The 119,952-nt window shown below is 41.4% G+C and overlaps 5 protein-coding genes across 5 annotated transcripts in view; 3 read left to right on the top strand and 2 right to left on the bottom strand.

Annotated features, from left to right (window-relative positions):
* The first annotated feature begins 6,410 nt into the window (after nucleotides 1-6,410).
* On the top strand, nucleotides 6,411-12,193 carry C12H3orf38 (chromosome 12 C3orf38 homolog). Its single transcript, XM_054165892.1, has 3 exons — nucleotides 6,411-6,604; nucleotides 8,751-8,971; nucleotides 11,334-12,193. The coding sequence occupies exons 1-3, from the start codon at nucleotides 6,472-6,474 to the stop codon at nucleotides 11,904-11,906; spliced, it is 927 nt and encodes a 308-aa protein (XP_054021867.1). The 5' UTR covers nucleotides 6,411-6,471; the 3' UTR covers nucleotides 11,907-12,193.
* Nucleotides 12,194-30,410: 18,217 nt separating this feature from the next.
* PROS1 (protein S) lies at nucleotides 30,411-61,133 on the bottom strand. The gene is made up of 15 exons (XM_009897413.2): nucleotides 60,733-61,133; nucleotides 55,164-55,321; nucleotides 54,135-54,159; nucleotides 53,715-53,801; nucleotides 50,213-50,335; nucleotides 49,941-50,063; nucleotides 48,002-48,127; nucleotides 42,695-42,816; nucleotides 40,209-40,327; nucleotides 38,060-38,249; nucleotides 36,898-37,065; nucleotides 35,806-35,974; nucleotides 34,234-34,382; nucleotides 33,217-33,430; nucleotides 30,411-30,985 (listed from the first exon to the last, which is right to left on the bottom strand). The coding sequence occupies exons 1-15, from the start codon at nucleotides 60,809-60,811 to the stop codon at nucleotides 30,840-30,842; spliced, it is 1,998 nt and encodes a 665-aa protein (XP_009895715.2). The 5' UTR covers nucleotides 60,812-61,133; the 3' UTR covers nucleotides 30,411-30,839.
* A 711-nt stretch (nucleotides 61,134-61,844) lies between these two features.
* Nucleotides 61,845-113,719, top strand: ARL13B (ADP ribosylation factor like GTPase 13B). Its single transcript, XM_009897409.2, has 11 exons — nucleotides 61,845-62,062; nucleotides 66,239-66,362; nucleotides 70,233-70,303; nucleotides 73,225-73,474; nucleotides 92,962-93,067; nucleotides 99,028-99,230; nucleotides 101,540-101,636; nucleotides 102,937-103,165; nucleotides 103,592-103,708; nucleotides 104,150-104,218; nucleotides 113,586-113,719. The coding sequence occupies exons 2-11, from the start codon at nucleotides 66,304-66,306 to the stop codon at nucleotides 113,660-113,662; spliced, it is 1,278 nt and encodes a 425-aa protein (XP_009895711.2). The 5' UTR covers nucleotides 61,845-62,062; nucleotides 66,239-66,303; the 3' UTR covers nucleotides 113,663-113,719.
* STX19 (syntaxin 19) lies at nucleotides 80,511-90,067 on the bottom strand. The gene is made up of 2 exons (XM_009897408.2): nucleotides 89,740-90,067; nucleotides 80,511-81,565 (listed from the first exon to the last, which is right to left on the bottom strand). Exon 2 carries the CDS (start codon nucleotides 81,477-81,479, stop codon nucleotides 80,601-80,603), a length of 879 nt encoding a protein of 292 aa, XP_009895710.1. The 5' UTR covers nucleotides 81,480-81,565; nucleotides 89,740-90,067; the 3' UTR covers nucleotides 80,511-80,600.
* A 4,405-nt stretch (nucleotides 113,720-118,124) lies between the features above and the next one.
* The window catches only part of NSUN3 (NOP2/Sun RNA methyltransferase 3), a 17,623-nt gene continuing 15,795 nt past the window's right edge, over nucleotides 118,125-119,952 (top strand). Inside the window, exon 1 of the mRNA XM_054165903.1 lies at nucleotides 118,125-118,308. Within this exon, the coding sequence (XP_054021878.1) occupies nucleotides 118,207-118,308 (102 nt within the window). The 5' untranslated portion in view covers nucleotides 118,125-118,206. The remainder of the gene's footprint in view (nucleotides 118,309-119,952) is intronic.

The following is a 119,952-nucleotide window of genomic DNA, read 5'->3' as shown; positions in this document are numbered from 1 at the left end:
AAATTTGTTTAAATGTATTTTGGAAGTGAGTTTAAAGTATTACAGCTTTTAAAACCTGAAAGCTCAGCCAATAGATAAAAAGACTTTACACAAACATCGTCGTTTAAACATGCTTTTAATCTTTGGTGATTTATTTGCCTTTTCCTGGAACACCATGTGTTTGAAGATCCTTTTAAAATGTGATTGAGAATGGTGTTTGCTTTGGTTTTGAAGCATGTAGGATGCATTTATGTGCATGCATAAACTGTGACCATAATTTTTTGTACCTGTATTAAACTCATTTTTGTTCAAAGACTATTTTTTTTTTTTTTGACACTACCATTTTTTTTTATACCACGTGTTCAGTAAATACTTTTTGGACACTTGGGAAAAACTGAATTCTGAAGTTGGTAAACACTAGCATCACCTAACACCTATCAGAAATATGCTAAAATGATTTATGAGTAGTGAGTGCTAACACTTTCATTGTAAGTAATGATTTCTTTATTTCAAAAGACTTTGCATTTTCTTTATTCTCTGGTACTTGTTGGTATGATCAGACAGTTGCAATATTAAGCAACTTAAATTAGGAGGGAAAAAGATACTTGTAGCACGGTGGATAATTCTACATGTTTTTGAAGGACTGAGTATGTTGAGAATTGTTCTAGTCTAAGCCTGCAACATCTGGAGCTGAACAATGTTACTGATCTAGAATTGAAAAGTACTTTTTGTCCCCAGGCATTAAGCGGTGTATGATAGAATTGGAAATACTTCTTCGAGATCTATCACTTTGATGCAATAAATACTGAAGTACATGTGTCATGTAAGCATGAAAATATCTTAAGGCTGCCTGAAGTTATACACGAGCTTAAGAGCTTTGTTGGATCAAAGTTTGTGCATTTCATTGCTGATAACAGTATTCTAATAACATTCCTCCAGGTGGCTCTAACTTGGATATAGACTTTCCTTATAAGACTGTCTACTCTAACCTGATCAGAGTTCACTGTAAAGGTCATGTAAGTTCTAATTTTTAAAAAGAAATACTGAGAGTAGGTTGCAAGTGGCCATATCTGTGGGGAAAGGTCACTGGTACTTCATGAAAAACTATATAAATTGTGTAGTTTGGGTAATTTATAACATTAAACTTTGTGATTTTAATATCACATGGAAGGTTCAGGTGTACTCGTTTATTTTATTGTATAACACCAGTGCTATGGACAAAAGACAAAGGGGTTGTAGTGTTACTATTTTCTTAATTTATTTGGTACTGTGTAACACCTTTCTGATTAAATGCAGTGTATGCATTTTGGGACTCTTAATTTGTAAAAGCTGTTACAGGTTCAGCAAGAAAGGAAATTTGTGCTTCCTTGTTGAATGCTAAATTATTTTACTTTGCATTTTATATAAGAGTACAAATTAAAACTGAGCCATCAAACTGCAATAAATCAACAGTAGTGTTTCATTTTAAAAACTTTTTTTGTACTGTACATAGATTTGTTCAATAAAACATTGTCTTTGTTGTTGATAGAGATTGATCTTGTCTTTTGGGGAATCACTCTGCAATCACCACTGCTGCAATGTTCATAGTTGCCTTGTTATACCTGCCTGCTGCACAGCACCTGTGTAAAGCTGCCAGGTTTTGATGTTGCAGGTGTGTAGCTACCTGGATTTGAATAGACTAAATCAATTGAAGTGTATCGGAGAATACCCAGGGTTAGGAAGGAAATGAAAAAATGCCCCTCTCTTATTCCTTCTCTCTTCCCCCCTCACTTGCTAATAACTACCTGCTTTTTACCTAAGTCTTTAAGAAGCCATGGTATTATTACAGGTTCTTATACAAATAGATGACTGAAGAGAGAAGCATGTCTGTGAGGGAGAGGAATAGCTTGTTTTTGGTCATCAGTCTAAGACGTGTGAAGAACACATCTATTGCAGGAGAAGTTTGCATCAGCAATTTGAACCTTAGATGCCAGGTGAACCACCATCTTCAAAACACTGGCAGCTCAAACACTTATTTAAATAGGCAGCCTTTGTAATTAGTGCATATGCCTACATAGTTGACATTGTGTATTGTTCAGATGATAGCTCCCCATTAAAGAGAATCAATTTGAACACAAGAGAAAAGGGGAATCACATAGGGTCTCTGGGTGGGACAGGCCTGTGAAAATTCTGACCTGGTGAGGGTTTGTGTAATGTTTTTTAACATGCATATGGCTGGCAGGGCAGAGATGGAGGTAGTAGGTCTTGCAGGAATAGAGTTTGCAAGGAAAAGGTGTATGTGGTGGTGGTGGTTAAAAAATCGACAGGCCCATGTTCCTTTTAAAGGCTTGTATGGTGTTGGCCAGGGGGAGAGAGGTGGTGGGGTGTGGCTTCAAAATGCAGGATTATTATTAGGCATATAATTTACAGTAAATTAAATTATGAATGGGGCTGGGGGAGGGAGAGGATCGCTTCTAGTGACTGAATTCTGGCAGCTGATTAATGTTTTAATAGCTCTATTCACCATTTGATCAGACAGACTAGTATCTTTCCTCTTTTTTTCCTCTTTAGGAATGCCAGCTTACATTCCTGGTCAATGTTCCAAGTCAATTGAAAGTTAGAATAAAAGCTCTAGAGGAGTTACGAATTACAGGAAAGGAGAAAAAAAAAACCAGTCTCCCTTTCTGAGTTTTTCCCCTTTGTTCCCTTTTGCCTCCAGAGGGGAAAAACACAAAGACAGTATAGGTGTAATGCTACTTAAAGGGCTTGCCTTTGTTTAAAATAAAGAGGGAGGGGAAGATACTCATTCTAAATATTAAGAAGTCTCTCCATTCTTTGTGATGAAAATACACATTTCTTATCTCAGGATTGATGGGAATGTGACCATTCTAATGAATCTGTCCCCTCACCTTCCATCCCTTCCCCCTTAAAAATGTACTAATTTAAAGCACAGCAACCATCGCAGTTTTTAAGGCAGCATCTTGCTTTCTTTTCCGCCCCCTGCATTCTAAAATACTCAGGTGTTATCCCCAACAAGGCTGCAAATCTAAAGAGGTTTATTGAAATGTAACCAAATGAATGAAAGGTCATTTATGTTTCTCGGATGCATTTTGAATTTTGTTTGCAGGATTCATTTTACGAACTCCAGTGTTTCAGTAGCAAAAAACAATAACATGGTATTTTTAAAGCATGTATTTTTTGTTTATGAACTAATATGGATATGCAGAATGCTGCACTGCATATTGTGGTGAGAGGGCTGTCTTGTACATGAACAGCATGCAAGTAACTGGTCTTCTACAAGGCCATGTATGTTATGCATGAGGCCAATATTAGTAAGAAGCTGTAACATGTTCCTCTAACCACATAAAGAATACTAAATTGTTGTACACAAGGGGAAATTTGGCACAGCAGAACGGAAGCATGCTTTAAAATGGAATTTTTATCTTACAATTCATGGGCAAAATTGGTCAGCTGTATCTGGATTATTTTGAATTCATTGCTGTAAGCAAGAGAATAGCTATTACTCTAGCTGTGTGTCCTGGGTTTCCTTCTACTGAACCTGAAATATCTGCATGGACAGTTTCTATAAATCTCTAAAATGGTTGCATAGTATGGGGGGGTAGGATTGCATTCTCTGTTCATGCAGATGTTCTCTCTTACGTTTACAAGATTGTGAGAGCAGGCATTTGTTATTACAGATCAGAAGTGAACTGGAGTTTAAGAGCTCAGATGGTAGCCAAAAAAATGAGAATTCCTCCCCTGCCCCCCAAGGGACTGGAAGTAAATCTACCAAAAAATAATCTGGAGTTGGTTTGGAAGTAGGAGTGAATTTTTTTAACTCTCTCTATATATCAGTAACAGGGAAGATTTACAAGGGTAAGGAATAAGGATGAATAGGAGAATATACAAAATCAAATTTGGATGGCCTTGTATCTCCCTTGATGTATGTGGATTTCAGTCCTTTAGAGAAGCCTGGATGCAGCAGGGAGAAGATCAGGCCTGACCACGTGGCAGAAGCAGGAGGCCAGCAGCAGCTGTTGGTCCTTTCAAATAGGCAAGGCAGGGGCAAAAGTAGGAAAATAGCTGCAGTGTCTTCCTTTTTATAGGCTTGCTGGACAGGAAGGGGGAGTGGAATAGACCACCTTAGACCCTGGGGGACCCCTCCTCCTGGGAGGGGGAAACCAAGTCCCTCTCTCTTCACCTGGATCAGATTTCTTTTGTCCCTTGGGGAAGCAGGGCTCTTGCAGACCTCCCTCAGGATGGGTGTAACCCAGCACAATGTACCATAAAGAAGTGTTCAGGTATTAGTGCAAAAGCAGCACCAGTAATTTTAACTCCTGTCTTTAAGTGTTTTCTTATGGAATCTATATCTTCCTGGTTTTGAAACCACAGCTTTAGCACCAAAAGTGGCTTCATCACTCCACCTATGGCTTTGACTAGAGTGTCTGCTTTTTCTGCCACAGTGAGGCTGAGCACTCATTTGCATCTGTATTTTACTCAGCACCAGCCCTCATAGCTTATTGTCCTTAGCTCAGCTGAAACTTATGCCACTACCTTTTCCATTTTTGGTTTGTCTTTCCTCCTTTTTCTTCATCATTGGTTATTCTGCCCCTGACAGAGAAAATTGGTGCGGCTTCCCCACTCAGCAGTAAGTTCAAACTTTGTACCAGAAAAGCAGCTTTGGCTTACATAATTTCATTGGTCAGGTGCTGTGCTGTCAGATTTCCCACTCTTGCAGGCATGTGTAACTTGCTTTGCATTCATTCTGAGGTGTCCAACAGCTCCTGAGTCACATGTGGAAGACGATGTCACCATTGTGCTTCTCAGACATCCAAAGATACTCCAGTCCCACCTAAGGGATCAGTGTAGATGTTGCCATAGTTTAAGGCCTAGTACTAGACTTCTAAGGGAAGTTTGCACTGAAAGCATCCTCCTGGACTTCAGCAAGAACAACGAACCATTCCTGAGGATCCGTGGGAGGCTACTACTGTGCACAGTTGGATCCTGCTAGGAGCCTTGTTTGTATACAGGCTTCTGTCTCCAGGCAGGCTCTGATATGTGGGCTCTGTATCAACAATGGATATCAGTCATCAAACACTTGTGGGAGATTTGCTTTCTGCTGTCCTTTGAATCCTCTGCTCAGCTTTCAAGTGCCAAGGAGGGGAAGTCACCAGATGCCCCAGGACTGGCACCTTAGGGCAGAGAGGGATGAAATACTTTGAACAATATTTTTACTGTGAAGGTGGTAAGTTGCCTAGAGAGGTGGTAGGTGCCTCATGCCTGGAAATGCTCATGGTCAGGTTGGATGGGGCTTCTGCAATTTAGTTAAAGATGCCCCTGCTCACTGAATGGGATGGGAGTAGATGACTTAAAATTCCTTTGCAACACAATGTTCTATGATTCTATAAAATGAGGTTGGAAGGGACCTTAAAGATTTTACTTAGTTCTATCCCCCTGCCATGGGCAACAAGGTTGCTCAAAGCCTCATTCACCTTGGACAGTTCCAAGGATGAGGCATCCACAACTCTGGACAACCTGTTCCAGTGCCTCTCCACCCTCACAGCAAAGAATTTCCTTCTACTATCTATCTTGTATTGGTTTGAAACCATTACCACTAATCCTATCACTCTTTCCTACAGGTCCCCTGTAAGTATTGAAAGGCCTCCCTCTAGTCTTCTCCAGGCTCAGCAACCCAAACTCTCTCAGCCCACCCTCATATAGAAGGTCCTTCAGCCCCTCAAGGTGCAGGACCTTGAACTGGGCTCTGCTGAACTTCAGGAGGGTTTTTTTTTCCCCGCTGTCCTGGTGCCTCTAGGGGCATCCCTCCCTTCCCTCCGGCATACAGACCGTACCCCCCAGCTCGCTGGCGCCAGTGAACCTGATCAAGGGTGCACTCGATCCCGCTCTCTGTGTGGACGACAACAATCCCACCTGCTGGACGAGATGCTCAGTACTTAATTATAAACGATTCACATATATATATACGTAACTTAGTTTCGCTTTCTTGGGGCTGGAGTCCGCCCGTGGGCTGAGCGGCAGCGGCCGGGCCCTGCCCCGCCCCGTTCCTTGTTCTCCACGAATCGCTATGGGCTGGCCTCGGCCGGCAGGGGGAGGCGGCGGCGGCCTCGGCCGGCAGGGGGAGGCGGCGGCGGCCTCGGCCGGCAGGGGGAGGCGGCGGCCTCCTCGGCGGGCAGGGGGAGGCGGCGGCGGCCTCGGCCGGCAGGGGGAGGCGGCGGCGGCCTCGGCGGGCAGGGGGAGGCGGCGGCCTCCTCGGCGGGCAGGGGGAGGCGGCGGCGGCCTCGGCGGGCAGGGGGAGGCGGCGGCGGCCTCGGCGGGCAGGGGGAGGCGGCGGCGGCCTCCCCGCCCTTCACGCCCTCCCCGCCCGCGGCTGGCTCGCGGCAGGAACCTCAGAGCCAGTCGCTATTTGCAGCAGGGCGCGGCGGCGGGGGCGCCTCACCGGAAGCTGCTCCTGGGAAGCGGCAGCGCCGCTGCTTGCGCAGGCGGCGGCTGGCAATGGCGTCGCCGGGACTGAGCGAGCGGGAGAAAGCCGGGTGTCGCGAAATCCTGGAGTTTCTCGGGATGGAGGAGCTGATGGCGCTGACGGACACCATCACCAACCGCCTTGTGCACCCGGAGTGTCGCCAAGGTGCGCTGAGCCTGTGCGAGGAACGCTGACCCTGCGGCAGCACGCCCATCCTGGCCGCCTCTCGCCTCCGGGGCAGGGCTGCTGGGGCCTGCCCCAGTGCCCCGCCGGCGGTCGCGGTCGCCTGAGCCCTGTGCTCCCCTTCCACAGTCTGCCGGCCAGCTGCGAGCCTGGCGGCAGTGCAGACGCAGCTGGGGCGGAAAGGGAGACGGAACTGCGGGCTGTGGGCGCGTCCGCCGCCGGTCGGCTTCCAGCGGCGGATCGGGCGGTGGGCAAGATAGGCAAGATAGGCCGGGGTATCGAAGCTGCCCAGCGGATTTTGCAGCGTCCTGGCCCGGTGTAGGGCTGTGGCGAAATGCGTAGCTGTGCACATTTTGCTTGGGTTTAACTTGGATGCTTACCCGCATCCGGCAGTGCCGTGATTTGGCTGCTGGTAGCATGGGGTTTCGGCCAAGGAATTTAAGGCTCCTAGTGGCATTTCGTAAAATCGTAGAAACATAAAGGTTGGAAAAGACCTGCAAGATCACCGAGTCCAGCCGTTAACCTACTATTGCCAAGATCCTCACTGAACCGTGGCCCTTAGCGCCGTATCTACACGGGTTTTGACGCTTCGCGGGGGAGCGATTTTAGCATATTTGCAGATCTCAATCACTTATTTTTAATTTCTTAAGGTTGCACCACACTGACACCCTCACGTGCTTTTTGCAACCCCTGCTACGCCCTTTTGCTGTTTAAAAACTTACATAAAATCCAGATCTAATATTGAACTTACTTCTTTGTAGGAAGAAACATTTTCAGGTGTGACCATCCCCCATTACATGCTGAGATTTGTTTCATAAAACCGAATTTGTTTGTGAGTGACTTGAGGTCACTCAGTGTGTTGCCTTCAAATAAACTCATCCAAAAACATTGACGATACTTCGTATAATACAGCCCAGACCTGTAAGATTTGCCAAACATGTTTTTAAAAAGATTTTAAGGCTATTGTTTTTCTTCCTTTTTAATGTACTTATTGCAGTGATTGCAGGTTAAATTAAAATGTGTCAATTCTTTTTAATTCAGCTATTAAGTCGTCTTTTACTTAAATTTAGACTTGTTACAGGTAGCATGTCAGGTACCTAGCCTCAGTACAGGTAGCAGCTGGTAACCCTAACTGCTTTAGAAGTGAGTTAAAGTTTGTCGTGTTTCCTCATGTTGCTGAAGAGCCCTGTAGCTGAAGGGGTTTTTATATTACATTGCAATGCACTGTCATTGTGCTGCGATGCATGATACTTTCTTATAAATCTGGGAATATATGTGTGGAAAACCAGATTTAATTTCCATCCAACTTTAGGAACCTAGATGAAACCTTGCCTTCACTAACTACTATGTGCTGTCTGAAAAACTGCAAACTGTTGGTACTAGAATTCTTTAGCATAGGAGGAATCAGAGATTTCCTGATTAATCTCTGCGTTTCTGTCAATTTTCTGTTCACAGGAAACATTTGAAAACTTAAATATTTGTCAAGACACTGATGTGTTCTCTGACCAAATCCTGTGAACTATCCCTTTGATGCAGAAATTAATCTTAAAAGATTTGTCTGGCTTTTGCTTTCAAGGTGGTGGGTCGATGGCTTCTTATGAAATATCCCAGAGCTTTTCAAATGGAGAACGAAAGCAAGCTCAGCATTTGCTAAGTGAAGGTGCTGTATGGTGGCATGAAGCAGGAAGCCCTAAATGATTTAATGTTAAAGGAACTATTTTAAGGTTTTCTGTGTCTCAGGAATTATAGGTGAAATGCATTGTGTGCAAGAAGCTTTATACTTCTTGAAGCACTTGAAGTTTCTAAACAGCTTAAAAGTACTTGACAAATAATAGTAATTCAGAGGAAAAAGTTGCGTCCTTTTCATCAAGCTCAAATAATATGAAGTTCCAAGCAATCGTCAATACTGGAAGTAGGGATTACAAGGTAGCAAAGTCTTCAATTAAAACAAACTCATCTTTAAACACATTCCTAAGTCTTTGGGTATCCTCTGTGTCCAGTATGATTAGGTCAGATTACAGTTTGCAAACAAACTTGGCTTTGGTCAGGAGTTTAAGCAATCGCATAGGTTTGGGTTTAAATCATGACAGAAGCAACTGCTAGCTAACTCAGGTTTTTTTGCTTGCAGAAGCCATTCGTGCTATTTTGGTTTACAGCCAAAGTGCTGAGGAACTTTTGAAACGCAGGAAAGTCTGTCGAGAAATAATTTTTAAGTATTTAGCAGCACAAGGAATTCCAGTGCCTCCTTCCTCTGAGAAACATCTGCTTATTGATCATGTGAAGCAGTACTGGAGTAGGCAGCTGACTGCGGGACCCTCAGAGTCAGAGGAGAGAAAACCAAAGGCAAAGGTGAGTGCTGCTTTCTGAAAGGCCTGAGGATGCTTAACGCTTGCTTGTGCAGGATAGCCGGTGTACATTTCTGCCGTCTGTCCAACAGGGGGCTCTCGCTGGGGTCGGGAAGGCACGGCGTCTCTTGTGGTCCCTTGGGTTTTGATTTTATTTTTAAGTGCATAATTTAGAGGTGTCTGTGCCAACGTATCGTTTGCAGAGCACAGACTTCTGCTCTGTCTTGCAAAGTATATTGATGCATTTGAGCTCTAATATGTGGGGTCTTCTTTATGCTTTTGATTTTTAAGTTGTACTGTAAGTTAAAATGGAAAGTATTTACAAATAATGCTATGGATTCAAGGAAACTGAAAACAGTTTTAATGGTACAGAAACCCTGCATAGCCTCATGTAATTTTTGCATGTGGTTGATCTTCTTAAACTTTTCATGTAGATCCAAGATTTCCAGTCATCTTCCAGCTCCATCAGACACTAGTGATACCTTGGTAAGGCACATCCCAGAGCAGAGCAAAGAGATATTATCGATAGTACATCACAGGGTGAAAAAGTCTGTCAGACTGTCTAGAGAGAGTGAAATCCTAGTAGCACTGTCTGTAAGCTTTTTTCCTTGTTGCCTCTTGCAAGAACACTTCCCAAGTATTACCCCATAGTGAAGTTTTATGATTGAAGCCAAGTACACATTCACAAAGAATGAGAAATTCAACTGGTTTATGTATAACGTACATCTTTATTTGCTTTTGGTTGGTCTTTGTTCTTGTGGCTCATTGATGAAATGGGTAACATAAACCTACTCAAAAGAATTAAAAACTGATTATAGTTTGTTGTGAAACAAATACAGCATTTCTGTGTGGGTCTGCAAACTTCTACTTAATTAATTATTTCATATTAACAAGACTTCAGTGTTGGCAAACTTGACGTTTGATTTACTTGTAGAAGTCCTGCTGTCAGGTTGCAAATACCAAGAAGTCCTACAAAGTGACTGTACATTCAGATCTGTTACAAAAACCCGTCACCTTCCCAGCTGGAGGTTGTGTGTCTTTACATTCAAAAATATGGATTATTTTTCTTAAGTAAGAAATCTTCCCTGTTGTAAGAGAAAGCAAAGCAGTAACAAACTACGTGTGCGCGGCTGCTTACGCTGTTGTGTTTGACAGTGAAGCTTCCTTTAGAGAGAAGTGTCTTTTCAGCTGAAGGTGGTTTCGTAATCGCCCATCTCAAATATACTATAATAATATTTAATATAATATACATAATAATATAATAATTTATACTCACCCATCTCAAATAGCTAATTGATAAGCAACTTACTAAATGTACTTAAATTTTGCTATTCTCCTTCATGTAGTTGTAGACTACATGAGTAAGGGGTGGAGACTCTCATGGATTGAGTTGAACCTGCTGCTGTTATTCACACCATACTGCAGTCATGCCAGCTTCAAAACCGAAAGTGCTAGCTGGAGTAAAGTATTGCGGGGTTTGAAGTTCAGACTGCAGCATGGGAGGCTTCCTGTTCTGGTTGCTACTGCTGGTTCTTTGGGTAGTGGTTTTTTTGCTAGGATAGCAGTAGGACAAGGAGGGGTGGGGGAATAGTTTTCTGTCTGGGGCTTCTGGCTCACTTGTTTCTGCTTGCTGCTGCTTTGCACCATGTGTTTTCTGCAAACAGGCTAAGGTAATTATGCATTTTGTACCATGTTTTTCTGATTTTGCTCAGTAAACTCTATTCTTATTGTGCTTATGTTGGTCTCAATCTCGAGTTTTTGTGTGTTATTTTTCTGTCACTTATGTATTGGGAAAATAGCCAGGTTAACCTGCTGGTTTGGTTTGACCCATTTTGTTCTGAGTCAAACCATCACAATTAGCTTTTGGTTGGGTCTGTGTCCTTCTTGTTTCTCTGTAACCTTCTGAAATTGTAAAAACTGAAAATTTACTAACCAAGGCAGTTTTTACTTAGCAGAGATTTTTGTCTCTTCATGTGACAATCCTGGTCTTGTACAAGTTGTTTCCTTCTCCTGCTCTTTTCCAACAGAACCAGAATTTTCCTCTTTGTTTATAAGCTGTAAATCAAGACAAAACTGAAGAACTGTTTTTCAAAGAATCTATTCTGATTCTCTAGATAAAATAATAATGATTCTAAAAATAAGTAAGATTTTACTTTATTGTTTTCCTTTAGGCACTCTGTCTTGGAAAAATTGAAGAAGATTTAAAATGTTTAAAATGTTTAAAATAATTATTTACATGATATATTACGTATATATGATATATTGAATATTTAAAACAATTATTTACATGATTTTGCATTGTTGTCACTGGTAAACTTACATGTCAATAATAAGTATTTCTGAGAAAAAGTTGTGTTTGATTTCAGAGTCATGGAGAGAGGCAGAAGTCACGAGATGATATTCATGATCTAGGAGAAGAATTCTGTCAGTGGTTCTTTGAACTCCTCAATTCTCAACATCCTTTGGGAGTAAAATCTGAAGAAACATGGGGGCCACAGCATTTTTGGGAGAATGCCAAAATGAAGTTCTGTTACAACACATTAGAAAAAAACACGGAAGAATATGTTGGTGCAGAAATAGTGAGCCTTCGTCTGCTCTCATTGGTTAAAGAAGAATACCTTCTATTCAACCCTAATTTGCATGCCAATGGACTGAAATGCGTCATGTCTCAACATGGGTTAGTACTGGTAGCAGTAGCTGGCACAGTACATAGAGACAACGTTTGTTTGGGCATCTTTGAACAAATTTTTGGACTCATTAGCTGTCCCTTTAGGGAAAATACCTGGAAAATAAAAGTTGTGAGTCTTAAAATAGTTGGGCAGAATGCTCTGGAACCTGGGATGCAAATTGAAAAACCCTCCATAAAATACAAATCAAGTCAACTGCAAGAGTTTTATGATGGGAAAGAACTGACTGTGTTTGAACCTCAGAAATTCTGAGCAGTTTTCTCACAACTGGGTGAAAAGGAACATTTACAGCACTTATAGTGCACAGCTGAATATTGAAATGGTCGCAGCCGTGTAATGTCTCTTTTTTGAGTCAGATTTGATGGATGACAGATACAGAGTATTAATACAGTTGATGCTTTGTGGCATCTTTCCAAGAACTAAGAAATATTTCAGAGTATTACTTTAGGTTTATACTATACTTAAGAGTAGAGTTAGTTTGGTTATTATTGGTTACAAAACACGGTTATGTTAAAAAAATCTGTCATCAGAAGTGTATGATGAACTGGATCACTCTGATTTCACAAACCGCAGGTTGCTTCAGGTCGCTAGTTTAAACTTACCTGAGTTGTGACAAGAAGGCTTGCATCTAGCTTGTTGAGATTGGCACCGGTGAGTGTCTAAATGGATGTTTTAAATCCCAAAATACAGTCTGCTGCTTCAGAAGTGTTTGGAGAGAACAGGCGAGACAATGTGAATGGTGACTGCTGTCATCAGTGAACAATAGAAGTTGTTTAATGGGACAATTCAGGAACGTTACTGAAGTTGTTTTTCCTTTGGGCCGGTAGCTTCTTTTCCTTATGTTTCCAGCTCCACAGCAAATACAAGCTCACAAACTCTCACGTTCTAGCTGTGTACCCAGGCAGACAAATCGGAGAGGGCTGACCAGATACATCCGTTTCCAGTACTGGCTCTCTTGGGTCAAGTGTGGTTGGTTTAATAACTTAGAGCAACACTGTATGAACCCAATGCTTTGATAATTATTTTGTGTATACTTTGAACAGAATTTTTAATATAATAGTTGTGATTTTTGTATATTTTGTCAAGAAATCTGAACTGCTTTTTTTCATTGGCTAGAAGCCAATTTGCTTACCCTGGAAAGTTACAGTGACGGGTAATATTAAGTAAAGAATCCAATTGCTACATTGCTTAATGGCTGAAATTACTGTCATTTTATAGAACTTGAATATTTTTATCTTTTTTAAAAATTTTAAAAATTTGTAAGAGACTAGAGGTGAAACAAGATGAAAACCTCTTTATCCACAGCTTTTTTGGACCAGTTATCAGTTTTAGTTTAGTTCTGTAGCTTCACCAACACAGTTTAATAGAATGGAAGCATTGCCTGTAGCACAGGAGCAGTTTGTTCGGTTTTGGTATTTGTCCAAGACATCAAATGGTAAACTTAGGGGGGGTTGAGGGGAAACAAGTTTCAGATATGTACAGAACTGATTTTTATGGACATGCTGAATCTCATGTTCTCCTTCAAATTAAATTTCTAAAATAATTTGTTTTTTCTAAAAAGTTCAAATACTGTATTGGAATAGTCTTTCCCAATAAAGAGTTGAGCTGTGGTTTCTTCAGATACCAACCTGTAATAAATAAAACTCAACCTGAATTTAAAATTTGGAAGAAGCTGTGTGCTGATATGTGTTGAGAATTACTTTCTTCTTGAGGGGAGGACAAAAGCCTACCTCCAGGCCTAATTAGGTACCTTTTCAACATCCGGCATGAAAATCTGTAATTCAGCTAAACATTTTGTTGTTTACGGTGCTGCACTTTCTAGCTGGCAGCTTAGTTTTTACTTAGTGAATTAAATATGAACATGACTAAGTGTAGTTTTCATTACTGTGTCAAGCTCATGTGGTTCAGGCAGTCCCTTCCCTCTGTTCAGGTATGTGTCCTTTTTTCCTCCTTGTACCACCACTGAACCTGAGTTTCAACTGATCAAGTATAGCAGAATTTGTTAATTCTTGCATTCCAAGTGTTTATGCTTGATAACTTCAAAATACTGAACACAAGGAGCTTTGTGGTAAATTAGCTTTTTACTAAGGCTGGTTGCTAATGAACTGGTCTTTACTCATTGAATCATAGGATCAATAAGGTTGGAAAATACCTCAGAAACCATCAAGTCCAACCTGTCACCCAACACCTCATGACTAACTAAACCATGGCTTCAAGTGCCATGCCCAATCCCCTCTGGAACACCTCCAGGGATGGTGACTGCATCACCTCTCTGGGCAGCACATTCCAATGGCTAATTACTCTTTCTGGGACGAACTTTCTCCTCAACTCCAGCCTAAACCTCCTGTGGTGCAGCTTGAGACTGTGTCCTCTTGTTCTGGTGCTGGTTGCCTGGGAGAAGAGACCAACCCCTTCCTGGCTACAACCTCCCTTCAGGTAGTTGTAGAGGGCAATGAGGTCACCCCTGAGCCTCCTCTTCTCCAGGCAAAACAATCCCAGCTCCCTCAGCCTCTCCTCATAGGGCTTGTGCTCAAGGCCTCTCCCCAGCCTTGTTGCCCTTCTCTGGACACCTTCAAGTGTCTCAATGTCCTTCTTAAACTGAGGGGCCCAGAACTGGACACAGGACTCAAGGTGTGGCCTAACCAATGCTGAGTACAGGGGCACAATGACCTCCCTGCTCCTGCTGGTCACACTAGTGCTGATGCAGGCCAGGATGCCATTGGCCCTCTTGGCCCCCTGGGCACACTGCTGGCTCATGTTCAGCTGCTGTCCACCACTACCCCCAGGTCCCTTTCTGCCTGGCTGCTCTCCAGCCACTCTGACCCCAGCCTGTAGCTCTGCATGGGGTTGTTGTGGCCAAAGTGCAGCACGTAGCACTTGTTAAATGCCATCGTGGTAGACTCTGCCCATCTGTCTAGTCGGTCAAGATCCCTCTGCAGAGCTCTCTGATCCTCTAACAGATCAACTCCTGCCCCCAGCTTGGTGTCATCTGCAAACTTACTGATGATGGACTCAATCCCCTCATTCACATCATCAATAAAGATATTGAACAGGATGGGGCCCAGCACTGGTCTCTGGGGGATACCACTGGTGCCTGGCCGCCAGCTGGATGTGGCACCATTCACCACCACTCTCTGGGCTCAGCCTCCAGCCAGTTCCTAACCCAGCTCAGAGAGCTGCTGTCCAAGCCAGGGGCTGACAGCTTGGCCAGGAGTTTGCTGTGGGGATGGTGTCAAAGACCTTGCTGAAGTCCAGGCAGACTACATCCAGAGCCTGCCCTACATCCATCAGGCAGTCACTTGGGCATAGAAGGAGAATAGAAGGGCAGGTTGGAGAGGCAGGACCTGCCCTTCCTAAATCCATGTTGGCTGGACCTGAGCCCTTGGCCATCCTTCAGGTGTGCAGTTATTGCCACCAGGATAATCTGCTCCATCACTTTCCCTGGCACTGAGGTCAGGCTGACTGGCCTGGAGTTTCCAGGTTCCTCCATCCAACCCTTCTTGTGGATGGGCACCACATTGGAAGCTTTCAGTCATTTGGGACCTCTCCAGTGAGCCATGACTGGTGGAAAATTATGGAGAGAGGCTTGGCCAGCTCATCGGCCAGTTCTCTCAGTACCCTAGCATGGATCCCTTCTAGTCCCATGGACTTGAGAGTATCCAAGTGGCTCAGCAAGTCCCTAACTGCTTCCTTATGGATTTCAGGGGTACTACACTGCTCCCTGACCTCATCTACCAGCTCAGGAGGCCACTTGTCCTGAAGCCCTCCTGCCTCACTGTTGAAAATGGAGGCAAAGAAGGTATTTAGTACCTCAGCCTTTTCCTCATCTTTAGTTACAGTGTTCCCCTCCAGGTCCAATAAGGAGTGCAGGTTCTTCTTGCCCTCTTTTTAGCATCAATATATTTATAAAAATGCTTTTTATTGTCTTTCACAGCAGTGTTCAGCTTGAGTTCTAACTGGGCCTTTGCCTCTCTTAATTTTTCTCCTACACAATCTAACAACATCCTTAAACATTGCCTCCCCCCTTTCCAAAGCCACTGCTCCCTCTACCCTCTTTTTTTCCCTTAACTCCTTCAGGAGCTGTTTGCTCATCAGGGCCCAGAGCCTTCTCCTCGGCTCATCTTTTGGCACGTGGGAACTGCCAGTTCTGTGCCTTCAAGAGCTCCTGTTTGAAGTAGGTTCAACCATCCTGGACCCCTTTGTTCTTAAGGGCTGCTGCCCAAGGGTACTTTCTGAATAAGTTGCTTGAACAAGCTGAAGCCTGCCCTCAGGAAGGCCAAAGTAGTTTATGTCCCTCTCTCTCCTCTCTGGAGAGACTGGTTTCCTCACCTACCCTCTTCAAACCTACTTTAAAGCCCTCCCAATGAGCTCTGCCAACTCTTGTGCTAGAGCTCTCTTGCCCTTCCTAGATAGTTTCAGTCCACCTAGGTCCAGCAGGTCAGGTGCAGTAAAAGTTGCCCCTTGATCAAAGAACCCAAAATTCCGCTGTTGCATTTTATTTCTACTTGGTAAAAAATGGTGGTCCATTGTTTCTTCAGGTTCTCTGTCTTGTGAGGAGTTAAGAGCTGGGTTTTGAAGGCTGCTGCCTGACCAGTCATTACCAGATAAACTGTTTGCTCTCAGGTTAAGGTAGAGGCAAATGATGTCAAGGGAAAAAAATATCTCAATTTATCAAACAGACCTACAGTTGGGTAACCATGAAGAGTCTGTTTTGAAATCAAGATGCTCAGGATGCAGGTCCCCTGAGAACAAGGAGCCATATTTAAGTTAAACATTGTTGGTACCATTTGTGGGCATTTTTCTTATAAGGCTCAAGTAAGAACTGTAAAAGGATGCAAGAATGATTATGGGCACATTGATAGATGATAAAATCAAAGGTAACCTTTAGTTGCCTCAAGGCAACTCTTATTATATTATTATAATACTTTCTCCTATCTAGAGAAGCCCCTTAGCCTCTGAGCATGAGTAGTAAATGTAAAAGAAGCTGTTAATAGTGAAGACAAAGTCTTTTGAAAGAAAAAAAGGGCAAATTCTTTCCCAGGAGATCTGAATTTCAGTGCTAATTGATCTTCGATGTTATTGGCTGAAACCGGTATTTTCTTTTGAATCTCTTATAGTTGAACTACATGAGCTTGCTGAGCACTGCAGCACAAGTGAGAAGAAAGCGACTGACAAGGCAACGCTTGCTTCAGCCCATCAACCCATACCACCATGTCTGGTAAACAAAGACCTGTTGTCAGTGTCACTGGTATGCTGAGTGGTGACAATCAAACAGTGAGATCATAAAAACACTCTGTTAAAGCATTTTAATTAAAAGACTGCTAGAGGGTTTTGCATCAGGGAAAGCCAACCACAAGCATGGTAAATAATGGGTTTGCTTCAGCCATTGTGGAACTGTGCAGCTGGGAGGGGTGGCACTGAGTAAACACTTCAGAGATACGCAAGTGACCTTTAGACATGGTAGTAGTATAAGAAGAAGTAAGAGAAGAACCAACCAATTGGGATACAACCACAGCACAAGATTGACAGATGGCTAGAAAGCATCTTTCTGAGTACCTAGTCAGTGGGAAATGGGGGCAGGGCAACGGGTGATTGGACAGAGGGTCTAAATACACAAAACACCTGGGGTGGGTGTGCCTCTCTCAGGGGCCCCACCCAACTCAGCTGACTCGGGTTTTTTTAGTAAATATTTTTGTAGTTTTGCTCAAAGACTTTGTCCTCTTTTCCATGACAGGGTATTTCTCACAACAAGCAATTTTTGACTAGATGTGCAAAAGCATAAAGAATGTTGGGTGCTTGCAAGATGTACTGACAAACTTTGGCAGCTGGCTGACACTGCAAAGTATGATGTACATGTCTTTTTTTGAACCCTGTCAAGGAAAAGGTGTGGCTGCAGGCTCCAAATAATTGGAGGTTCCACCAGGACAAACTGGTCTGCAGAGCACTCATGTTAGTGGTCCCATGACACAAGACCCAGTTGTTTCAGTTTAGGGAGCAAGACAGATGATCTTTAACCCTTCTCAAAAGAGTTAAAGAGAAACACTCCACACCAGACTGGTGAGAACTGAAAGTTTAATTGGAAATACTATTCATAACTACATATAACAGTACAAAGCACATACATGACACAAAATCCATAGTCCCCCTCGGCTGCGGTTCTCAAAAAAACCACCTCCTAAGGCCAAAGCTTTCCACAGCCTCCCTCCAAACCAGGCCAAAACCCCAGGCCTTCACGCCCCCTCCCCACCATACCTATCTAACTCCACCACCCCTGACAAACCCAAGTGGCACAGCTGAAAATTACCTCAGCCAAGGCTGAAGCCAGGCCACAAACCTCCTCTGCATAGCAGAGATAAGGTCTGTGCTGCAAAGGGAGAGAGAGTGAGGGAGAAGAGGGGACAACAGCTTGTGCTGTTCCCTTATAAAGGGGAGATGCAGACATTCTGGAAATGGAGTAACAAAAGATTACACTTTCTGGGCTGCCTCTGGAGGTCTGCACTCTATGGTTTAAGCCATCTCAGTTTCTTAAGCCCATAACACATCTCTACAGCTCCTTTGAAAAGACTGTACCCTATCACAGCCCTGGGAAGAGGTAAAAGTGTCAGGTTATCCTGAGCCATGGTTTTTGAATGCATGACTTCACATGTAGAAAGTTGCTGAGCAGAAGCATCCTGCAGCTTGTTTGTAATGTACTTGTTCCTTCTTCACAAAGAAATTCTTGTGGAGGGACTGAGCCACCTGAAAATGTGGATTTGTTGTAACCACTCAGCACTCCTTCTGAAACAACAAAATCACAGGTTCAGATGTCAGCTGGGGGTATAGTGCTGCACAACCGAATCAGCTAGCTAGAGAGTGATGAACCAACACTCCCTCAGAAGGGGAACATCTCCCACTGAGGGGACCCAAAATAGATAATATTTTACACTCACCAAAGTTGGGATGAAGGCTTCTTAAACAATGTTGCAGTGCAAGGGGAGCGGATCTGACTGCCAGGTTTGCTGTGTGGAGATCAATTCAAAATGTCTCCATAGTGGGACTCCATTTATACCTTAATTTGAGGGTGCACTGTCATCAGTTTCTGGTTAGCTGGAAGGCTGAGTCCTCCAAACAACACAAAAGCAGGCTGAGGGCTTCTGGGCCCAGAGGAACTAGTTAGTATCTCACGGCAGCAACCTAATCTTTATCAGCTACTAGCAAGCCCCTGTCCTTTGTCTGTCAGGCTTTTGTGTTTGGCAGGGCTTCTGTACCTGCCATAGAAAAATATCTGTTAGTTCTCATGTCCTGGAAGGCAGAAACATTCTATACTTTTGGGAGGTTCATTGCCAACTATGCCATGTCACAACTGCCTTGAGGTGGTGTTGTTATGTAGGCGGTGTTTTGGAGCAGCTGCTCGTGTCTAATTCACTTGTACGTGGAGTATCCTAAGTCTGGGCTTTGTATCAGAAGGCACATATTATATTCCACGTGATTCCTGTGGCCTCATGCACCCTGTGGAAGGCTGGAGAGAATTAGAGGCCTTTTATTTTCCTATATTCCTGAAGTAACTAAAGCATTAAAAATTATTTTTGCTTCCATTATCTTCTAGTTCTCATACCTTTAACTTGCACTCTGTATACATTTCCAGGATTTCCCCCCCCTTACTCTATTTGTTTTCTGCTTCTCAACACAAGAAAAAGGTTCTAGCTACCAAAGGAGGACAGATTAACCAATTCACCTTCAGTTTCTGAGCTCTTTGCTTCACTTGCAGATTTCTTCTGCTTTCAGTATCCCAACAAGCTAGTAGTACCATGGTCAAGAAATCGCCATTATTTTCAGTGTGCAAAATGGAAAGTCCTGGAAGGTTGTTACCATTTTCCCATTCCCAGTAACTGTTTAAAGGAAATTTCTGCTTCTCTGAGATAATTGCTCCCTCAGGAGAGAAGATGGCTTCTGGCTCTGTGTTTCCTTCTACCTCATGTGGGGTGCTTAGTGCAGCATCAATTAACATGGAAAGCCTCCTGTTGCACAGTGGGCACTGTGTTAACTCCAGAAAACAGTATAAAAGATCCTTGTACACTTCTTTTGCCAGTAGGGCGTAATGGATAAAAAAATTTGCCTGACAGCGTTTGGCTTCTTTCTGCTCCTTGAAGTTCAATCTAATGGCTACGGCGTCAATGGCATTTATTGTGGCTCTTCAGGCCAAAGGTAATGGCATGGAGAAGCAGCAGCAGTGGAATGGGTTGTTGATGATGAGGAATTGGAAGGAGAAGAGCTGAAAAAGAAGATGATGGAGCTGGGAAGAGTCAGGCATGAAAAAGCATCCTTTGATCACCCTGAAATGTGGTAGGTATCAGTGATCACAGCACTGTTAGGCAGAAGTGATGGTTTTCTCAAACTGGGCATCTTCCAAAAGGTGGTTGGAAAAACATTCAGGGTAAAAAATCAGAATTCCAGCCAACACTCAGCTACAGACTTATTTATATCCCAACTTCACAATGGCTGCAGTTATAATATTGTGCTGCATATCTAATACTTCCAGGATGTGGGAAATAAAATTTAAGATGGATTTTAAAATTATAATAGAAATAACTAGAGTGGCAGATGTAAATTTAGGGTATTCTGCATATTCTGAACAATTTGGTTTCAATGTGAAACATGTTCCTTCACACTCTGTAACATGTGCTCTGATTCACTGACTAATTTTGCACACTCCCTCTGCACTCACTGTAAACACAGTCAAGGTTTGTGTCTGTCAGGTCCGCATGGTCACTGGGGGTGGCGGGAAGAGAAGGAATTAATCAAAAGAAGCATTAAATTCTCCACCCCTCGTTCCCTTTACTTATTTATTTATTTTTGAACTTGAAAGCTTTATGAACTCTTTATTATTCCCAGAGTTAATTTTTTTACACCCCCCGCCCCCCCTATAGGAAAGCAGATCACCTCGGCAGATGGGCAGGGTGATTAGCTGCTAGAGACAAAAGGTAATTTCAGAGATCATTGCAGTGATAAAGAGCCCTCTGATCATTACCTTGGTGAAAGGAATGGGGTACAGAGGAAGTAGAAGGGTGAGGAGTATCTGGTTATCTGCTCACTGGACTTCATGATGACATAAATAAGCACAAGGGGTCACAGCGGGATCTTTGTACCTGTAATATGCGTGTATGTGATCATCTGTCACGTTTCATGAACACAGAAACCACAGTGTTTCTGCATGAGATGCTTCATCTATGCTAGCTTGTGAGTAGTAAAAAGAAAACACTTACAAGTGACTCCCTTAGTGCAAAGTAGTAGGAACCATCATTAAATAATGCCGTATATGATTGTATATACTGATTATATGTATTAAAGGTAATCTATAATCTGTTTCAGGTTCATGGAACCTATAGTTCTGCATAGACTGCAATTAAGCGGCAGTCAGAGCTGTGAACCCATGACAAATCAGACCTTTGTTATTTCCCTAACCAGCAAAGAAGTGAGAACTAGAGAAACTGGGGAAGAAAGGGCCGTGAGAAAGAGCGAGGTGCTGGGTGAGAAGTAGGGCACAGCAGGAGCCACCCCAGCACTGCTGAGGCTTCTCTCACCTCGGCTCCAAGGGTGAGAAAACTTTACCCAGCGCTTCACCCGCCACGCTTGCCGGCACAGTGCGGGCAGTGGCCACACTGTGGAGCTGTTGCCCCGCTAAGGCAGAGGGCACGGGTGGCTGGAGGGCAGAGGGGTGCCAGACCTTGCCATCGCTCTGGCATCTAGCGCCTTCGCGGCTCTGCAGGATCAAACGTGACAGAGCTGAGCCCTGGATGTGGTAGAGCTGCAGTGTTCTCCCCTTGGGTCCTAAGGGAAAAAAGAGTATTTTTTGAAACTAACATACATAACATTATTGCACTCATCTACAGTGCAATTACAGCATCTGCCACCTGTGCTTATGAATTAAACCAATTGTCTGCCACAAACAAAAAGAGCAGAACCGGTAAGGTGACCAATGCATGGTGTTTGCGCCTGCCTGCAGGGGTCAAGACTTGTGCTGGGTTTTCTTAGCAATCATCCACCTACTTCTGGCTGCCATTGCCTGAACTTGTCAGCCAGCGCCGCCTGCACAGATCAGCTGTGTGCGGTGAAACCCATGGGAGATGGTGAGTGCAATTCCCTCTTCTTCCTCACGAGCTGCGAAATTAAGCAGCCTCTTCAATCCTTAAAGGAATGGACAACCGAAACAGTAAGAATTACTTACCAGAAAAAAACCCCAAACTAGGCAGTTTTGCCCTAGAATCTGGAGAAAAACTTAGTGATTAGAGCTGCTTGGGGGTACAACTGTGTGATTATTTGAGCAACAGGTATCAGATGTACCAAAGAGGCAGTGGTGGAAGAGTTGATGGTGATGCTTCTGGCATACTCTTAGTGAAAGCCAAGAGAGGAGGCTGAGGTGATGGGGAAGGGCTTCGGCTCACCAGAAAAGTCACTGCCTACTTTTGTGTGATTCCTCTTGCACTTGGGGATAAACTGTGTTTTTAAAGCTGTGACTTTCCTGACTTCATTTCCCACTTTCCCTTCTAAGGGGTGCTGCTGGCAAGACTTGATATCTGACTAATGGCTCAAATGAAAAGAGTAGATGTACCAATACTGGTCATTTCTAGTATTCCTGATGAAACACTGGCTCTACAAATCTCAGTTCTTTCGCAGTGCTCACCCCATTCAGGGATATTTGCAACTCAAAAAGCTCAGGCCTGCTTTTCTTCCAAGTGCAGTATCTGCTGATACAGGAAGGGTCATCTATTTTTTATCTGAGAAATTTAAGCAAAACAAACCCAAACCCACCTACCTTCACCTCACAGCAGTCCAATTCAATAGGTAATGGCTAAAAACACATACCTTGCTTCTAATTTTATATCACATGGATTTAGCTTCCAGCCACTGCTTGTGGTTATAACTCTCCCTGCTAGACTGAGTTACCCTTCACTACCTGGCATTTCCTCCCCTTGATGGCTCTTTATATACTGTAGAGCAAAGTGACTGAGGACTGCATTGGAGAGATGCTGCCAGATGAAACCTTGGATGACGTTTGGTTTCCTTCATGAAGAAACAATGTGCATACTGTTGGTGATTCAGTCCCCATCCTACTGTAAAACTGTTCCACTCCAGCTGTGAGGATGACAGGCTCCAGCCTGGAGCAAATTCATGGGAACAGCAGTTTGGAGGACAGTGGCTTGTGCTTTCACACTGGAAAAGCAACATTTGCTAGAGAGAGTGAATTGTTTTACTTTGTCTCTGGCCCACAGTCTTTCTTCAAAATATTTGTTTCACGTGTTAACTCCTGCAAGGTGAAGATTGCTGGTTCTAGCTGGTATGTCAGGCATGGCAAGAGACACAAAGGTTTTGTATCATTGGATATATATGACTGCTGCATTAAGAGTAAGATCCTCGTGTCCTGATGTCTCAGAGTCCAAGACTCCTGCTATAATTACTTGGCAAATATTAATTTTTTCCCCTCCTTCAAGTAGCCCAATAAGGACCTCTGTCGACAAAAGTTCAAAACTCAAAGCAATCAAATGGTTTAATTATTCAAAGTGTCAGATGCAACAGATTTGAGATCACTGGTGATACATGCACTAGCTGCAAGATAATCTCTGGTTACCAATTCCTGGGCAACATCTGACAAAGAGGGATATGCACACCTTTGCAGTAGCTCTAATATATTAGAAATGGAACAAAAGTTAAGCCGTATATAGAAGGCATAATTCTCACCACGGAAGGTGTCCCTGGTGAGGGAAAAGGAGCACAGCCTGTTGACCATCCTTATCTCTGCCTTTCCCTCCGAGCAGCTGCTATGGCAGCTGGTGGTGGTGCTGGCCATTGTGCATCCCTGCTGTCGGCCCACACTGCATGCCCCTCGCCGGCCCTGGTACTGGTGGCAGCAGTGTGCATGTGAGGAAGGTCCCTCTTGTGGGTTTTATATCCTAGCCCAGGTTGTCCTTGCCTCCTAGCTGACATCTAGCATGATCTGGGAGGAACACTGAATAATATAGTCATACATGTTTAGCATTTCCTCATTAGCATATCAGCGGGTGTTATCATTAAAATTGCAGTTAATTAAGGAGAGGTCTTCACTTGGGCATCCTGGCCTTCAGAATCTGCTTCAGAGTTGGGTGTTTACATTATTTGAGCCCTGCTTTATCAGTTTTAGCCAAAATGGGGCTGTCTTATCTTTGTAAGATTCCTTCCCTTAGCTCTTTGCCAGGTCAGCTTCACAGATCTCAGTTTAAACAAACCTGCTGATTGCACATGACACTAGTCCTGAAGGAACTTGCCTTCCTACCCCACAGCAAGCTGGTCAGTTTTACTACAGTAACACAAAGGAAGAGGTTTCTTTTTTGCTGGCTACTGTGATCAGTCAGCGTTGTGCAGCAAGAATGTGTGGGAAAAGTGGGACAGAATCACAGAACATTAAGGGTTTGGAAGACACCTTGAAACATCATCTAGTCCAACCCCACTGCCAGAGAAGGATCACCTAGAGCAGGTCACACAGGAATGCATTCAGGTAAGTTTTGAATGTCTCTAGAGGAGGAGATTCTATAACCTCTCTGGGCAGCCTGTTCTAGTGTTTTGTCGCCCTGACAAACTTCCTTATGTTCACATGGAACCTTCTATACTCCAGCCTGCACCCATTGCCCCCTTGTCCTGTCATTGGACATCACTGAGAAGAGCCTGTCTCTGTCCTTCTGACACTTGCCCTTCACATATTTATAAATATTAATTAGGTCACCCCTCAGTCTCCTGTTCTCCAGGCTAGAGACCCAGCTCCCTCAGCCTTTCCTCATAAAAAGATGTTCTACTCCCTTCATCATCTTTGTGGCTCTGCACTTTTAAGCTGTTCCCTCCCTGAGAGGCCCAGAACTAGACACAATGCTCCAGATGTGGCCTCACCACGGCAGAGCAGAAGGGGAGAACCTCTCTCGACTTACTAACCACACCTGTTCTAATACACCCCGGAATACCATTGGCTTTCTTGTCCAAAGGGCACATTGCTGGCTCATGGATATCCTTCTGTCCACCAGGACCCCCATGTCCTCCTCCTCCTCTGCGCTGCTCTCCAACAGACCAGTCCCTAACCTATACTGGTCCATGAGGTTGTTCTTTTCCTGACGCAAAACTCTACACTTGCCCCTGCTGTATTTCATTAAATGTCTCTCCTCCCAACTCTCCAGCATGCCCAGATTAGAAAGGGAAATACAGGGAAAGAAAGATAGATTCCAGATAATTTTTTCTCCTGAAGGCAGAATTACTAATCTCAAAGTTCCCTACTTGAATCCATCGCTGGCTCTATGTAAAGCCCCAGCCAAGAAAGCACACTTGCAGTAATTCCTCTACACATAATTTATTGAGCCAGTTGTTTGTGTTTTTTTTTGGTTTCCCATCACCAGCAAAACAGAAGTTACTCCTAGCATGACCATTCCACAGGTTGTTTTTTAATCATCATTACTCTGTGCAAACAAGGCAGATGCTGTTCTGTGGTAAAGTCCCTGCCTGCACTGTGAGTCTGGAGATTTTCTACAGCCAGAAAATTCACATGGAAGTGCAGGGTTCCTTCTGGGAAGCTGCTTTCTCACTCTCTGTGTGAATCACATTTATCAGGCACAAGTTAAAATTAATCTTCCAGTGCAGTACTGTCACAAACAAGTTTTACTTTTGTTTGAACTTGGAGATCTTTGGACCTATTGCATTTCTCCCCAAACCACAATATCTCTGTTTGTATCCAGGTTGATCTTTGTTCTGGTAAAGAACAGCACACAGTTTAAGTTCAGACCAGGTACTTCTGGCTGTGTAAAAAGAAGACATTTCAGAGACTTTCAACAACAGGTGGATGCGTTATGTGCCTTTCAACGGTTGGAGATCATTCTGTCATGTATTATTTTGCTACTTGCCTACAGAAACACTGAAGTTTAGGAGTCAGACCCAACATGAGCAGCAGAAAAAAAATCAGTGTGCAAAATGAAGAAAAACAATTGGTTCTGGGCAAAGGCATGAAGTGCTTCAGGGTTTTGTTCAATATTCATTCTGTATGTCCCTGAAGAATGAATGTCCAATCTAACAGTTTGACTGGCTGAGGTTGGTTGTTTTGGGGGTTTTTTTGAGGGTGGAGGGGATTATTTACACCAAGACCTACAACAAGGTGTAAGGTAAGATTGATTTCCTTGGTTATAAACAGTTTCTTCAGGCTTCTGGCAGTAGTTGCCAGACATTTGGAGTAACGGCAAAGTTTGTTCATTCTTATAGATAAGCTAAAACTACATTTTCAGCCCTTGAGAACATAGCTCTGCCTCACTTAGCTTCGTTAAATGGCATCACTGACATCCCAAAGAGAGCAAGTAACTGCTTAATCCATCGACTGCAAATATCGTTAGTTGTAGGGAACCTGGGACACTTGCTGTCTTCTTTTACCTTTTGCTAAAAGTCCAAAGCCAGTTCAGAAGAAAGGCTGCTACAGAAGACAAACAGTTGAGAGGGTAATTCTGTAAGTTACCTGCTTTACAACAGCAGTAAAAACTATTTTGTTTTCTGCAGGACTGAAACATGAAAAAAAAAATTCACATAATTTAAAAGAATGGTTGGGCTTTTAAGTGACATGCAGAGAACTTACCAACTCATCTTTCTCCAAATTAATGTCTGCTTGTTTGAAAAAATTCCAATTTTTGTTGGGTTCTTTCTTTAAACTCTTCCTCACGTAACTAGTTTGGAAAATAATAATGCAAGGCTTATCATGCTTTAAAAAGACCTATGGTAACTGTGCTTGAAACATTTGTTCCTACCCATCATGTATTTAAAGATACAGTCCTTTTTTTATATGGAGAATGCTTGGAAATACTGTACATTTATCACTGTGCAAAAAGCAGCCTTCACTTGTGAAGACAGGATAGCTGCCCCTCACTTGATTGTTTTACCTGGACTATTCTCATCTTCTGTCCAGATTGGAGTACCCCAAAGACTGTGGGGTTTGGCCTACTCCAGAGGATAGAAGACAGTTTTGGGCAGGTCCTGGTATCATCCTGTTTCACATCTAAGGTAAAAAATGCAGAGTAATGACATCACTATGAGGAGTTCATGAAGCTGCCAATGAGCTACTTAAGAATCCTCTGAAAAACTGTTTGAAACTGTGCAAACCATGACTAAGACACAAACTTCAGTTCATCTGTGCAGCTTGCCTAATGCCTCTGTAGCCCAGAGTGGCAATATAAGGTCATGAATTACAAGGTGATAGTGCTTGCCTGTTCCAGGCAAACAGGTTTGTTAAATCTACACAACCTTCTGCTCCAGAAGAAACTCTTTAAGCAAAAAGTTGGCTTCTGACCAGGTTTAAGAAAGAAGATTGCTTTTCAGTGGGCTGCGTTAGTAGGCAGCTGTGACCAGCTGGTGGGAATAATCAAGCATTCTACCATAGGCTAGCAAAGAGTAATGCTTGCTCTCATGGCAGGTTTGGGTTGAGTTGGGTTAGTTCAGTTTAGGTTGTGATTGAGTTTGGTTTTATTGAAAGGCAGTTACACATTTCATTAGCTTGGGCAGCTGGTGTCATCTTCATTGTGTATGACAATTGGAACTATGCCAACAGTGCATACAAAAGTATATTTTGCACCTCTGATTTTCACAAACTGCACCTAACTGCTAAGCGGGGTGGGGGGTGGATGGGTGCAGTGTGTGTGTGTTTTTGAACTCTATGGCTCTGTACTGTGCGATACCAGTTTGTTACTTGTGCTTTTCCCACGTTCCTTATTTGCTGAGATGCTACAAATGCCTTTAAACCCTCCCCTTTTTAATATTACAGAAAGGCTACCTAATTAACTCCTGAATAACATACAACTGTGTCAATTTGCAATTGAATCAATCACTGTGATTGATTCAAGTGCCTATAAACAACACAAAAGTTCCTTTAGTCCTTTACAGGTCGGACTTGATGATCTTTGAGGTCTCTTCCAACCTTGGTGTTACTGTGGTAGTCTGAACAGCTTATTATTTAGATGCTTTTTTGCATATTCCTTTTGAAATGTAACTACTCTTAGAACAAACGGATATGCCCAGTGCAACAATGTCAGGTAGTAAGCTATTTACAATGACAGGAACATAGGTCACTTGGCTCTGAGCTGCTGCTGCTGGACCACGGTCAGGAAAAGAAGCTGGGAGAAAAGCAGAGGCTAAGTATTTCAGTTACTGATTTTTATTTTTTTTTATTCACAAAGTGATACTTGCCCCTCTGGTGTGAGCTGTTTTCCCCTGCATCTAATTCTTTTGGCACACAACTGCTCTTTTTGTTGGATGAAACATGAAATTCCTCACAAATCAGGGCAGTTACAAGGCAACAAAATATTGACGATGTACATATGAGTAATGGCATCAGAGGACTAACATCAGTGATAAGCAGGACGAGAATGACTCAAAAATAATTTGGCCTCTCTTTGAAGGTGACAGCTCTAGAACTAATCTTGAGTATCAAGAGTGAAGGTGTTTGACCTCAGTCTCCCAGGAGACCTGCAGGCATGAAAGCATGTAAAGTCAATGCAGATCATGCATGTAAGAATGAAGCTGCTCTAAGATAAATGAGAACCAATTCCTTGACTAGATTTAAAGGAAATTAAGACATACTGATTTGTAACACTTGGTGCACAGGAGCTAAAAAAGCATAAAGGTCCAGCTGCTCTGCAATGATGATGCCTAAATACAATGAAGGAGAAAAAATAGGAATTGGTAACTTTTGCTGCTCTCCTACCTTCCACGTATAATTTTAAGCAAAGCAGAATTTCCTAATGCAACAAACAAACAAGCAACAAACTTAAAATTTTATATAGAGGTGATGGATGCCTATCTGGATAGCATACTAATTTGAGTCAACTATTTTCTTTGATGCTAAGGATTATCACAATCTCCCAAATAATCCATTTGACCACTACAACAAGTCTTGCACAGTGAAACTCAACCAAGATACATGAATGAAAACTTGCAAATGCTGCTTTATTTCTTACAACAGGGAGGCACTTTCACATAAAAAAAAAGGAAAGTTCAGAGGCTTCATTGTAACTACAACATCCTAAACTATCATTCCATAAAACCAGAAAAGAAATGAGAAAATTTTTGTGAGAAAATACTTTTTTTTTCCTTTGTGAGAAAATACTTTTTTTTTCCTTTCATTTCCCCTCCATACCATTACACTTAAACAAAACCTTAAAAACCCCCCAAACCAAGCAAACAAAAAGCCCCAATACCACAAAACAAAACCCTCAAACCTTTTTTTCTGTTCACATAGGCCGACACAATCATTTAGACTATTGCTAACACTGTGTTCCTCATCTCATCATTTCTGTTTGTTGTACAAGACAGAGCCTGACCCAAGGTCTTTCCAGAATTTAGTGGGAGCTGCTGAGGTACTGAGATACTGAGCTGCTGATTAGCGATCATACATTTGATGCCAAAAGTGCCAGTTTACCTCTGCCTTGCCTGCAGAACCTCCTTATTTGGGTCAAGTTATTCTGCAGCTTAGGCCCAAATGAAGAATGTGTGCTGGGAAGGAAGAAGACCAGGGAGGATGTTTCTCTGCAATTATTTCTCCTCCAGGTGGTCTAGAGAAATCAGGTTGTTGATTTTTTTTTTTCTTTAAACTTGCTATCCTAGAAAAGTGAACTAGCAGTTTACTGGTAATTAGCCTCTGTATGTTAGACACATAGTATAGCTGCTGGATAAGCAGCTACCTACAGGAGCTGGCTGGTGTCACAGTCAGAGGAAGTCCTGTATTATACTACACAAGTGGGAAATGGAATTAAGAATAACCTTAGACAAAGCAACAAGGTTGAAAAATGGGTTCAGATTCTCTAATATTCATGTACTATGAGTACTCAACAATGAAAAAATGTCACTCATGTCACTGGAATTACCTCTGGAGAAAGGGAATCATCAAAATGAGTATTGTCACAATCCAACCTTCTGTACGTACCTTTCCACTTCAGTGTCTCAAGCAAAGAAAGAAAACCTCAGGTCCAGAATCCTGGCAGATAAGCAATTCTGTTTGATAGATAACTTTATGTATTTATTGCTTTCATCAATTCTATTTATTTAATTCAGGGCTAACAGAACCACTAGGTAAGTTTCACAGGGAGGCTTCTGGTTGCATTAAAATGAGGATGGAAGTGCAAAGAACACTCAAGGAATGTTAAACAAATATCAGAACATCTGAAATAGAGCACACCTAAGGAAAAGAACACTTTTCTAGTTAACTGTTGCATTAAAGCTGGCTGAGAAGAATCTGACTTTACATTCTATTGTTGCTAGCATAATTCAGGCTTTTGAGTATGTCAGAAACAGCTGCCACTAGGCTCACAAACAAACGTTTTCAGGGGCTCTGTGAATGCAAAGTCGACCTAAATAATGGGAATATGATGGACTAATACAGGGTGCTCATATTAAAGAGTACTAGATTTGTCACAAACAGAAGAAAGGTTTGACACAATTTCTCAACTTAGTAAATTCCAGTTTGATGTCCTGTGATGAAGACCAGTGCTCCTCCGTGTTTTCCCAATGCCTGCATTGTGTTTTATATAACCTGATTACCAGAATGCTGTTAAAAGTCTAAAGCTGGGTTCCTAAGATAGAAGAATTAAAGCTGGTAGTATAACAAGAGTTATATTCAAAAACTGAGCTACTTACAAAAGCATGTCAGTACTTACAAAAGCATGTCAGTTTTGAAGTTGCTTACTGATATTGATACAACTTGTAAACATATTGACAGACATCCAGGAATCCAGAGATTTTTCTTTGTATGCTATGCCCAAGAAAGTCTTTAGCTTCAAATACATTAACAGAATCTGCAACTTGTAATTTTTTTGCTGATACATGAAAATTAAGAATTGAAATTAGTTCTAAACAGAACTTCCTGAATATCTCTCTCAAAACTGAATGTATCAAGAGTGTAGTATGAACACAGACGATAAATTTACCCTGTAAGATTTATCACTGATGTGAAGAAAAGAAGGTTTGACAGAATTCTGTTCTTGATTGTCTCTTTGCAGGTGAAGAGAGAGGGTATTTCCCCCCAGCTGTGTGTAAAAGAGAGGAAAACCACCCCGTTGACTATTTTCCTGTCACATCTTGAATAGAATCACACAGGCTTACTTGTGGTGTGAGACTAATTACACAAATTACATCTGAAAGAGAACAGTTAAATTAAGAATTGAAAGGCTACTGCATAACCAGTGGGCACGAGTGAGATCTAATGTCATTGTGTTTAGAAATGGCTTCATCCAGATCCAGCTGTCTGTTGTTGACCTTCACCTCCATGCAGCCATTATAAAAAGCGGTTACTAATGTAGCACCCAGAGGAACATCTGCACAGAAACACATTCAATTTAGGACAATGCATGCAAATTCTTACATGTTTTTCAGATTAACAAAAACATGGGGAATGCTCCATTCCCCATCTATTAGTCAGCCATAGGGAAAAAGAAGAGCAATCTGTCTGGAAAACACTGAAGTTCATCTCTCTTTTTCATTTGAGATAAAGTCAACAAAGACTGAGAAAGTGAGCAGCACCTGAAGTATGTGTGAGAAGAGTATTCCCAGCCACAAACCTAAACACACTTTTTTTTTTTCATAGTAGCATTTCCTGTACTAACAACACTGAATCAACAGTTTGTGTTCTGGAACCCATGGCTCTTGTCTTGACCTACAAACAGAGTTTAGAGGTCACAGAAAGAACCACCTTGCATTTGCCAGAAAGCTACTCTGAATTTGAATCTACAAGTTCTCGGTTAGGGAACCCCTGGGAACTCCACTTACTTTACTGCTTACTTACTGCTTCTTGGAAGTGGATTCTCTGTAAAAGACTCAATCTGTTGCTCATTTAGGTATTATTTGGGTTATGGAAACATCGGATCACGGATATCCTTCCTTCCAGGAAACAATGTTAAGCACAAAATCAAGCAGGCACTATTTGGAGGTCTTAGGCTACAACTGGATTCTTAAAAGGCAGACATAAGATGATCCAAGTGCCTTCAGAAATTACGATGAGGATACCTAAGACCTCTCAAGTATCATCTTGTTTTTCTAGATGTTAATCATCCTATCCCTCCTAAAAGATAAACTTGATTGTTTGAGAACAAGAAATGTTGCCATGATTTTATTTTGCTGTGAGCTGCAGTACTGCACAAACCCTTCTGTAGAATCGTGTCCTTCTGCTCGTTTTACTCCAGTGATGGTAACGCTGCTATCATAGAACTATGGAAGTCTCACATAGCCTGCACCAGTAGTGCTGAACTAATTAACAATGAGGCACACTTCCAACACTGGTACTAGTTTGGTACTAGTACTAGCCTATCAAAAATGAGGACTTTAGGCATTTCATGATTTTTGTTAGGATCCTTACCTACCATTTTACACTGCTCAGTAATTCCACAGACTTTTCAGGGGTGAGCTAACAATGAGCAAGTGAATAGGTGGAGCCAAACTACAGTAGTTTTCCTACGCTACATTTTCAGCCTTTGGTAACAGACTGTTGTGGAAGAGGGTCATTTGGACAGCACAGGATTTTCTGTTGCTTTTTTGAAACCTCTGAAATAGAAAACTTTCAGGGTTTTTTGTCAATTTGCATGTGGAAGATACTTTTCAAAACTGAGAGATTATACTTAAGAAGTGGCACGTAACTAATGTTTGCTTCTTATCTATTTGGGATGCATAACTGAAGTCAAGGTCTTAGCTCTTAAGATGCCAATTATTCTGTGGCTGGCAATGTACTAGAAAGAATCATTTAAATATCACAAAGATGAAGACATTACTGGAATCTTAGTTAATATGGCCCAGTTAACCTACTGACTTGCCTCTACTAAGTAAATACTGACTTCATCTCTATTTCGTAAGTGAGCAGGAATTACAGAACACTGACACTCGCCTATTGTGGTATGTGACAGTACTGCACCATTAGTGCATTCTTCTCATTCTACACACTGAGTTTGGATTGAACTTATCTGGTTATATGGTTCACAAGATATTGAATATCCATTAAAAAGTGCAGGAGAAATGGTCATATTTTGTGCCTCCATCTTGTTACGATATCCTTGACTACAAGCTTATGAAGACTTGTAGAGAACAAGTCAATTCCAACATGCAGGCCATTTCAACACATTCTCTGTCTCAGAAATATTGCCACATGTCTGTTGACCAGACTTAAAACTACTGAAATTATGGTCCTGACTACTACTTCACTTCTGGCCATTTACTTACAAACGCGGAGGTTTCTCACATGCTTGATGCAGTTCCTAAATTGTGCCAGCTGGTGGCACTTCAGAAATATGCAATGCTCAGTCCCCCTCAGCTTGGAAATCAAGACATTTTCCAAATTCAGACCTCTAGAGAGAGACTCATGCCTTTTAATGGGCTGAGTAATGCTACTGTTGAAAAGCAGGCTCCCTCAAAAGCTGAATAGGCTGTATGAAACAAGAAGCACTTGGGAAAGAACCTGTGTCTTTTTGTGCAGTTGTAGGCTTTCTTCTTGCTTGGGTAAGGCTGAATATAATCAGGCTCCTATAAATAAATCAAAGTAATGAAAAGAAATGAAGCTCACCTGGTAGGCCACCCAAATAGGTAACAATATTTGCCATCATTGCTTGATGCAAGAGAGACAGTTGCTCTGAACTGCTTCTGTCTGTGTGTGAATCAACAGACAGTTCAAGCTGCTGTTTCGTTACTACAAGTCCAATCAGCACTTTTCTGGGTGTACATAATTTCTTTGATTCCAGATGTGCAACAGTGATGTTTCCAACAGTCACAATGATTTTCTAAAAGGAAGAATAGTAGGTCACAAAAGATGCCACATATAAATTTAACACACAATTCTGATGCATTTTATATTTGGAAGTAGAAAAAAATGAGATGTTGGAGCCACATTTTAAAAAGCACAGTATCTGAAGTTGAAAAAGTTATCAAAGTTGATGCATAATCATAACCTTTGCTGATAAATGCCATTTATTTATATTCATTAAATTCGTAAGTGAGAATGTTCACTGTAAAAAATCTTTGACTATGCTTCTGTGGTGAAATCTTATTTCTCTTACAGCCAAGAAGAGTTTTGCTGCAGTTTCAAGGGTAACCAAACATTCACTACAGGTTGTTATTTTGGACAAAAGCATGGATCAGCCATAATGTTTAATCACACTCTGTCTTGGGATGCCTGATGTAAACAGGTGTAAACGAAAACTTACAGACAGAAAGACCTTCTTACAAACGGAACTAACACGATGCCATTACTGTAGTACTCTGCTTCTCTCAAATTCCTCTTTTTGCTTTGTGCATTTGTAAGGAAAAGTTAAAGATGATGTGATGAAATGGCGAGTACTTGAGACAACAATGGTTAGTGCTTAGTCACTGCTGTAGCAATTGTGAGTAGCAATGTCTTTTCTGCACACCACGGTATGATCTAAGTGCTTTGCAAAATATTTTTCAGCCTACCAGCTCCCCAGCAAGTAAGTCTGAGTAGCTCTTTCAGTTTGATTTTTCCCCAGTGGAGTAGTAAGTTAAGCAAGACAAAACCAAGAGCTGTGACCTGCACATATATCAGCTGCTATGACAATTGTAAGATCACCTGTGAGTCAGAGGAGTTAGAGTCCACTATGGACAAAGCAAGTGGCACTGTTTCATTAGAAACCAAGGCAAACATGACACCAGTGTCTGTGGATGGGCGAATAGTCAGAGTCACATTTATTAGCCAGTCTTCATCACTGTCAAGATTGTCTGTTGCAAAAAGAGTAATTTAAATTAATAAATCCATCTGATAATGAAGAATTAATATGTTGTTAAAAATTACTATTTAATAAACTCTCGCTGTGGGGAAGAAAGTACTAATCTCCAAAAAAATATGTGAACTTTGGAGCTTTTAGAAAGAACTACAAGTCTAAAAAAACCCAACCAAAGATAAAAACCTCCACAAACATAAAACCCCAAACCTGACAAAAACCCAACCAAACAACAGCAACTAACGACCCCCCCCCAAGAAAACACACAAAAAAGAGAACAGAAAGGAAACATAGTCCTGCATTTCCCCTAATCTTCCCTGCTTATTTGACTGTTCTTGTTGTATCTTCTCCACTTCAATATGGAACAGGTGCCATATTAATTTAGAGATCAGTACAAAAATCTAATATACTCATAAATTAATATACTCACAAAAATCTAATATACTCACAAATTACTGCCACTGAGTGGAAGATCTACAGTTCTCATACAGTTTCACATTCCAAAGCAGTTCCACTACTAAAATGGGAATCTGCACGTGCATAAAGTAAATCTTCAAATGGTGTGCTGTAATTTCATGTCATGCACTCACAGTGAAACAACACAAAAACTATTTTTAAAAAAGTATGTGTCATCATTTGTATTTTTTCTTCCCCATCTTCCCACTTAAATCTAGTGGTTTCTTGAGGAAGCAAAAATCCTAAAATATGAGGTGAAGATGGATTCCTACACAAACCTAAAATAACAGGGAGACTGGGTTATAAAAGCTCATAGAAGGGCAGTGCTAGGTGTGAGCAGCCTCTCAGCTTTGGTGGGGGGATGGGGAGAACACAAAGGAGAGGGCATGAAGTCATGGCAGCAGACCCAAACACAAAGGTGAGGAGGAGTCATGGCAGCATGTTACAAGGGAATGAATGAGAGGAAACCTAATGAAACGGTGAAATTAAGGTAGGTCAGGCCATAAAGTTCTGGGTTGAGGAAGGAACAACAGATATACCTAAACCCTACAGATAAGAAGGAGAATTGCACACACAACTGTCAGTGATCTTTTTCTCTATACCCAATCTTCTTTTTCTGTCAGTAAAACAGAATCATAGAATGGTTTGGGTTGAAAGGGGCCTCCCCAAAGGTCATCTACTCCAACCTCAGTCCTCCACTAGATCATGTCTGCCTTCCCCGCTGATGATCTGTGGACACTGACTGCATCCAACAGTGCCTGTACTTTGCAAATAAGGAATACATTTCCTAAACCACTTTGGAAATGAGATTGCATTCTCATTCAAGGAAATTTCTAAGGGAAGTAATGGGGATCATTACTGGATGCAGTGGCATACAGCTTAGTTTCTGTGTGTCTCTTTAACAATTCATCAGTTACACCACCAGTCCAACAAAAATTTATAGGGAGAGAAAGAAAAATACTTACTATAGTTTATCTGAAATGCTGCCATTCCAGTGCCAGGGTAGAAAGATCCTCTCCCCACTGATACTAAACAGTGTTTGCTTTGTTTTTCTTGAATTACTTCTTTCACACCTGAATGTCCCTGATTCATCAGGTTCCAGGCACGAATGCACCCATCTAGCCGAGGGTTAATCTGTAGAAGAGTTGCAGCACTGGGTGTTTGCGCTCAAAGCTGTTTTAAAATTGTTAATAAGCACTACTTGACATGCCAGCTGACTTCTGGGAGGTAAGTAAAGCCTTATCGCTCCCAGAGGTTACAGCAGTGATGCTGGGATGGCATGCAGTTAGTACCTCAGTCATCAAAAGGTATTTCTGATTTAGTAACATTTCCTATTTTGATGTCAGTGATCCGTACAAAATTTTTAAAGCTCATGCTGTCCTTCTGTTTAGGTCACCACAGCTTTTCTGTAGCTGAAAGACAGTGATTAATAGAACTGTTCCTTGTTCAAGGTTTCATCTTCTTTTACCACAATAAGAAGGAATTTCAGGAATTACTTTTTGTTGGATAAAGGGATGTTGTATTACTTCCTATTTTTCCCCTCTTCGTTATTGAACCAAAATGGATTTTTTTTGTAAGGTGCAGCTTCTACCTTTCAGTTATTTTTTGCACCTCTATTTTTTGCACCTCTATTTTTTGCATCTCTGTTTAAACTGCCGAATTCTGGACTGCAAATCAGACTCAATGGCTCAACTGTACCCCTACCCAGCACAACACAGAGTTGTTGAGGATGGGTAAGTGAAAGAATCACAGCCCTTGTCTATCCTGAGCTATTATAAAACCTAGTAAAAATGAAAGCTCATTGTGCTGCCTGCAAAGTGAATTCCATTATCTATTCAGAGTCTAGCAAAAGCAAGCAGCATGAATCACTCTGAAATGCTCGCACAGCAGAAGTGGTAGTTACTTAGGGAACCTTAAAGCTAGAGTAGGAAACATGCTACAGAATCCTGAACAGAATCCTGAAAGATTAAGCCATCAGTGCTGTGTTTTAACAACTACAAAACTTTGTGCATGCTTATTTTCAAAACTGTGGTTTAATTACCTCTTATTTCAGTTACCTGCTTAACAAGACTGTTGCCCACTTTGTGAGGTAATCCAGCAATGTACACTTTAGTTTCCAGGAAACTTTGTGATTGCTTGAAAAGAGTTCCTGGACTGTTAATGCTCATCACAGCTTCTTTAGCTATTTTTACACTGATGCTGTGTTCCAGTTCTTCAACTGATATCTAGAATGAAATACAATTAGTTACATATACACACACACACACACACAATATTTTAAATACTAATTGCACATGCCTGTATGAAGCATTAGTAAATTTTCTCTGAATGTATAATGTTAAATAGATTTAATGCAGTCATAAATGCAGTCACCACAACTGTCCATATCCATGGACATCCACAGGAGGATGATATTCTACTCCACCCCTATCCCACCTCTGGGTAAACCCATGCAGCTGATTAGTTTGCTTTATGCACTACAGAGTTTGCGAGAAGCTGGTTTCTACAATTGCTCTGTATCAAATCCACATCTGGCGTAGTCACACAGCTCTCTGCACCACTGCAATCTGCTAGAGAGAACTGAACCTTCAGACGGCATGCAGACAAAATAGGTTCAGTGCTTCTTCCTGTTCTTGGGCATCAAGAGTATATTTTTAACCTTAGTGAAGTTGTACTAGACAGGATTACTGAACAGAAGTTACACTGAAAAGGAGGTCTACATAGAATCCCAGCTTCTTTTGTCCCCTCTTTGAATACAAACAAACAAAACCTAACCAATGTCAGGAATTTGGCATGATTTATAGATCATGTAAGCGAGCAAGATCTTGCATCTTTGGCATGCATGTTTGAAGAACAAGATGGATGTCTGGTCTAGCAAATGTATATGTTTGCAAGACAAAGTATCTGACAACTATGCACTTGACTACACAATCACACTTTAAAATATTCTGCTTCTTTCCTTTTCGTGGTTATAAAGAGTAATTCTTATGTTGCCAAACAGTGATAATTATTTCTGGTTTTGATCACAAACAGGTGCCACAGTTTCCCAGATATAAGCATTCTTATGCATTTCTTCTTTTGATTTTTAAATCTGGGGTTTGAGGACATCATTTTAAGCCTTTTTAGTAGTTGCTTAGCTTCTCCCTACTTTACTTATCAAGACAGGATGATCCCATAGCGGGTTAAAGGAAGAAAAGGAGAGAAGAAAACTCGGCTTACTATATGCCACAATCCATCATTAATGGCTTTGCCTCCACTGGTGACTTTTGTTCCAAATTCATTCTTGAATTGAATTTCAATCTTCCCATCACGAAGAGCAAGCAAGATCCATGCTGTATTGTCAAGGGATTCTGCATATAGTATAACTCCTTCTGCATCATATGTTCGGAAATCAAATTCTGCTGTAAATCTGAATTGTGAATAAAGAATCTTACATAAGAAGACAGGAAACATGAACTACTGTAAAGCTTAGGATAACTCATTAATAAGGTATTAAAAAACCCCAGCATTCATAGACATTAACCTTTTGGTTAACGCTGTATCTGAGCAGTTGCGATATTTGCACACAATTAGCGAAAAGCAGGATCTGATGCAAGCCTTGTTCATCTGAATCCCACAAAAATGTTGAGATTAACACCCTGAACTGGGATTTGAAAGAGCTTTGGTTTAGTTCTCAAATCTGCTGTGAGCTTTACATGTGAAGGATATCACAGCCCCTTGATTAAGAAGAGAGACCTAATATTCCTATTGCATTTTGTGGAGATTCGATGTGGATTGCCATGCAATATTTATAACCTAACAATTTGCTTTGGTTGCTGCTGCCTTTCATACATCATTCTCTAATTCAAGGGTTTGTTGTCTGGATCTTGGCAGTTGACTAGATGTGTGTATGCAACAGAATTATGGTTTAAATTACACTACCTGTACAGTGGAAGAAAGAGTATGTAAGTGTAGTGAAAACCAGTCCTTGTCTCCCAGAACTTTTGGGATTGATAGAATAGATTATGGATGAAAGGAGGAAACAAAGTTTTTGGAAGTTAGGATTTTCTGAAGACAACAAAAGAAAGAAGTAAGGGAGAAGTAAGAACTCAGGTTGATCTCACTCTTGTTCTTTGTCCACTAGATGCCAATGTCTCATGCAGACTCAAAGAAAAATCATGCTGTATTAGAAAGGTCTTCCAGGACAGCATTAATTGCCTGATCAACTTGGAATAGCAGCAGAGGAAAAAGTTATCAGCATTTAAGTCCTTCTGTAATGTTCTGAGGCTCTGGGAATCACCGGTTCAGTAGCTGCTGCTGTTACTCTCCAATTGTTCAGTCAGTAAGCCAAAGAACACTGCAATTTCATCTGCTGTAGTGAAGGAGTTACTATCATTAGCAATGGTTCCGACAGCTATTATGGAAATCACATAGATGGTACTCTAGAAAGGTACTCTGTCCTATAGGTGTCCTTGGAACACCCTGTGAAAGGAAGCACAGGGTGGGGCTGGAAAGGAAGCACTGGCCTGGTTTTGTTGCTTACTAAGTTTGTGTGTAGCATGTTACAGTTGTTAACAGCAGAACTGAAGTAGCAGCAAAACTCAAACAAAAGCCATTCCCATATTTAACTGTAGCTGTAAGTTGTACAGTAATAATTTTCCTAAAATATCTGAATTTATGTTGAGAATTCTAAATGCCCTTCTGTATCTGTATTTCCACCATCCACCTTCCCCATCCCCTGCTCTTTCCTTTAGAGGATGAGTAAGCATATATTTTACTCTTTTGTCTACAAACCAACGGGACTTACTGCATATTAAACTTACTGCCCTCAATCCTCTTCTTTGTGCCCATTCAAGTCTGGATCTCTTTGAACTTTTTCACCCAGCCCATACATCTCTTCCTACAACAGGAGTGGTAATGAGGACTGTAATAGCTGGAAGATTCCAGCCCTGTTAATCATAGATATGATCACATCTGAGTGCCACTGGTGCATGCCTTGCCCTAGCTGTGTGCTGCTTCCTGACCGGGACACAGCTGCCGCTGCTTCCTACCCACTTCTGAGGTATCTGGAAGAAACCTGTTTTGCCTTGTAAGCAAGCTGCTGTCTATATTGATGAGGTGGCTCAAAGACACTGTACCACCAGTAAGAGATGTTGTAAAGTCACTCCAGACATATTAGTTTTGCCTATCCACTTTCAAATTATTCCAGCTTCCTCTCAGTGCTAGTATGCGTTGGAACTTGAGTTAATTAATTCTCCATGTAAAGATATCTTAACCAGTGAGGAGATGGTAAACTAATCTATGCATGCAATACATGCTTTCTCAGAAAATTAATGGAAACAAATATCCATAATTTTAATGCACACTTTTACTGATAAGAAATGCTTACCTGGTGATGTTTGGCAATTTAAACTTTAAGTACAGAACGGGAGTTCCTATAAATTGCTCTGCCAGGTAAAGCAGTTCATAATTCTTTTCAAGATTCAGTGGGATACATGCAGTAACAGACTGAAAATGGTAAGAGAATAAAATATGCTGTTAAGGCATTGTAACAGTTCATGAAGCAATTCCTGCAGTTGGATGTTCATGTGTTCCTTTTTTTTATTAGCAATGGCTTACCTCTTTTGTTTTTAAAAATTAAATCCCTATATACAAATGAAGAGGTGTTTGGTTTTGCTTGCAATGTCCATTGTTTAAGCAGCTGGAGGATAACCCAGTTCTAGTGGATTTCTAGTGAAAACGTTCCAGTGAATTGCAACTAATATTTAAATATTTAGTAATTGAATTAAGAATTCAAACCTTATAGCAGGGTACTGTGACCAGGGACCTGTGACACTCACCTACTAGGGTCCTGTCAGAATCCATCATTAAAATTGACTGGAATCTAAACCTGACCATGTGTTAGAAGAGAATGTGGCCAGGGCTGTGTCTTGAGAATATTTCGTTACAAAAGAAAAAAAAAAATAACATCACCTTTTCTTTTCTTTTCTTCATCAATATTGATGTACAACTACTCATAGCTCTGCTAGAAACAACTGCCTGGGATAAAAATCAAGCATTTACATGCGGATTAAAAACCAGATACATGGAAGATGTTGCTATCTGGTCGTTCCTTGAATGCACTTGTCCTATCTCAGCTCTGGAAAGGAATATTGCTGAAATCAACACCACAACTCCTGCTGGAATAGCACTGAATTGCTATTTATGAGAAGAGATAGTGGCAATGCAAAGCTCTTAAAACTATATTCTCAGGAAAACTGTTAAAGTATTCCTACGTATTTGTGCCAGCTGAAAGGCATATAACAGTTTGTAAAATCAGGATTAATCCTAATACTCTAGCTAAGTCAATGTGAGTAATTACAGACAGGGAACTGCAGTTGCAGTAAAGAGTGGAGGGCAGTGGAGGGAGGAGGGAAGGCAATGGTGCTTATTCTTTCAGGTGTTCATTTACATGAAGTTTTAAACAAAGACATTTAATTCCAGGAATAATATCTATTTTATGTGTGATGCAAATTTAAACTAGTGCAACATTCAGTAAACTGTCAAGTATCCATTTCAAGGCATTGTTAACATCTCTGTCTCCTGAAACTGGGATGTTACAACTAAAGTAGAATCTACAGTTTTATCTTAGAAGTGAAGCACTCAGACTTCCTTTAGGAAACTACACTCTGTATGTGGACAGAGGTGGGAAGAGTCTTCCACAATGTAATTTAGAGCACCTGTCTCACTGACTAGTAAGAGCTTAAAAGTCTCTTTGATCTGAAGTTATTCCTGAAAACACATCTTGAATATCTTCTATGGCAGTGTAGTACCCCGACTCTGACTTCTGTATTCACAATGCAGCAGTTTCATTAAACGCACAGGTGCTCATCTTGAATTTCATGGCTACTTCATTTTATGTTGGTTAGTGTCACTATTCTTTGGACTGTATGTATTTTCAGCCGATTACTTTTTTTCCAATTAAAAAGCCCTGAAACTAACCTCCAGAGAGAGACTCAATGACTTCAGTAAAACAGTATTGAAAATACATGTTAAGATATGAGGCTAGAAGATGCTCTTTCTAGTTCATGAGTATGCAAAATGACTGCAAGTGTTGTTCAGATATTAAATTCCAGAAAGTACAAACAAAATCTAATACATACATCCTAAAACTTGTCTCAGATCTGTTCCTACACTTCAAGACAATTTTGTTAGGATGTTAGAGAAGTGTTTTTGTTAAAGTTGTCTGAACTCAGTTTGTGTAACAAGTCTCTGCCTAAACCTTTCAAAGTACATAGAGAACCACTCACAAGAAAATCCTTGAGTTTCAAACTTCCATTAGCAAGAAATGTAACTGTTCGAACTGACCAAGAATAGCAAATTCTGGCTGCAAGTGGTTCTTCAATTGGAAAGTACTACGTGATTTTTTTTAAGTGCGTACAAGTGTGGAAAAAAATTCTCTTTTTTTCAACCCAAATAGGCAAAGCACAAAGTAATTCTGGAAGAGTGAGTGAAAACTCCTGGGGAGGCTAAGGAAAATAGGGGAGCATATGGACAACTGGCATATTCTGGCTCTGAGTAAGCTGAACAGGAATTACTTGTTGGACAGGAGAAAGCTGGGGCTTATACCGGAAGCATGGAATAAAGATTACTGGCCAAGGCAAGTTTCTCTTGACAAGATTCCTCTAAACAAACATGCATGAACTGAATGGCATCCAAATCCATACCACGTCTGCTGTGTGAGCCAATACAGCTCAGAGTCCCCAGCGCTTTCTTGGCAAATTTGAATTGGTTCTCAAATATCTTCCTATTTTCTTTGCTCTAACTCATCCTCCCATCAGGAAATATCCAACTTTGTGATTCCTCTCAAGGGAATTCTACACAGTGCAGTTTTACCTCACAGCTCTTCATGTCCTTAGAGAGCTTGAACCCTTTCTTGCCATCACAATAGCAGCTGTAACTTCCTGGAGAATTTACGCAGAGTTGAGCACAAACATTTTCAGCACATTCATCAATATCTAGGGGAAATGGAGGCATACAGAATCATTTATTCAGCTTATTCATGGCACAGAGAACTAATACAATAAATTGATGGAATAACAGACAAGATAGCTAGCTTCTCTGGTGTAACATCAATCCAGCAGGTGTCTTCTGCTAAACTGAACTAATGCCAGAGAAAACCTAGCAACTGCAAAACCTTTTTGGAGAAACTCTTAGCACTCTACTGTCAGCTCCACTACCTCCTTGCCTCCATGTCACCATAAATATCTCTCTTGTGGAAGAAGGTGAGGGATAGGAAAAGAAATTGAGTTCTTAATAGGAGCTCTCTGCATTACTATCATGGTGATTCTGTAACTGCTAACTCAAAACAACTGCTCAGTTTCACTGGGTTTCACTGGGTTCTGAGGATACACTGGGTTCTAAAGACACATGGAAGACTTTAAGCCTTTGAACACCAAGCACTGCCAGATTGTTTTCCTGTTCTAGGGAAAGGTTTGCTACATACTGGAAGATAATTCCTAAAATCTGAGCGGCAAGATGACAGTTGTGGCATTTTAGATTGCTCCAGTGCTAACTTGTTCACAGCTTTAGAAAAAGTTATACAGGAGATGTTTCTGCTTCTCTCTGCTCCTTAAGGTGTTTTATCCATCTAAAATGTTAAGCTAGGTGCGTAAGGAATTTTATTATAGAAGTACAGTACTGGATGTTTCTTCAAGTTGATCTGACATTTTGCGTATTTCTTTTGTGTTGCATCCTTGCAGACTCCTGCAACTATAAATTAACAACTCTCTATTCATGGTTTACCTCCTATCTGCCCCTGTCCACTGCACTGGTTAGGCTGCACCTTGAGTCCTGTGTCCAGTTCTGGGCCCCTCAGTTTAGGAAGGAGGTTGACTTGCTGGAACGAGTCCAGAGAAGGGCAACAAAGTTGGTGAGGGGTTTGGAACACAAGCCCTATGAGTAAAGACTGAGGGAGCTGGGGTTGCTTAGCATGGAGAAAAGGAGACTCAGGGGTGACCTTATCACTCTCTACAACTACCTGAAGGGAGGTTGTAGATAGGCGGAGGTTGGTCTCTTCTCCCAGGCAGCCAGTACCAGAACACAGTCTCAGGCTGCGCCAGGGGAGGTTTAGGTTGGATGTTAGGAAGAAGTTCTATACAGAGAGAGTGATTGCCCATTGGAATGGGCTGCCTGGGGAGGTGGTGGAGTCGCCGTCATTGGAGGTTTTCAGGAGAAGACTTGATGGGGTGCTGGGTGCCATGGGTTAGTTGTTTGGGTGGTGTTGGATTGGTTGATGGGTTGGACGCGATGATCTTGAAGGTCTCTTCCAACCTGGTCTATTCTATTCTATTCTATTCTATTCTATTCTGTTCTGTTCTGTTCTAGTTCATTCATTCTGGCCTGATGTCACCTGCAGTACTTCTTAGGAGAGTAAGATGCAGGGGTAAGTCGCAGTATCTCAGTGTTTATTCTGGAGTCTTATTCAGACTTCTTTCCATATCTTTTGGAGATAATGCATGCCCAATTAGTCATGTGGCAGGATTTGGCCAGCAGTTAAATATTATGCTGATGCATATTTGCAACTTATTAACCCTTTTGTTTCCTCCAGATACAACTAGACTACCTCTTACTCTTTTGCTTGGCACAGGCACTATTTCCATTTAGAAATCATTAAGCTGTTAATGGTCTTGAAAGAGGTTGCCTAACCCAGTAGACAGCAAGCTCAACTTGGTGAAAGGGGTTACTGTGAAAATTATTTTCTAGTAATTTCTAGTGACTGGCAATCTGATGTCTATTAAAACCAAGACCACAAGATGATGTGTTGCAGCATGAAGCTGGTGTTGCCACTACTGTTTCGCCATCCTAGCTAAGATGCAAATAAAGCAATGACAAAATCCAAACATAGCCTAACCATACTACGTAATGGGTGAAAACACTCTCTATGTTGCTCCTATCCTGTCTCCTTTTTTTGGGAAAAAAAAAGAAATTTAAAAAAAATTCTGGTTACAATCATTTTAAGATCTGAAAAGGTCAAGAAATCCGTGTAGGCATGAGCACACAGAGAGAAGGAAAAAACCAAACCAAAACATAAACCCCAGCCTGTTGTCCACTTCTCACTGAGGAGACATAAAAGAAAGAAAAAACTGCATTTCCATACAAGATGAATTTGTTTGGTTTTGTTCCCAAGTTCCAGTCAGCATCTTCACGTGTTTGTTTGTTCTCAAAGGCTTCTCACAGATCTGTCTAAATGTCAGTCCTATACTTCACACAAATCCATGAATCTGAGCAGCAACCTGGGTTTATACAGCTGCTTTCAGTGAAAGGCTGAATTGATTTGCATCAAGTAAGTTGATAAGATATGATAAAATCAGCCACAGAAAAGATGCATACTGTGCCCTGAGATGCACATTGATGTGAGCAGGCAATGTTAGACAAGTCATGTGGGAAGAAGAAACCTTGATTTCTTGTGTCAAATTTTCAGACTACGTGCTAAGGAGGGACTAATATCTGAAATACGGACATACTCTGTGCTATTTGATTAATTGGTTTAATCACTTCTTTAAGAGAAGGTATCCTTTCAGGGAGGAAGCAGAATGTGGGGAAAGACAAGCCAGAACTTTGGACATTCTCTAAAATACGGATTCAACTTCGTTTGCCTCCTCAGTACTGACTGCAAGGCAGATCCTTCTAGTACAATAATCACACTTACTCATTCCTACCATCCCCTTTTTGTCAAGGTGTTTGAAATTGCAAAGGTATTGAGAAGATAGTCAAATTCTGTATTTAAAGTTGTGTTGCTTCTATGAAACAAAGACTGGACTGTACAAATATCTTTCTCTGATAGTGTCTCCCAAAAGGCAGGGATGAAAAACTAGCAATATTCTTCTAGGAACAGGCTGAGAAAGAACCACCAAAAGCCCTCTTCTATTCCACTCAAATTGTGTTTGTCATCATAGAGACAGCTGTGCATAAATGTAAGCAGTTTTTTTTTCTTTTGATAATCACAATTGAATTTGGCCACCTCAATGCAATATGACAATGAAAAGCTAATGCCATTTAGTATTTCTGCAAGGCTACATTCCTGTAAGTCTGAACAATCCTTTTCTTAGACAGGATTTGATACATCATTTAATGTCATCACAAGGTCTGAAAGATTTGCAGCACAATCCTCCTTCTAAGAGGTATGACTCTGCTGGTTTTAATATGATCATCTTGCAACCTTCTGGCAACCATGTTTCAGAAGAAATACTTATATTCAATTTGATGCAACACATGTATCTGCAAAAAGGGCTAAGAGGAGTGAGAATTAGATTAATTACCCTTAAAATTTTCTCATTTTGGTGCATACAGGGACACAACATTTTTAGTAACATTTTAATCTCATCGTAAGTGGACAAAGAGCAGACATGCAAAGTTTTGTGACAAGAAAGCTGCATAAAAAGCCATGGAGTAAAAGATCTGTAGCCAGCAAGAAGATACTTTTATACCCTTTGAGCAGAATTTAAAAGAAGAATCAGTCATGGATGCATTTTTCTTAAACTGGCAATGCAGAAAATCCTTCTTCATAGCAAAATTCTAAGAGCTTATATAGCTCTTCTACAACCAAAATTCAATTTCTGATATGTGTGCTAAATGGGAACTTCAACAAATAGAAATAAAATAGATTCTGTAGCAACCATGCAAATATTTTCAGTAGTTGAAAAAGTTGTTTTATGATTGTGTATGAATCACTTCCTGCTGCTTTACTGCTAGCCATCGGTACATCGCAACTTTGCTATAAACGTTACGGAACATCATTCTGAAATTCCTTCTGACAGATATCCATTTTGGGAACAAATACACCTGAAGAAAGATTCTTTTGGCGCAGCTCCTTTTTTCATAGCTCCTTTTAATGGATATCTAAGAACATTATTATTTTAAATATTTTTTATTTAAAAAATCTTTTATATAATTGCCATGCTGTCATTTTCAGATCAGGTCACTCTAATGAGGTATTTTGGAGCATAAGTAGGTATACCAAGGAAGGATTAGACAAATGTTATTTTAAATGAAATTCAATTATCCCAGTGAAAAGCTCTTTCCACTATCTGAGATCTAAGGATCAAATACAGAGGCTGAGCCTTCAAGGCTAAATAAGCATCTAAAAAACCTAGAACATGGATATAGACCAGCTTTTTAGGTTTCTCAGAAAACTTGGTTAAGAATGGTTTATCATTTCTGACAATTACTTCTTTAGAAATCTTCCCAACTGTCTTGCCCAGTTTGGAATTGCTAAATATATACTTTTAACTGCTTTTGCTATAGCTTGTCTTGAGTTAGGGATATATTAACCTGATTGACATCACATACTCCACTTTATAACTGTAAAGATGCTTAGAAAATGGTACGAGACACTAGTGATGTCCAAATCCTCAACGCATTGCTCCAGGTTATCTGAAATAAACATGCTCTAACTGGTCTCAGAGCTTCAACAGGAAGTGGAAGAGGAGAGCTTTCAAGAACTGAGACAATTATCCAGCATACAGTGGAACATGGGAGCACACCATTCTCATGGATTGATTTGAACCTGATGCTGTTATTCATAGCATGCTGCAGTCTTGCTAGCTTCAAAAAAATTGAAATGCTAACTAGAGCAAAGTATTATGGGGCTTGAAGCTCAGACGGCAACAAGGGAGGCTTCCTGTTCTGGTTGCTGCTGCTGGGTTCTGGGTTCTTGGGTGTGGTCTCCTCTCTGCATGCATGGTGGTAGAAAGAATGGGAGTCGGGTATATGCCCATTTTGGTTTTCTGTTCGATGCTGTTTGTTTTTTTCCCATGTATTTTTCACTGCACTTCTTCAGCAAACAGGCTAAGCTAAGGTATTATATTATTAGGTTAATTAGATTATTAGCTAGGGTAATTATGCATTGTGCTTATGATATCTTATGCTACACTAAACTCTTATCTCTTTATCTCAGCCCTGAGTTTTGTGTTTTACTTTTCCTCTCAGTCTTGTGTTGGGAGAGCAGGCAGGCTAGTCCTTGTGCTAAACCATCACACTTCCAGTGCCTGGGAGTTAATCATTGCAGCTGTGTCTGCTGTATGTAACACAGCCTACCCGAACCTCTGAAAGAACAATCAATTGAGCCATACTGTAACAAACAATATGAAGATTGATAAATACACCACTAGATGAGGTGCTGGGAGGTGGGTAAAAACCTACCTTCACAGTTCTTGGAAGTTGAATTATATGTGTACCCTTCTGCACATGCACATTCGTATTTTCCTAGGGTGTTTTTGCAGATGGCTGTCCCACAGATGTTTGGATCTAACACACATTCATTTATATCTAGAAATATAAAGAAGTTATTAAAAACAAGTAATGCTTTCCCATCCTTTTTTTCCTAACTTTATCCAAAACTGAGTTGAGCCTTGCAAACTGGCTTGCTCATGATAGATCTACCATGCTTTCATAGCAGACTAAAGCTAAAGCTATAAAAACTTTCAGAGGCCTCCAAAAGGCACTTTTCCAGGCCCTCAGTGTAAAACAAGTTTTCTGCCTTTCTACTCATCTCATTCTCTCTAGTGTTTTCTGGCAACAGGAAAAGGTACATATGTCCAAGAAGGAAGACAGAGAAACATTCTGTAGATTTCCTATAAACTAAATGAAAGTGCGTAATAATATCCTGTCTTGGAAAAAGACATCCAGGAAGATATAATCATATTAGGCTTTCTTACATGTTACAATCAACTCACGTCACAATCATGTTTTAATTGACTATGCTAACAGGTATTCAACTCCCTCACTGTCTCTCCATCCCTTAAACCATTTTAGTGTCTATCTTCTGTGTTGTTTCCAAGTTTTCAATGTCATTTTCAAAATGAAGATGTGACAACTGGATGCAGCATATAGTATCAATCTTACTAAATGTCTTGTACACACAAAAATATTGATCTCTGGTAGTGCTTCAAGTCCCACTTGTACGTGCAGGAATCATTTTAGTTTTCTCTGTGGTTTTGTACTGTTGTGGAAATTGTATTGTACAGGGGAACAGATTCTGCCACTGGCTTGACAGGACTCTCAAAACATTTTATAAGTCAAAGATGTCCTAAATTCAGCCTTCTTTTTTACAGTTACTGTACGTACTCAAAATTTCTAGATGTATAATTTTGTAGTTGGATGTAATCATAGAATGGCAGGGGTTGAAAGAGACCTCTGGAGATCAACTCCAACTGCTCTGCCAAAGCAGGATCACTAAAGGCAGGCCACACAGAAGTGCGTCCAGATGGATTTTGAAAGTCTCCAGAGGAGACTCCACAACCTCTGTGGGTAGCCTGTTCCAGTGCTCTGCCATCCTCACAGTAAAGAAGTTTTCCCTCATGTTGAGATGGACCTTCCTGTGCCCCAGTTTGTGTCTGCTGCCCCTTGTCTTATCACAGGGCACCACTGAAAAGAGACTGGTCCCTTCTTCTTGACACACAGCCTTCACAAATATTTGTACACATTAATTTATTTGACATTATCCAAAACCATTGTCATACTTTGGCAATATGACATTAAAAAAACAATGAGGCTGTATTTTTCCTAACTATGCAGGAAGAATTTCTGGCTGGAATGGAATGACGTACATAGGTCATGGCTGATGAGACACAAGTGCACACAGAGGAAAATTATGCTGGGTGAATAGAAGACAAAATCTTTCTGGTAAGAGCATTTTCAGATTCATTCCTAGTTTCTTTTCCAATGAGCTTCAAACTCCAAGAAGAGCAGCGTCACTAACTAGGAGTGATTCAGCTGAAACCAGTGTTTACTAGATGAGATTTCCATGGCAACAGTGTTAGCTAGTCAACCAACTCTAGATTCTAGTTTAAGCATCCTTAAAGGGTATGTGAAACTGGTCGCAGAGCTTTACAGAGCTACAGTAATGAAGCAGAATATAATCTATACCCTTTTGGGGGGTTTGTTGGGTTTTCTTTTCTATTTTTTTCCTTCTCTTTATTTTTTTGGTTTCAATCACCAGTTGCCTGATCTGGTTCACTATATGGTCACACAAATGCTTGCACTGGTGCAGGGCTGCAGGTAGAAAGAGTAGCCAAGTTGAAGTAGGACTGCATTTTTCAGAGGCTTCTACTGGGTTAAACTCGTAAGTCTCACTTCCTACCTCCGCACTCCCGTTTATCTGGATGCATGAAGTAACCATCTTCACACAAACAACGGTAGCTTCCAGGTAAATTGGAACAGCGTTGGCTACAGCCTCCATTTAAGTCTTCACATTCATTTATATCTAGAAAGAAAACAAAAATCTCTGCTGAGGGGAAGGCACTGACAACTGTGTGGAGGTTGGTATACTCAAAGATCTGATGCTACTCAATAATAGTAGAACTACAGTTGTGTTTCTGAGAATTAAGATCTTAATGAGATTAGAGATTGTACCTTCTTCACATTTCTCTCCTTGCCATCCTGGTTTACAGATACATGTGTATTTGGCCTGTCCATCTATGCAATCCTTATAGCCATCTTTATGGCATGGCAGAGGACTACACTGGTTTGAAATTCCTGTGGGATGGAAAACATTGGAAAAAGACTTGTTATTTAGGGTTATTTTTCTTCAAGGATCTGTTTAGTCTTCCTTCTTCTCTTGCCATAGGTATCTTTAGAAACAGGAAAGGGCTTGAAGCATCATATCAAGTACCCATGCAATCATCTTGCTACTGTTAGCAAGAATTTGCAAGTGACTGAGAAAACACAAAGCCACCAGCACTTTTTCTTTACAATATCACAGTACATTACAGGTTGGAAGGGACCTCCGGAGACCATCAGGTCCAATCCCCCTGCCAAAGCAGTATCTTTGTTAGACAGAAAATGGCCAGAAAACAAATGATTCACTAAAATGTGTTAATCCCTGCAAAATGTGACCAAATGGACTTGATACTATTTTCATCACATTTTAAGGACATACTTCACTTTGTAAAGAACAGTGCTCTGCCCCGTCATATTACCACGTTTTACTAGAAATAGAGAAGTTTCAAGAATACCAAGAATTTAAGGCTACAGAGTTCAGTTTCTCTGGTCAAGAAGCATCACATTTAAGGAGAAACTAATGCTTTAGGCTGCCTTGGCTGTCCAGATCCTGCAGGTAGATTAGAAAAATCAGTGCCTAATGCTATCGCCTTTTACACAGATTAACTTCAATGACAAACAAGTTTGTTTCATAAGGAATGACTGAAGACACTTTGTGCACGCTAGCAAGATCCCAGAAAGCAAGGCTCAAAATACACAGATTGGGGCAGAGTACGCAGAATAACTGCCTTTTCTTTTCTCTAACCAAAATACCTAACTTTTCCCACCAGTTTCATAATCTTACATCATCATACCACGTAAGGAATCATTCTAGTGAATATTCTCCTGAATATGCTGGAAGCTTTTTTGAATATTTTTCTGCAGGCCTCCAAACATTACAAATACATTGTTTCTACAGTAAAGCTACACTCTTGTGAAGTTCTGGAAGGCCACTCTGAGGCATGCTTTTCAGAAAGGTAGTACCCTAACAGCAGAATGAAAAAAACCCATTTTGTGATGTTCAGGTTTTTAAAAGTAGAATGAAAGGCTAATGATCCTGAAAACTGGAGCTTGCCACTATTCTGTACATAAGGCCTCACTGGATTTTGTAAATGTTTCTTACTTCCCTCAAAAGAACAAAAGAACTAAGCCCCACAGAATTACAACTTTAGCCTTTTGTGACTAAGAAAGCTTAACAAAATCTGTGTTAGTATACATGTCAATTAAATCTTATTCCTAATTAAATTCTGCTGCAAGTAATTCCAAAGGCCCAGAGGCTGGCCAAGCTCTGAAATTATAGAGCACCTCTAGAATAGGTACAGCATGTCATGTAATGTTGATAGTTCAGGCAACAGGACTCACTCCAGTTGCAGATGAAGGCTGGCAGAAGAAATAAAATGAATGCAGTTTATGTATAGATCCTTTACAGCAGTTTCCAAACATAAGTTCCAGAACTTTCTAATTTCCTGTATGTTTAAAAAAAATGATTTACTGCCTCTGTAGGTCGATGAACGAGTGTGTGAACCAGAGTAGGCAGGCAGGGAACAACTTGACTGCAAATGTTTCTGAGAAAAAGGCAGTGATAGCTTGTGAGGTTCTGAAATGAGAGAAGATGGTTGGCATTGGGTTGGCATTGTGAAATGTGAGCAGACTGAAGGTGGCTGGATAGATAAAAATGCAGGGACTCTAAAGTGTTTTCAAATGCAATTTGGTATGCAAATTTATGGGATACAGATGTTTAGGGACTTAGAGGTGAAGCACAGATACCTGCTTGACTTAGAAAAGTATGAATAAAGGGCTTCTGAAAATTTTCCTTTTCCCTCCTGGATGGGGATTAAGAAAAATATGTATACAGATTTTTGCAATTGTCTGTCCAGAAACGTGTCTTTAAAGCACATTTTCTTTTGTGTTCTGAAATATGAGAGATGGACAAGTCTGAAAACTATGAAATTATTTTCCAGTTTTGGTTTGCACTGTTATTTTTATTGCTTGGGGCTTTTTTCGGCTAGTTCAAACTATACTGTATTATGATGAACTAATTCTTATTATCTCTCATTAGGCAAATCAGGTTTTTCATTCTGACAAAAATCAGAAAGAGGACTTTTAAAAACGTTTTCAGTATTACAAAATCTTTGTCTCAGTGAAAATGCATTTTAAAAAAGTGATATAGTTTTAATGTGAATTTTAAATTCCACTTTCTCAGTAGAAGCTGCATCCCAGAATTGTGCATACATTTCACTGAATGTTTTAAGTTCTAAAAATGCTTGAAATGTTTAGGCATGCCACTTTATTTCTCCTTTGCCCTGGTGACTGAGCAATAGTAATAGTTTATTTAATTTTATTTTATTTTATAATGTGAACTCAAATGGAGAAATACAATGGCTCCCAAGTAAGCCAGCTGTTTTCACCGGGCGATACAGAAACTCGGAACACTCATGCAGCTCTGAGAAATCTTTTCCTCTCGCAACCTCCAATCAGAGAGCAAGAAAGACTAGTATGAGTGGGACTACATTTTATTATGTGACAGAAGCTATACTGGCCAATAGACCTGGAAAATACGTTCATCCACGACCATGTGCAGTGCAACTGTTACGCATTTTTGTGCCTTCCGTTGCTTTCAATGCCAAAACAGTGTTAGGTGGTTAACAACTGGAAGCTTCTTTGATGTGAGACGGCTCTAAAGATGGAAGAATTTTGGAGAGCACCGGTGACAAGTAGGGAATATGTCACAGAATTCTTCCTGTGAATTTACTAGAAAAAACACAATTCACACTGGACTTAAACATATAGGTATAAAAAATACAGTGTTTGACCAACATCACAACTTTCATGCTTTGTGACCTTCTTGTGTCTGGAGCAATCACTATGATTATCAGCAAGTTTCCTTTCTTTTTTTTCCCTTCAGCCAGTAATGTTACCTACTTTGTGACGGGTTATGGTATAACCATGGGCTAAAAAGTGCTAGAAAGGAGAATTAACCCTTAACTGAAAGAACAGAACCTGATAGATGTAGAGTCAGGCATACAGTATCAAAGATATGGTTAAGCATGGAGCAAGTACTAGGGAATGTAAGTGGATTGGTGTAGGACACTTCTACCTTTGTGGAAGAATTCTGCCTCCCATTTTGAAGGTCATGCTGTTTCTTTTCCAGCACGCTTTATAAAGTTCAAAACAATAACCCACAAAGTTTGCTCTGAAAATGCTGCACCTTGCCTAGTATTTTTTTGTCAAATTCTGTATCAGACTATTGAGTTAGCCTGGCCTGACTTAAATGGATTTGTCTCTTTTTCTGCCAACTTGAACTGCTTTCTAGCCATGTACACACGCGCTCTTAGATCTGAGTGAATTAGGTAAAGTATTTAACAGCAGCACTTACCGTTGACACAAGCCCTTAGATCAGCTGGAGAATCTGGAGTAACTGCAGTTACCCTGAAAATCCCTGCTCGATGGGCAGCAAGGCAACCTGCAATTGCAAACATGCACATAATCTGCTTATGATACAAACACTTGTGTAAGCTGAAATTACATCATCTTATGCATGGCATCTTCAAAGAGTCAGTTCTCACAGCTCTAATTAGAAAACTTGTCCATGTGTATTAAAATCAGCTGATCGCAGACCAATCTTCCAGCTGCCTCTGCTAGGATCGAAGCACACAGAGCTGCCTAGGATCTACTATGCATTATAATCAGCATGGAGCTCATACAAGCATTATGGGCAGGATAACTGAACCAGTATTAACCAAGTAAGAAGACTAATTAATTATACACCAGAACTGTTTATGTTTTTTGTACTTACTTAAATATTTGGGATAAAAATATTCCTGCAGAAAGAAACCAAAAATAATGAGTAAGAAAAAAATAAGATAGATAGAATTACAGAAAAACATAGCACTGAATACACTGTAAAATGTATTGTAATACTTTGTAATATAACTACAAAAGAAGTAAAGTCATTTTGACTCACAGAATACAGACCAACTTTCCTATATCACCATTATTTGGGCTAAGGCAGAAGAATATTTAGTACACAAAAGACTCAGTGATTAAGATCCTGCACTGAATTGGACACTTTCAAATTGAAGGTAATGAAAATGAATTATGTGTTGAAATTACTTTGAAAATTGTCTTTTCAAATGGATCTTGTCCCTTTACACCTTAAAATAAACAAAAGCCCCTGGAATATGTTGAACATCTCACATGCAATTAATTTCACATAAAGTGAAAAGTGTTACTAAAACAGAAATTGTCAAAAAAACCTGATTATTGATTACTGAAAATATGTAAACGTATCAATCATTATATCCAACTACATACAATATTATAAAGGACAAACCAAGGAACTCACACAGTCTGCATAACAATACATTTTAACATATATATTTTGTAATGAACCTTTTATAGTACAAAGCTGAATAAAATAGAGCTAATACTAAACAGTGTGCAGTGAGAATGAACTGAGGAGTTCTACCCAGAAGAAAAAAAAGCCTGCAGTAACAGGTCTAATCTGTGCTTAAAGGGCTGCACTGCCATGCATGCATCCTCTGTAAAATCTTAATTGAAGCCGAGTGTGTTTCCCCACATGGAATGCTTGCAGGCAACTGTGGTCTGAAACTGGTGATCCCCACTGGAAATTAATATCTACTCTACTATTCTCTTTGCTGACACAATCTTCATTATTAATTGTGAAGGTTCTACACACAAAGCAATTTTGAACCAATTCTTGGTCTGCATGTTGGGGTTCTTTTAACTTTGTATTATATGTACTTCTAGCTTCCTCTCTGCAAAGAACTACTATCTACCTTGTAGATATTCATTGGATACTTACAGTTTCAGGATTATTTTCAAAGATTTCCCTGGCTTCTTCTTTATTGCATAATTCTTCAATGCACTCTCTTTCTAGATTTCCCTTCTTACTTTCTTCCATAAAAGAATTTGCTCGACGTTTCCTCACCAGGAACTGAGAGGCATACTGGTGAGATAAAACTTTGTAGAAACAAAAGAGCTCTGTTGTTATTTATTTTTAAACAGCTTTTAAAAAGTTTAAGCACTGAACAAATATGAGAATCTAATACAAACACTGGAATGAAATGCTTAGTCAGGGGTTGCTGTTTGCTATCACTTCAGCAAATGTGGGCAAGAAATCCTAGGGATTCTGCTTTCTAGCTGTGGGGGAGCCATCTGACACAGAAAGACCCAAGTGATCGCACGAAAACCCAAACCAAAACCTGAAAGCTGTAAAGACAAAGTTAAAGGTGAGAATGATATGCTGAGAAATTTCAAGGCAGACAATCTACAAACACATTCACATTTTGCCAAGAAAACTCCAATCCTGGCTTTCGTGTTTCAGATCCATCATGCTATGTGCCATTGCTTCACTCTCACATGTATCGATATTGCAGTTTTACTGGATTTTACAGAAATGATTAACAAGTAAGTGAGTTGAAAAAAAATTTACTAAAAATGAAAGATATCTGTTTGCTTCAATGTTCCTTGTAGAGTACAAAACACTACAGGAACAGCAACTTGAATTACACTGCCTTGTTTTTGAACATACCTTGTGATTAAGAGAAAAATGGATGAGCGAAATGGGAAAAAGTCCAGCTGATAGAGCTAAGGAGAATGGCCGACATACATTTACTAGACAGCCCCTTCTTTTATCAGCTTTCACACAATTTAATCTCTCAGGCTAGCACAATGGTGTGAAGGTCATGACACTTGCATGTAATACCTCAAACCCAGGGCACTTCTAAAAGACATGTCATCAGCCAATCATCAGAGAACAGCCTTCCAATATCTCTGTACTAAGAGGGAAGAATAAACTTAGAAGGCTTATTAGAAAGAACAGCTAAAGAGACCCAGAACCTGAAGGGAGAATAGCTTTCAGGTGTCATGTAACTAACGAAACTGAAGCACTCTGAAGTGCTGCATCTTTGGATAATCAATGACCTGAAGATACTTTTCTGTTATAGCACCTTAAATGTATTTGATGTTAAGTTGTAACTTTAAATGGCTCGGTTTGCTTTCGTTCAGGTAAGTCTATCTTTTTGGTAAAGCAATAGCTTAGATTTCCCCTACATAAAGTGCACACATAGATTCTCCCATAGTCAAGGAGTACCAGATCATCTTGACAAGCTGGACACCTACAAATCCATGGGCCCTGATGAGATGCACACTTAAGTGCTGAGAGAACTGGCTATGGATATTGGTGAGCCACATTCCAGCATTTCTGAAAGGTCATGGAAAACAGAAGAGGTGACTGAGGAATGCAGGAAAGCCAATGTCACTCCATTAGGCGGGAAGGAAGACCCAGGAAACTACAGACCAGTCCACCTCACCTCCATCCCTGGAAAGGTGATGGAACAGCTCATTCTGGATGCTGTCTCTAAGCATATGGAGGAAAGGAAGGTTATCAGGAGTGGTCATCATGGATTCACCAACAGGAAATCATGCTTGATCAATCTGATAGCCTTCTATGATGACATGACTGGCTGTGTAGATAAGGGAAGAGCAGTGGATGTTGTCTACCTTGACTTCAGCAAGACTTCTGACACTGTCTCCTATAACATCCTCATAAGTAAGCTTAGGAAGTGTGGGCTAGATGAGTGGACAGTGAGGTAGATTCAGAACTGGCTGAATGACAGAGCACAAAGGGCTGTGATTAGTGGTGCAGTCTAGTTGGAGGCCTGTAGCTAGCGGAGTTCCCGGGGATCAGTACTGTGTCCAGTCTTGTTCAACATACTTGTCAGTAACCTGGATGAATGGAGACTGTACCCTCAGCAAGTCTGCTGATGATACAAAACTAGGAAGAGCAGCTGACGTACCAGAAGGCTGTACTGCCATTCAGTGAAACCTGGACAGGCTGGAGAGCTGGGCAGAGGTGAACCTCATGAAAGTCAACAAGTGCGTCAAGTCCTCCACCTGGGGAGGAATAACTTCACACATCTGTACAGGTTAGGGGGTGACTTGCTGGAAAGCAGCTCTGCAGTGGAGGACCTGGGAGTCCTGGTGGTTGACCATGAACCATCAATGTGTCCTTGTGGTCAAGAAGGCCAATGGTATCCTGGGGTACATTACAAAGCGTGTGGCCAGCAGGTTGAGGAGGTGCTTCTGCCCCTCTACCCTGCCCTAGTGAGGCCACATCTGGAGTATTGTGTCCTGTTCTGGGCCCCCCAGTTCAAGAGAAATAGGGACCTACTGGAGATAGACCAACAGAGGGCCAAAAAAGGTAGTTAGGGCACTGAAGCATCTCTCTTACAAGAAGACATTGAGAGACCTGGGGATCTTTAGCCTGGAGAACATGAAGAGGGGATCTTACTAATGTTTATAAACATCTAAAGGGTGGAAATATTGACAGGACAAGGGACAACAGGCACAAATTAGGACACAGAAGTTTCACTTTAACATAAGGGAAAATATCTTTGAGAGTGTTGGAGCACTGGAACATGCTACCCAGAAAGGTTCTAGAGTCTCCTTCTCTGGAGAATTTCAAAAGCCATCTAGATGCATTTCTGTGTCACCTGATCTAGGTGAAGATCAGGAAAATTTAGCAAGATGGGTTGGACTAGATGAGCCCAGATGTCCCTTCCAGCCTCTATCATTCTGTGATTATGTGCCTTTCCCTACCAAAAACCTGTTAAGAGCAGGCAGCAGTCTTGTATTGGACTAATCATTTCTTCTTATATACATCTTGATGGTGGCCTTATGAGAGAATGGAAAGAATACTGTAATGTCTGAAGACTGATTCTTAAGGAAGGTCCTTGGAGAAAGACAAGTATGATCTTAACTTTTGGGCCTTCAGTTCCAGCCTTTCTTGGCAGGAAATAAAAGATTCAAGGCTGCTTTCCTCTTTTACAGTTTTACACTTTCACAGACTTTTATGGTATGCTATAAGTACATCTCAGGGGCTCTTGACAATGCATTTCCAGATCTGGATTTGGATTTTCTGGTTGTTACACATCCTTCATATATATAGCCATTAGGAGGAGCAATAAATTGGAAATTGCTAACTGTTGATCTCCTAGACTTTTCCTCTCAGTCCACAAGGCTACCACTAACATGTTGTCTGCTGGAAGACTGGCAAAAACCACAGCAAGATGAAAGGGCAAGAAGGGCCGAATGAGAGCTCTTCTGAGCCCTAACAACACTGGAAAACATACTCAGAAAAAAAAATTACCAACTGTTGCTGGAAGTGTCATTTTAATTAACCTGGGTTCGTGATTACATTAAAGCAGAGTAAAAAGAAGAATGCAGAAAGTCCATCTGTCCTGAGGCAAAAAAAGGAACATCCAAATAGCAAAATCATACAGCACCTGCTGAGTTTGTTTACATTGGATACTTCCACCAGTGCAAGCACGCTCACATAGCTTTGGGGCAGAGGCTCTGCAGTGTACATGAGACTTATTCACAGCTGACTTTAAACACTCCTGGTTTGACCTTTAGCTACATCACTTTCATTCAGTTTTTCATCAAATAAAGCACAAGAAAATTTGAAGTGTGTGCAATGTTCTTGAGAACATTACACCAAAATGTTTTCTGTTCAGTGGGGTAATGGAAACAGGTCTTTTCCTCCACATCACAGTAGCTCAGCCTTATCCTAAGTTGATTTCCTATGATGTTTTAATTTAAATAAAACATAATTCAATGCAATTTCCCTCTTTTCAGGGCAAATGTTTCAGCTCCCATGCACAGAATTGGTAGTGTATTTATTCAATTGTTTTTTCCTTACAAAGACAATAACAGCAACTTTGTTTAAAAAAAATAAATTAAAATCCTTAATACTGCTGCCAGTTTGACTACTGGAAACTTCAGCCCACTTCTGACCCTGCCCAACCAATTAATAAACTCTGTGTTTGATCTGGTATCACTGAAGCCTTATGGAATACAAGAGCCTCATCATTTCAACAGGTGTATAGACACTGTGCAGTACTTATTTACTAAGTACCTGTTCAGAAGAAAGTGAAAAAAGGAGTGGGAGAGGATGAGACTCAGTGGCTCCTTATAGCTGTTTTGTAGTGCAGATTCAAGTATAAGCCTTACGGTTATAAAAAAGCCCCGAGTGTTTCGAGGTGGTTATCTCACACCCCAGTTCTGGAAAGCAGTTGTTGCCTAGGACTCTCACCCATAAATTCAGCACACCAAATAAACAGAATAAAAAGGACATGTTTTACCACTGTAAAAATGTCATCATCTTGCCTGTACAGCTATTATGTTGCAATCAGTTCCATAATTTCAGTGGCTAGTCTCCCAAAATGCTCGTGACATTAAGCTTTATGCAGCCAACAAAATGAAGACAATATACTGCTAATGTCTGCCTGTTCCTTCTTATCTGAAACACATCCATCACTAGATATTGGACCAAATGAAGCCCCACTAAGACTAGCAGAAAGGCAACTGTCCTTTATGATTATTGAATGGTACAAGCTGCACTGTTAAGCAACTTTCTTGCTTTCCTTTTTCCCCATTCCAGAAATCTCTGGCACTATTCAGAGCCAGAAGCAGAAAATGGACTACATGGACCACAGACAATTAGCATGTGTAGGACAACTTTGGATTTCATAAAAGAGAAAACTGACAAGGCATGCAGTGGGGAAGAGAAAACAAACTGAAAATGTGATGGAAACAGCAGAAATGAGCATTACTAAATATTTCTTAGAAGGTCTATTTCTTGGACTTGTTAGAAAACGTTATAATAAGAACTTTCATTCTTCTGTACTGTTCCCTTCATGGTTAGAATCCCTAGCATTTAAGCAGAAGTCTGAATAGTAAACATTAGGTTCTTCTTGTACCTGTTTAATCATTAGTGAAAACAGGTCAGAAACAGTCTTACTTTGAACCTGTAATTCTGTTTGTTCTGAATATACAGTCTTATTTTACTACTAAGCTCAAAGAATTTTATATCAAAGACATAAGCATAACATTAGGTTTCTTTTTGTCTGTGACAGCAAGCAAAGGCATGCTTTCCCTTGAGCTGCAGAGCTGTATTTCGGCCGCGACCAGCTTCAGAACCGCGACAGGCCGCAGGTTACAACTCTGCTGTCCTAACAGTAACCGCTGGCTTCGAGAAAACAGCCAAACCCGTCAGGATCCAGGAACTCCACCAACGCGGTGGTTCAGTAGCTTCTTTGCAAGAAAGGAGGGCACGACACAGCGGTCCGCACGGGGAGGACCGCCCCGCACCTCAGTACCAAAGCAGCCGCTTGCGGCACCCACTCCCCTGATCCACGGACAACAGCCCGGTTTAGGCAGCTTGCCGCACGACCACTCGCAGCCGGCCCCAGGCGCCAGCAGCGCTAATGGGCGTGCGGCTGGGAGCGCGATGAGCGTCAAGGGCCATCGCCGCGTCCCGGCCCTACACGCCTGTCCCCACCCCGCTCCCCGCGCCTTGCCTCACTCACAGGTCGCGGCCTCCGTAAGGGCGATGGCCACTGCCAGGCCTGCCAGCAGCGGGAAGTACCGTCTGCCCCACGGCCTCATCGCTACCGGGGGGCGGGCGAGACTGGACACAGCACCGTCCCTGCGCGGCAGCTCTTCTGCGTGGCGGCCGGGTCGGCGGCGGCAGGCGAGCCTCTGAAGGCAGGAGGGAGGGGCAGAGAGACGGGGTGTGGAGGCTGGGCCGTGTCCGGCCAGCGTTGCCCTTCGGGAGCGTCAGCAGGGCGCCGGGGTCAGCGCCTCGCAGACGCGAGCCGTTCGCGTCTGACCCAGGGCCAGGCCGCGCCAAGGGCCAGCCACGGGCCGCAGTGGCTGCGGCAGCCGGGCACGGGAGAGTGTGCGGACATTGTCCCCGCGCGCCGCGTACAGCGAGCGAGAGGGCGCAAACCATGGCGGGCGTCACAGCAGCGCTACAAACCACGCACAGGTATCACCGCCCTGGGGCACGCGAGCCGCCGTTTACTTTTGGGGAGGGGAACCAGGGGTCAGCGCTCTGTCCTCGCTCTTTCAAACCTAATTGGTTGATCCTCCACCAGCACGAAGGGTGGCGCCTTCTCCTATTGGCTGGCCCCGGGCCCGCCCTCTCGCGCTTCTTCCGAGCGCTGCTTGTAGCGCGTCCTCACGCTCCGTGTCTGCTAACAATTTTGTCCCTTTCCGCTTTTCGTTAGGGGTAACTAGGGGTTACTGGCCCGCCTGCGCGTCCCCACAGCCTCGGAGGTCTGGGTTTCGGCCAATGAACGGCTTCACGTTAGCCGAGTGCGGGGCACGTGACTCACGAACTGCCGTTTCGGGCGTTGCCGCCTCCTTCTGCTCCCCGCCTGTGGTCGCGGCCTCCTGTTGCCCGGGGCAACGCTAGTCCCGCTGGCCTCCGCCGCGGCGGGGACGGGCAGTGCGGTGCGAAACACCCTAGGGCGCGGGCGGGCAACGAGGGCCCGTTAGCGCACAGACTGCGTGGCCTCATCGCCTCGCGCCACTGCGGAGCGACCGGTAAGGGCGGGGACAGGGGCCGCGCAGTTGCTGGTGTGAGGCAGTTGTACGATTTGTCCCGGTCCGGCCCGGCTCTGCCCTGCCCTGCCCGTGCCTGATTTACCAGAAGCGCCATGTGCGGCGGGGTGCCGGTGGTGCCGCGGTAGAGGAGAGAGGAGAGTCTGGCAGCTCGGATCAGACCTGAAGCTGTCGTGCTCCGTGGTACGGCAAGGTGTCTTCTGGTCGCTGCGGTGGAAGGTCGCTCCGCCAGTCTCGGGCCCAGCTTCTTGCAGCCCGCCTCCGGTCTCGCCATATAAATAAAACGTGTTGGTATGTGTCTGACACGCAGATTGTGTGTGGCAAGTCTGCGTCTAAGTCTTTGAGCAACCGAGCATAGATTTTTCTCTGAAATGTTTGGTTTATAAAACATAGAATGTACCCTTACAGTGGACGTGTACAGAGTACAAAGGAACCAAAGTTTGGATTTTAGGGCTGCTTCTTTTTTTTTAAATGTAAGGAGGGTAGGAATGTGAGTGGAAAATGCAGGAATTCACTTGAACTGCTAGTTTTCTAGTAACTTCTTTACAGAACAACCAGTGGTCGTAGAACCACTTCACTCTTTCAGGATGCTACAGTTCTCACTTGAACTGCACCTGTTAAGCACACTGCAATTTTGGCAGGGACGGTGATGTTCAGATTTTTGTAGAATATGCTGCCTTCACTGCTCAATCACTGTTCATTGCTGTTCATAATCTAACACAATATAGTGTGTTCTTAAAATTCAGACAAGTCAGACAAAAAACATCACAGTAGGAAGTTAAACTTTGTGAGGAGGGTGAGCTTTAAATGATTTGTTTAGTTATGTTTTAGATAAAGTGAAAGCTTGATATGACTGAAAAAGTTCTCTATCATAGCAGAAGCTTAATGTAGAGTTGAGAGTGAAATGGGTAAAAGGTGCTTGTATTGTACTGTTATATGGAAGGATACAAACTTATCAGATAATTTTGGATGTTGAATTTGCAAATGCCCAGTACTTTGTATCATATAGGCGCTGCTCAGTAGCTCTTGGAGTGTTAATGTGGTACTCTCCATCTTCCTCCTGTTTTCCCTGAGATCCCATCAGTTGGGGTGGGCTGCCTTGGTTGTGTGCCCTCCCAGCCTCTTTTTCTTTGTAGTACATTTTTGCTTTTGTGTAGAAGTGGGATCTTTTGAAATTCTTAGTCCTTGGACCTGCTACCTGCATGGTATACTGTTTTAAGAGCATGTTGGTTTTGCATCACCTCAAGAAGCATAAAGAGTTCAAGATGACAGATGCAGTATCTGGAACAACTTCTGAATGCTGTTAATGCAACATACTACATGTTCCATACATATTTCAGAGATCAAAATAGCATCACACTCCAAATATAACATAATGTTTCCAAAACTACACAGTGTGATTAGTCTCTCTACCATTATTTTCTTAGTGGTACTGAATGGCTATTCCTCCTATAGTAGCACGTTTGGGAAATACATTCTTATTTGTCACCTCCTGCCCAACCCCCCTTATGGTTTTGTATTTAAACAAGATGCCTTTGATATGACATAGTTGTCTTCACTCTTTAACAGGTTTTCTTTGTGAATCTCATTTTAATGCTATGGGCCTTGTCTGTACTTTAGAACACTTTCCTGACAATTGATAAAGCTTGACAATCTATAATCCGGGATGGGAATTGTTCCGTGATGATGCTGAGACACTGAAAATGTTATGGCCAGTGCATTGTGCATTGAGCTGTTATATTTTGCAGAACTAGCTGAAAGTCTTCAGTAGCTATATTCTTAAGGTTTGCTTTTTTGGTACTTGCTCGTGGGTTGGGGAATGTGCCATACTCCACTGCATGTGGAGTTTTTAGATTATTTTTTGTAGCTCAAGTTTAGTGCTTGTAATAGTTTTAATCATTTCGCTTTCATTTTTAGGAACTTCTTTGTACTTCATACACTAACCTCTTCTGTGGAAAAGCTATGCTCATGTGGTCTTGTATCGGTTGCTTCTGCTGTGGGAGAAATCTGACCTGTTTCTGGCACTGAATGATGGCAGATCCACACAAAAGCATCTCTGAATGCAGCAGCTTTGTAATATCAGGAGGCGTTCTTAGATATAACCTGTATAAATTAGCCAGACCACCATAGTTTATTTGGGACAAAATATGTTTGTTAGGGATATTTCCCCTTTTTTGTCTTTTTTCCACTTTTATTGGTCTAGATTGGGAAGATGACAATTTTGGAAAGTTCAATTTTCTGTATAACTTGAAATCATTATAGTCTGAGGTTAGTTGTAAATTAAAATGTGAAAGTAATTTATTTTTGAAAATAAATTTGAGAAAAAAGCTTTAGGAAATTTGCCATGGTCATTCAGACTGTCACTGTTCTTTGTTAATCTGCTTGTGGAGGCAAGTTAGCAGTAGGGAATATCTGCATACATCTCAGCTCTTCTCATATGAATCCAGTTGGGTTAAAACTTAAGCTGCTGGTAACAATGGATCAAGATGATACATGCCTGTGAGCTGAGGTGGTAGTACACACTCCTTCTGCAATGGTTGTGATAATCTCTGGAGAAGAGATTGGTATGTCATTAACCACGTTTCATGATTTATGCATGGGTATTATTCCCAAGGCTGGCCAAGCCTCTTCTTCAAATAAGAACCGTTGATGACTTTGTCTCCATCTCTGGAAGTGGTCACCCCAGGCTGGGAAGGTGGCATGTTGGACTACTGGGTGCCAAGACTCACTTGGGTTGAGTCACAGCCTAGTTCCTCAGAAGGCACATCCTCCTTTACTTTGTCATTCTTGCTGTACGGTTCCTGTGACGTACAACTCAAATCAATGGTTATTTTCCCCCAAGTTTAAATCTTCTTCAGATACACACTGGATTTCACCATCTTTCCACAGTACCTACCAAATCCACTTGAGCAAACATAGTCCCACAAATGGCTTTGCTTTTTCAGGGGAGGGGCAATCTAAACAGCCTTTTCCACAAGCAGTGGACTCTAATACACAGTAATGTAAGCAAGCTCAGTGACCAGCACAGGAGCATGCCAATTAACAACTATAATGTGCTCAGATCAAAGCTGTTACTGTCATTAGCCCCATGTTGGCACTGAGAAGGGCTGTGGTGGGTTAGTCCTGCCTGATAGCTAAACACTCACCTAGTGAGGTACTCATTTCCCCCTTACATGGGATAGGGTGATGATGGAAGATGAGAAGACATGAGGGCAGTTTGGCAGGGAAAGAAAAGGCTTCATGCTTGAGTGGAGTAGAAAGAGGAGCTAGTGACTACTTCCCATCAGTGTGCAGATATTCAGCCACTTTCTGTAAAGCAGGGCTTCAGCATGCTTAATAGTTGCTAGCAAAGACAAATGCAGTAACCATGAACTCTCCATCTTCCTCCTGTTTTCCCTGAGATCCCATCAGTTGGGGTGGGCTGCCTTGGTTGTGTGCCCTCCCAGCCTCTTGCTTATCCTAGCCTACTGTCCTTTGCAATAATACAGGAGCAGGTCGGAGTGGGAAGGAGCCCTCAGTGCCTTGATGCTGTGCAAGCACTGTTAGCAGCAGCAGTTTAGCCAAAAGTAGAATAGCAAGCATGGCATACAGACTGCTGTCAGAAAAAGAAGAGCCAGGCTCTGTACATCATCACGTCATCCTTCTGGGCAGGTTATGAATTTGCACTCGTGAAGTAAAATCGCCACACGCTTGCTGGTGAAAGGCCTTTACCTGAACAGCTGCTGCTGGTCATAATAGGATTCTTATAGCTGAATAACTAAGGGAATTTTAAAGCTTTTCCATCTTTGTACATTTGTGTGGTTTGTGTAAACTTTACTGTTTCATATCTAAGTGTACATATAAAGAAATAAATGTGCCAATGTTATTCCAGTCATAGTTTGTTCTCCATTTCCTTTTCTGGCTTGAAGAGCACAAATTAGTGACAGTTACTCGGTATTATGTTCCCAGTTCCTCAAAGTTTCCTTCTTATGGGCTCTATTTGTGGAGAAAAAAAAAAGTTAATATATTTAGCAGGTAGAACATTCTTTGCTTGTTATGTCTTACCTTGTTATGTTCTTACATACTTGAAATTGTTCCTTATTTTCTGTCAGCAGAGCTGTGAGATGTATTAGTGAAGCAAGCACTGGAATTTCATAGCTTGATGTGTCTTACTGCTCTAACTGGCAGATTTCCTTCTGTGGTCTTGCATTAATATAATTTATAAATACTGTGCTGTTGCAGCCCAGATAATGTAAAATAGGGGAGATGAAGTGGGGAGGATGGGAAAGTGAAAGACACAATGCAACTGTGATAGGGCTTACCAAGTATGACGTACACTGAATAGACAGACTGCTGGGGATGTGGCTTGCCTTAGATAGATGTAGGGGCTAACTGTGCATTTCCTTTTTATTTTTGCTTTGTGGTGTGTTTGTTTTGGGGTTGTTTGTTTGTTTGTTGACATCTGATCCTCTGCAATCTTCCTTCCAGGGTTGTTCTGGCCTGCCCACGTTGTTTCTCTAGCTTTTGTGGCTCTGAATGGCTAGTGAAGAGGAATGTTCAGTCTAATGGCCAATTGCTGCAGCTGGTTAAAACGATGGCAGGAACCTGTTAGGTAAATATATGGAAACATTTTACATTTCTGTGCTGCCCTTCATAAACTGTATTTCATTTTCTTAAGAGTTTCTCTTTGCTATATAAGATTATTGCATAACTTTTGATTTCAAGACAAAATCCTTAATTTTTTTCTCCAAGAGAGAATCAATATGTCTTCTGAACTTAAAAAGGAAGTGTTTGTTGTCTCTAAATCAGGTATTTTTTTCCTGACTTTAGGAAAGTACAAAGTTCAAAATGCTGTCCTTCCTCAAGTTGAACATTATAGGGTGATGCTAGAATGTTTATGTAAATTTGATTTGATGTTTGGCTTATTGAGCTAGTTTTTGCATTTTGAGATTCCAAAGTGTAATGTATTAAGACACTTTGTTGTGAAGAGTAGACCATAACCTCAGTTGTCTTACTGTTGTCTGAGCACCTTAATACTGCATTTTGTGAGTAGCCATTCTCACCTATGTAATTCCACTATTCTCATTTGTTTCTGTCACATCTACTTTGCATCCTTCATCCTTTTCCCTCCAATTCATAGAGATGCACAGGCAGTGCATAGTTTGCTTCAAACTATGGGGAAAGGAAATAAAGGGTACCTCACACGTTTTTTGTACTTCACACTTGTAGGAGAATCTTGCTCTTCAATGCAACTGAATGTGCAGCTGATCAAAGAGATCTATTGCAATGGTCTTTCTGTTTGATGGTGGTTTTTTTCCTCAGAGGTTTTTGGGCCTTCTGAAAGAATTTGCATAAATTATACTTAACATACAATGAAGCTATTATAGTTTTAAGGCTGGAGGTAACTGTTTTAGTATCCCTTCACCTAAAGGAGCATACAACTGAAAAAATTCCTTTCACTCCTGAGTCATTGTGAGTAGGAGAAACAATTGAAGTGCACACATAGATAAGCTTTTACTTACTGTTCTACTTAAAATCTTTCCTTGTATAAATTCTAACCCATGTACCCTTTGTTAATATATTGTACATACCACTGGTTTGTACGTTTGCAGCCCAGTTTGCTCCTGCTTGAAACAAAGGCGTGATGAGTATCGGTGTTGCTGATTTACAGCATCTGACACAAGTGTTTTATCACAGTATCACCAAGGTTGGAAGAGACAGTATCACAGTATCACAGTATAACTGAGATTGGAAGAGACCCCAAGGATCATCGAGTCCAACCTGTTTTGACAGACCTCATGACTAGACCATGGCACCAAGGGCCACGTCCAATCTCCCCTTGAACACCTCCAGGGACGGTGACTCCACCACCTCCCTGGGCAGCCCATTCCAATGACAAATGACTCTCTCAGTGAAGAACTTTCTCTTCACCTCGAGTCTAAACCTCCCCTGGCACAGCTTGAGACTGTGTCCCCTTGTTCTGGTGCTGGTTGCCTGGGAGAAGAGACCAACCCCTTCCTGGCTACAACCACCTTTCAGGTAGTTGTAGAGAGCAATGAGGTCACCCCTGAGCCTCCTCTGCTCCAGGCTAAACAATCCCAGTTCCCTCAGCCTCTCCTTATAGGGCTGTGCTCAAGGCCTCTCCCCAGCCTTGTTGCCCTTCTCTGGACACGTTCAAGTGTCTCAATGTCCTTCCTTCCTAAACTGAGGAGCCCAGAACTGGACACAGGACTCAAGGTGTGGCCTAACCAATGCAGAGTACAGGGGCACAATGACCTCCCTGCTCCTGCTGGCCACACTATTCCTAATGCAGGCCAGGATGCCATTGGCAATCTTGGCCACCTGGGCACACTGCTGGCTCATGTTTAGGCGGGTGTCAATCAGCACCTCCAGGTCCCTCTCTGTTTGGCAGCTCTCCAGCCACTCCGACCCCAGCCTGTAGCTCTGCATGGGGTTGCTGTGGCCAAAGTGCAGCACCTGGCACTTGGACTTGTTAAATGCCATGCCATTGGCCTCTGCCCATCTGTCTAGTCGGTCGAGGTCCCTCTGCAGAGCCTTTCTACCCTCTAACTGACCAACATCTGCTGCTAACTGGAGCAAATTTGCTGATGAGTGACTCAATCCCCTCCTCCAGATCATCAATGAAGATATTAAAGGGGATGGGGCCCAGCACTGATCCCTGGGGGACACCACTGGTGCCTGGCCGCCAGCTGGATGTGGCACCATTCACCACCACTCTCTGGGCTCAGCCTCCAGCCAATTCCTAACCCAGCACAGAGTGTTGCTGTCCAAACCACAAGCTGACAGCTTAGACAGCAGTTTACTGTGGGGGACAGTGTCAAAGACCTTGCTGAAGTCCATGTAGACCACATCCACAGGCCTCCCCATGTCCACCAGACGGGTCACCTGATCATAGAAGGAGATGAGGTTGGAGAGGCAGGACCTGCCCTTCCTAAATCCATGTTGGCTGGGCCTGAGCCCTTGGCCATCCTTCAGGTGCGCAGTTATTGCTGCCAGGATAATCTGCTCCATCAGTTTCCCTGGCACTGAGGTCAGGCTGACTGGCCTGGAATTTCCAGGTTCCTCCATCCGACAATTCTTGTGGATGGGGACCACACTGGCCAGTTTCCAGTCATCTGGGACCTCTCCAGTGAGCCAGGACTGGATATACTGTATAGTGTTGTTCAGATGTACTGGTTGAGATAGAAAAAAATTTCTAATATAGACACAACTTTGAGGCAGAGAGTCAGTAAAAATACAGAGGAAAGGAAATGAAATCACAGAAATTGTTGGAATACATACATAGAATACATAGAATAAACCAGGTTGGAAGAGACCTTCAAGATCATCGCGTCCAACCCATCAACCAATCCAACTCCGCCCAAGCAACTAACCCACGGCACCAAGTACCCCGTCAAGTCTTCTCCTAAAAACCTCCAGTGATGGTGACTCCACCACCTCCCCAGGCAGCCCATTCCAATGTGCAATCACTCTTTCTGTATAGAACTTTTTTCTAACATCCAGCCTGTATCTCCCCTGGCGCAGCCTGAGACTGTGTCCTCTTGTTCTGGTACTGCTTGCCTGGGAGAAGAGACCAACATCCGTCTGTCTACAACCTCCCTTCAGGTAGTTGTAGAGAGTAATAAGGTCACCCCTCAGTCTCCTCTTCTCCAGGCTAAGCAACCCCAGCTCCCTCAGCCTCTCCTCATAGGGCTTATGTTCCAAACCCCTCACCAACTTTGTTGCTCTTCTCTGGACTCGTTCCAGCAAGTCAACATCCTTCCTAAACTGAGGGGCCCAGAACTGGACACAGTACTCGAGGTGCGGCCTAACCAGTGCAGTGTACAGGGGCAGAATGACCTCCCTGCTCCTGCTGGCCACACTGTTCCTGATGCAGGCCAGGATGCCATTGGCCCTCTTAGCTGCCTGGGCACACTGCAGGCTCATGTTCAGTCTACCGTCGACCAGCACCCCCAGGTCCCTCTCAGCCTGACTGCTCTCCAGCCACTCTGACCCCAGCCTGTAGCTCTGCATGGGGTTGCTGTGGCCAATGTTCAGAACCCGGCACTTGGATGTGTTAAATCTCATGCCGTTGGACTCTGCCCATCTGCCCAGCCTGTCGAGGTCCCTCTGCAGAGCCTCTCTACCCTCCAGGAGACCCTGACCACACCAAAGAAGCACATACCTTTTATTTCAGCAGGCAAATACAAGTTGAAAGCAAAATTATTGTCTCATATGAAACATAGAGCACAATATTAGTCTTCTCATTTCATACTCCGTTCTGGCAGATAGTTTGACCTATTGAGCATCAGCTACACAGTCATAACACTGCCTGCTGCTTGGTGTTTTGATACATGTTCTTTCTACTATTTATGTTGCTGTGCCATATTAAAAAGTTACAAAATAAGTGATGTCTGTCTAGAGGTAAAAAAGGATTTGAAATATTTTTGTTGGTTTTGTTTTGTTTTGTTTTCCTATGGAGGAAGGTGACACTAATAATGGTGGGTCTTGATAATGCTGGTAAAACTGCTACAGTCCGAGGAATTCAAGGAGGTAAGCAATTAATTTGTTTATAATCTAATTAAAAGAAAGAGTACAATTACTAATTTTCCGTAATTTTAATCTAAAAAGTATTGCTTCATCTCTTAGTTTACCTTTCTCACTCATATGGCTGAAGGAAAATTGTGGTAGTTTTGCATTGAAAAGTAGTACAAAAGTGGTTTGCCAAAGTGAGCATTCCACAGGTCCTGTTCTGTGAAGAGCTGCAGATGAGAAAGATAAGGAGACCTTATCTCTGAAACATAAAGATCCTGATTTTTAACATCAAGCAAGTAATTTTAAGATAACTTAAAGTAGGTGCTCCCAGTCATGTACTTTATGCTCAGAGAAGTAGCAGAGCAAACTCTGCGTTTGCTTATTTGCCACTGTGCTCAACATTGTGTTGAGCTAACATAGAACAAGTCAGTGGTAATTCAATGAGGTTGCTACCATGCTCTTACATCTTTTTTCAAGTGTAACGGTATTGTGTAGAGGCAAGGTAGATAGTATATAAAGAACTGCTTCTCAAGGCATTGCACCCTGTAGTATTAGAGGCCTTAGTCCACGGAGGAAATAGTCTGTCAAGGCATTTAATTATCTTAGATGGGAAACACCAAGTCCAAATGTTCAAAGTGCCTTGGTGTTTGTGTGTCTAGAATTGGCTACAGAATTGTTAACTGTGCAAAATGCTACATTGCAACAAAGTCTCTTCTGAGCATCATAACCTATTTTTGGACTAGAATAAGGGTTTTTCAGTAGTTCCAATAGGAAGTAACAGGGTAACTACAAGCAAGCCATCTGTTTACATCAGCTGCTTCAAGTGAAGGTCAGTGTAGGATAAAAACTTTATACAAAAATCAGTATTGTAAGAACATGTGATGATGAAAAGGTTCAAAAGGAGAAACTGCGTGTGTATATATATAAGATGAAGGATGGTTCTAGTAATACATATATTATTTATCACCAGAAAAAATGCTGCCAATTTTCTATACACTTAATTCAGTAACAAACCACTCAATTTTGGAGGGTACTTTGCACCATCCAGTGGCACATTCAAGCAGGATATAATTTGAGATAAAATTTGTGCTTATGAAAGCAAAAAGTCTGTAGTGTTTTTTTAATTTTCCTCTTGTGAGATTCCTTTCTAAATAACTTTAATCTTGTGTAATAACAAGAGTGCACTTGGTAGTTATCTGACAGACTTGGAGACTCCACCTTGACTTTCTGTTTATCCATGTTATGTAAATTCACAGACTTGCTAAAGTGTGAATAAAGTTATGAATGTTCTCTCATTTATATTCCTGAATCTTTGCACTGAAAATGTGTTTCATTATTTGGCCATCTGCTCTGTATCAAAATCAACTTTAATGGCATTATTAGCTATATTCCACTTTTTTGTAAAAAAATGGGATAAAGATAGAATAGAATAGAATAGACCAGACCAGGTTGGAAGAGACCTTCAAGATCATTGAGTCCAACCTATCATCCAACACCACCTAATCAACTAAACCATGCAACCAAGCACCCTCTCAAGTCTCCTCCTGAACACCTCCAGTGATGGTGACTCCACCACTTCCTGGGGCAGCACATTCCAATGGGCAATCACTCTCTCTGTGTAGTGTATTTCTACAGGGAAACTACAGAGAGAAGGTCGTTCTGACTTCTGTGACTGTTTCCCAGGGCTTGAGTATTGCTTAACTTAGTAAGCAGTTACCATTTTTTTTCTTTAACAGGATCCGCAGAGATTAAAACCTTCAGTTTGACTTTAGGATTGATAAACCCAGTATGTCTGGCTGTGCACCAAACAGCCTATAGGAGAAGACTGCAGTTAAAATGGCTGAGGTTTTGCAGAAACCAAGTATATTTAAATTCTTAGGACTCTTAAACCTAGGCAGATCAACATCACCAAAGTCATACCTGCCAAACAGAGCTGCAGCAAGTATGGCAGACCCTGGTGTTACATGATGACTGTTATTGGAAACCTCACTATACAATAGGAGGAGATTTTTCAGCAATATCCCTTTACATTCAGCACCATCAATAATTTTTGCCCTTAACCAACACTCCTGTTGACGTGTTTCTGTCTTGTAAGAGCACATACTTACGGTTCACAGTGCAGAGCACTCTTCAAAATAAAATCTGCTGTGGTTTGAAGCTGTGGTTTTTCATAAATGGAGGTCCTGGATGCTTCTTTACTGAAGTCTTAGCTTAACTGTTCTGGCCAAGAAATCTGTTCTGAATGCCCATCTTGGCTTTGGGTGAAGGATTCTCTCAAAAAGGAATATGGTAGCAGAAGGCTGGCGGTGATTAGCTTCTGTGCTCCTCTTCAGAGCTTAGTGTTTCTTACTATGCCTTCATTTCTTCCTCTCAACAAGTTGAATTTTACATGTGTTTCCTCTGTCTTGTGCTACAAAGCTCCATACAACTGTTGCAGAGATCCAGTTGAGTAACACCTGCGGAGACAGCTTAGTGGTGCGAGATGACTATAGATTTTGGTTTTGGTTTTTTTGACATCTGGGAAGGGAGACAGCAAGCAGAAGTATTAAAGCTATAGATGGCAAACTTAAAACCAGAAAATTCAGATGGGAGCATTGGTGGTGAGGGGGAAAGTGAAAAGTGCAGTATGCTGAACACCACTGCAATTTAACTGTGGTGTTAAATATGATAAATTGCATTTTTTGCTCTTATTATCTCCGTCCCCTGGTGCTGCTGTCTGCGTTAAGGTGAAGTAGCTGAGAGATGAGTGTATTAATTTGAAATTACCTCAGGAGAGGGAAAATCCTGACATAAAAAATACGTGGTTAGCAGTATGGTGTCAATATGGTGTCTGCTCTGTATTTTTCAGCTATGAGTCTTGCAACACAAATCACAAAATAAACCCCTCTTTAAATAACTTAAGATGCTTTTCAATAATGTCTGTCTTTGAACTCCGACAGAGTCTCCCGAAGATGTGGCTCCAACAGTTGGATTTTCCAAGATTGACCTTAAACAGGGGCGGTTTGAAGTCACTATCTTTGATTTAGGAGGTGGAAAACGAATTCGAAATATCTGGAGAAACTACTATGCTGAGTCCTATGGTGTAATATTTGTTGTGGACTCCAGTGACATTGCAAGAATGGAAGAAACAAAGCAAGCCATGATAGAAGTCTTAAACAGCCCTAAGATATCAGGAAAACCTGTTTTAGTGTAAGTAATATTAATGAATCTTCTCCTAATAATCTGGAAGTTTGTGAATTCTAACCTTCAATACACTTTCTAAGGAAATATTGATGTATAGTTTAGTATAACCATAAGTATAAAGTACACTAACAGTTCTACAGTATTTATGAAGTATATATTTATGAGAGTATTAGTATCATACTACTGAAAAAACCTTCTCTGCCTTCCCTCTTCAGTTTTACATGGCGGTATACTGAATCCATTCACTGCATCTGACATTAGATCTTCTGTAGTCGTTCTCAGACGAATTTATTTTTCTTCTCTCATTAACAGTGGAAATATAAGAAGTGTGGTTGGGTTTTTTTAAAACTTTAAAAAATTATAATATTACTTGACATAGTACGAGGTAGACTTTGCAAGTTTGGCATGGCAATGTGGGGTAAAAATAGGTTACTATTTATTCCTACATTAATTACTTAAATTGTAAATGGTTTATTGTATTTTGCAGTACCTGGAATCTCTCAGCACTAACTTGCTCACTTAACACATGGTGGTGCTGCTGATACGTGATCAGCAAAATCTTTAGTTAAAGAAGGCTGACTTCAATAGTACGTGGTGTGTGCTTTTATTTCCGTGCTTTAATTAGAGACAGTTAAAGTTTCAAAAGGCTGGAGATAGTCACAGAACACACAGACTCATGAACATCTCTGCTTAGAAATACTGGAAATAACATTTTGTTAACTTTAGCCACACAGAAGGTCCTTGTGGACAAATGATGAAGCAATCTATAGGCAGCTTAAGGCTGTCTCAAGATCTCCTGACCTTGTCCTCATGGGCAACTTCAACCTGCCTGACATCTGCTGGGATCTCAACACAGCAGAGAGGAGACAGTCTAGGAGGTTCTTAGAGTGCATGGAGGACAGCTTCTTATCCCAAGTGCTGCGTGAGCCTACCAGCGGCAAGGCTATGCTTGACCTCCTCTTCACCAACAGGGAAGGGCTGGTGGGGATGTGGTGGTTGGAGGCTGTTTAGGGGCCAGCGACCACGAGAGAATTGAATTTTCGGTATTCGGTCAAACTAAGAGGGGCAGCAAGAAGACCTCCACTCTGGACTGCCAGAGGGCAGACTTCAGGTTGCTCAAGGAAATAATTCAGAGGGTTCCTTGGGAAAAAGCCCTTAAAAATAAAGGGGTCCAGGAGGGCTGGACCTGCTTCAAGGAAGAACTGATGAAGGTGCAGGAGCAGGCTGTGCCAATGTGCTGGAAGATGAGCTGCCGGGGCAGACGGCCAGCCTGGTTGGGTAATGAACTTTTAATAGAACTAAGGGAAAAAAGAGGGTGTATCATCTTTGGGAGAAAGGTGAGGCAACCCATGGAATGTTTAAGGATGTAGCCAAATCATGCAGGAAGAAAATTAGGGAGGCAAAAGCACATTTGGAGCTTAGACTGGCCTCTGCTGTGAAGGACAGCAAAAAGTCCTTCTATAAATATATTAATAGCAAGAGGAAGGGCAGGGACAACCTCCATTCCTTGTTTGACATGGAGGGAAATGTTGTATCACAGGATGAGGAAAAGGCAGAGGTACTTAACACCTTCTTTGCCTCAATTTTTACTATCAGGACAGAACGTCTACCAGACAGCTGGCCTGCAGAGCTGGCAGAAGGAGCCAGGGAGCTGCATAGTTTCCCTGTGTTCCATGAGCAAGTGATTGGAGCTCTCCTCAGGAGCTGGCAGATGAGCTGGCCAAGCCACTGTCCATAATTTTTAATCAGTCCTGGCTCACTAGAGAGGTCCCAGATGACTGGAAGCTGGCCAACGTGGTACCCATCCACAAGAAGGGCCGGTTGGATGAGCCAGGGAATTACAGGCCTGTCAGCCTGACCTCAGTGCCAGGCAAGATTATGGAACAGGTCATCCTGAGTGCAATCACACAGCACTTAGAGGATGGCCAAGGGATCAGGCCCAGCCAGCATGGGTTTAGGAAGGGCAGGTCCTGCCTGACCAACCTGATCTCCTTCTATGATCAGGTGACTGCCTGGTGGATGTGGGGAGGCCTGTGGATGTAGTCTACCTGGACCTCAGCAAGGCCTTTGACACCGTCCCCCACAGCAAACTCCTGGCCAAGCTGTCAGCCCATGGCTTGGATGGGAGCACACTGCGATGGGTTAGGAACTGGCTGGAGGGCCGAGCCCAGAGAGTGGTGGTGAATGGTGCCACAGCCAGCTGGTGGCCAGTCACTAGTGTTGTCCCCCGGGGATCAGTGCTGGGCCCCATGCTCTTTAACATCTTTATTGATGATCTGGACGAGGGCATTGAGTCCATCATCAGTAAATTTGCTGATGACACCAAGCTGGGGGCAGGAGTTGATCTGCTGGAGGGTAGAGAGGCTCTGCAGAGGGACCTGGACAGGCTGGACAGATGGGGAGAGTCCAACGGCATGAGATTGAACACATCCAAGTGCCGGGTTCTGCACATTGGCCACAACAACCCCATGCAGAGCTACAGGCTGGGGTCAGAGTGGCTGGAGAGCAGCCAGGTGGAAAGGGTCCTGGGGGTACTAGTTGACAGCAGCTGAACATGAGTCAGAAGTGTGCCCAGGTGGCTAAGAAGGCCAATGGCATCCTGGCCTGCATCAGGAATAGTGTGGCCAGCAGGAGCAGGGAAGTCATTGTGCCCTGTGCTCAGCACTGGTTAGGCCACACCTTGAGTCCTGTGTCCAGTTCTGGGCCCCTCAGTTTAGGCAAGATGTTGAGTTGCTGGAAGGTGTCCAGAGAAGGGCAACAAAGCTGGGGAGGGGTTTGGAGCAGAGCCCTGTGAGGAGAGGCTGAGGGAGCTGGGGTTGCTTAGCCTGGAGAAGAGGAGGCTCAGGGGAGACCTTCTTGCTGTCTACAACTATCTGAAAGGAGGTTGTAGCCAGGTGGGGGTTAGTCTCTTCTCCCAGGCACCCAGCAGCAGAACAAGAGGACAGAGTCTCAAGCAGAGCCAGGGGAAGTTTAGGCTGGAGGTGAGGAGAAAGTTCTTCCCAGAAAGAGAATTGGCCATTGGAATGTGCTGCCCAGGGAGGTGATGGAGTCACCATCCCTGGAGGCCTTCAGGAGGGCATTGGATGTGGCACGTGGTGCCATGGTTTAGTTGTCATGAGGTGCTGGGTGATAGGCTGGACTTGATGATCTCTGAGGTCTTTTCCAACCTTATTGATTCTATGATTCTAAGTTTTGGCATCTCTCTTCTTGACTTTCATACATGTCTGTGGTACGGTTATTGTAGGAGCTAAGTGTCCTTGAAGAAATGATGTGATGTAATGGGTAGAATACATGCTGAATCATGAAGTACCTTTATCTAAATATCTCTAGTTTTTATCTTTTACGATTTTGGGGAAAAAATAACATATCCCAATTTGTATAACTGTGTATTTCATCCTGTAAGAAGATAATGTTGTTTATAACAACATTGCTTGGACTTACTTGGGCATAAAAAGAGAGTCTTTAGGGAGCGGAAGCAAAAAGGGCAAAAAGAAGTTGTCTGAGCAGCCAAGGATCAGGGTAGGATAGCTAAAGCACAGATAGAATTACATCTGGGTATGTACTTAGAGGGGAACAGGAGAGTTTTAATCATAAACATAATTTATAGGGAGGTGTGCAAATTAGGTGTGGGAAATTATAGCCACAACAAAGACTTTCCAGTACAATAATAGGTTCTTGAAAACTGTGTATATTTTGTTCTGGAGAATTAAAAAATCTAGGGGGGGTGGTGTTGGCTTGGTGTTTGTTTGTTTGTTTTGTTTTAATAACAGCTTTTCCCAGTAAATATACTTCTCCTATTTTTTCTTTGAATGAGAGACCATTTCCTCAGAATGTTTTTCTACTTTTTTTTCTCTGGAAAGCACTGGAAATTAATGTCAATTTATGTCACTGTATTTCCTCTTAGATCTCTTCTAATCATCATCAGCTTTATACTGTGAAAAATTCTAGCAAGACACCACCTTGAATTATCATGGGTAGATAGGTCTCATTTCACAGTGCAGCGCAGTGTGAGATGGAATCTTCATGATAGACCAAAGCAGAGTTGTAGTCACTGGCCCAGTCCTGCTTTTGCCATCTTTTCTATCCCACTTGTATAGCAGTGTGCCCTAGTCTTGCAGTGCACATCTATGTGTCAGCTCTGTGTTTTTGGAGGAGTAAGAAGACACATTGCTGATGGAAGTGAAGTTAAAGGGAAGATAACTTTTGCTTTTCATTCTCTCTGATACAGGAATGGGTAGTGAGCATGAGAACTATTCAGGGAGAAATGGAGGCCCAGTAGGCTGGAAAAAATACAGGCTGGATTGTGCAGTATAGTTACAAGATTGATACAAAACACTGTGTTGCAAGTAATGTGGGTATGTAAGAGATCTGATATTGTTCAGTGTGATACTTGCTTCAATTTAAATTGATACTGTGGCATCTTCTTATCTATTACCAGCCCCAGAAGTATCGCAGTATCATTTTAAGACAGTTTTCATACAGTGGTGATACTGACCATTAGTGACAAAATACTTGAAGAAGTTAAACTTTATATTTGGCATTTTTTATCTGTTTTTCCCCCTTTGTTTTGTGCTATTACTTTCCTTATCTTTGCATTGCTCAATACCTATTTATAACACTAAAATGCTTAAGTAGTTAATCAGTCTGTTATGTATGGGGAAATTGAATTGTAGAAAGCAAGAGATCTGGCAGTTCTTAGGTTCATGGGTTGATTCTTCTGTTGGCATCCTGAAGGTTTATATAGGTATGCAAAGCAAAATTTTCTTAGAATTTTTTTCCCTTTTGTTGGAAAGAAGGATTTAGACTTCATATTATATAGGCAAATACTGGTTTGGTTTGGTGTTGATTTTATGTTTGGGTTTTGGTTCGTTGATTTTGGGATTTTTTTGTGTGTTTTTTGCTTTGACACGAAACACATGCAAGAGGAAATACAAGTCTGTGTGCTGTGCCTGGTATTTTTATATCAGACATTGCTGGGCCAGTTGGTGGGGTGTTTGTGTGTTTGTTTGTTTGTAGTAGAAACTACTTTCAAACTATTACTTTGGTGATGAGGCGTTCTAGTTACTAATAGTTCACTTTTCTTACTAGAACAGAGGCAGCTCTACTTCAAGCAGTTCTTCTGTATAGCTAAGTAACTAAAGTAAACACTACAGTTATTTTTGTGATTACTGCAAAATTTGGGCTGTTAGTCCATTTGAATACTCAATATCAAATTCTCATTATGTCAGTATAAGTTGTAGTTTATACTATTTACTTTCAGTTAATAATACCTTATATTGAGAAGTAGCTTTCCACAAATTTTTGTTTCTCTTCTCAGTTGTTCTACAGCATGTCATGTATGTCTCTCTTTTGCCATTTTCTAACCAATATACACAGCTGAAAACTGCTTCAGTTGTTTACTTGTCTGTGAACAGGCATCTGTCTTCCTGAATATTAGTAAAACTTGAGGAGTTTTTCCCAGAATTTAACATACAGCTCTTGTTTGGCAAGACTGCATTGAAGAAACACACCTGTTGTGCAAAGAGGAAGGGCTGGTCCACGAATGCATTTCTCTTACAGATAAGGATGCTTGTGTGAACACTCCTGTGTGGGGGATGCTGCGTAAGACAGGTGATTGTTGTAATTTGGTTTTCTCATCTGTTGATGCTGTCTCAAGTAATCTTTTGCAAAACTAGTGTAATGCCTTTCTTTTTAAGGGCCCAAGAGCGAAGTAAAAGGCTATCTATTGTGTACTTTTGTTCTGCTGAAAGTAAAAAACGGAATCAAAGAGTGGTAGGATTTGGAAGGGACCTTTTAAGATAATCTATTTCAAACCCCTTGCTAAAACAGTTCATCTCGAGCAAGTTGTCCAGGACCAAATCCAGGTGGGTTTTGAAAGTCTCCAGAGAGGGAGACTCCACAACCTCAGTGGGCAGCCTCTTCCAGTGCTCTGTCACCCTCAAAATAAACAAGTTTTTCAGACCAAATTTTCTGTATTCCACTTTATATGCATTGCTCTTTGTCCTGTCACTGGGCATCACTGGGGTTTTGTTTCTGTCTAGTGCATATTCCAAGAAGACTATGAAGGCAAGTTCCTTCCATGCTAAATAATTCTCTGGTTCTAGATTATGTTTTATGAGGATGGAGTTCTATTTTTCAATTACCTTTTTTTCCTTTGTTTTTGTATAAGTAAAAGTCAGCCTGCAGAGGCAACTGCAGATCTAAATAGGTTATGGAACAGTAAGAATATGTCTTGTCACTGTGTAATAAAGTATCATATTCCTCTATCCTCTCCTGGTAGGGATCTCTCTATATATTTGAGTAATGTAAATATGTCTGTCAGTTCCTTAATGCTTGGCTTCTTAGAGGGCTGCTAACAAGTGTCCCTGTAGGTTTTGTAACATGGTCTTCTGCTTTTAGTGGTCAGTAATGTGTTCAGAAAATCACAACTCAGCACCTGTCTGTAAGAAATACAACATTAAAATAAATAAGCCAGTGCCTGTTTTGCATTCCATAAGAGGAGGGCACACACTGCCTCACTATAACGTGAACATTATTTCATGGTGTTAAGTAGGTAAGTAAGCTTGTAAGTAACTTTTCTTGTAGACGTAGTGTTGAGACACTCCTGATAACTATTTTCTGCCATATTGTTTGGTTTAGGCATTATGTTCTATTTTTTGGCTAATGATGTCTGCTTTACATGGGTTCTTTTTTTGTTGAATTTCAGAATTGGGGGGAATAAATAAATTAGAATTTGAGCAAAGCGAAGATGAGTGCCAAAAACATACAAGGCAATTAGAAATGCTAATTACTGTCTTGTGAAAGGGAACCGAACTCTTCTTATGAACTCCCTCTTTGAATTAACAACATTTGGAATGCTTCCCAAAAGTACAGGTAGTTTGTTGCTACATGGTTTTAGTTTTGAGTAGAAGAACAAAAGTGTCACTTGTGTTCTTTTATCCTTTCCTCTACTTCATGTGTTTCTGTGAAAACCACGAAATAAAGAATTTGTATGTACATGCTTCTAGCTCTGTTTGGAAAAAACAGTGCGGTTTTTCCTGAGATCTTTGTGAAAGGAAATGGGAAGGACTCCTTTACGAGATTAGTGTACTAAATAGGAAGCATTAGTATTTCAAACAGTTTATTTGTTTTGTCATTTGCAGCATGGACAACACCAGCAGCATATTGCTTTGCAAGGGTTTCTTTTTTGATACTTGACTGCAAGCCCAAATGTTTCATTAGAAGCTTGAATATATTCTTGAGTGTTGTTCATGCAGATTTCAATGTTGTTGATCGTCTCCCCTTGTTCTTCTGCCAGAACTGACATCTGGATAAAAAGGTCATGTAGGTCTTTCATCTGTTTCTCCAAATTGACTAGTTCTTTGTGTCTCTGTTCAATCTCTGAAAGCTGAGCTTTAGTTATTTTTACTTCAGTAAGTAGATTTTCATTGAAAATTTCCCATTTTCCTTGTTGGAGCATGTCATTGACTTCTTCCTCAGATACCTCTTTACCGGCTACTTCAAGCTGTCGGGCGATAAACATTCTACATTTCTCTTGCTTAGCTGCTATAGCATCATTGTATGAGAGCATAGCATTTAGATAACGTAGGGATAAGAAAGCATGCTGGGAAGCTAGAATTCTTACTGTGGCACATGATGGCCCATGTTCATTTTCAGCTTTTTTCACTGTTTTTGACAACTCATCCAAACAGTTCTGTATGTGTTCTGCTTGAATTTTTATTTCTCTTGCTACGTTAGATTCCTTTTTCAGAACGCTGAATCTTCTCATTGAAGATACAAGGCGGCTTTGTTGTTGACTGAATTTATCAACTTCCTCCACCAGATTATTAATTTCATTCTGAAGCTTCTGGATTTCATGCAGGTGCCTTTCAGTTGTGGGCTCTTTTTCATAAATAATGGCCTGCTGTTCAAATTTCTCCTGCTCTTCTTCTTGCACAGTTGCACCGTTATTTTCTCCATCTGTCTGTAGCTCCTTAGCTTTTAGTTTAAGCTCTTGGAGTCGATCTCTCATGGGTTTTGTCTTCACGTTTTTTGAGGTACTTTTCCCCTCTTGCAACACAAGGATTTAACTCCAATATATTTTTTATTCTTGTTTCACTGTAATCAAAGTGTAACAACAATCAGTGTTAGCAGTTATAGGTATACATGAAAAGCGGTTTTGGAGATTAGAGCTATTTCTCTCTGAACAAAAGCAATGAATAGGAAGTGGTAGGTATTCTGAACAAATGTGCAAGATAGGTGGTGTCAGTGCAATCCACTATTTAATCTGCTTTCTGTAAGACAATCATAACTTATAGTTTTAATTTCTCTCCAGATGTGTGTGGTTGACAGTCTTCCCTCAGCTTCTTCACTTTGGTGTTCTTTGGCGTATTCAGTGATTCGGAGCCCAAGCCCATTTTTGTAGTAGATTTGTGGTGTAGGGTCCATAACTTAGAACAATGAGGAATGTAGCTTGTGGAGAGGACTTTTATTTGGGGGAGGAAGAGAGGAGTAATTCAGATTCTTATTTTAATTCCTTATTCAATGCTTTTGAGGCTGTGAGATAGACTATTTAAAGAAATTGAGTTCTGTCATGAATAAGCTAATTTAGGCTATTAGTTTAGCCACACTGTAAAACCTTTCTCATTTTCCCTGCCTCCCCTTGCCTGGAAAGTTAAACTGCTAGTAACTGAGGCAGTTAATGCTACAGAAAAAAACACACAACAAAACCAACCAACCAAAACCCCCACAGAATTCTAATAATTTAGCATGACAACACTGGGGTTTTTGTTGTTGTTCTTTTTTGTTTGTTTTGTTTTTTCCCCTGATGTCTGAGTATTTATAGAGGAGGATTCATAGCACTAACGTTGCAGAACATTTTCTAGGCCTTTTTTTTGATTATTGTAATCTATTCTTACATTGTCATTTGCTGTCTTCATAAGATTATGCAAGTATACTTTGTACACCATAAGGGGATACAATTCAGTACTCTTTCTTATTTAATAGAAACTGAATTTAGTTCTGTTTTCTGCCAGAGCTCTTGTGTGGGCAAGTTTCTACTGTGTATGTTTTAGAAAATACCTGAGTTCAACTATTTTTGCTTATAAGGAAGAAAAGATTTTCCTCAAACTCTACATGAATGTTTTCCTTGGATTATGATCAAGAATAGAAGCAATAAAATGTTCAGAACTAGCAAATGATGGGCTTTTTACTTGGTGTCTTCTGAGTACATCAAATGTGTGTCTTTCAAAAGGCCATTTGAGTGTACGCGTTGACCAGTGCAATAGTATTGTTTGGCTAGTTTCAGTGATTTCATGGCAGTCTGATGAAATAGTTTTATAGATGTGTTTTATAGATGCATTTCTTCTTAAAACCCAGTTGGTAAGTATTTATTTATTTATATAATTATGCAAGCAAAGGCAGCAGTTCTCTATATTGTCCAAATGAATGCATTTGCAGTGACTGCAAAGGATCAGTCCAGTAACTTATCAATGTGCAAATGATTTCATTACAATTGAGCACCTTAGTCTGTCTCCTTGCATATGCATGTTTAAATTCCCTGAAGAGATTTTTACATAATGTAAGTCATGGAGTTGAACAGTGTGAACATGACTTCCTTGAACTTAAATCTGGCTGTCTGCAGGAAGATTAGCTGAAAACCAAGACTTGAAATGCTACAGAGATCAGTTGTGAGAGAATGTTGACATTCTACCCTAGTGTGGATTTTCCTTACTGCTCGTGTTGGTCTTTTGTTTTGGTTTGGTTTTTTCCCCACTTAGTGGCTTAATATCTGAACTTAGTGTTTGCTTACTCACATCAAGAGAATCTAGGAAGCCTGGCAGTCATTAGTAGCTATAGTAATGTGCTGACACTTCTGATCAGCAGAAAAACTTAAAAGTAATTTATTGGAACACATTACTTTTGGGTCAGGAAAATGTAGCATGTTAATTTTGTTGCAGTAATTCCTCTTCATTGCCTGTCTTGCTGTGTTATCTCCCCACAGAAGAAATCTTGATAATATTCTTTAGGAATGTTTCAGAGCACCTTGGCACCACCAAGCCTGCCATGGGGAAGCTCAGTCTGGGGCGTGTGAAAGGAACCAGGAGTCCTAAACAAGGCTTCACAGAACTGACCTGAAAATCCTTATAGTGTATCCTGACATATTTGTTGACCCATGTTAATTTGGTATGGCTTGATAAGCCTGTGATCAAAAACAATCTCTAAGGGCACCATTAATGCTTAATTAATGGTGACGGGACTTTCTGTATCTAAGAGAATGTAAGTAATTACTCAAAAGCTCTAAAACGTGCATGCGATCATGCAGTTACACCTTTAAAACTCAATACAAATTCTCAAAAGGGCAGTTACCACTTTTTCATATGATTACTCTTCTGTGATCTAAAAATAACTTAAACCAGGAGCATAATAATGAGCTTCATCGTTAATTTATGTATCTATTAACAATTGACATCTGCTTTTCAATGTAGTGGATGCATTGATCTTCAAATTCTCGAATATCAAACTTGCAGAGAAGTAAGCAGAAAATACTTAAGACTGCTATTAACAGTTTTTTTTTTTCATGTTTAAACAGCAGTCTCACTGAGTGGAATGTGAGCAACTGAACTGTAGTTTCATATCTTATATCCTATCAGGCTTGCCTTTAAAACATACCGCTTGAATGTGCTTGTCGATAAATATGATTGGTTATACTGGCAATTGAAATGCATGCTGGTTTAAAATAAAAAAATGATGTCTTTGTGACAAAAAACAACCTTGGAAAATGTTGGGTTGACTTCTTGAGTGTTCCATAACTGATGGTAAAACCATATTTTTGGATCTGGAATCACAGGCTGCTAGCTGATCTTTAACAGAAGGTAATCTGTAGAAATGGAGTTACTCTAGTAGTATACCTGCAATAACTCAGTCAAGCTGATGTGCCTCTGTGCCATCTCTCTTTATGCTTGGAAGCAATGCAAGATAGAAAACATAGCCAAAGAACAGACAGGGCTACAGGATGGATTAGGGGAGGAGGTAGCAGGGAGGGGAGGAAGAATTAGGCGCATTGTTGCCCAATACTGAAATTGTACTCAGAGTTCAAGGATAATTCATGTGCTTGTATTACATGTATTTGGGGAGAAAAAGTAGGAATGCACATCTGGTATTTCAGTTTGGTCATTCAGGCATATCTTGTCTTCTAGAAAAGCTTTCCTCCCTGCCTGTTCCAGTACTTTCATCGTACAGATCCACTGCTCATTAAGTTAGTGTTTGTTCTTCTGGTACAGCATCTTTATATATAGTTACATTTAATTGTCAGGTTCAGAAATGCACTTTTTGCATCCTTGCCAAATATGTTTTAAGGGTATTGAAAGAGTCTTTGCCTTCTGATAACTTTACTGCATTGCCCATCAAGGTTATGAATCTCTCCAGTCAAACTGATAACATACGTGGCTGGGAAAGTATTTATAATGGCCATTACCTCAGCATACTGACTCGGGGGCCACGATTGTTAGTCTGTCATGACGATAAAGTGTGTTCTAAATTCAGAAAGAATTATTTTGATGGAAATAAAACCTTTTATCTTCTCCATTTTCTAAGGAGAAGAAAAAAAATAAAGCAAGGACCTAAATAAAGGTCCTTTTGTTTAATTGCAAGGCAGCCATATATTGCTCCAGTTCATCAGCAGACTTGGGAAACAGGGAGCTTCTTTTTGAATTCTTTTATTTCCTTCCCGTGCCTTGACTGTTAACTATTTCTTTATTTATTGGGTGACCTCATTGCCCTCTACAACTACCTGAAAGGTGGTTGTAGACAGGAAGGGGTTGGTCTCTTCTCCCAGGCAACCAGCACCAGAACAAGGGGACACAGTCTCAAGCTGTGCCAGGGGAGGTTTAGACTCGAGGTGAGGAAAAAGTTCTTCACCGAGCGAGTCGTTCGTCATTGGAATGGGCTCCCCGGGGAGGTGGTGGAGTCGCCGTCCCTGGAGGTGTTCAAGGGGAGATTGGACGTGGCACTTGGTGCCATGGTCTAGTTGTGGGGTCTGTTGGGACAGGTTGGACTTGATGATCCTTGGGGTCTCTTCCAACCTTGGTTATACTGTGATACTGTGATAATATTCATCACCTTTATTAAAATGCCTGATAGAAAAGGCTGCTTGTATTTGATCTTTGATGTTATTTGCCTGCTGCCTTATGTTCATTTTAACATACTGTGGTCCTTCAGGAGAAGTAGTCTTGCCAACAGTCAAGGTCATAATTTTCTGTTTAATAGATTTGTGACATTTATAATCTGTGTTTTGCATCATACTCCTTTCTTTACCTCTCTTAAGTACTTACTGTTTTCTTTTAAATGATTGTGACAAAAATAAGGGTCAGTTTGGTTTTGTGTTCCTTAGTTATGAGTTGAATAAGGACACTGGGTAGAGGACATTTGCAGGCAACATAACCCAAAGGAATTTCAGGTTACAAGTTTGGTGTTTTGTGGTTTTTTTTGAGTTATGTTTGGGGTTATACTCTGGTATGGAACTTGATTACTGTTCTAAGTGTCTTAACTACAGAAAAAGGTGCGATGCACGTACCATTTAAGTGTCTATGTTTAAGATACTTATAGTAGTCTATTTGGGAAAACTAGGCACTTGAGTTGAAATTTCAGTTTGCTCCAAAGGCTGTGCACTGTTGTTCTCACAAGAAGAGAAGGAACTTGTTTGATGGTTTTTGTAATTTTGCCCTGTTATGTGAAGATTTAAGTAACTAAACTGGAGCAACTGTAGCAATCTTCCTACAGGTTCTGTTTGTTTTTCTCCTTCGTTTAAAAAGTTTTCTTCAACTTAAATACCTTGTAAACAAACATGCTTGAGCCAAGGATTATCGCATAGCAAGGTGGTTGGATGAAAATACCTTCTAAAGCATCTCTGTGTTAAGGTGATAATTCCTTGGGAAAAAAAAATAAATATTTAAAACTAGTTCTAAGTTCAAATTTCTGTTTGCAGGAAGCATGGTAGTGATTCAATAGGAAAATATGAAAGGTGGAGAGCTTGCCCTGATCATGAGCCTAAAACAAGGTGCCATTATACGTGGCAGGTCACTAAATTTTATGAGTGTGTGCAAAATCTAAACATGCAGCATGTTCAGCACAGGGCACTTAAGTGCTAATGACTATCTCATTCTTCATATTAAAAAATACTAACATGCAAAGGCCATTTGTATTTGCCAGCGTTTGTCTCAGAAACAGTCTGTAGCATGTTTCTGCATTAGAATGCATTCTGTCATTACATGACATTGAGGAAATACAATCTGGTTGCTTGTACCTTTGAGACAATGTTACCCATCATAGCTGGCATAATGCTACCTAGTGAAACCAAAATGATGACCAGTATTCAAGAGCATAGAAGTGCTGCATTTGAAACCAGGTGGTTCTCTCATTAGCATGAAATAGATCACCGGAGGTGGAGAAATGCTGGTACTGAGTTAAAACATGAGACTCGGAAGGAATAAAATAGGTCAGATTGAGTCCAAAGTTGTTGGAAAAGTGTAACAAAATTATGCTGCTGGAGGGGGGATGTAAAGGGGAAAAATACTTCAGTTACTTAAAATAATTCAACTGTTCTTGAGCATTTGGCCAGACCTCTGTAATAGTTATGCTGTTGGAGATGTAGCTGTCTTATGTTAACTGATAGAAAAGAATCTTGAGAGCAGGGAATAATACAAGGTATTCAGCATTAGTAGAGTGGGAGAATATGGCAGTTTGTGAATCATCCGTATGGCAAGCTTGTTTTGCTTTCAAAATGTCTATGCTGTCAGTACATCTCACATTCCAGTTAGCAAAACAAGGGAAAGGGGTTTGCAGTTTGGTTCCAAGATGCAAAGTGAGAAATCCGAGATTGTTCCTTGGAGTTTTGGAACCTTTGTTATGAATGTATGGCTGCAGATGTGGAAGACTTGAGGAAAAGCATCTGCCACCATTTCGCTGTCTATGGATAGCAACCATCATGTTTCCTACTGATAATTTTGGTAAGGCAGGGTGGTGAGTTGATGCTTTTGCACTGATCTAAGTTGTAGTAGTGGTGATGCATACAGCACCTGCAAGGGCTGACTGAAAAAAACAATGATCTCACTCTACATAATCTGTTACTCTGTGGATTATTCTGTGTAATTGGTAAAGGAACAGACTATCCCCTGGTTAGAAGCAGAACTGAAGAATTTATTTAACGTTTTTGTGGTGGTGTTTTACCTATTAAACCAGAGATTTACTAAGATACTTCAGAGCAGGTGGGAGTAGGAGTAGGTATTATAGATACCTGGGCTATTTTTTTGTTTGTTTCCAGCAAGAATACTAGAAAACAGCACCTTCCCTTAATTAGCTGTTGCAAATAGGATGGCCACTTAGATGAAACAGAAGTCCAGAAAGAAAATCATAATCTTATCTACTCAAAAAATCATAATTATGGCCTGGATACTGATATATTTTATAGCAGCACTTGAAAATCAATTCAGAGCAACAGAAGAGGCTAAAGCAGGATAGAGAAGAGATGAAATTCTTTCCACTTAATAAGATAAATAGTTTGAACTACTTGTTAATGACTTTGTATTGCCATAAATCAGTTTCAAGATTTTTGTCTTCCCGACAGTAGACTTGCAGGCTTGAAATTTGTCCTGTGCAGCATCCCACCTGCTTAACATTTAGTCTCTCTCAGACCTTATGGCTACAGATCACAGCCTTGGAACTGTAATAAATGTAAGGATTTTCAGGCAGCTCTTTTTAAAAGCATATGCTGTAGTCAATTTTGACTGAATAACTTTAATGATTAGGCATTGATATATCAAGGTGAAATAGCGTCTGAGAAAATAATTCATATTTACAATATTTAAAAATCTAATACATAAATACATGGCAGCATAATTTCCTGTCATTGCATTTGGAATTACACAGCTGGATGCTGAGCATAATCTGGATGTGAGCTCAGATACCTCTTTGGATGTAGTCTGTTTGATCAATAGGTGTGACTAAACTGGTGGCAGAGCAGAGTGTGTCAGAGAAACACATTTTTGGTAAACAGGAGTGCAATTCAGACCTGAGGTGAGAATAAGTTTATTTGATAAAAATTAAACAAATTATAATCGTTGTTCTCAGTTGTTGTTAATTTTGATTTACCATCATGCAGGTTTGACACAAAGTTTTGGGTTTTTGATAACTGACTCTGAAAAAACTTAATCCTAAAAGCAACATCTGAGACAGGTTTACAGATTACTCCTCAGAGTATATACCCTCTAGAGTATTTCATTTTCAGTGTTCTGTTGCTGTATGGGAATCCCATCCCTGTGGGAGACATTTTTAAGTTGGAAAATAACAGTGTTTAAAAAACCTTCCAAGTCTGCAAAACAAGAAAACAAACACATGTACATGTTTGCTTCTTCCCAAACAAACCCTGAATCCACCTCCTGGATTTTTGATGGAAGCTAGGATACAAATATGTCCGTTTCATGTTGTGGGTTTTTTTCACCAAATCTCTTGAATTCTAAAGAAAAAATTACTACTGATTTATTTATTTTCTTTCTTTTTCCTTTTTGTTCAGTAATTTCTGTTTTAGAAATAGGTCAAGGAATGCACAGGCTTTGCAGTCAGACTTTGTTTTTCTCTGGCATGTCATCTGACTTGTAAGAGAAATATTGTTATTGAACTCTAGATGTCAGCTGTGCCAATGCACACATACACTCCCTTTCCACACTGTTTCCCATGACTCTTAAAGTTCAAAAGCTCTCTAGCTGCTTTTAAAAAACATCCAACTTGATATAAAAGTAGTTGGTGCCTACTTTTTCTTTATTTCTTGTGTAAATTCAATTTGTTAACACTAAGAATGTTCCAGATATACTTTATGTGAAATTGAAATAAGCATGATTTTATATATCTGAAAGCTTATTACTCAGCAAACTTAATGTGATAAACAAACAGACATTCTCCTGTGCTTTCAGGTATGTTTTGATACATTCTACAGTGTTTCAAACATGAAGAAGTTCTATATGTGAGTTCAACTGAATTGAAAAAGTAAAATCAAAATCTGTCCTTTAAGATAACTCTGATGTATTCACTAAAGAAGGAAGCTTCATGCAAAATCTATCATTCCTGTATGTGAGCAGCAGATCTCTGAGATTATATTCACCCAAAGAAATATCCAGGTCTTGCAGGGCAAACATCCATTTTTGTATTGACACTTAGGCACATTTCCACTCTAAACCACATCACACAGACTTTCTGATATTTGCAACTTCAAAAACATTAATTAAAAATTAACTCTTTACCTTTTAATCCTGTGCTGGTGATTTTCTGTTTCCTTTACAGAAGAACTCCTGAGACTGAGCTTTGGTATATCTGAAAAACATTGTTTTGAATATTTGCCTAAGTACTGTGTGTTGAGTGGCATTCCATTAAGTTTTTTTCCACATGCCTTCCACTTCTAGTTCTTATGTGGTTGTCCAAGGGTTCATCTTCAGGAGCAGTGGTGTGAGAGAGAAGCTGACTTCTGCACCTGCAGTAGACAAGCAAATTGATTACTTTCTACTTGGGGAATCTCGTTCTGCCTGTTTGAAACCCAGCCTTAGTGAGAGGCGGATCACTGCTGGAGCTGCGTGGTAGCAGGAAGTGTCTAGGAGCTGCTCCTTAGATAGGGGCCCTCTAAGCTGCAAGTGGAGCACTGCCTACCTATGGAGCACTTGTACAGTAAAGCATGCTGTAAGGGTAGTTCATGGATCTATTAATGTATTTACCTGAAAAACAGAGTTAAAATATTTTAAAGTTGGATCTAAAATTGGAGAAAATGGAAACTAATTGGCCAAAAGGACAAATCTTACATCTTTCAGTGTAGTAGAGATTAAAAATCAGGACCTACTGCAAGCTATAGGACATTAGTGTTACATTCACTTCATAGAATGTGCAATCCAATAACATAAGTAATGGTACAGTTATGTAATTTCATGTGAAGAAAAAAACAAAGTGGGACATAATTGCTTCCAATTTTTAATTGCTTTCCATAACTTTCTTTAATTTCTTCTTTCTTGAATGCCTTTTCAGTTCTCTTTACTGCTCAGGAATTGCAAATCCTGGAGGTAATAGAGAAATTCTGGAGGAAGGAAGACTGTTCCTTGGTCAAAGATATTTGGTTAAAGATCATTTAGGCAAGCTGGGCACCTGCAAATCCATGGGCCATTATGGAATGCATCCAAAAGTGCTGAGGGAGCTGGCAGATGTTATTGCTAAAGCACTCTTCATCATCTTTGAATAGTCATGGAGAACAGGAGAGGTAACTGAGGACTAGAGGAAGGCCAGTGTCAGTCCAGTTTTCAAAAAGAGCACAAAGGAGGACCCAGGAAACTACAGACCAGTCCACCTCACCTCCATCCCTGGAAAGGTGATGGAACAGCTCATTCTGGATGCTGTCTCTAAGCATATGGAGGAAAGGAAGGTTATCAGGAGTGGTCATCATGGATTCACCAACAGGAAATCATGGTTGATCAATCTGATAGCCTTCTATGACGACATGACTGGCTGTGTAGATAAGGGAAGAGCAGTGGATGTTGTCTACCTTGACTTCAGCAAGACTTTTGACACTGTCTCCTATAACATCCTCATAAGTAAGCTTAGGAAGTGTGGGCTAGATGAGTGGACAGTGAGGTAGATGATGATGATGATGATGATTATTATTATTAAAAAAAAAAACACAAACAACCAGGTTGGAAGAGACCTTCAAGATCATCGCATCCAACCCCTCAACCAATGAAACCCACCTAAACATCTAACCCATGGCACCAAGCACCCCATGAAGTCTCCTCCTGAAAACCACCAATGACGGCGACTCCACCACCTCCCCAGGCAGCCCATTCCAATGGGCAATCACTCTCTCTGTGTAGAGCTTCTTCCTAACATCCAACCTAAACCTCCCCTGGTGCAGCCTGATACTGTGGGCAACTCTGTTGCCCAAACAGAGAGGGACCTGGGGGTGCTGATTGACAGCTGCCTAAACATGAGCCAGCAGTGTGCCCAGGTGGCCAAGAAGGCCAATGGCATCCTGGCCTGCATTAGGAATAGTGTGGCCAGCAGGAGCAGGGAGGTCATTGTGCCCCTGAACTCTGCATTGGTTAGGCCACACCTTGAGTCCTGTGTCCAGTTCTGGGCCCCTCAGTTTAAGAAGGACATTGAGACACTTGAGCATGTCCAGAGAAGGGCAACGAGGCTGGGGAGAGGCCTTGAGCACAGCCCTGTGAGGAGAGGCTGAGGGAGGGGAGACCTCATTGCCCTCTACAACTACCTGAAAGGTGGCTGTAGCCAGGAAGGGGTTGGTCTCTTCTCCCAGGCAACTGGCACCAGAACAAGAGGACACAGTCTCAGTCTGCACCAGGGGAAGTTTAAGCTCGAGGTGAGGAGAAAGTTCTTCACTGAGAGAATCGTTCGTCATTGGAATGTGCTGCCCAGGGAGGTGGTGTAGTCACCGTCCCTGGAGGTGTTCAAGGGGAGATTGGACGTGGCACTTGGTGCCATGGTCTAGTCATGAGGTCTGTCAAGACAGGTTGGACTTGATGATCCTTGGGGTCTCTTCCAACCTTAGTTATAGAGAAATTATTTTGCTTTTCTGTGAGAAGTGATTCCATACCAGTTTTGACAGTTACCCTCACTTTTTCATACATGTAGTTTGTGAAGTACCTTTTCTAGCTTTTGATCAGCAGCTTTTCCAGTTTCATTTCATATATAGAGGAGTTTTCAGAGAGGAAGCAACTTTATTTCTGTGGTTAGAAACAGAAACCAGATCTGTCTTGTGCCTTTTAAAAAGTATTGTATTTACAGAGTGTATGGAAGATGAATCTGATCAAGAAAAACAGTCCCCCAAAAACTTAACTCTGGAGTCTCTAAGAAATAAGATAATGATGGCACTTCATCTTGCAGTATTCTTATTTTGTAAGCTATGTGTTTCATATACTTTGGGTGTTTTTTTTTCATCCCTCTATTTGGTAATAAAATACATTTTATACAGCAAGCTTCATGCACATGCCCCTTCAGTCTTTAAGTTTTGCTTATGCAGAGCAGTTTCAAAGCATTACATGTCTAATTGTTTGGCCTCAGAGAGATTCTGGATGGCAGGCAGACTTTAGATGATCATGAAGCAGTATTATGTGGGGAAATGGGCAGGTTTTGAGAAGCTCCAAAGTTCTGACCTTTGATCCATACACTCAGTTGTAATTTGTAGCTTTAGATGTAGAACAGTATGGATTTTACATCCATTTTCTTAACTTGAAAATAGAATTGCTTTGTTTATTGATAATTATTAAATTAACTAAGCACCTTAGTAATTATTTAATGGTTGTATCTGCTGACAATAGTGCATGGACTAAGGAGTTAATATATTAAGTAGAAAGAGCAATAAACAGTGAAAGCTGAAACAGGCATTTTCTCTTTCTGTTTCCTACTTTTGTGAAAAACTTACCTTTTGGAGATCTGAGAATCTCTTATGTTTCTTTTGATCTATTCTTTAGGCTGGCAAATAAGCAGGACAGAGAAGGAGCTCTGTCAGAAGCAGATGTAATTGAGTCCTTATCTCTGGAAAAGCTTGTCAATGAACACAAGTGTCTATGTCAAATTGTAAGTACATCTTGAGATGCTTCATTTTCCAATTTATTTGTAAAGCTTGCAGTAAAGGTAGGAGATTGTGCTGCATAGTGTAAAACTGAAACTAAATCCCTGCAATCCCAACAAAGATAGAGTAATATACCTGTTCTACAAGCACTTCCACTCTTTACCTTGTAGGTCTGTGATCTGTGTTTGGTCACAGGCCAATAATCCTTGGCAATTACAGGGATAGCTCACGTGACTGGAACATTGTCATGGATGGCTATGTACTTTTTAGGAGAGATGAATCAACAAGGCAAGGTGGTGGAGTTGCTCTCTATGTGTGACAGCAACTGCAATGTACTTTGCTCTACCCAGGGTGTGAGGAAGCAGGTTCTGAAAGCTTATAGGTAAGAAGTAAGTGGCATGCAAATATGGGTGAAACTGTTGTGGGTGTCTACTACAGACCATCAAACCAGGAAGAAGATGTTTATGAGTCCTTCTACAGACAGCTGGAAGTAGCCACAAGATCACATGGCCTAGTGCTCATGCGTGGGTTTAGTCACCCTGATATTTGTTGGAAAGGCCACACAGCTAGGCATACTCAGTCCAGAAGACTCTAGCAGTGCATTGGTGCAGGTGCACTGCTGGACCTTGTATTAGCAAATAAAGAAAGTCTGGTGGGGACATGAAGGCTGGGAGCAGCCTTGACAACCGTGACCATGACATAGAGTTTAGAACCCTACAAGGAAGAAGCAGGGCAATAAGTAGGATTGCAGCTCTGGACTTGAGGAGGGCTGGCTTTATCTTCTTCAAAGAACTGCTTGGAGGAATCCTGTGGGCCAGAACTCTGGAAGGCAGGGGTCACAAGAGAGATGTTTAATATTCAAACATCACTTCCTCTAAGCTCAGGATAGGTGCATTCCTTTGAGTGAAAAAAAAAAAACAAGTAGAGGAGGAAGGAGAACTGTATGGATGAGCAAGGAGCTGCTAGTAAAAGTCATGTGGAAGAAAGTAATTCACAGTATGTGGAAAAAGGGATTGGTCACATGAAAGAATTATAGGAATGTTGCCAGGGTATGTAGGAATGCAACAAGGACAGCCAAAGCCCTCTTGGAACTAAATCTGACAAAGGAAGTAAAAGAGAACAAAAGGGCTTTTTCAAATAGATTTGTGGCAAAAGGAAGAATAAGGAAACTGTGGGTCCACTGGTGCATGAGGTGTGAGCCCTGGTGACAAGGCAGAGTTACTGAATGCTTTCTTTGCCTCAGTCTTTACTGCCAAGACCAGCCATCAGGAATCCCAGACTCTGGAAGTAAGAGAGAAAGCCTGGTAGAAGGAAGACTTTCCACTGGTCAATGAGGATTAGGTTAGAGATCATTTGGACAAACTGAACACCCACATGTGGCCCTGATGTGATGCATCCACAAGTGCTGAGAGACCTGGCAGATGTTGCTGTACCACTGTTCATCATTTTCAAAAGATCTGGAAAATGGGAACAGTACCTAAAGACTGGAGGAAAGACAGTGTCACTCCAGCCTTCAAAAAGGGCAAGGAGGAAGATCCAGGAAACTACAGACCAGTCAGCCTCACCTCCATCCTTGGAAAGGTGATTGGGCAGCTCATTTGGGAAGTCATCTCTAAGGACATGGAGGAAAAGAAGGTTATCAAGAGTAGCCAGCAGGAATTCACTAAAGGGAAATCATGTTTGACTAATGTATGGCCTTCTGTGATGGTGTGACTGAATGGGTGGATACAGAGAGAACAGTGGATGTTGTCTACCTTGACTTTAGCAAGGCTTTTGAGACTGTCTTCCTTAACGTCCTTGTAGGCAAGCCCAGGAATTGAGGGTTAGAAGAATGCACAATAAGATGGATTGTGAACTGGCTAAACAACAGAGATCAGAGTGTTGTGATCAAGGGTCCAGGGTCCAGTTGGACTTCAGTAACCAGTGGCGTTCCCCAGGCGTCAGTACTGGGTCCAGTCTTACGCAGCATATCATCAATGACCTGAATGACAGGATAGGGTGTATGTATCCTTAGCAAGTTCCCTGATCATACCAAACTGGGAGGGTTGGCTGAAGTGCCACAGGCTGACACACTGAAAGGCTTTGTGGCCATTCAGTGAGATATGGACAGACTGGGGAGCTGGGCAAAGAGGAACCTAGTAGGGTTTAACAAAAAATCAGTGTAAAGTGTGGCACCTGGGGAGGAGCAACAGCACGCACCAGTACAGACTATGTGTTGATCTGTTGGAAAGCAGCTCCATGGAGAAAGACCTTGGAGTCCTAGCTGATAATGAGTTATCCATGTGGGACGGCAGTGGCCATGAAGGCAAACGGTATTGTGGGATGCATTAAGAAAGATGTGTGCAGGAGGTTCTACACCCCCTCTACTCTGCCCAAATGTAATGGTTTAAATCAGAATAAAATGGGTCAAACAGAACCATCGAGTTAACCTGTCTGTTTCTATTTTCCCAACACTGAAGTGAGGGAAAAGTAACACACAAAAACTCAGGATTAAGACACAAAATAAGCACAATAAGAATAGAGTTTACTGAGCAAAATCAGAAAAACATGGTACAAATTGCATAATTACCTTAGCCTGTTTGCAGAAAAAGCATGGTGCAAAGCAGCAGCAAGCAGAAGCAAGTAAGCCAGAAGCCCCAGCCAGAAAACTACTCCCCCATCCCTCCTTCTCCCACTGCCATCCCAGTAGAAAGGACCAACACCCAAGGGCCCAGAACTTAGAAGCAGCAGGCAGAACAGCCTCCCATGTCACAATCTGAACTTCAAAACCTATAATACTTTGCTCAAGCCAGTACTTTCATTTTTGAAGCTGGTATGACTGCAGCATTGTGTGAATAACAGCAGCAGATTCAACTCAATCCATGACACCTCAAGAGAGCACATCTGGAGTATTGTGTCCAGTTCTGGGCTCCCCAGTTCAAGTTCAGTCTTGAAAAGAGAAGACTGAGAGAGGATCTTATTAATGTTTACAAATACCTGAAGGGGGTGTGTCAGGAAGACGGTGCTAGTTTCCTTTCACTGCTGTCCTGTGGGGCAATGGATGCAAACTTGAACACAGGAAGTTCCACCTCAGCATGAGGGAAAGCTTCTTTCAGGGTGCCAGACTGTCCAGAGAGGTTGTGGAGTGTCCTTCTCTGGAGTCTTTCAAGATCTATCTGGAAATGTTCCTGTTTGACCTGCTAAAGTTGATCCTGTGTTGGCAGGAAGGTTGCACTCAATGGGAGGTCCCTTCCAACACCTACCATTCTATGATTCTGCTTCTGGATCTGCTGAAGAAATGTTTATAACAAGCATCCTGAGAGTGTAGCTGCTGGACCATGCTGTAACCATGTAAAAATAATCAGTTATGATGTGGTTTAAAAGTTGTTTAATTGGACAGCAAATTTAGTATTCCATCTTTTAAAAAGAACCAAGACGACTAATTCGACTATGGTGACATCCAGGAAGGATCACTGTTTCAGTCTGATGTTTGTCTCGTTTCTGCTCAGAGCTAATGCCATCATTTAGTTGGTGTCACCATTTGGCAAACAGCGAGCACTTAATCTAGTTCCTAGGGCAATTAATTCCCAGCACAGTAGTCACCAAAACCCGCTGTTGGAGCTGCTTTCTAGTTAATATTTTTCCTAAGATAGCTACATTTCAGAGGTAGTGTTCACAGTCATGTTAAAAAAAAAACAACCACCAATAAAATCAGCAAGGGGAAAGGAGGAGCTAAAATCTTCTGATGTATACAAATGATACTTAATATTCATCAACTTAATATTCTATTTAGGTTTTAAAAGTTTCTCAGAGAAACAAGGGTGTTATTGCCTGTACATCCTCTCCCTGGTTAGGGTCTGCTAGAGAGTATTGTAGTGTTCTGTAGTGAATAGCACTCATGTTTGAACCTTCATTTGGGTATAGAATGAATGTATTAAAATGCAAACAAGGTTTTGCACTCTGCCAGGATGTAGAAATTTGGGGTTTGGTTTTGGTTTATGGAGGTTTTGTTTTTTTTTGCTGTATGTTGTATATTGTACATACCATGCCTGACTATGGTGCCATTTAAATGGTTGGCAAATGAAGGAATAATACAGAATTTTTTGTCTTGAGATTTTATATCTCTCAAGGTGTTCCAAAAATGTGTAGACATTGGCACTTCAAGATACGGTTTAGTGGGCATGGTGATGTTGAGTTGATGGTTGGACTTGATGATCATAGAGGTCTTTTCCACCTTAATGATTCTATGATTCATTAGGGAGTTTGTCTTTTCCAGCATTTCTTCATTCATGAACACAATCCTGAACACAATCACTGTGAAATACCATTTCTTTGTGTCAGCTGTATAACTGGATTTATTCAGTTATTCAGACAACAGTTTAAAAGACCCTTACAGCACTTCAAAACATTCTGGAAAGCATTTCTGAACTTGAAAATATAATTAATTTGTTTATTGATAATTATTAAATCATTAACTAACCACCTTAGTAATTATTTAATGTTAGTATCTGCTGACAATAGTGCATGGACTAATGATTTTATTAAGTAGAAAGAACAATAAACAATGAAAGCTGAAACAGGCTTTTTCTGTGATTTGTATCTTGATCAGAAAGTACCTAAATTTATAGAATACCTAAAAGCAAGTTAATTCCCCACACTTCTCAGTGTTTTACAAGCTTGACAGTAAACAGTAATTGTTTCACCATGGCTTCACCAAGGGCAAATCCTGCCTGACAAACCTGGTGGCCTTCTATGAAAAGGTCACAACATTAATAGATGAGGGTCGAGCAACTGACATCATTTACGTGGATTTGAGCAAGGCCTTTGACACTGTCCTGCACAACATCCTGGTCTCCCAGCTGGTAAAATATGGATTTGGTGGATAGACAACTCAGTGGATAAAAAGCCACACCCAAAGGGTCCATGTCCAAGTGGAGGCCAGTGACAAATGGAGTCCTTCAAGGATCAGTACTGGGACCAGTCTCGTTTAACATCTTCATCAGTTACATGGTCAGTGGCATTGAGTGCACCCTCAGCAAATTTGCCAAGCTGTGTGCTATGGCTGACACAGGAGGGAAGGGAGGCCATCCGTAGTGACCTTGACAGGCTGGAGAGGTGGACCCAAGCCAACCTCATGAAGGTCAACAAGACCAAGTGCAACGTCCTACATCTGCATCAGGGCAATCCCAGTCATCAAGATAGGTTGGGCAGTGACTGGCTTGAAAGCAGCCCTGAAGGAAAGAACTTGGGGATGCTGGTGGATGAGCTCAACAGGAGCCACCAGTGTGCACTTGCAGCCCAGAGAGCAAGTCACATCCTGGGCTTCATCAAAAGAAGCGTAACTGGCAGGCTGAGGAAAATGATTCTTGCCTTCTACTCCACTCTGGTGAGACCCCACCTTGAATACTGCATCCAGTTCTGCAGCCCCTATTAAAGGAAAGATATGGACATGGTGGAGCATGTCCAGAGAAAGGCCATAAGGATGATCAGAGGGGTGGAGCACCTCTCCTATGGAGACAGACTGAGGGAGTTTGGATTCACCCGGATTGGAGAAGAGAAGGCTCTGAGGAGACCTTATTGTGACCTTCCAGTATCTGAAGGGGGCCTACAAGAATGCTGGGGAGGGACTTTTTAGGGTGTCAGGAAGTGATAGGACTGGAGGGGGAATGGAGAAAAACTAGAAACAGGTAGATTCAGATTGGATATTAGGAAGAAGTTGTTCCCCATGAGGGTGGTGAGACACTGGCACAGGTTGCCCAGGGAGGTGGTGGAAGCCTCATCCCTGGAGGGATTTAAGGCCAGGTTGGATGTGGCTCTGAGCTACCTGATCTAGTGTGAGGTATCCCTGCCCATGATGGGGGGTTTGGAGCTGCATGATCTTTGAGGTCACTTCCAACTGACAGTTCTGTGATTCTGTTTTGCTGATTGCTTGTTTCAGAGGAAGGAATTTGAAGTGCAAATAATTTTCCTCTCCTTACATTTACAGGAACCTTGCTCAGCGATCATGGGCTGTGGGAAGAAAATAGATAAATCAATAAAAAAGGGTTTATATTGGCTTCTATGTATCATAGCAAAAGATTTTGATGCCTTAAATGAGCGCATCCAAAGAGACACTACAGAACAAAAGGCATATGAAGAACAACAGAAACTAGAACGAGCTGAACGAGTGAGAAGGATACGAGAAGAAAGGTACTTTATCTGTAATTTCTCTTACCCTCTTATTCCTCCCTTTCTCTATGATACTTCCTTCCTGAACCAAGCTATCAGGATTTGAAGCTTACAAGACAAGAGTTTCCATATTAGAAGTGCAGACCTTTTCTTCAATGCTTAACAAGTTTTCTCCTGCTGAATTCTCTTTATTTTATTTGCTTTATGCTGGAAATGTTCTGTGAATGAGAACTGCAAGGTAGTTGCAGAGTAAACTTGTCCTCACCAAAATAACTAGGGTGCTAACCTGAAAAAAACATGTCTTGTAATTCATAGAATCATAGAATAGAATCAGTAAGGTTGGAAAAGACCTCAAAGATCATCAAGTCCAACCTGTCACCCAAGACCTCATGACTAGACCATGGCACCAAGTGCCGCGTCCAATCCCCTCTTGAACACCTCCAGGGACGGTGACTCCACCACCTCCCTGGGCAGCCCATTCCAATGGCTAACAACAATTTAATCTTGTAACCTTCAAATATGTTCTAAGATAAACTTTTGGTAATTTGTGTTATACTTTCTAAGTCATGTGCAAATACCAAACACTAGATGTGAAATTTTATTCAATGCTTTCCTTAATAAACTTCAGGATATCCAGCAGATGAAGCATGGAGAGACTTAATATGGTTTGGAAAGGGAAGCAGGACAAATTCATAGAATCACAGAATCAGCAAGGTTGGGAAAGACCTCAGAGATCATCAAGTCCAACCTATGACCTAATACCCAACACCTCATGACTAACTGAACCATGGCTTCAAGTGCCACATCCAGTCCTTTTTTGAACGCCTCCAGGGACGATGATGCCCTGGGACTCCACCACTCCCTCAGCCTCTCCTCACAGGGCTTGTGCTTGGGACCTCTCACCGGCCTCGTTGCCCTTCTCTGGACATGTTCAAGTATCTCAGTCCTTCTTAAAATACTTCCTTTCAAAACCCTTTGTGGTCAGCAGCAGCCAACTTTTACAGACTGATGTTAATCATTTTACCGGAACATTGTTAAAAAATTTCCCTGAGCACTCTTGTCCCTCCATCTGCCCCATACCTGCAGAGATTTGTGAGTCATAGTTACTGTGGGAATAACTGTGAAGTGACTTGGCTTACGCTCTTGCTGATTCAGTTTAGTTAGCATATTTGAAACATCTGGAATTTGACAGGCTCTTCATACACATTTCACAAAGATGAAAAAAACTGTTATTTTGTCAGATGTCTGCAGAGACAAAACTTTCTGACTGTGTTGGATTGTATTGGGTTTGTGCCACATTGAGAAGTTTATCAAGGAGGACTGACTTTGGAACATGTCTCAAAGAGACTATCTCATGATGTGGGCATTTTCATTGTATTCTGTCCCTGCTCAGTGATCTTAATGGTATTTGCTCACTGAAGAATTGGTTGGACCTGAATTAAATTAAATGCTTAAAAGTTTTTATAAACTTGTTTTGTCTTAGAGGAAAGCTAACATCTGCTGGCTTGCTTCAGTAATAAAAGATAGCATTAACTCTCATTTTTCTGTTTTGTGTCCAATCAGTTTTTTTACTGTAACAAACAGGTTAATCTTGATTCAGGTGTAATTGTGTTTCATTCTATGTTTTAATAATCCCCTAGGCTGCTTTTTGTTGTGTACTTGCAGCTGTAAATGAGGTGTAACAGGGACTTCCTATGCACAACTACCATCAGACCAATTGATGAAAAGTGTTTGATGATCACATGTTTTATTAATTATGTATTATTCAATACACATCTGGTACACAGAAAATAACTAGTGCTGGTGCAACAACAGTATACTGAGTGTTTTGTGTGTTCCTAAACTCATCTGAGTCTAGCTGAAGCAAATATGATTCCCTGACTGTTAGTACATAAACTGAGCAGTCTGGCAGCTTAAAATTTGAGCTGAACAAGGAAAACCTTCCAGTTAAAGATGTATTCTTCACCTATCCTGTCCTCAGAAACTCCTTCTACTCCCTAAAGTGCTGATTGAATATTTCACCTCAGAGCAGCATATGCTTTTACCTCTGCCATAATGTATACTTGTGCTTTATTAATGCTAGCTTGTCATTGTGATTTCTGTAGAATGTTTTTGAAAATACAGAAGCTGGGATAAATTGGAGGATGATTTAGATGACCTAATATATGTTCTCTATTACATAAAATGTGTGGCTTTTCTTCATCATAATTCTTTGTTAATTCCTTCTCTTTCCTCTCCCTGCCCCCACCCAAAAAACACAACGAAACACAAACCCTCTAAACAACCAAACCCACTAAATCAACAACATAAACTAAACAACAACAAAAAAGGGAAAGAGAAGAAGGAAGAAGTGTACCCGATGAGGAAGACCCTGAGCCTGGGAATTCTGAAAACCCCTTCCAGCCTATATCTGCTGTAATCTCTGAGGTATGAGAATATGTGGGAATGTGTTTAATAGTGTGCCTATAGTCTTTCTGTTTCTGCTTGTTGTTAATGTATCTGAAGAACCCTTTCTTGAAGTTTTTGACATCTCTGGCCAATTCCAGTTCAGTCTGAGCTTCTGCTTTCCTTACTGCATTTCTGCATGCCCTGGTAATGCCCTTGTATTCTTCAATAGGTAGTGTTTCACTTTGCCATCGCTGGTATGTTTCCCTTTTAGTTCTGAGCAGACCCAGAAGTTTGCTGTTAAGCCAGGAGGGTCTCTAGTTCCCCCTATTTCCCTTGCCTTTAGAGGGTTTTGTATGTCTAGGAGAATGTTCTTGTAAAACTCCCAGCACTCACTAGCTTCTCTAATCTCCATGGAACCTTACCATGGGATCTTCAGCATGCTCAGCTCTCACCTGGAAGTTTGGTCTTCTAAAATCTAAACCTGTTGTTTTGGAACTCATCTTTAGCATGCTCAGCAGTATCCCAAATTGCTGCTTGCTGCAGCAGAGGCTATCACTGAGGTATTACTGGTTACTGAGGAGCAAGTCCAGCAGCACTTTATTCCTGGTTGCCACATTTAACTTTTGTATGAGGAGGGAATTCTCTAAATAATTGTTCTCAGCCTGTATGCCCAACATTATTTTTTCATATTTTTTTAACCTTGGCAGTCTTGTGTGCATTGAATCAAAGCTTTCATGTTAAGAAAATCCCCTATTATTGATTGGAGGGCAGGTGTTGTAAATATTTCCTAATTGAACTATTGGATATTCAGGAGTGGAAAATACTCAGATCTATTAGTTTCTTGTAAAATGGTTTAGTGATATAGTGAGTCATATAAAATCTCCCTGCCTGCATCACAAATATTTAGATTTCTGAGCACAAATTGCTTTCTGTTGAAGCCAAAGTCAACTGAGAAATGTTCTTAGCTTTGAAATATGAAAATAATATATAGTTTACAACCTGTTTTTCAGAGTTCAGGTAGTTCTTATTGTACCATGTTTTTTAATTCAGTTGTCTTGTGATAACATAAGAAATTCAGATCAAAAGGGAAGCAAAAAAGTAGGCTCTAGGCCTGACAGTAATTTCTTTTGTTGTTACTATTTTTTTCTTTATAATTTTTTTCCCTCATCTGGACAAACTGTTGCATATTCAATTTCTTCACCTATTTGCAAATGGTTTCTAGCCTAGATGTGGGACAGAAAAAATATTTTAGGAAATTTTTTATTTTCAAAATAACTTTTCCATCTCATCAGTCAGTTTACAGCATTGGAAGTTGTTTAAAAAAAATTCCTTTTGTTAGAATGAAAAGCAAATTGAAAAGGAAAAGAAGCGGCAAAGGTTGGAGACTGAAAAGGCTACGATTGCCTTAAAACTGCAAACAGAGCAGGAGCAAATGGATACCCAGCACTTATCGAGCAGCAGCAGCCAAAGTACAAATGATAGTAGACTAGAACAATGCAGTTCTACAACTACACAGCTTTTGCAGCATGAAGAGAATGAGCAGCAAGCCTCAAAGTGCCTTCACTCAGGTAAAACAGCTTCCTTTCAATGTGTCACTTCATGATATTAATTACATAGTTCTGCGTTATTTTTTGTGATACCACACGTCAGCTTTATCTGTTGAAAACCTAAAGCCACACAATTGTGATACTGCATCAGAAAATGTTCCCAAAAGTTTGTTGGTGTGAACTGATACAGTAGCTGAAACTTGGTTGATTTTCATCATTATCAAATATGTAGTCCACTTTATTAAAACATAAAATTTGCATATATTTTACATGTGCAGCTTATTTTCTATAGCAAAAAAGTGTAAATTTCACATTTCACATGATTTTGTAAGCATGAATTGAAAACACTGATGTATCTCATACCAACCATTGTATTAGAAGATGATCTAAGATAATTCTCTGAATATAGCCATATGATATATAATGCATTATTTCTGTTTGATATAGATAATAATAACAAAAAATGTAGGAAGCCAAAATTAAAAAGGGGCCACAGAGTAGAACCTGTTAATACAGAGGATGCTGTTCCCAAGAATCCTGCAACACCACCATCTATTCCACCAGGTAACTGTACTAACAAACAATAATCAATGTCTCAGTTTGCGATTGCCAATAATTAAAATATTAATTTCTGAATAATTGTGAATGGTCTTCATATAGAGACAAACTTTACTCTTAGGAAGTCTTTGATGCGGTTTCCCAATTCATGGCACATACTTTAAGCAGTGCTAATTTGACCTTTCTGTGGGGGAAGATGTTACTATTTTCACACAAAGAGAGTCAGAAACTTGACTGGTCACTGATGAAAAAGTGATTAAAAATATCAATATTTTTAATGGTAAATCAGTTTAAAGTATTTCATTATTATTCACCATATATACAATATATTACATACTTCTAGCATTTCTAAATGTTTTGATTTCTCCCAAGAGAACTGTCTTCCATACATTTCATCGGCATCAAGCACAGCTGTGGTGTGTGCTAACTGTCTTTATTTTCCTTTAGTTGGCTGGGGAACTCCCAAGCTTAATAGACTTCGAAAACTTGAGCCTCTTGGTGAAACACATCATGCTGGTAATTGAAAATATTTTGGGTTTTGTACTTTCAGAAAGTATTCTCCATTTCTACATTATTTTTCTCATCTCTTTTTCTATTTCTTAATCACAGTTTTCATTGACCAAAAGCTAACCCTTTTGCTTTGTAGAAAACATCTTTTTGATTTTTCAAGTCTTACTTATTTTACCAAAAACTGTAAGCTCTTTCAGATACCCTTATAAATTGACATGGGATATCAGAAGCTATTAATGATCTGAAGTTATTTACACAGCATCGTTCACCTAAATGCTATAATGTGCTACATAATGAAGAGTGACAGGGACCAGTTCCCTTGAGAGTCCAAATATACATTACCTTAAAAATGGAGCTTCTAAAGTGTATTCCCATTGTCATTATGTAAACAGCTCATCATTATCTGATGGAATGGGGACAGGAGTTGGGTTACCTGAGTACTGGAAGAAGTCTGAGGTACTCTGCAGAGAGGATACAACAGAAAGACCAAAGCAAGATTGGAGAAATCCATCAGGCCTTATTAATTTGGCATCCATAGTAACTCTTCCACATCCAGGCCATTCTGCACTAACCTGCCTGTTTGTTTTCACTGGAAGTGCTAATCACTTCATAGTACTGAACCCAAATGGGCCTCAAGTATTTCTGTGGTTCCATGAACCATATCCCACATCCAGAAGAATTTGCTGGCTGGTTCCTTGTGTTGCCTCTTGAGATAGTCTAAAATTTCTTCTGCCCACAGGTATTGGTTCCATATGGTTTTAAAAGCATACCCTCTAAGACTTTTGTCATTGACTTAGGGCTAATTTCTTGTGAGAAGGAAAACTAAAGACATGTGAGCATTTGTGAATTAGTGCATTATGTTAGCAACTTGTGGTGGTGAGAGAAGTTCAGTTCCGCCCTCCCCCCCGCCCCCGAAAGCACAGCTAACTCAGTTGGAGAAGCAAAAAATGGGTAAGAGCTATATTTCACAAGCAGGATGACATGCAGTGGATACACACACAATATACAGTATTTACAATATATACAGAAATACACAGCAAAGAATGTAACACAGAAAACCTGCCCTCCTCCAGCGAGGAGGATCCCCCCAAAACCCCCTTCTTCCCCTTCCTCCCTTTTTTCCCAAAAAGGGTTAGAGAGAGAGAAGTAATTATTAAGGAGGAAATTCTGTTAGTTTAAAGTGTGTGCTAAGGAAAGACAAGAATTAGTTTCTTATCTTGTTAATTGAAGGTCAGCAGCCAAGCTCAGAGAGAGAAACAGCAGCTGTTCAGACTCAAACTCCAAACAGAGAGTGACTGACTGAAATTCAAACTGAACTAAAATTTAAAGTTGCATTCTAGCAATCTACCAATGAAATTCATTTAGAATATCTTTGTTTTCCTTTTTACACCAAAACATTCAGCCAGAGTGTTCCAGTAACTGTCCCCTTTTGAAAGGCATAGCCTAAAATGGTCACACAACTCCAAATGAGGGACTGCAACCTCTGCTATGAAGAAAAGCCCAAAACAGACTTGAATGCAGGCTTCCAACTGAAGACTAGGTTATTGATCTTCAAGGAGAGGTATCATAGAACCACCTGGTTGGAAAAGACCATCAAGTCCAACTATAACCTAACATCTTCCTGTACACATCCGTTAAGACCTTGTTCCCAAGCTACTCATCCAAACATCTTTTAAATATCTTAAGGGATGGTGACTCCACCATTTCCCTAGGTAGCCTGTTCCAATGCACATTGACTCTTTCAGTGAAGAAATTTTTCCTAATATCCAACATAAACCTCTCCTGGTGCAACCTGAAGCCATTTTTTCTCATTCATCACTTGTTACCTGGGAGAAGAGGCTGTCCCTCACCTTGCTACCTTTCAGGTATTTGTAGAGAGCAGTGAGGTCTCCCCTCAGTCTCCTCTTCTCCAGGTTGAACAACCCCAGCTCCCTCAGCTGCTCCACAAAGGACTTGTGTTAAAGACCTTATTGCCTCTCTCTGGACACACTCCAGCACTTCAATGCCCTTCTTGTAGTGAGGGGCCCGAAGTGGAACACAGTGTTTGAGGTGTGGCCTCACCAGTGCCGAGTACAGGTTTAGTTGATTGGGTGGTGTTGGATGATAGGTTGGACATGATGATCTCGAAGGTCTCTTCCAGCCTGGTTTATTCTATTCTATTCTATTCTACAATCACCTCCCTGCCCCTGCTGGCCACATTATTCCTGATACAGGCCAGGATGCTGTTGGCCGCCTTGGCTGCCTGAGCACACTGGTGACTCATGTTCACCCAGCTGTCAACCAGTACCCCCAGTTCCTCTCTGCCAAGCACTCTTCCCCAGACCTACAGTGCTGCATGGATTTTTTTGTGACCCTAGTGCAGAACCCAGCACTTGGTCTTCTTTGGCACCTTATAGTTGGCCTCAGCCCATCGATCCAGCCTGCCCAGGTCCTGCTGCCTCCAGCAGATGGACACTCCTGCCCAGCTTGGTGCTGTCTGCACACTGAGGGTGCACTCTATCCCTCATCAAGGTCATTGATGAAGGCATTAAACAGAACAGGCCCCATGCTGAGCCCTGGCCAACACCACTTGTGACTGGCTGTCAGCTGGATTTAACTCTGTTTACCACCACTTTTTGGTCCAGAGAATGTTTGATCCAGCAAAGTATGCCTGTCCAGACTATGGGCAGCCCGTCTGTCCATGTGGGTGCTGTGGGGAACCATGCTGAAGGCCTTACTGAAGTCCAGGTACACGACATCCACAGCCTTTCTCTCATCCACCATGTGGGTCACCTTGTCATAGGAGATCAGTTTCATCAGGCAGGACCCATGCTGCATGGGCCTGCTCCATGACCCTCCCCAGCACCAAGGTCAGACTGACAGGTCTGTAGTTTCCTGGATCCTCCTTATGGCCTTTCCTACAAATGGGTGTCAAATTTGCCAACCTCCAGTCAAATGGAACTTCCCCAGACACCCAGGACTGATGATAGATGATGGAAATAAGCTTGGAGATCACCCCTGCCAGCTCCCTCAGCACCCTTGTGTGGATCCTGTCTGGCCCCATAGTGTATCTAAGTGGCAGAGCATGTCTCTCATAATTTTCTCTTGAATCAAGGGAACTTTGCTCTGCTCCCCAATTCCATCTTCTGACACAGTGGGCTGCATATACAAGCAACAGCTGATTTTGCTATTAAAGACTGAGGCAAAGGCATTAAGAACCTCAGTCTTATCCTTATGACTTGTCCCTGTGTTCCATAAAGGGTGGAGGTTTTCCTTGGCCCTCCTTTTGTTGTTTATTATCTCTCACAGACTTGGCCAAATTAAGTTCTAGTTGGGCTCAGGCCCTTCTAATTTTCTCCCTGCATGACCTTTCTTCATCCTTGTAGTCCTCTCTTGTTGCTTGCCCCTACTTCCAAAGCCTATAGACTTTCCTCTTTTTCTCTTGAGGTCCAGTCAAAGTTGTCAGTGATAAAGCTTGTGATCTTCTGCTTTATGTGAAGAGCCGGGGTCCCTGAAAATTCACAAGCTGTCCAGAGAAAGATTTGCTAACTGGAAGTCTTAAGGTGTAATAGGCACATTCTTGATTTCTCTCTTTGGCAATGACTCTTTTCTAATTTTGAAAGACCATGGAAATTTTCACATGCTCATGCTGCATCTTTTTCTCAGTTGCAAATTATAATCTTTTCTTAACTTTTTATTTTGCAAATTTTGAAAAGCCAAGTGGATATGGAGACACCTAAAGGAATATGAGAAGAGGGTAACAAACTGAAGCAATTGGAACACTTCCTAGAGTTGAACAAAGAAAACATTAATTGAGGAACTTATAGAGAAAGACCTCAGCAAGACTAGTGATTTTTGAGCTTAACCTTGACTTGAATTGATTGTACTACATATTGAACATACCTGCCAAAAATCAGAAGCTGCCTGAAGGGCAATTAAGAACTCTTAAAACCTAGATACTTGTTTTTCACAGGAGCGTAATTCATGTGCATAAAATGTCATTTGTAATCTTAATCATAAAAGCATCTTGCTCTCTCTTTTTTTTTTTTTTTTAAGGCATATAGGGAGAAGGCAGCCACAAGGAAAAGCCAGATGAAGAGGTAGGGAGGGGAAGAAAGAGGGAAGAGTTTGTACTCAATTTTTATCTAAGGGAGGTGTTGTATTTTGTAGCAAGAGCACCTGCTCGCAGGTGTGTAAGTTGGTAACCTGAGTTGTGTGTTAATTTAGTGTATTTGTAAAACAAGGATAATAATTAAAGTATTTTGGAATATCATAATGGAAAAGATGTTGGTAGGGGAATGGTCTCTTGACCAGAGGTATAACCATTGAGATCAGAGGAAACTCAGAGTGCTCAGGACTTTAAATTCAAGACATTGCCTGCTCTTTGCTAACACTTGTCTTTTTGAGGAATTTTGAGACACAGAGGTACAAAAAATCTTGAGAAAGCAAGGAAACATCTCTTAGGACAGCACTATTCATAAATGAAAACTACCTCTTCAAATGCCTAAGTCCACACATTGTCAAAACTTTGCTTAGGTCCTGATACCAAAGAGCATCGATTTTGCTTAAAGCAGTTGTGGTTTGTTTTTTTGTTTCACTCAGATTATCTGAGAGCCATAGAATGATTTAGGCTGGAAAGGACCCTTAAGATCATTGAGTTCAACTGCTAACCTAACAGTAAGAATTCCATCTTGCAGTGATTTTAGCTTGCCATCTGTCCTTGCCTTTTTTCTGTCACACAAGAGTCTTTTCCAAAGAATTTTTACATTTTTTGCAGGTGGAGAACCTGCTCTTGCTTGGAAATGCATTCAAGATTTCCCAAGACCTTTGAAGGCTGTCTTGATCCATGCTTTTCAAATATTCCTTGACTTGCATCTTTCTGAAACCAAACTCCTTTTGGGGTGTCCCTTCAGCAGAGAAATATTTTTCTTCCTTGGTTTGTTTTTGGGTTGTTTGGTTTTGGTATTTTTTACCCACACCTTTTCCCCTAGCTTTATTTTTCAGACATTCAACATTTGTGAAATAAAAAGGCCTGATTTCCTTATTGCTTTCATAATTAATTGATATAAATGGCTTGATGGTACAATTTGCAGTGTAAGCTTAAAGTAGTGGGATGTTTTATTTCCTTTAGCTGGCACTTAGTAAGGCTTTCTTTTATATGTTTTTTTGTTTGCTTTGGGTTTTTGTTTGTATTATTCTCTGAAGTACACTGTTTGCTACAGCAGTTATGCATTCTGTTTAACAGTTTACTTTGACAAACTGTTACTGGCTAAGTTGTAGTATATGGTGTAAATGAGCGCATTCTGTTTAACAGTTTACTTTGACAAACTGTTACTGGCTAAGTTGTAGTATATGGTGTAAATGAGCACTTACCTTCATGTAGACCAGGCTGAGAAACCTCTGTACCAGTAGGATGCCCAGGACACTTTTGTCAGGACTCCAGGTAAAATTTCTAGTGTCCATAAGAGTAAGGAAAGAAGAAAGTATTTAACAGTCTGCTTTTTGAAGAGCCTTGGGTATGCATATTTTCTCAAAATCTGTGTGTAAGAGTGTGTTGATAATTTCTCAGTCACCTTAACCTCCAAAACAAATACAGCTTTTAGAAGTGTCAATTTCTGTTAGTACATGAAAAACCACAGGAACAGGCATTTTTCTGTATTCCTGTTCATTCTGGCACAAGTCTTCATCGTAGTTGTTGCTGCTGAATAAATAAAATTAGTGTAGGGTGAGGTTTAAACAGCCTTAAGAGGTCTGGTTTTAATGTTAGCTTTCTCAGAGACATAAATGTGTCTGAATAATTTAATGTGCAAAAAAATTTAAGCAGGCTATTTAGTATATTGAGCATTTTTTGTGTCATTCTTAGTAGAGAATGTTACGTTGGCTGTTCAGGCATCATTAACAGGCAAGAAAGTTAATTATATAAATTATTGATTACACATTTTTCACTAAAGACTGAAATTTTTCCAGTCATGCTAAGGCTTCTAGAAGGATATATTTGCAATAATGATAAACCTCTCTCATTATATGATGTAAAATCATCTGGCAGTCCTAAATTCATCTGCCAGGCTTCAAGAAACTGATAAAACCATCCATTGCACAAGTTTTCATTTACCCTATATCATTTGTGGAAATGTGGTAGGTTGAGAGAGGGCCTAGCTCTCTCTCCCCCACAGAGTGAGAAACCACAGCTAAACTCAGTCGGAGAGAAAGCAGACTCTATTTACAAGCATATATGGAAAGCAGGTTATATATAACACAATATATACAGGTATTTACAATATATACACAGAAATATACAGCAAAGAGAAATAACACAACAAAAATCCCTCCCCGAGGAGGGATTCCCTCCCTGTAACCCCCTCTCCCTCCCCCTACCTCCCTTTTTCCCCAAAAAGGGGTTAGAGAGAAAGAAAGGCAAGTTATTAAGGAAAAGAATCGTTACAAAGCTTTCAAAAGCCCATGCAGGATTAGTTTTTGCTTATCTCAAGGCCAACTCCAGGTAGTTCGCAGAGAAGCAGGCAGGGAGAACAGGCTGAAACCCAAACTCCCAAACCAAACTCTAAAAAAATTCCAGCTGCTCTACAAGTTAAAGTTGCATTTTGACCATCCACCAGTGAAATTCCTTTAGAATATCAGAATGTTTTTGTTCTAGTACCGAAAACATTTAGCCAGTGTCCCAGTACTGTCTGTTCCTTAAAGGCACAGCCTCCAACGGTCACAGGAAATTTTGTTGCTTTTCACATGCTTCTGTAACACTGAATTAGCTCTATAAAAATATTTACAACAATAATGTAAGTGTTATCATTTTACTGATTAAATGTAAGGATAACTAAAACCTTGAACCTACAGACATTTACACATACTCTTTGAGTAATGTGATCCCATGGCTTGGATAGGAGCACACTGCGTTGGGTTAGGAACTGGCTGGAGGGCCGAGCCCAGAGAGTGGTGGTGAATGGTGCCACAGCCAGCTGGCAGCCAGGCACCAGTGGTGTGCCCCAGGGATCAGTACTGGGCCTCATGCTCTTTAACATCTTTATTGATGATCTGGATGAGGGCATTGAGTCCATCATCAGTAAATTTGCTGACGACACCAAGCTGGGGGCAGGAGTTGATCTGCTGGAGGGTAGAGAGGCTCTGCAGAGGGACCTCGACAGGCTGGACAGATGGGCAGAGTCCAACGATTTGGGACGGAGACTGGAGTCAATACAGCTGACCAATATGATCAGGTATTGATCCTTTATTTCAGGCCTATGGTGCAGGCCTAAGGTGAGAGTACAGCACAGTAAAGTAAAGCATGGAAGGAGAAGGGATAGGACAGGCAGAAGTGCCTAGCAAGGGAACTGCTACAACTTATATAAACTGGGAGTGCCTTGTTGGCATGGACTCATTGGTTCCCTGTGAGTGACCACACATCACACTATTATAGATTATTGGTCCAACTACTGATGACACGTGAGGTTTGTTGATGAAGGTGCATGTCCTGTTGTCCCAAGATAACTTGCTGTGTTTATAGCTACCAGTGCCTTGCTTTAGTTACAGTGCTGCAAGACAGCACTGTTTGGTGCACTGATAGCTGGCTCTGCACTTATGCTGAGCATGGCCTAGCACCATGTCAGGCTCTAGGCCTGCACTGCCAGATTGCTCACACTGCTCGGTGCTGGCATTGCCACACAAGGGCAGGAGATTGAACACATCCAAGTGCCGGGTTCTGCACATTGGCCACAACAACCCCATGCAGAGCTACAGGCTGGGGTCAGAGTGGCTGGAGAGCAGCCAGGTGGAAAGGGACCTGGGGGTACTAGTTGACAGCAGCTGAACATGAGTCAGAAGTGTGCCCAGGTGGCTAAGAAGGCCAGTGGCATCCTGGCCTGCATCAGGAACAGTGTGGCCAGCAGGAGCAGGGAGGTCATTCTGCCCCTGTACACTGCACTGGTTAGGCCGCACCTTGAGTACTGTGTCCAGTTCTGGGCCCTTCAGTTTAGGAAGGAAGTTGACTTGCTGGAACGAGTCCAGAGAAGAGCAACAAAGTTGGTGAGGGGTTTGGAACACAGCCCTGTGAGGAGAGGCTGAGGGAGCTGGGGTTGCTTAGCCTGGAGAGGAGGAGACTCAGGGGTGACCTTATTGCTCTCTACAGCTACCTGAAGGGGGGTTGTAGACAGGCGGATGTTGGTCTCTTCTCCCAGGCAGCCAGCACCAGAACAAGAGGACACAGTCTCAGGCTGTGCCAGGGGAGGTTTAGGCTGGATGTTAGGAAGAAGTTCTATACAGAGAGAGTGATTGCCCATTGGAATGGGCTGCCCATGGAGGTGGTGGAGTCACCATCATTGGAGGTGTTCAGGAGGAGACTTGCTGGGGTGCTTGGTGCCATGGGTTAGTTGTTTAGGTGGGTTGGACTGGTTGATAGGTTGGACGCGATGCTCTTGAAGGTCTCTTCCAACCTGGTTTGCTCTATTCTATTCTATTCTATTCTACTCTACTCTATTCTATTTGCTTTTGTTAATTTTTGCTTAGGAATGGAATTATACACACGAGTTACTGCATGTGCAGCACAAGTGGAATATGTTTCTCTTGGAAAATTATGATCTATTAAAGCTGAATTTTGTGTTAGCAGACCATCAAGGCTTTGTTGAGGACAAGGATATCTGTATAAACAAAATTGAGATTTGAATGCTTCAAAAAGCTACTTCTATATTTTATTTTATTTCTACCTCTTTCCTCTTACCATCTTTCATGATACCATTTTGCTTGTGAAATGTTTTGCATGTAGCAGTCTGTATGTTTGGTAATTTTTCTTTTATGTCAATTACAGTGTTTGAGAATGCTGCTTATTCTCTTCTGGTGTCGTTAATAACTTTGTCTTGAACAATTTTACTACTTTAACATCTTTTATTGACAAAAGGAAATGCTTATTTTAAAATTCTCAATATAGTGCTTTCAGAAACTTAGAATGGCTTTCAAGATATATGCCAAGCATAAATGGTCCCAAAGTTTTGGATGCTGCATAGCACTGCTGTCACTTAAAACTTCACTGTAATGCAGACTTGACTACAGCCACATTCAGATTTTGATATTTCATTTTTTCAGTTGTTATTTCTACAGTTTGGTTGTCTCATTCCCTGTTTTTAGGGAATTTTGCAGATCACCTTTTGGCTTGATCTCAAAAATGCTGATACATGTATAACAAAATGTAATTAAAACCTGTTGTGGCCAATACACCTCCAAATATTTATTAGCACTGTTTGAGACTTGCTTGTAGGAATTAGCTCTAAACTTGTAGCCTTCCTAGCTTTCATTAAGGAAGTAAGAATTTGCTTCATGTAAACATTATTTAAGTCAGGGAGATGGTAAATGACAGATTAATATGTTTCCTTCTCTGGCATTTCTTACACAGACTTCTATGGAAAGCCTCTGCCCCCGCTGACTATAGGCCAAAGACCCAACAGTGATACCCATGATGTCATCGCTTAGCTGGATCACAATGAGCATTTAAAATAAAAACAATGTATCACAAACAGTTTTTGCCCTTGAAGGGAAATGTTTTAAATGACAGTCTATCAACTCACTGCAAAATAACTTGGAGACAGTTACACATGAAGTACATTATATTTTACTTAGTTGATCAGACATTGTCATTTGCTTTTCACATCGCCAGCTCTTCTTCAGGATCTAGCACGAAATCAAGAACGGTCCGTGTGCCCGTGGGTGCCCCTAGGAACGTGGCATCGAATATTTATTTGGATTACTAGTGAAAATACATTAGCTGGAAACACTTTCAAGATTACATAATACTGGATTGTATGTTCTCACCAAGATTTTTCTCCAGGTTCTGTGCAGTAGTTGGTATTTTTTCAGCTAACAAATGGTTCTAAAGAATTTTGTAGATAGGAAAGTTCTGCAACAAATATTGAGTATATTTTTCTATCTTTTTATAAAATTATTTGAACGTTTGAGAGGACATGCATACCTGCTACCAGTACAACGATACATATAAAGCTTTAGAAATCTAAAAATGGATTATGTTTGACTCTTACATCTCTCTTACGGTAGCAGTACCTCTATTTGGCATTCCATTACCAGATACATGTGTCATATTTCTGGCAATCTGAAATAGATGGGGTATGTAGAAAGGAAACTTTAAGATAAATATATTTTATACACAGTAATGCGTTTTCAATTGTTGGGAAGTTTTCTTACATGACTTTTCTGTGTTTTGTTAATGGAGTTCAGCATAAGTCATAAATCTAGTCGAAAAAACTAGACATTAACATTGTATTGTCTACTGCAGTATACAAGAAAATTGTACATAGTGAAAATTTTGCACTAATTCATTCATCAGTTGTGATATAAAACTGAACAAGTATGCAGATAAGCTCTGGCAGTTTTTAATTGCAGTAATAATAAAATATCATCTTGAAAACTAGAGAAACCACACATTTTTAAGGACAGATAATATGTCCACGTAATGTGTTAATTTTATGCTTAATCACATGCAATCCCAAGCACCGAGACAGGCTGGGCAGCAACTGGCTTGAGAGCAGCCCTGAAGAAAAGGACTTGGGAATGTTGGTGGATGAGAAGCTCAACAGGAGCCAGCAGTGAGCACTCGCCTGGAAAGCCAATCACATCCTGGGCAGCATCAAAAGAAGCGCAGCCTGCAGGTTGAGGGAGGCATTTCTCCCCTCTACTCCATTCTGGTGACACCCGACCTGGAGTACTGTGTCCAGTTCTGGAGAAGGATCTGGAGGTGCTGGAAGGTGTCCAGAGAAGGGCCACGAGGATGATCAGAGGGCTGGAGCACCTCTCCTGTGGAGACAGACTGAGAGAGTTTGGATTCATCTGGTTTGGAGAAGAGAAGGCTCCAAGGAGACCTTATTGTGACCTTCCAGTATCTGAAGGGGGCCTACAAGAATGCTGGGGAGGGACTTTTTAGGGTGTCAGGGAGTGATAGGACTGGGGGGAATGGAACAAAAATAGAAATAGGTAGATTCAGATTGGATGTTAGGAAGAAGTTGTTCCCCATGGGAGTGGTGAGACACTGGCACAGGTTGCCCAGGGAGGTGGTGGAAGCCTCATCCCTGGAGGTTTTGAAGGCCGAGCTGGATGTGGCTCTGAGCTACCTGATCTAGTGTAAGGTGTCCCTGCCCATGGCAGGGGGGTTGGAACCAGATGATCCCTGAGGTCACTTCCAACTGACAATCTATGATTCTATAAACAAGGGTTACAATTAGATTAATATGTTCTTATTTTAAATATTTTTCCTGTTACATTGAAGAAGACAATCAGTGGTATATTGTGTAAAGATATATATTGTTATACCTCTTAGTTTCATCAAGGATGAACCCCCCATTCAAAGGCTTTTTTAAGAAGCAGAACCTCATGATTTTTTGTTACACTCTTAGTCTTCCGTAAAGCTGTTAAAACGGTGCAATAATGCACACATTTAACACATTAAGATCTTGCCATGTACCCTTCAAGGCAATCAGTTGCACAAATAAACTTCTAACATATTAGTCAAAATGAAATTATTAATTAAAGTCTTTAGAGTATATTTGAGTGTGAGAAAAAATCAGTTGTGAGAATATAAGTTTGGAATGAGCAGAGAGGAACATTCCAAGTTTCTTAATTCAGTGAGAGGATGAAACCACGTGATGGTGCAGTTTGATTATTCTCAGGATTTAGTAATTTTCACTTCAAACAAAGACAGTGTTAAGTAGAGGAGGGTGAGGTGTGCATAAAAGTTTTGGTGTGCAATCTCAGTCTTAGTGTTTTTATCTATGTTAGCACTTCAGGGTTTTTTTGGCTCAAAGGCTCTATTTTCACCAGCTTATTTTTTTTTTACAGCTTCAGTTTCTAGAAATGTATTACCTTTTAACACTAAGTTTATTAAAAACGAAGCTGAGTATTGCTGTGATAACAACATGTGAAAAACTGAAATGTAAGATGTTGATACTGATATGTCAGATGCCTGTTACGTGAGTTTTGTTGGCACATGTCAGTTTTGTTTCTGATTTTAAAGTAAATTTACCAATATCACCAAAACACTCCAAAATGTTTCCTACAGGGTTTTTTTATTAAATGCTCTTTAATAACTTACTGCATCAGTTTTTTTCAGTATTATACTACCCTGACTTTTATTTGCTCAAGTCAACACTAAAACCCAGAAAGGTTGGGGATGCCCCCTCCCTGGAGGTGTTAAAGACAAGGCTGGATGAGGCCTTGAGCAATCTGGTCGAGTGGTGGGTGTCCCTATCCATGGCAAGGACTTGAAATTACGTCATCTTTTGGGTTCCTTCCAACCTAAACCATTCTGTGAATCTATAACATTCATGTCTAGCATAAAACCAATGCACAGTATCAATATGTTTCCCATAATATCATAGATTTACACATTTTTGGAAGAAAGTATAGTCATAAATGTTTAATGGCTGTAAGTCTCATTTACATTGCTAAAATGTACAAAATAGAGACCTTGTGACCTGGAAGGAGTCTTTGCAAGTTTTTACAACCGCATCGTGGTCAGATGTGGAATGTGTTGATAGATTTGCGCAAAGTTATATACAGATGTATGCATATAAAGTGTTTTGATAGTATAGTTTGTATTTGAGTGGTACAAACTTGCTCACTTACAAGTTGAGAGATAATATTGCACAAATTAGAAGATTTTATCATGTTCTGATGCAATGCTTTTCCTTGTTAATAGAATCACTTTTAAAGTCTATCAGTGCATTCAACTAAGTATTTTTACTTAATTATATGAGTGGTAATAACACAGGAATTTGCCTCCTAAGTAGAACATTTTGCATTATCTATGCACAACATTTGAAATACTTTTTAGGCAAAATAAAGTTAAATGTATTTTCTAAAATAAGGAATAGTAGTTTTCATTAATTGAATTTATGTAAAAGATAATCAATGCTTCAAAATAAATCACAGAATCACAGAATGTGTGGAGTTGGAAGGGATCTCAAAAGATCAACTTAGTCTAACCCTGCTGCCAGAGCGGGATTACCAAGGCATCCGCAGAGCCTTCTGTTTCTCCAGTCTGAATAACCCCCAACTCCCTCAGCCTGTCCTCACAGCAGTGGGGTTGCAGCCCTCTGACCCACCCATGATCTTGAGCTGAAACCTAGAATCCACAGAAGCGCCTTACTCAGACATTTAAATGTTTAAAATAAATATAATTTATTATTAAAAGTAGGAATATTTGAGGAGTTTAATGAGAGGATACACTGTACAATTATGGGTTTTCCTGACCATATCGAGCAATACGTTGATCCCGGACCTGCCAGTCTCAGCACGGAGAGCAGAAATACAACTGACCAGTTGCAAGAAGGCGACCACTGCCACAGAGTGGACGAAATGACCCAGAGCTGCGGAGGTCGTGGCTGTTTATCGAGATACACATGAACATTACCGTTGCACTTGCCCACAGCCTGCCTCGTTAAGCCCACTGATTTCGCTTTATTTAAACAGCTGCCTTTCTCCCCAGTTGCCTTCCCACCCATTTTAAGAGGCCCGAGTTTGTTACGTCCCTTTCTCACATGGTTTGGAGGTAGAACATCTCTTATCCCTGGTAGTAACTCACATCGGTCTCACTACTTCGACAAGTGGACGTGGCTGTTAACTTCAGCAAGGACAGTCACTTAGAGACTTAGCTGCAATCACTGAACAGAAACCTAGTTCGGTGCAGCCTAAGCGGGGACACACCTCCATCGGGCTGTGGGATGAGGATCAGTGTTATAACGTGATTAATTGAGGGTCCAGTTGCTGTGTAATCCCGGTTTATCTCCTGGGAACGCAGAAGAAACTGGACACGCTATAGCCTCTCGTGGCGAAACAGAAACCCACAACGCCACCGAAACCAAAGACACAAAGACACTCAAGCCACACCCCCGGCAGCGACGGGACGTGAGGAAGGAGGGGTCACGGCCGGCGGGGCGGGCGGATGATCGGAGCTGTCCCCTTCAGCCGCCAGGTGGCGTCCTGCTCCCACCGCTCCACCGGCTCCGGTCATGCGGTTTCCTCGCGCCGCGGCCTGGGTGCTGCTGCCGCCGCTCCAGCGCGCCGGGGTCGCCTTCACGCCGCGGCGAGCGGCAGCTGGGGCCTTGGAGGAGGTGAGGCGCGGGCCGGGGTCAGCGGCGCGGCTGGCATGCGGCAGCCGGAAGCGGGGCGGGAGAGGCTCTCGGCTCCTTCTTGAATGTCCCGGGCGGGTGCTCTTCTTCGGGCTCAGGGCCCGTACATACACCTGTCCGGGAGCAGCCTCTTCTGTCGCCGGCGGGAGCGGTCCTGCGAGAGCGGCTTCTGCTCTCCCCTCCTTTTCTCTCCCCGAGCGGGGCCGCTGCGTCTGCCTGCGAGCAGGGCAGAGTCAAGGGTCGGTCAGTGGGTGAGGAGCCAAGCGTCTCAGTTTAAAAGGAGGCGTTCACTGTGTGCGGCGGTTTATTCGCTCTACAGAGAGAAATCGTGCCCACAGATGCACCGTCGTGTTTAAGAAGCAGCAGAACTCACTCGAGAGCTTAGCAGTTCTTCAGGCTCTACCACGCGCGGTTGTTGGAGCTCGGCGGGGCGGAGGTGTGGCAGGAGGAGAGGCAGCAGGGTGATGGGTGGGGAGCTGCTGCCTCTGCTTACAGAGGAAAATGAGCAAAATGTAGTGAACTCCTGTGGGGGGTTGCCATTGGAATAACGTGCGTTTGCTTACAACCCGAAAGTTCTTCCTCTTCTTCCAGATAAAATGCTTTTATAGGTTAGACAAAAAGTGTTGTCCGAAAAGTGGATTCTTCCCTTCAGTGTGCAGGGAGCCAGCCTCACACCGACCCGCGACTGTGGCTTATCACAGAGCTGTGCAAGCCTGGGTGCTAGCGGGTGTCCCTTATCGTGGTGGATATTTAATACACAATATATTGGCAGTGCCTTATGGCAGCACCTGATAATTGGATATTAGGCTGGTTTCTTACTTCCCTTTAAAGATACACCTTCTTTTAAACTCATTAGGCATGCTCAGAGGGAAGTGGTTTATTTGGGTAGGGGGCTTTCTAGCTAGGAGATGTGGATTTTAACATTATAATGAAGTTAGTTCACAGAAATCTAATCTTAGTTCTTCTACCAGTGTCCTGACACATCTCAGGATGTTTCCTAACAGACATAAACCAAGACCTCTCCTCCATTTAAGAGCACCTCTTACAGTGTTTTACTTAGTTTGATAGGAACTTCCAGCACGGGCTAGGCATATCAGTCTTTCATCCCTTCTTCAAGGATATCGGCACTAACACGACGTGCTGTTTGTACAAAGTAACTCATTTTACATCATAAAGCCTCTGATCAGCGCTCCACCTTGCAAGACCAATGCAGTATATTCAACTCCAACACAGTATTCTCAAACAGTTTCATGTGGATAAGAAAAGGACCAAAAGGTGTACTCAATATTTTATTTTTTTTTAAAGTTATTCCCAGAATCAGTATTTGCAGTGCTTTGTGGCTCATCTCCAGGTGATTTCCACAATGACTCCACAATTTCTTCTAGTTATGCACATGGGTATATCTTGGCAGAGGTGGTCGCAGTGCGGGATCATAGTTCTGCCTTGCTTACTTTGCTCCTGGAGTATTAAGAGTCTCAAGATCCACAATATTATTAGCAAAGCTATGGAGGAGTATTATCAGCAAGCTCTGAATGACCTGTTCACAAGTAGGGAAGAAAAGAGTATGGTAGCTTAACTTGTTTGTTCTCTGAAATTTCTGTTAGATCTTGAATGCATGTATGATGT

This window comes from Dryobates pubescens, chromosome 12 (assembly GCF_014839835.1).
Source record: "Dryobates pubescens isolate bDryPub1 chromosome 12, bDryPub1.pri, whole genome shotgun sequence".
NCBI lineage: Eukaryota > Metazoa > Chordata > Aves > Piciformes > Picidae > Dryobates > Dryobates pubescens.
The sequence above is the reverse complement of the archived record's forward strand: the minus strand, read 5'-3'. Positions and strand labels throughout refer to the sequence as shown.

Coding starts and splice junctions, on each gene's coding strand:
- ARL13B (XM_009897409.2), top strand. CDS start 66,304: ATGTTCAGTCTAATGGCCAATTGCTGCAGCTGGTTAAAACGATGGCAG. Junction 73,475..92,961: donor TCAGGAAAACCTGTTTTAGT/GTAAGTAATATT, acceptor TCTATTCTTTAG/GCTGGCAAATAAGCAGGACA. Junction 101,637..102,936: donor TATCTGCTGTAATCTCTGAG/GTATGAGAATAT, acceptor TCCTTTTGTTAG/AATGAAAAGCAAATTGAAAA.
- STX19 (XM_009897408.2), bottom strand. CDS start 81,479: ATGAGAGATCGACTCCAAGAGCTTAAACTAAAAGCTAAGGAGCTACAG.
- C12H3orf38 (XM_054165892.1), top strand. CDS start 6,472: ATGGCGTCGCCGGGACTGAGCGAGCGGGAGAAAGCCGGGTGTCGCGAA. Junction 6,605..8,750: donor GCACCCGGAGTGTCGCCAAG/GTGCGCTGAGCC, acceptor TTTTGCTTGCAG/AAGCCATTCGTGCTATTTTG. Junction 8,972..11,333: donor AGAGAAAACCAAAGGCAAAG/GTGAGTGCTGCT, acceptor GTTTGATTTCAG/AGTCATGGAGAGAGGCAGAA.
- PROS1 (XM_009897413.2), bottom strand. CDS start 60,811: ATGAGGCCGTGGGGCAGACGGTACTTCCCGCTGCTGGCAGGCCTGGCA. Junction 37,066..38,059: donor ATGATGGATTGTGGCATATA/GTAAGCCGAGTT, acceptor ATTTCATTCTAG/ATATCAGTTGAAGAACTGGA. Junction 33,431..34,233: donor CTAACTCCTCTGACTCACAG/GTGATCTTACAA, acceptor TCTTCCTTTTAG/AAAATCATTGTGACTGTTGG.